The sequence below is a fragment of the Cupressus sempervirens genome, chromosome 5, assembly GCF_028749045.1.
Source record: "Cupressus sempervirens isolate cs-2001-9-10 chromosome 5, ASM2874904v1, whole genome shotgun sequence".
In the NCBI taxonomy this organism is placed as follows: Eukaryota; Viridiplantae; Streptophyta; class Pinopsida; order Cupressales; family Cupressaceae; genus Cupressus; species Cupressus sempervirens.
The window spans coordinates 339,690,402-339,834,580 of NC_143122.1; the positions used below are offsets into that span (position 1 = coordinate 339,690,402).

Genomic DNA, 144,179 nt, shown 5'->3' on the forward strand with positions numbered 1-144,179 from the left:
AAAAAGTTTTTCAAGATTCATATATTAAAGGTTTTTATAAACTTAGAGTCATCTACTAGTGTTACTGTCACACTGGACATAGACCATAAGCCTCCTTATCAGTGTGATATTTTTGTGTCATGGGTTCAGAATATTGTTTCTTTGATATCATTTTGTCTGGGATTGGACAATAACAAGGAAGTGGGGGCTAGTGTTCTTGAAATGATTTATAATATCCATTATCGAGTTCAGTAAGTTGAGAAGGTAGATGTAAGATATAATTTTGTTCAACACATTGTTGAATCTATGCAACAACAATTACTAATGATGAAATAAAGTACAACTACAGGAAATAAGAAGACATTTAGGTTCACAAGTTACTTGTGCTACCTTCTTTTAGCAAAGCATCACCCAATATTTGAGAAGAGAACAACAAGCTTGATATTGAGGTCTATAAGTTTGATGAGAAAACCCAAAAGAAATCATAGACTCCAAGTCTAGTATATGAGTGGACACATAAGATGAGGATGACTGCTAACAATAATAACTAAAGCCATTTTGTAGACTTCTTTTTGGCACCTATTTACCAAAAAATCATAGGCACTTCGATGTCTAGATTGCTCGTGTCTTGTAAAGATTGCATTCAACTAGGAAGTCAAGTTCAATTGGTTGACTGGTTCTTCATGAAAGAGTACACTATCTTAAGGTTTTACAATTCAGCAGTTGAACCATACAAACTTCCAATGCATGTTACAGAAAGAGTTTTTGCACTGGAATATATATAATGGATGGAGAGCACAGATGAACTTTTCATTGGACAACAAAAGAAAATGATATTTCTTTCATTGCCTTTCACAATTGGAGGCCTCACATTTGAGAGAAAGGCTTTCAAAGTGGCAAATGAATCAGTAACTTTTTTTGGCTTTAATTTTGTTAGTCATTGGAATTATGATCCATTGAGCATAATAAAAACAAGTCTTATTGCCAATGGAAACTTTGTAAGCAAATATCAACATCAAGAGATGTCATTGATATAAAAGTTAAAAAACAAGGATTCATGGGATGATGTTAAGAAAGAGATGGAGAAACATGCAACAAAGAATAATATTTCAATGCAAGAATTGTCATCCCAAATTACAACATTGCACATATTAGAGTCACACAAATCAAAGCCTCTGACATACTTAAATTTCTACAAGAAAGCATCTCAACCTTCTAAGAGGTCTATGCCGAAAGAAATTAAAGAGGCATGCGTATCTAAATTATGGTGTCAAACTAAGATGACTAAGTTTTGGAAAATGAGGTGAAATTTGGGTGAACCTATGACATCAGCAGGTTTTGAGGATATTGAGGAGGATGAATTTTTCAGCAATTATTGGAATAAAGAACATCTAATTGTACTATATGATTTTGGCAGTTGCGATGATAGTGATATTCAAAGACAAAATGGCCTCGAGTTTGATGGAGACATTCAAGGTATTCAAGATTTTGGGTCAACCAAGGTTAGACATATTGTTAATCTTCAAATGAGTGATTCTATTAAACAATCGTATACTAAAGGGGCAACTATGATACAAAAAATGGGTTATGTGAGTATAGGGCCCATTGGTGCAAGTGGTGAAGGGATTTGGAATCTAGTTCCACTACCAAACCCACCCAAAAGAGGAAGTAAACTAGTCATTGGACTCTCCGATGAGATTGAAGATGACTCATCTAGAAAGGGAAAAAAACATTATACTTCTACTTGTAAAGATCATCCCAACACATTATTTGTTAAATCTTCAAATCCAACTGTAGTTGATCCCACTGGCACTAGCATGGATGAACCTTATGCAAAATAACAAAATGTTATGACAATTACAATGCAAGAAATGTTAGCAATTACTTCACCAATGTATGCACCAGTAGCTTCTATACAAAACCCTACAAATAGTCATAAAATGCTAGGATTTGAAATGGGCCATATTCAGTATGTTGGCAATCCTTAAAATATAATTGCAGGTGGAGTAAGTTTAACTGAAGTTGGAGGAGCATACAATAATACAACTGATAATTCACCTTTCAAACAATCAAATATGTCAACAAACCCAAATTTTAGTTTGAAGGAGTTTGCATCAAAGTTTGATCGGACAAGCAAAAGAAATAGGCAAATTATGAAGACTTTGAAAAGTGATGCAGTTGCTGAATGTTAGGGATCTACTAATAGTATATTTCCAACATATGATCCAAACACCGAAAATATTAACTTCATGGCTTTTATGCCCCTAGATAGAGAAAATAATCCACCAGAAAACATAGTAAATCATAACGATGTACAAGTTACTAGTCTTCAAATGGATTTGTCAAAAGTGAAAAATACTGACAAAATCAATATATCAAAAGAGAGCAACAAAATGGTCTACCCTACACTTCTGAATGTAGAGAGGGAAAAAAAAGGCTTACAAAGAAAATAGAAAAGTGATAGACAGACCTTGATAATGTGAAGGCCAAGGAGAAGTAGCAGACAATAGGTTCAAAGAATTACAAAATAGGATAAAGAATTATTCTCCTATAGAGGTAATTGTCCTGCAAGAAAAGATGAATGAACAACTGAAAAAACTTGACTAAATAATTGGATGAGTGTAAAAAATAATTTAGCATGAAAAATCCTCTACTACATAGTTGTTCAAGTCTGTAGAGAGTAGTGCACAGGTCAACAATAATTTGAAAACTGACCTAGACTTTACTGTCAAGGAAAATAATAATTTGAAGATTGAATTGGAGAATAAAAAGAAAAAAGAGGAGTCTAAGGCAAGGATAATTGATAATTTGCGAAAGGAATTAGGGAACGAGAAGAAAAAAGAGGAGTCTAGTGCAAACACAATCCACAATTTGAAGAAGAAATTGGAGAATACAAAGAAAAAAGAGAAGTCAACTGCAAAAACAATCCTTGATTTGAAGAAGGAATTGGAGAATGTGAAGAAAATGGAGTCTAGTACTACTAAAAACAATAATACAATCCACCATGTGAAGAAGGAATTGGAGAATGCAAAGAAAAAAGAGGAGTCAACTGCAAAGAAAATCCTGGATTTGAAGAAGGAATTGGAGAATGCAAAGAAAGAGGAGTCTACTCAAACACTCAATGATTTGAAGACGAAATTGGACAATGTGAAGAAAAAGGAGGAGTCCACTGTGAAGACAATCCATGATTTGAAAAGGGAACTCGAGGATGAAAAGAAAAAAGAGGTAACTACTGCAAAGACAATCCAAGATTTGAAGAAGAAATTAGAGGATGAGAGGAAGAGAGCAACTAATTGGCAAGGGCAACTAGAGGAAATATAGAAAAGGAGTGAAATAGAGATGTCTAAAATGAAGAAAAATATGAAGAATGTAATTGCACAAAATATAATGACATCTTTTGAAGACCATCATGTCAAGGATACTATAACAAACATAGATAAGCTTATCAAACAAGAAAATTGGAACAAAATAATGAAGAACAATGATAGTTTGTTTGAATGGCTTGATTTAAATAGCAATCTCAGACTTGTCTTTGAAAAATTAAAAAAAGATGTTGAGGGTAAAAGAAGTATCTTCACCAATTCCTTAAAAAATCTTGCTAAACAAATTTTGAATAAAGTATAGAGATCCAGTGACAAGGATTTGGCAAACCAAGGAATAAACAACTGTTTGGATGCCTCTGTAATGACCTTTGTTATCTATTACAGTTGTGAACAAGTAATTGAGATAGATGAAGCTCTCAAATTTTCTTCTAGAGACTTGATGAAGATGAATCACAACATACTAAACTTGCTAAATGTTGGATTACCAAATCTAGCTTACTTAGATGGAAAATTCATTGGAAAAGAATATTACATGAAAAAGTTACAGAACACCATAAATTCTGATTTAGGCAACTTGCCTGAGGAAACCACTCCAAAAAGAATTGCAAGTTGCATCAAACCACTATCAACAATGAATGCAGTTATAGGCAAATTCCTTGATTCATGTAAAAATATCTCTTTGAAGTATTCATTGTTGATGAGGTTACAACTATTTAGCTACAACCTCAAAAAAATAGAACTTCCAAATGATGTAGAATGGAGTGCCCTAAATAACATCATTAGAGTTAGGTCATCTTCTCAAACTATTACTATTGCTGTCAGTGATAGTCATAGCTAATAGCACTAAGAAGTAACAACTTAGTAAGTGATACTACTATAATCATTTTGTTACTTGTTGCTCTCTAATTTCAAATTTTGGATTTAATTTCAACTTTGTTTAATGATAATTGTTACAGGAATCAAGAGCCAGTATATCAAGATAGTTGGACAGCTAGGCACTAGCATACTATTACTACACAAAGCAGATGGAAAAACATTTCCCTGCTCCTACTTGAAAAAAATGTACAATTGGTAATGTGGCATATTGGCAATGTGATTGTACACACATAATGTATTATGTACTAATAATTTGATTATATATACAATTACAAACCAACCTACAACTATTGTTGCTCCCTTGTATCTATAAAAGGGAATTCAGGGTCATTTGATATTAAGTCATTTGCAAAGGGTTATAATTGTTTGTAATTGTTAAATGTATTATGTTATAGGCTGATTTATAATTATAAATTATAATACTTTTTTTAAAAAATAAAGTTTATTCTGTTAAATACATTATGTTACAATTTCTTAAAGAAACTAGAATGAATGAAAATCTAAAAGTAAAAATGTCTAAAAACTAGAATGAATGAAAATCTCAAGTTCAACATGTACTATTGTATTAAAACTAGAATCAATGAAAATCTCAACATGTTTAAAAAATACAATCAATGAAAATCGCAACATGTGTAGACTCTATAAGTAAAAACTAGTTTTAATGAAAATCTCACCATGTAAGTTGGTAACATCAACATGTTTTAAAAAAAATTTAAGCATCTATAAAAGGACAGTGAAAGAAGGCTATAAATTAACTTCTACAAACATAATTAATTAGTAGGTAGAGTCTTAGATTAGAGCTACTAGCCTACTACTTCACTCACACAGAAGTTAGAACTTGAAGTTGAGAAGTTGCTATAGTTGCCACTCTACCTGGACTGGCTTAGTGTCACTATCATTAGAATCCTCCTCATTTATTGCATATAACATTTTATTGTTCATTGTGTTTTGTTCAGATTCATTGTCGGTGTCAGTATGCATGCCAAAGTCAATATCATCTTCATTGCTTCCAATATTAGGACATGAACCACTGCCACTACCATCGCCACCACCACTGCCACTGCCCCTACCACTTGGGTTTGAAATTTTGGTCATCCCTCTTCTTTGATATCTATTTCTCCAAATGTTGAGAGCTCTATCATAAGGGAAACTATCTACCTCATACCTAAAATTATAGAGCCTCAAACAATTATCCAAAATTTTGTCTAATTTGTTTCTAATGTTTGACTCCATGAAGCCCAAAGTACTAAAAACTCTCTCATCCCCCACTAAACCCAATATCATTATCAAACATAAATTAGTAAGCTTGAAATATTCTAGTATTGACTCTCTCAACTGATTGCTCTCACCAAGGTTTTTCCAAAGCTTTGTTACCGCTCCCTCTTCATTTGGATTCTCCATAAGATCATATTGTTCCCTCATTATGTTTGCAAAAGAATATGATTGATCTATCAATCGAGATTCATCTAAAATTCCATTTATAGTTACTTCATTGATTAATTTAGGTTTGCAAGAATGTTAAATGAAAGTCATCATCCTTCTTTGAAAATTAGTCGAATAGTTTAGAGACCAATATTGAGGAAAAACAATAGACATTGCTTTGAGCAGTTCCTCTGGAGGGAATTTGAATCTAATTTCTGATGAAAGATTGTAGCAAACTTTCTTGACAGGGTCAAGCACAAAGTCTTTGATCTTCTTAAAGTCTTCACTTGTAACACATGAAAGTACCTTCTCTGGTTTTGATTCTACTTTGCTTCTTGCTTCATTTGGGTTGGAGTTAGGGTTGACACGATCATAGTACTGCATTGGTATGTCAACTCCACCGTACCCTAGCACACACCCCATCATTTGCACCAATATGTAAAAAGTTCCCAGGATTGTTCAAGTCTATGATTTCTATCCACTTTGCAAACTTTGATCCATCTAATGGTAGTAATCTATATAGAGTATCCAGGCTATTACATGTCATTTTATACAGCTTATTATATTCTGCAATGTAGATAGCTCTTTGTTGAACCTTTTTTTATAATATTTCTCATGTCCTGTAGCATGGGGAGAATAGCTGCTAAAGTTAAGAGTATCTTAACATTAGTTAGACTTGAATATAACCGAGGGAATCTTTCTTACACAAAGTGGATTAGTCCAAGCAATGATGGATGTTCAGAGAATACTCGATGCACTGGTCCATCCAAAGAGATCCATCTAGTATCATTGTCTTTAAGAAGCTTCCTCCCATCAGTAAGTCCTTGAGGAAAGTGTTGAAATTCCCAGACTTGTTTTGGACTTCAACAAAAGTATTGGTAAATCTCTTTGATAAGAGATTCCACTTTAATTACACAATCAAAATTGCTAACAATTCCAAAAGCTAGATTCATTCAATGGGCCATGCAATGAATGGGAATAGCATAGGGTGCCAAATCATTCTTGATCTTTTTGCAAAGACCACCTTTATGACCTTGCATAATCGAAGCTCCATCTGCTCCAACACACACCAACTTTTTGGTAATCTCCATGTTATCCAAACCTCCACATTCAATTACAATACTCTTTAATAAATCATATAAATTTTTAGTTGTTGCACTACAATTCAATTTAGCAACAAATAGTAGAAAGGGTTGACGACAAGGATCGTTTAAAGTATAAATATGCATGAGCACCTAGGAAGTATTATCAATTGTTGTAACTTCATCTAGAGACAATGCAATAAAATTTGAGTGTTTTATTTTTTTCTTATCTTCTTTTTCAACCTTCAAAGACATCTAGCCCATTCCCAGTCGCTATTTACTGACTAGTGACCATTCATATAGTTTCAAACTTTAAAAAAGTGCAATAAGGTGGTAATTGAAGGGTAGTCTATCATAGGACATCCTCTACTTAAAATATAAAAGACCACACTTAATTGAACTAATTTTCCCATATTTTTCACTTACATTGCTTTTCCAATGAAATCTTCAATGGAACCTTTTACTGCAGAACACTTCTCCCATAATTGCTTGTGTAACCTGAATATATTTTGACATTCCTGATATGCAGACAATTGTCCTTTGTTTTTCAAATTAGCATGGATTTTTCAACTCCATCTATAATTTCCTTTTTGTAAACTTTACCGACATACTTTTCTATGGTATCAAGTTTAAGTTGCAACCTCTTCTCCTTCTTTGTTATCTCTATGAAAATCTTACATCTGCATTCTACAGGAGGCTCACCATCAATTGGATTGGGCAGTGGTTCAATGAACCAATACTTTTCCACTCATTCTAATTGAAAAATCCTTTTGGATGGATCCCAATAGGATCAATCTTTTTTTTATTCCAATTTTCTTTTCCCCTTTTGTGCATGAATATGATTTATGGAATCACTTTTGGTTTTCTCACCCGGTTGGTCATTAACTGACTCCAACTCTATAATATCAATTTGTGACTCCATACTCAGTGGAAGTGCCTACAAATCATGTTCAAGTTTGTCCTTGATTGAGATATCAAGTTCACCAACTTGAACTTCTTCACTATGGTCTCCAACTTGTGATGAATCTCCTTTTTCAATAAGCATTGGAGATCTAACTTGTGAATCTTGTAGGTTGCCAACATTTCCACCACCAAAATATGTGGATATGGTTCTACATTTTGGTAATGGTGGCCTCTCTTGGCTTTCAAGGATCCTATTGGAACCCCTATTATCCCTCTTGTTTGACATTGCAAACCAATAAAGGATGCAAAAAATAAATCAACTTAGTTGTTGAACAAAAAACTCAAATAAATCAACTTAGTTGTTGAACAAAAGACTCAAATAGTGATGAGTCAAAGACTAGTTAGACTACATATAATAATAATAATATGATTCATTCTCATAAAAAGGGTACTACTACTATGGTACTATAGTCTACGATACTACCCAATAAAATTCGCAAACCTATAGGCTATCTTAGCACATGAGATGTCCAGTCACCAATGGACATTGGACAATAAAACTAAAAAAAACTAGTACTAGTACCATTGTCCACATAAAAAATAAATTAAAAATCACTTGCCTTTTACGAAAATCACAACCCACGAGTCAATGGGCAATGCACTTAGCACTCTAAAACTTGGGTAGCAATAAGAAATGCCAGTCTCCAGACCAAAAAGAGCGAATTGTGTAGAATAATAATATCTTATAGTCCAATCCAGGTTGGCAAATTATGTGGGATTAATAAGCAGGAATTTGAAATGTAGGCAAAATGTACCTTCCTATGGAAGCCCACAATAGGAAATAGTTGGCTAAATAGGGCTAGTGGTCGACACACGTCAGGAAAATGGTAGGCGATGCCCAACCCAAGGGAAAATTATTTGGTTGTAGTAATGGCGAAAGAATGTTGGCCAATAAGAAACAACATGCAAAGGATGTTGAACTATTTAAAATAAATGTAACCAAAACATATATTACATTGGCGATTGGATAGATATTTTTGACCAATCATGTGATAACTAATGGGCAACTACCACGGGCATTGGACCCAAATTTGATAAATACCCAGTGACGTTGTTGACCTACATTACATGTGCTATTTGCCAAATGACAATCAACCCATGAGATAGGATTGCCAAATGGCAAAGATTTGCCACTAAAGTAATCTCTGGACTACAGGGGAAAACCCTAGTACTATTGTACTAGTCTTTGTAGAAAGCACAAGACCTAACTAAGGTTGTGAATTCTTGAAGCCATGAGTTTTTTTAAACCACTTCATCTAGATTATACCATTTTTAGAGAAAATCCAAGCCAATTTGTGCTCATTTCTTATGCTACTTCAACTGCCCTATAGTTAGGCCCAACAAAAATGGGTGCAAAGCCACATTTTGGCCAGGTTCCAAAAGCTTGTGGATTTTAGCCACCCAAGGGATCCCCAACCCTAATTTTGCATGATCAATAATGTCAATGTCATCACCCATAAATTCTTCTTTAAAATTCCTTCTTAGGAGCAACAAAATGTCGACCCTTTCTTCTCTAAGGTCAACTAGAGACACTAGAAAATGAGACATTATGTCTGTGTTGACACAGTACCTATTCTCATTCTCCAAAAACTCATGCCCCAAAACTATTTTCACAACATTCATAGTGAAATGAAAAATGAAAACAACCTCATTACAAATTGACAAGAGGTTTTCATCAGACATGTCACTTAAAAAAGCCTTATGTTCCTCTTCCAATTTGCATGTCAGGTGAATTGGAGTGTCCATCTTGATTCACAATTTATGAAATAATTAACTATAGAATAATGACTACATACTAGTGACTATAGAGAAATGACTACCTATCTACCACACCAAGTAAACTAGACCATAATTTAATGAGCACTACTAGTATACCAGACTATTGACTACCAAAAATGAGATGAGCAATGACGAAAGAAGAACCTCAATTTCCTATAAATAAGATAAGTGGCTGAGTGATAGTCCCTGCACATTTGCCCGTCCAACTTCCAGTTCAATTTTCTTAAATGATTAAATCTTTGCAAATCTTCAACATAAATGCAAGTTTGTGCCGAAAAAGATGTAATGTGTGTGGAGCCAATGGAAGAGGGAATGTCCACTACGAGTGGTACATGGTGGAAGGAAACATGTCACCATTCTGGAGGCTTAAACAAGGTCGAGGCTTCGCTAAAGAAGTTTGGCCTGAAATAAACCTTCAACCATTGATATATTATCATCAGACAATAGTATGTATATGGATAATATCAACTACGCATGTATGTTGGAGATATGACATGTTATTTGAAACATTTCCCAAAATTCTATCATTTCAGATATCAATTTCAATTCACATGTGACATGTGTACTATGTACTACTAGTAACTAGTAAGTACTTACTAGAAAATGAAATTACGATTCACAAAAAATTGGAAAGTAATAATTAAATACATCATATCTACAAAAATGGGTTTACTTTGTATTTTCTTTACATTTGATCTTCATATATATATATATATATATATATATATATATATATATATATAGACACACACACACACACACACACACACACACACACACACACACACAACCAAAAATTCAAAAATGGTTGTGGTTTTCCACAAAAAGGGAAGCAATAAGCTTCAAATAGTTATATTTCAAATTCATACGCTTTTTGATAATATGTTTTACAAAATAAACCATAACTAAACTGATGATTCTTCATGTAACGCTTCTTTTATCCTTCAAAATATCCCAAAAGCGTTGAAGTTCCAATTTTTTTGTTCCACCGCATTTGTAATTTGTTCTTCAAAATTAGTAGGGTCGAGACACATTTCAACGAACATTTCTTGAAGGTCTGTCATTTCCTGCTCCTTTTTGAGCTCTTTGATGGTGTCCTTAAGATTAGTAGAGAGACTTGTGAAGCTGCAACAATACTAGTAGTAAGATCACTTTGTTCCTCATCCTCCTCCATAGTCAAATCTGGGTTGACAATAGGGCTTGGATTTTCATTTGACGATCCCTCTTCCATAGGGAGTCTTTTTTTAGAATTCAACTACGTTTCTGACAATGGAAACCATTGACTAGGATGTCTACAATTTAAAGAATGTTTTTTCCACCAGATTTCACTCTACCATAAATGCAATAGGACATTCCACATATGTGTCATCCTATAGAAACCTCACTTTCTTATCACTCTTTGATTTAATACTGAGCATAACCTTTTGATAATATGATAACTAATTTGAAAAACATATGATTAATTTCTAGTCATTGATTCATTGAGTGATCACGTCATTTTCTATCACATTCAACAACACATCATATATGTTTTTTCGCTTGATAGGAAAATTTGCCTGATCAAATATATATTTTTTCCAACAAATAGGAAAAATCACCTAATACAATATTTATTTTTTCTATCAAAAGGGACAAAATTGCCTCAATTTTATGAAATTTTGTAAGGGTCAGAGAAAAATCGTATCTAAAATTAAACTTTTCCTGACATCAAAAAAAATTACCAATAGAAATTAAATTCCCCCTAAAACTAATGTTTGATTCACCATGATTTTATATATTTTTCGGGGAGGGGTTTCTTAAAGTTATCCTTGATGGTCAACTCCAGGGGCCTAGAGAAAATCACACGACAACTTTTCTAGCTTCACATATGAGGCTTTTGAAGGTGCCCAACAAAAGGAATAATACACATGGGTGGATACTTAGAGTTTAGACCAAATCTAGAGTTTATCAACCAAAGAGAGAGGCTTGATAATCCAACAAGCCAACTTCTTCTCCATATGAGAAAGAATCTTATTACATAAGCACACTAGCAAAGATTGGAAGGTGAAAGGGATGCCCAAGAATAAAAACCTACCCTTGTTGAATCTATTTCTAGCCATAATCAAGAATCTAGGGTGGCTCTAGAAGAAAGGGTTATCTATAACATTACATTTTATGCCACTAAATGACTAGCTCAGAAGCCAAACAAAAGGTATACATGCATTAAAGAATTTCTTAAACATTATCTATATCCATGATCAGAGTGAGGAAATAATCATATGCATGAAGCATGAAGGGAAATTCCTTTGACATGACCAATGAGAAATACAAATGCAAGAAATTACCTAAAGCCTTCAACAACTAGCACATAAAGGGAATATGTTAGAGGACAACCTTGGTGAATAGACACAAAGAGCTCAAAAGCAGAGGATTGACAACCATTAATGGTGATGCAAGAAGATGCATCTCCAAAAAGAATTTGCATGAAGTCAATAAAATGAGGCCCAAATCCAAGGGTTTTGAGCATCACAATGATGAAGGACCATTCATTGTGATCTTGGGATCTAGAAAAAACTATTTTTAGAAAAATAACACTCTTCTTGGAGATTCTTTTCCATTCCATGTCTTCCCAGAAAAAAATAATGTTGTCAAAGATGTAGCATGGTTTGATGAAGTTGTTTTTCTTAGGTCAAGTAGTAAGAGGCAAAATATGACTAATCTTGAGAGCCAAAGTTTTGGAAATGGTCTTGTAAGATACATTGAGCAAAGTAATATGTCTCCAACTGAAAATATCCTTTGGGTCCCTGAATTCAAGTATGAATTTAATATTACCTTGACTAATGATTGGTCTAAGCAACTAAGGGTGAAAATATTCCAAGTAGACCTTATGTAGATCAAGACCAATATAGGACCAGAAGGCTTTATAAAAATCATAAGTGAGCCCATCACAACTATGGGCCTTGTCATCCACCATGGAAAATACACCTTCATTATCCTCAAGAGTAAGCATTTGGTCATAGAAAGTACATTGGGCACCTAAAATATTGGTAGGCACAACCATAGTACAATCTTGCAAAGGTTGGTCCTCAACAAGAGAAATTTCCTACACTATAAAACACCTTCTCATAATGTCAAACAAAATCTTGGAGAATGTTAAGAAGCTTAGCGAGGATGAATTATATTTCCTTACCTGAGGAAGTATGAAAAGCTCTAAGGGCCATGAAAAACTCCTTTAAATCTCTATTGTCCACCTTAAACTAATGAAATGTTGATCTAATTTGAATTCCTTTGGCAAAATGTTCATCAACAATATGCTTTTGGTGTTTGAGTTGAGCTATCCTAATTTGTAAGTCTGCATGAAAAGTATTTGAAACCAAAGTTGTAGTGATTGCATGAAGATCCTTGGTGTTGGAATCATAGAACCACCATCAATACATAGCAAGTTTTCAACCATAAATGTAGAGAAATGTCATAGTGAAAGTGATGACATCATTCCACCAAGAAATCCACCCAATTGGTATATGTGTCATGGGCTCTAGGTTCCAAATATTTTTACTTGGTGGCTTGAAGATGAAGCAAATATGTGTTTAGATAAAATTACATCTCGGACGGATACATCCTAGTTATTTGTCATTCAATAAATTTTTTTATGGTACGGTGGTTTGATTAGGTTACATTAATAACTAATGAGATAGGTAAATCTTGGTTTTTGGAGAATGAAAAAAAGGTTGAGCTATGATCATGGCACAATCAAGACTTTGAAAAATTCTATAAAATTACACCAAGTGTGTCAAGGCCCATTAAGATGACAATGATTGATTGGAATAAAAAAGGCCTAATTTATTAAGCATGCAAAGCCATCCCTCTTTCTCTAACTATCCATAGAAAAGGAAAAACCCCATCTTATCCTGACGTCACCTCAACCATATTAAAATCTCCACACATGACCCATTTTACAAGTGGAAAATAGTCAACAGCCCAATGTTACAAATGTGATATTTCAACAAAATCACTGGGAGAATAAACATTAATGATCCCAAAGGAATGATTGTTGATTGACAACAAAACTCATACAACTCTTGGCATAGGGTGAGAACCATGAGAAATAAGTGAATAATTCCAACAAGGGGAAATGAGATGGGAAGGAAAAAAAAGGCTATCCAACCAAATAACATGACATGCATCAACAAATATGAAACCATCAATCTTCACTTCTTGGAGGGAGAAAAACATCCAAGCTAGAAACATGGTGACAAACATCTCTAACAAACTATGTTTTGTAAAAGGTTTGTAAGACCTCTTACATTCCATGAGATGCAATTCATTAATCAAATAATTTCATTTCTTCCTCATCCCTAAGAGAGAAGAAGCTATTATACAAAAAATATGAACTAGGTTTGAAACTAGTGAAGGAGTCACCACACGGAGTGGCCCTTTTCTTTTCTGAGCCCTCATCATTGTTCTCAACATGCCCATAAGGGCTACTAGAATGTCAAGATGTTGATTGTGTTGTAGTAACTCATGCAACCTAAGGAGTGAAAATCTATGGACGACGAGGAGCACCCCTTGTTGCAATAGTCTCCTATTGGTAAGGTTTGAAATATAAGATATAAGAATTTCCTCTTGAACAAGTGGACTCTAGGAAGAAAACCCTATTGGTGGTTGAGAAGCCAAACAAACAAATGATTTTTGAACAAAAGCCAAAGCATTCTATCCTTTGTGGACCATTGTAGTCCTCCCTTTCTCTTTTTTTGGCAGTCTCTACAAGATGTGAAGTTGACTCCTTAGGAGGTGATTGCATCCTTGGCACTACTAGAGGACACTCCTTAATCTTATGCTCAGTTAACTAGCACTGAGAGCAAGTATTTGGAAAATTTAGATAGAGCACTTTCTAGATAAAATCGGTACTACCTAGTTGAATGTCAATAGTTTCCTTGAGGTTGTGAGCCAAGTTGGCCTTAACATAGACTCATCATTGAGGATGGACATTGAAAAAGTAGTCTGGTTTAATATAAATCACCTTGCCAACAACTTGGGAAATATTTTTGACAAATGGCCAATAAGACAAAGGAAGACTAGAGAATTCAATCAAGAGTAGAACCCTAAGTTTTTCTTTGTTTTAGACAGTGAAGTCTTGATACCAAAGCTAAACCAAAAGGGAAGATTGAATAGTTCAAGGCCCATGCGAGAAAATAGCCTCAACATGGGTGGGACTAGAAAATTAGGACAAAAAAATCCCTTAGTAAGCCTTTGAACACCATCAAGGTGGATCCCATGGGGAGTCCAAGCCTTGCAAACCCATCCTTACAACATGCTTTTAGGAGAAACCTTGCCCACAAAATAGCCTATCAAAGTCTTTTTTTTCCCAAACCATTCATGGGCTTCATCAAAATCTTTAATCATAAGCACAACATCAAGGGGAGACAAACCTTGCGAATAACCTTCAACACAAATTTGCAAGGGCATTTTTTAGGGGGCACCATGATCATCCCTCCCTAAAGCTTCAATAACAACAAAAAATATTGAGCTAAAGCTTGTTGAAACTATTATAACACAGGTACACAAGATTTAGAAAAGAAGATTGAAACCAAAAACCCTAGTAAAACTCAAAGCATGCATTCTCAATTATCCACCAACATTACTGCTATTTTATTTTCAACAACCAATTCTTATTGTGATATTGCTATCAAGATTTAACTGTGTGATTTTTGTGTCAATCTCATTGACCCATGTTTCATGAGTAGTGATTCAACATGAATCCATCTCTCATGAGAATAAATGGAACACTTAGCACTCATTGGATCTAGGTGATGCTTATAGGGGTGAAGCATCGGGACTTCCCAGGAGGTCACCCATCCTAGTACTACTCCAGCCTAAGTGCACTTAACTACAGAGTTTCCTCTGTGGTTAAACCCAAAGCTTGCAACACCATTTGCAAAACCTTCACCAAGTGTTGTGCCTTATGAACCATTCATTATAAAGCCCCTTAAGCTCATCAATTGATAAGTAGGAGATAATTTCCACAACAAGTTAAAATTTGACTTGTGGAAATTATCTCCTACTTATCAACCAATTCTTAGTTTACTTTTATGAAAAAATAAATTATTTTTTATATATAAAATACAAAAAATAAAAGAAATGTTAAGAGAGTTAAATAATATGTTTCTCAACAAGGGACACAATGCATCGAAGTTCCTATCAATAGTTAGAGAGTAGAGAAGTAGAGATATGCATATGAAAATAGAAATAAAGAAGGAGATGACAAGAAGGGTAGAAAGAAATATAAATATAAAGATAACAAGTGTTATAGCAACACGTAAAGATATAATGATAGAGCTAGTTGGAAGAGAATATTTTAAAAAAAAATTATTTAAAAAGTATTAATATTTATAAAGTATTACTAATTAAAAATTTATTTGTATAAGAAATACAAGGGAAAATGGCAAGAAAAGTAGAGAAAGTGAAAAAGTAATCTATAGCGAAAATATATTTTACGCATATCAAAAACTCCCCCACGACAGAGGCAAAGAAGTAAAACAAAGCTGCCCTAACAATGCAATAACACTAGCACAAGATTCTTCAAGTTTGATAACAAGAAAATTGAGTGGAAGGCAAGTGCACCCTAGCATTCCAATCAGTAACAAATTCCAAGCACTCACAAATGGTGATCAAAAGATTAATTCATTCTGAGACATGATTAAAATGCATGAAGGAAGGAATGAGGAAATTAAAGCTATACATCAAATCAAAATCTCAAACCCTAAAGACAAAGATGGATGACAACTAGTAACCTCGAGCAGAAATAGGCAAAGGCAAGCAGCCTAGATAAACACAAACAACAAAATGGAGAAAATAAAAATTTTGAATACACAAATATTCCTCTAGGAAAAAGAGAGAAATATATAGGTACAAGTGAAACAACCACTGCCCTATACAGACACAAAGGGAAGAGATATAAATCATCAGATACTCAAACCCTCCAATATCTTAGAGGCTAACAACATCCCGCTAGGTCAAATCCAACAGTGAGCGACAAAAGAAAAAGAAGTTAGGGCACCCACACAAAATTGAAAGATTTACATCCCATCACACAAAAGAACAAATGAAAAGACATACGCCTTGGAAAAAACAATCTCCAATAACAAGGTAATTACATCTGATAAAGATTTATTTTCTAACATATTAATCATAAATGACAGACAAATAGAAGAAAAGTGGGAGGAGTGCGCAGAGTTGGGCATCTATGTATACTGGAGCATACCTATAAAGTTTATACCCAACTTATCAAGTAAACTAACAAAGGTTGGGAGCCATTAGGTAAGTATCAACAACTACTCAAAATCATCCCTTTTTATTCAATGCAAAAATAAGGCAATTAGGAATAGATTACTTGAAATCTCAAATTGTCTATATAGAGGATTTATAGTTAAATTTTTAGCTTGGGAACCTAACTGGAATGAAGAAAATATTAAGAAATTGCCCATCTGGATAGAAGGGGAAAATTTCCCACCTAAAATCAAACACCTTCAAACATTAATTAAAATTGGTAATTCATTAGGGAATTTTCTAGGAATAGAAGTTAGATATAACCAAACCAACAATATTAAATTTTTAATAGAAAAAAAGGAAGAGAAGAAGTATGTAATAAAAAGAAATTGATAGCAAATAGATCTATTTATAATCTCGAATTCAAAAAATATGAAGGAAGATAGCAGGAATCATTAAAACCAATCTCTATATCGATTACAAAATGTCAAATATAAAAGAAGTAATCAATAGCATAAAGCCACACAAAAAGAATAAAGAAACCAACGAATCGTATGGAAGAGAATGAAGGAAACAACACAGGTAAGCAGGAAAGCCAAAAAGCAGAAAAGGAAAAAACTAATCAACAGAAACTATCAATAGAAATAGATAAACAGAACACAGACTACGGATCCAAGGGGGAAAATGAGGTAAAAGAAAAACATGAGGAAGAACTTAAAAAAACATATATAAGAAAATTAAGGCTAAAAGAATGCAAGTTTTTCCAAGAAAAGAATAGAGGGCTGGAGGAAACTATAGACAGTATATAGGAACTAAAAAGAATGAATCATGATTTGCTACTTCTTCATAATGATATCAAGGATCAAGTTGAGATCATTGAGCAATACCATATTGAGCATGGGGATGGAACAACAATAGTAGAGCAAGAAAAAATAGAAGAAGAAGTATTAGATGTATACAAACCATCAAGGGAGTGTACAGAAGAAATGGTAGGGGAAATCAGTATCTACCAACAATAGGAAAAGTGTAATCAAAACAATACAAAAAAAGAAATAGAAAATTTAGTCAATCAAGGAAACAATCAAGAACATGATGAATTAGGTTGCCAAAGTTCAAAGATTCAAAAGGTTGAAAGTATAATACCACTAGTAGATTCAACTTAATGGAATAATATTACAATTAATAAGAAATCAAAGAAAAAGAGCTACAAATTTTGGCAAACACCTACAGATGGGAAAGACATATTTGGAGAAGAAATAGATCTAGAACACAGTGGAGCAGACCAAAATTTGATTCCCCTGGAAGTAGCAGCTATTATAATCCAAGGGATAATGAACTATCCCCTACATCCAGAAGATAAATCAGTAACATAGTAGAATCTTGGGAATTGTCAGAATTCGGAAGAGTTTGGAATAATGGATAATTTAGACAACAATCAGGAAAAAGAAAAGAGTGACAAAGTATTAGAGCACGAGATTAATGAAGAGGATAATACATTAGTTGAGAAAATAATTGAAGAACTGATAGATGAGGATGAAGATCAAGAAGAAGGTGTGGTTCTTATTGATAGGAAAAATAACACGGTAAACTTGGGACTATTAATAAACTAGGAAGGATTCAACACCCCAAAATGTGGCAAACAAAAAAATAAAAGAGGAAGGAAATTACTTAAGGAATTAAGAGAAATAGATGGACAAGTAAAGGAGCTGAAAAGTATATTTGAAGTCCTAAATACAAGGAAGCGAACAATGAGGATGATAACATGGAATGCTAGGAGCCTAAATGCCCTTATCAAGCAAAGATTGCTAAAACACAATCTTAACCTTTTTGAATCAGACATCATTTTGCTACAAGAAACTAAGTTAAATAAAGAATGAGACAAGTTAAAAAAAATATTAGGTAAATGGAAAGCAGAAATAACTATATCAAATGGTGCCTCAAGAGGAATGGAAATCTTATGGAATTCTAAAACAATAGGTATCAATACTATTGTATCCAATAGTAATTGGATGAGAAGCAAGGAAAGAAACAACATACACTGTATGCATTTTTATTATAATAAATGTCTATGGACCAACCCAAACAACTGATAAGAAAAAATTATGGGAAGAAATCAACAGTTTTATTAGAATGTACCATAATGATAACATGGTAATTGGTGGAGACTTTAATGCTATCTTGGACATTAAAGAGAAATTTCGAGGTTCTCAACTAATAAGCAAAGCAATGTTAGATTTTAAGGAATGGTTCAAGGAAAACAAGCTGATAAAGATAACAAATAACAATAGAATCTACACTTGGAATAACAAAAGAAAAGATTTCAACTATATAGCAAAAAAACTTGATAGGTTTTTCTTGAAAGGGGAACTAGCAGATCTAGATTTAAATGTTACAACAAATATTCAACCTATAGTAGGCTCTGATCACTATCATGTTAAAATAGAATTCAAAGAACCTAATAAACCTAATAGGAACCCATTTAAATGTGAGAAAATGTGGTTTCTAGACAACAAATTTATGAAAAATATAAAAAAATGGTGGTCAGAAGGAAAGTTCATAGGATCTAAAATGTATTGATTTATATCAAAATTAAAACGCCTTAAAGAAAAAATATTGAAATGGAATAAAACACACTTCAATAACATCTTTAAAGAAAAATTAGACAACAAAAAAAAGCTTAAGAATCTAAATAATGAAGTAATAAAAAATGGAATGGATAATGAGAAATTCAACATAGAAAAAGAATTATTAGCTAAATAAGAAGAACTTTTAGCAAAAGAAGAAATTTTTTGGAGACAAAAATATAGGGAAAAATGGCTTGAAGAAGGTGATAGGAATACAAAATTCTTCCATAATAGTACTATTCTCAATAGATCTATCAATACTATCAAACAAATCAAAGATTCAACAAGTAATGCAATAGAAGACCCAAACAAAATAACAGAAACCTTTGTTAGATATTATGAAAATTTTCTAAATAATTTTGATTACTCATATCATGAAAAGTAGAAAAAAGTTCTAGTAAACATCCCTAAAGTGATAACTGATGATGATAACTTAGCTTTGAATAAACCTTTCACGATAGAAGAGATTAAATCAACCCTTTTTAATCTTAGCCCAGATAAATCTCTAGGGCTAGATGGTTTTGAGGCATTTTTCTTTAAAAAATGTTGGGACATCCTAGGAGAAGGATTATGGATAGCAATAGAAGCAACGAGAAATGGAAGTTTCATTCTAGCTAAAATTAATCACAAATTTTAGCTTTAATACCCAAAAAGACTATAGTAAAATTACCCTAAGATTTTAGGCCAATAGCACTCTACAATACTATTTATAAAATTTACTCCAAAGCTTTAGCAAGTAGAACTAAAAACTTATTGCCTAAAATTATCTCAGAAGAACAAACTGGATTTGTCCCAGGTAGATCTATTTTGGATGGAATTTCTATAATTCAGGAAACTATACATTCTGCAATAAAAAACAAAGAAGCATGTATGTTTATGAAACTAGATATTCAAAAAGCTTATGATGTAGTTGATTGGAGATTCCTCTATAAATGCTTAGAAGCTTTTGGTTTCTCTTGAAGATGGATAAATCGTATCTTCATCTGCATCTCCACACCTAAGATATCATTGTTAATTAATGGAACTCCTGAAGGTTTTTTTAACATATCTACAGGAATTCGGCAAGGAGACCCCTTGTCACCCTTTCTATTTATCATAATGGTTGAAGCCTTTGGAAGGTCAATCCAAAAGGCTCAAGCATATGGAAAAATCAAAGGGGTTATGTTGACAGAAAACATCCCTAATATTACACATCAATAATTCGTTGATGATACCATTCTTACCGGTGTCAGCACCAAGGAAGAAACTATAGCCTTTAAAAAATTGATTCAAGACTATTTTGCAGCATCAGACCCAAAAGTAAATGTGAAAAAGATAGAAATTTTTTTTTTTTAAACACAACAAATGAGATGACAGACTATATATGCAATCAAATGGGTTATAAGAAAGGAGTCTTCCCATGTAAATATCTAGGGATTCATTTATACAAAGGAGTAAGAAATAAAAAAGGATGGGATAACATAATAAATTGGATAAAAAAATGGAATCATGGAAAGGTAAGTGGTTAACCAAGGCAGGAAGAGAAACTAAAATTAGATCTATTCTTTGTGCAATACCAACCTATCAACTCTCTTGTCTACCTTTACCCAGGAATATCAACAAAAAATTGGAAGGGAAACTCATACATTTTTTTTGGAGTGGTACAGAAGACAAGAAGAAAAAGGCACTTATAAAATGAGATAATATCTATTGCCCAAAAGAACAAGGAGCACTGTGAATTAAGAATTTAAGTTGGAAAAATAAAGCATTGGGTGCAAAACTTGTATGGAGAGTTTACCAAGAAAGGGAACATAAATGGACAAAGATTATTTATAACAAATATATGAATCCTGATGACCCAAATTCAATATTCAAAATTAGGAATCCATCTGCAGGATCTGAAACTTGGAATTTCATGATTAAATGCACGCCCTTAATTAGTAATCATTTAACCTGGGACCTAGGAAGAGAGGAAGAAACACTCCTCTGGGAAGATTCTTGGAATGGGCATCCACCTCTTCTCCTTTCAAACTTTCCCCATACTGCCATAGATAAGCTGACAAGCATTTGGGGATCGAAGATATATGATTATAAAACTCATAGTAAGATTGAAGGGGATGAGATATGGGAATGGAAAAGTTTGGAGACTATAGACATCTCTCCTGTAGAAAAAGTAAACCTAGCAACTATTCTCAAGGAACGAATAATCAACCATAAAGATATAACAGATAAAATTATTTGGGGAGCATCCAAAGATGGAAAATATAAAGTAAAACTAGGATATAATATCATAATCAATTCAAATAGTTGGGACAATCTTAAAATTCCTCTAGATCTATGCCGGGATGTTGCTTGCCTACCAAAGGTTGGCATCTTCTTATGGGAAGCCTCCCAAAATCAGATATTAACTACATATCATTTTACAAAAATGGGTTTCGAAGGTCCTTCCAGATGTTGTTTATGTAAAGAAAACTATGAAAAATCTAAACATCTTCTTTTTTAATGTTCCTCTTCTCAAAAAGGCTAGTATTGGCTTAAACATAAACTCGAGTGGACCTCACCTCTATCTAGTGATCTCACCAATCAACTCAATGATTGGCCTACCAAACACAAAAACTGTATCTATGATAAATTGTGGAATTTTGCTCTAGCCATCTTGGTATGGGAAATGTGGAAAGAAAGAATAGATGTATATTTAATAACTCTGAATTAAGTTTAACATCCCTCTTTAATAAAGTTGAGGCATCTATAATAGAAGTAATGAATAATTATCTTTAAAAATGAGTAAATTAGAAGGATCCTTCTCTAAATGGGATGGAGCCATAAAAAAGAAATGGGAACACCTTATCAACCCACCATTAATTTATGAGAAAAAAGGACCTTAAAGCTAGGAAAGAATCTATATCAAAAGCCCTCCCTAAGGGATGGGAAAAGTTAAATTTTGTCAGAGCATCCTAAGGGAACCGAAGGAAGGCTGGAATTGGATGTATAATTATGTCAGATTTTGGCCAATGGCTTATCAAACGAGCTAAACCCTTGGGTACTGTTTCAAATAATATAGAAAAATCAGAAGCTTATTAAGAAGGTCTTCAACTAAGTTTAAATTACAAATTCACAAGATTAATTATTGAAGGAGATTCTCAAATTGTCATCAATGTCATTAGAAAATGCTAGACGCCAAATTGGGTTTTGAACTCCAAGATTGAAAATGTATTAAGTCTAATAGATCAGCTTTAAGAAACAAGGTTTCAACATATTTATCATGAAGGAAATACAAAGGTTGTGAATTAGCCAATAAAGGAGTAGAGGGTGAAGACTTCACCTTTCTTTCATCTATACTGATCTAATTTTTATAGGCTACACTATTATATATAATTCAAAAAATACATATTATAATGCTATAATAGTTTGGCACTCACTAGATTGCTTCATAAAAGATTAGGCACATTACCTCTTACACTAATCAATATTTCAAGATTTTAGAAAAAAAACATCTATTACAAATCCATCTATATGACTAGTTGGAAACTTAAAACCAAAACACTAAATTCTATAAAGTATAACTATAAACTACAACGAAACTTTAAGAAGATTAATATATCATGATTAATAGTATCATTAAATGGTGCTTTCTAAAGGGAAATTGAAATCAAACAATTAATATTGACTTGTCATGATTTTTTCCTTCTAGAGGTTTCGACTCTATTCCTTATATTTCTGGGGTCACTTTCTATGTTTGCTTTATATTGGTGTCATCCCTAAGGTTAGCTCAGTTCTTTCTTAAATGGAGTTTTTAGTGGTTGGCTTTCATGCTTTAGAGATTAGGACTATGGCGTTTAGGGGTAACGTCAAACCTGAGAAGTGGAATAGGCTTCTAAATAATGTAGATGATTTGTCTAGGGTTGTAGTGAGTAGGATTTTAGACGAGCATGTTTTTAACTATGACTTCACATGGTGAATGAATAACTCCATTGTTGTGGCATTTATCACTTGCCTAGCTAGGGCCAATATAGGGAAAACACAAATTATCAGCCTCTGTCATAATATTTTCAACCCTACTTGGCTAATGGGGCTAGAGGAAGTGATACTGAGTATAAATCAAGCATAGAGGATACCTCTACCTGAGGTCTATATGCATCATCCTCCAAGGAGTTTGGCCTTAGCCAAGGTGTTCTTGCGTCCTATTCTGACTATCAGAGACACCGTCCTTTTCTTCCAAGCCTGGTCGAAGATGGAAGCCAACATCCAATTTCTATTGCGATGGTGAGGCATTATGGAGGAAGAAAATGTGGATTGGCTTCAGAGCCATTTAAATCTTTATTCGACTTACATTGACCTAGAGGTAGATTTGAACAATTTAGAGAATGTGAAATTCATCCTCCCCAACCTATTTAAATCAAGCAAAGAACATACTTCCTTCATTTTTCCTCCTCGATGACTGGTGACAAATGACAAGGAAGCCCTGGAGATTATCATGGTTTGTATTAAGAAGGATGAGGTCTAGGTATGGGGGTTTGGCTAGTTTTTTTGGTCTGGTTTGGGTTTTCGCCTCTTGTCTATATCGATGCTACCTGTAAAGTAATGTTTTAGTTTCTTCCTTTTTATATCTTGGGTGTCTAGGTTTCGGTCTTTGCTATCTCCCTACTTTATGTTCTTGGTCTACTGTCGACCCCTTCTTCTGGGTCCTTTTGTATGATCTTACACGTTTTGTTGGGACCCCTTTCCCTTTGGTGTAGATGTTTGTAGACTGCGTTGTTGGGATCATTTTGTAAATACTTATATCATCAATATAATCATAAGTTTTATATATATTCTAATAATTTGGTGAAGATGTTTAGTGCTCAAATTTACAATTTATAAACACATTCAGAGATATGGAGTGGTTTACATTTCCTTCTTCTTTGTCTGCAGCCAGATAGTAGATGTAATATTAGTATTATATGCAAGATCGATTAGGGTCTGGATCCTATTATCAGATGGGGTAGAAAATTAAGGCATAAATCAAGGTCAGTAATTAGCAGTAGAGTATAGCAAACTATAAAATAATAGAAATTAAATTAATGAAGAGATTGTATAGGTACAATAATTAAAGTCTACAAGAAAGTATATACATTAATTCTGCAAACTGGATCAAAAAACATAATATTAGAAGCAATCAATAGGAAGATAGCACAGAACTAGCACTATTAGAACTCTTTGATAAACCTTTGATGTTAATTTCATCTCAAAAAAGGTAGGAAAACAAAAGGTATAAAGAATCAACATATTATATTAATGTTAAAAACATCTAGAAAGTCTCATCAGTTTAGATTAGATCAAGTACTACTCGATACTTAGGCCTAATAATAAATAGTGTCAATTTATGAATTCAAATAACAATAAAAACATGGAGATTTGTAATTAGGATAATTTAGAATAGGAAGGAAACATAATAATTATTAAAGGGCTTAATGTGTAGATCTTATAAATCTATAATTATTAAAGGGCTTAATGTGTAGATCTTATAAATCTATTATCAAACGGGGGTAGCAAATTAAGGCATAAATCAAGGTCAGTAATTAGTAGTAGAGTATAACAAACTATAAAATAATAGAAATTAAATTAATGAAGAGATTGTATAGGTACAATAATTAAAGCCTCCAAGAAAGTATATACATTAATTCTGCAAATTGGATCAAAAAACATAAGATTAGAAGGAATCAATAAGAAGATAGCACAAAACTAGCACTATTAGAACTCTTTGATAAACCTTTGATGTTAATTTCATCTCAAAAAAGGTAGGAAAACAAAGGTATAAAGAATCAACATATTAGATTAATGTTAAAAACATCTAGAAAGTCTCATTAGTTTAGATTAGATCAAGTACTACTCGATACTTAGGCCTAATAATAAATAGTGTCAATTTATGAATTCAAATAACAATAGAAACATGGAGATTTGTAATTAGGATAATTTAGAATAGGAAGGAAACAGAATAATCATTAAAGGGCTTAATGTGTAGATCTTATAAATCTATTATTTGGTTTTTTTTCCTCACATATGATTGTTTTCCCTCATATTTTATTATTTTTCAGGTTACTTATCCCCTATCGAAAGTTTAGCTGTGTGCTTTTTGCAGATGTTGATATGATCTCTACACTCAGGATGGTCTTCCATTCCTTTGAACATGCTTTCTTACCTCAAGTATTATTTTCCCCATGCAGTGAATGTATTTATTATGTATCATTACTCATCAACAATTTTATAAATTCATTAGAAAGAATTATATTTATACTAGGGTATGCCCTTTTAAAAATGTACTATATAGGACTTTAGTCTTGGGCAAGACTGGAGGTTTTCTTACCCTGTTCTTTCCCACCAATGCTTGTTTTAACAGAGATTTATGTAACAATTCCTTTTTATTATTTAATATAATACAAGGCTTCGGTCGCTTACCGATTTAAAAAAAAAAAGTATTAGTATTTATATAATTAATAAATAAAAAAATTAATAGTAGAATGTTTGAATAAATCTAGCAATTACACCTTGTTGTGTAATGGGTATGACTAAGACTTATAGAGGGGAGATAAGTGGTGAGAGGAGAATTAAGGAGATACAAAAATGGGGAGAAATGCGAAGAGAGAGATTGAAGGGTAAGGAGATGGAATGAGAGTGCAAATGAAGAGGACATGGAGAGGAGGATAAGTAAAGAGATAAATATATAGAGAAGGAAAGGGCGAGAAAATGAAAGAGGGGATGATTGAAAGATAGAGATATAAAATGATCTATAAAGATAGGCAGAGAGAAGGAGAGATATAAGAACACAACGATATGGAAAGATCAAGATAGAGAAATATGCCAAGCAATATAGATTGAAAAAAAGAGGAGAAAAAATTAAATTTTATTATTTTAAATTTGCGTTATTTTAAAATTTTATAATTCTTCAATTTTGTTTAGTTACTAAAGTAAACTAATTTAATATTTTATTTTTCTCAAATAAACTTGTTAATTTATCTTATATTAATTTAAAAAATAATATAACGAGTTGACATCATAATTATAATTTAAAATTATATAATAATTAAATTTTTTAGTAATAAATATATAAATATTAGATCAAATTAACAATATTTAATATTTATGTTATATAACAGAGTTATTATACTAAATGTTACTATATTAAATGAATATACAATTTCTAATTAAAATTTATAACTTATATTTAACATTATTAAATATTTAAAATATATAACACCAAAATGGCATATAAGTTACGACTTTATACTTAAATATTCAAACTTTGAGTAATTTTTAGAAAAGTCTGTGATAAATATTTTTTTTTTTTTGGAAAGTGTGAATTGAATGAAAATAATTACAAACTATCCTTAATAATGTATGTTTACTATATTTTCATGTTCTAATTTTTTTTGAATTTTTCATAGCAAAAAATTATTATTTTTTATTTAAAAATTTAATATGATCCAATAGAATCAATGGAAAATAAAATTTGTTAAATCATATAGAATGAGGGGAAAAAAATTCAACATATTTTCTTAAATGTTGTGATATGATTGATTAATTTAGTTAAAAAATTAAATTGCATCGATACAATAATGTCCTGCAGTAACTTATAACATATTGTGAAAGAAAAGTAAAAGAAGATATAGTATTGTTGTAAGAAACAAGGAATGCGTGGAAAGGGGGTTAAAGGCCAATGTCTATGTCGACATCAAAACAATAATTTAGTGTTTTAAATAATTAAATTAAAAATCATTTTAAAGTTGTATCTTAATTTTAAATTGAATTAGAAATTGTCGTTTTGATGTCGACATAGACATCGTTGGGTTAAAGAGTTTACTCACTTCCTTTCATAAAGAGAATGCCATCATTAGGGTGCTTTTCACATGATTCATAAATAGAGTTTAAAAAATTACCACATTTTCCACGTGACCCTTAAAATAACAATAATAATTACAATGCACATGACCGATCAAAGAGAGTGTGTGAGAGATAAGTAAGGGCCCATTTGGTTGCAGGCATAGGAATGGGGAATTAGAAGAGAAAATTTGAATGGGAATGGAAATGGGGAATGAGAATAGGAAATTACAATCCAATTTCATTTATCTCTAGTTTGATTGCACAAACTTGAATTGAAAATTCAATAAGAAATTATTTTTTAGATGAAATGGATGTTGTGGCTTCAGTTCATTGGAAAAACTTGTACACATTGAAGTCCAAAAAATCATCGAATTCTAAATTTTCACGTCATTGATATTCATACTTGAAAGCCGTTGTATTTAATGAGCTATTTCACTCTGTTGATGATGAAAATTTCTTCATCATCATCAATGTAGCCAACATCACATGTGTGCAACCACCCTGCTTTGTCGATTGTCAGGGCCATGGCCTCCGAATTGTTTAGATACCTTGAATCAGATTAAAAAAAACTAAATCATTGGATTGAAAAATGAAATCGTGCCGACAATTTATCAAAAAACTCAAAAAAAAATTGTGAACAGGCCCAATGGTTTATCGGAAAGATCAAAAGAAAAAACGAAAAAGATATTGGTTGATTGATCGACACCTACCAAATAAGAAAAAATAAAAATGGGAATGGGAATAGCAATTCCAATTACAAGTATTTTGGAGAATGGACAAATGCTCATTTTGGGGCAAAATGAGAATATGCATTCCAATTCCCAATTTCGATTTGGCATACCAAACAAAGAATTAATAATGAATTCTAATTTTCTATTCCTATTCTAATTGTATTCTAGCAACCAAACGAGCCCTAAGGTATCCATTTGAGTCTCAATTAGTGGACACCTAAAACCAACTCTTAATTTATTAGTTCCGCTTATTTATAGGTGGAGACTATAACTTTCAATCAACTATTTTGTAGTAATGTCTATTTTGAATTTTATTTTATGTTATTCTATTGGTTGTGTCCATTTTTGTCATCACTCTTTTCATTTTCTCTCAAGCAAATTTAAATAAAAAGAAAGTTGTGACATTTGGCAAAGGCTATGTTGAATCTTCATTTTTTTCCCATTAAATGTTATGCTTGAAGGTGCCATAATCTAATAGGTTCAATTAATTAGTATTTCACTAGTAAATATCTAATTTTTTACCTTTTTTTAATAATAATTAGTAGTATTTATAATCATGGTATCTTCTACTACACTTTGTTCTTAGATAAATAAGGTAAATTTTGAATTGCCAACTAAATATAAAATATTTGCTATTAGTTTTTTAGGTTTTTATTTAGATATCAATTTTCTTTTCTTTTCCTAAAATTTGATTATAAATTAATTGAAGATTCACTAAATTTCTATTTTTTTTAAAGTTTACATTTCAAACTATAAATAGTAACTATTAAATTCAATTCTCAATTTAAATATATTTACATAAATATATATACACTTTTAAAAAATATTATAATCCATATTTTTTAAATTGTCTCTATATGTTTAATTCTTTTCACTTAAATTTATTTTTTATTTTCTTCATCCATTTTCATCTATATATTGCATGAGGCAGGACTATAGCTTCCAAAGCTCTTGTTTTATGAGTTTTTTGGTTGGCTTTTATCTAATTTGGATAAAGTCACGTTAACATCGTGTATATTATTTTTAGTAAATTTATTTTAACTTGATGTGTGTGTGTGTGTGTGTGTGTGAGAGAGAGAGAGAGAGAGAGAGAGAGAGAGAGAGAGAGAGAGAGAGAGAGAGAGAGAGGGATGGATTTCAAGTTTTACTTCCACATTTTTAGATTGATCTTTGTTTTTTGTCTTTAGTACAACTAATAGTTGTAAAAATGATCTCTCAATTTTTAAAATTTGATTTCAAATTTGTGATATACTTTACGTCTCATTATGATTATTGTGTCCTAACTTAAGGAAAGGGAAGAAAATATTCCATTTAATGTTCGATATCATATTTAAAAGGCAACTCTAGTTCATTTAAGATCATTTCAATATAATAACCTAGATAAATCTTTTAATGCTAGATCAACCTTTCATTGGGCTTTTACTGGGTCAATCAAGTTGATAAGGAAAGTATAGAGTAGAATGATTTTTTTTGGAGGAAAGGTGAATTAAATTGAGCTTTAACAAAGCGTTGACAGACAATCCAAGTCCATTGGGTGTTAGCTTTGTGGTTAGGGATTGGAATGATAACATGTTGGTTTTTGGAGAGAAGAAACAAAAAAAAGGAACTAATAACAATGTAGAAGCCCAAACTGATGCGTACACCATCTAGTTGGCTAAAAGACTCTCTGTCCAAAATTAATTTGGAGGGTGACTCATTGATAATCAATGTGGTAATTAAAGGTGAAACTCTTGAATATTCATTAAAGTCATTAAAAATATTTTAACCTCATTTGATAACTTCTAGATGACTCATAGTACTAGATGAGGTGACAATACAATGTTAGACACCCTCTCACTATTCTCCATATCATTAATGACCATCCATGCAATGAGATGGTAGACAATTTTTGAGATCTTATGCTTAATCTTAAAAATAGTCCACATGCCATCCAAGAGAACACTTCATATTGAGATGAAAGGGAAGTGTATAAGTCAAAAGTTAGAGTAGGGGATTCACATCACCATTAGAAATAGTTTGAAACCATTCAATTTTTATTTGAACAACACAACATCAAGAAAAGGTAGGGTGGTGGTGATGAATAGAGTGGAATGGAAGTGAACTTTACCCTCATCACCCAAAAGAACTTAGAACTTTCTTTTCTGAATTGAATCTCTAAGAAAATATTGAAGGGGGATTTTAAGTTGATGAGCCAATTATTTTTGAATAGAATGTGGATATTTTATTGGGAGAAAAATTCATGAGTTTGAAGCATCCATTCAATCACCTACCAATATCACCACCAGTTTTATGGCATTGGTATTGGAGTATGGCAAAAAAGAGGAGATTTTATGGGTGATATGGGAATATTTCCAAGAGGAATGGTATTTTTTTATGAAGCCATCGTTGTCCATGGTGAAATCTAGTGTATGCTTTCAAGCTTGCTATGGTGAAAGGATAAAGGTGAAAGATAAAGAACCACCATTACATTATTTTATTGTTTGGGGTGAATTAAGCAACAGGGAGGAGTTTAAGGAAAAAGTCCACTTGGGGCGATGAACATTGCAAGATTTCATGCAAACACCATAATTGGGTTGAGCAAATGTTGGTGTAGACACAAAGAAGAAGGGAGGGAAGCATTCTAAAATTTGAACAAAAAAGTTATTGGTTCTACAAACCAATGGTAAAAATAAGAGAGAATTGAAGCTCCTAGAATGTATGATGCTTTTAAAAATTTTGTAATATGGTGTCATAGTAAATATGCATTTTTTGGTATATTTGGACCATAAATATTGATGTTCATGGATGTGTATCAATTTATGTAAATTTTTTTTTTAAAACTAAAAGAGGGGTAAAAAAATTATTGAATACCAAAGAGAACAGAACAACAAAGGAAACAAAGAGCATTAAAGAGTTTTATCTTGGTCAACAAGTTGAGCCAGCTTATGAGATAAATTAGGGGGAAGCATCCAATGATCAACAATGTTCCAATCCAACACATGCTCGAAGGCCCATTTAGCCAAGCAATCAGCCACACTATTCCACTCTAGAGGGATATGCATAAAAGACACAAAATATAGAGAATTGCATAACTAAGTAATATGTTGAATAACTAGAGCCAAATGCCAGTCCACATCCACAAGGTTTCATCTATTCAATAAATTCACAACCACCTATGAGTCAGTCTCATAGGTAATTCTTCTCCAGCCATGTTGATAGCATTGTTCCACTGCAACCAAGATAACAAGGGCTTCCATGAGGTTATTTGTATGGTAACCCTTGTAGATAGAAAACATAAATTGAACATCACTAGAGCTATCTCGCCCAACTCCCCCAATGCCAGTCGGTCTAGGATTTCCCCGAGAAGAGCCATCAGTGTTGATTTTAAGAACTCTAGCTTAGGAAGAAGTCCAATGCCCCTCATGATTAACATGTTGAGAGCGCTACCTAGCCCTATTCCCAAAGCATCTATGGGGGAGAGAGGGAGTGTCGTTGTGAAGAGGAAAGGAAATGCGTGAATAAATATCAACATCTCCAAGGTCCAAAGCTCCACCAAAGTCACATTTAGTCAAGAGTGATTCATGAAGAGAATGAGTAATTTTCTCCCACAGGTGCCTGATCCCCAGTTGCACATCATGAAAGATCCTCATATTTCTCTCAAGCCAAACATGCCATAAAATAAGGGAAGGGCCAATAGTCCAAGAAACTTAAAGAAAAGAGGTATTGGAAGGGGGATGGCCCAGATAGTCCCAAAAATTAGACAAGGAAGAAAAATGCCAGCACGTGCATCCCCACACACTCCACCAGAAGTGCCAAATCTGCTTGACAAAGGGGAACTAGAAAAAAAAGGTGGGAAACTGTCTCTTCAAAATGTGGCATAAGAAACAGATGGAGAGCCCCTAGAAGTCTCTCTTGCAAAGATTCTCCCAAGCAAAATAGTGATTGTAAACAAGAAGCCAGAGGAAAAAGTTACACTTAGGCCAAGAAAAGCAATTCCAAGCTTTCTTCCACCAAGAGACCTCCACCTCACTGAACGATTTCTTAGTCAGCACAAGGTACCCTAAAGAAATAGAATACTTGCCAGAAGAAGCACCTCCCCATGCCAAAATATTAGGTTCCTAAAGAAAGCTACAATGCCTAGACGCCAAGATCTGAGAAAGCTCCAACTGATCCCCCAGAGAGCCACCTAACGGCTAATCAGAAGAATTCTTCCATCTGTAACCAACAACAAGGCCTAGGTTATGAGCCTCCTTATAATGAGCCACCTTATTTCATCCATCCAAAAGGAAAAAATCACAAAGAGGCTGTAAGTGTGGATGAGAGGACAAGAGAGGAGGATGCCCATTCTAGGAGTCACTCCAAAACAAAGCCTCTATGCCTCTGTTACAGATCCAAAATAGACTTCTCTTCACCAGGTGAGCACCAATCTTGAGGGTGTTCCACACCATAGAGCCTCTTCCCTCAAGAGGAAACCTGGAAACATCTAAAGGTTCAATGCCAGGTAAATACTTGTGTGACTGGATACGGGCCCAAAGTTGAGACTGATAGGAACACCAACGCCAATAGAGCTTGGCAGCAAGAGCTTGACTACACAAGGTAGAAGAACAAAGGTCAAGGCCTCCTTCTTTTTTGGCTTACAGACATTATCCCAATCAATGAGGCTCCATTTAGTATTTTGCAAATTTTTTCTCCAAAGAAATTGGTGAGAAAGAGCATCAAATTCCTTGAGAAATATGCCAGGGTAGCCTGAACCATGCTTCTATATACGGGAAGGGCCTAAATCACAAATTGCAAGAGAGTCACCCTGCTAGCAATAGAAAGCCACATATGAGTCCAATGATTGACTTTTTGTCGAAGCTTGTTGAGCAAGCTTTGCCAAAAAATCCTGGGCTATCTTGCCACCACAATAGGGACCCCTAAGTAAGTTATAGGGAGAGACTCAATCTAAAATCTTAGGATATTAGCAATCGTCCACTAAATAGGATCAGGAGTGTTGAAGAAAAAAAAAATAGAGGACTCGTGGTCATTGATTTTCTAACCAGAGGCAACCAAATAAGTATCCAAGGTGAGCCAAAAGGCTTTAGCTTCTCATTCTGAGCTCTCCCAAAAAGGGTCGTATCATCAACAAACTAGAGGTGGGAAAGAGTGGGCAGACCATTTCCCAATTGCCAACCCTTAATCAGATTTTGGGAAACATGAGACTTGATAAGTCTACCAAGTCCCTTAGCCATTATGATAAACAAATAAGGAGAAAGGGAATCTCCCTAGCGAAGACACCTAGAGGCTCAAAAAGCTTTGACAATTCACCATTAAGAAGGATCGAGAAGGAAGGAGTAGGAACACAACTCAAAACCCAACTAATCCATTCCTGATTGAAGCCAATAGCTAGAAGAACTTTTTGCAAGAAACCCCAATTGACGTTGTCATAAGCCTTATCCATATCAAGCTTGATGAACATGACATGTTCTCTAGAAGTACACATATAGTGAATGACTTCAGAAGTAATAACCACCCTACCCAAAATTTGTTTTCCAGCCACAAAATCCCCTTGTCCCTTAGAGATAACCATGGGAAGTCAAAGTTTAAAAATTTTCGCTAGGAGCTTAGTAATGATTTTATAGACCACATTACAAAGAGAAATGAGCCTAAAGAAGCCTAGCTGATCAACCTCTTCCTTCTTCAGAATAAGGACTAGGAAAGTAACATTCAAAGCCCAGAGCATATCTTTGTTAGAATAGGACTCCTGAACCACATCCAAAAGGTCATGATTGATAATATTACCAAAATTCCTAGAAGAATTCAATAGGGAAGCCATCAGGACCCAGAGCTTTGCCCTTATGTAAGCTGAAGACCACCTCCTCCAAGTTAGACATACAAATCGACTGCATAAGATAGTTATTCATCTATCTAGTCACAACAGAGGGAATACAGGACAAGATCGTATTCTCCTCAATCTCCACTGCAGGCAAGTCATCTGAAAAGAGAGCAGAGTAAAACTGAATAGCTTCCCTAGACACAACTTGAGAGGAGGTTAGATGTGTCCCATCAAAAGCAAAAAGAGAAGAAATGTAACTCTATTACATCGAGCCTGCATAGATTTATGAAAAAATGCAGTGTTCTTGTCCCCTTCTTGAAGCCAATCAACTCGAGCCTTCTATTTCCAATAAATTTCTTCTCTAAGATCCCACTCTACTAAATCACTAGAAGCTTGGGATTCCACTATGCCAAGAGCTTCAGAAAAACCCAAATCTTGAATCTACCTAGTAATAACATTAAGATGATCTTGAGCCCTCTTCTTCATAATGTGGAGATTACCAAAACAATTCATGTTCCAATTCTTCAACTTCCTTTTGACATACTATAATTTTTTAGAGAAGGAGAACATAGTAGTGCCATAGGCAGGGCCCCCTTGTTGCCACCAATGAGCCATTAAATCATAGAGAGAAGAGTCTTGAAGCCACATCAACTGGAACTTAAAGGGAGGCTTCTTGGGGATAACAACATAACTAGCCATGAGTTAGATAGGCTAGTGATCAGAGCCTCTCTAATCAATAATTTCAGAAGAGAGAGAAAGAGAGCCACAATTCCAAAAGTAAGAAACCAGGAACCTATCCAAGTGTTCTGAGATGACATCATCTCCAACCCTTCTATTGTTCCAAATAAAAGAGCCCATTGAGAGGTTTGACATCAGAGAGATGTAAAAGATCTATATTTTCCTAAAGAAGCTCAAAAGAAGGACCCAAGTGAGCTAGCCCACCCCGCTTCTCCTCTAAACTGATGACAGAGTTGAAATCCCCGGCCACAATCCAAGGCAATAATGGGTGACAACTTCTGACATGCCTAATATGTGCCTAGAGCTTAATCTTGCCAGGGAGATCAATAGGGACATACACATTAGTAACAAGAATCAACTCTCCAATTTCCAGAGAAGAGGCCACCATTGAGAGAACTGAGTGACAAGAGATCCAATAGAGAGGCATAACTTTCCTAGGATCCCAACAAATGGCAAGACTACCAAAGCTCCCCAAAGCACCAATACATTGACATTTCCCCATAAACCAAATTTTAGGAGCACATCTAAACATGGAATCCTCTGAAAGTTTGGTCTCCTCGATACAAATGATATATGGAGAATGATCATCCACCAACTCATGAGTAGCTTTTTTTCTAGGGATGCTATTCAACCCCCTCACATTCCATGAGAGAACAATTTATTACACACTAGATCTCATACTTAGACTATCAATTATTAAATCAAGCATTTTCAAGTAGGGTTTCTCTAAAAATCTAAATTATCCAAAAAAAATTGAGGAAATCTTGTATGTTTGACATTGATATCCTCTTATACACCATTTAAATTGACATGTTTATATTGTTTGACACAAGGAAAACAATTACCCTCCAAGTGCAAACTAACACAACCAAAAGAATAGTTTTCTCCAAAAGGCTTGAAATAAAGACATCAAAAAGGGATGAATTGAAATTTCAAAAGTTCACAAAAGTTAGGTGAAGTTCTAGATCAATTTTATGAGGTAAAGGTTAGTAGTGGTCTCAAAGGATCAATTTTGAAGGTGATAATCAAAATATTTATTGTTTTGGAGCATTTATTTTGTTACCATTAATACTGACCTTAAACAATGATCAATCTATTATATCACTTGTCATAATATTTTTGAGTAAGCACCATTGCTTTATTATTTAAAATATTTCATTTGATGCATTTATTACATCCCCAACTCTTTTGATCTATGACAGATTCTAAATGCTTATGTTATTTATTTATTATTCTTGATTTATGTAAATTGGCTTTGACATTTTGAAAAAAAATTGATCTAAAATAGTTGATTACTCTAGTAGAACTTGTCATAATATTTTTGAGTAAGCACCATTGCTTTATTATTTAAAATATTTCATTTGATGCATTTATTACATCCCCAACTCTTTTGATCTATGACAGATTCTAAATGCTTATGTTATTTATTTATTATTCTTGATTTATGTAAATTGGCTTTGACATTTTGAAAAAAAATTGATCTAAAATAGTTGATTACTCTAGTAGAAAGAGCCCCAAAAATATCAATACATTTGAAAAGATATATTATTAATCATAAATTTAGAGAAGGAAAACCCACTACAGACAAATTGGCTGACAAAGGAGTCTATGAGAAATGGTTATAAATTATTGGATAAACAAATAGAGTACCAAAATAACATTTAAAACAAAAACAACGAAACAATGTTATAGTGAAGTTAAGCTAGTCATGAATAAGACTTAGAAAGGAAGTGACTTAATAGATATAGTCAACATTTAATCATATGAATGCAAAGGTCTCATTTGCATTTGTATTAAAATGATATACACTAGCACTTGCACCCGAAGTAGGTGCAAGGGGTACGCTGATAGGGAAAAAAGTGTAAGTTTGCATAAGATGTCCTCAGACATTTTTTATTGTATGTTTAAAGTTGCATGCCTAACATTCCAAGATATTGGAAGGATTAAAATCATGTAGGCTATAATTTATCTTGCTCATAAACCATGCCATAAATGGATACAAAGGAAGGATGATAGTTGATTAAGTAAATCATTCAAATAAAAGTGGGAAAAGATAGTCATTTTGATTTCATGTTATCATTAGTTTCCTTCTTCTAGGTTTCAAATAATTTGGTGTTTTTATCCTCAAGCACCTTCAACTTGTGCAAGACAAAAGTCATCCATTTGAGGTAAGATTCATTTTCTAGCTATAGAATCAAAAGGAGTTCAAGAATATTAAATGAAAGATGTATCCTAGGAGTATTCATTCAACATTCTACACATAAAACCCTATTTTGAAAACTTGTGGATGAAAGCCAAAATACAACATAATTCAAAACTATAAGAAATAACATTTGATTTACTATTGTTTGCCATGGTTTCTTTAGTCAAGACAAGTTATATTTAATATGTTATTAAAGCTACAAATATGGTAAGGTTTGTGTTATGCACTATTGCCTACTCAAATAATAAACATAGGTATCATGTGTTATTTAAAGTATATTCTATTATAACTTGTTTCCATTATTAGATATATGCAATGTAAACCAAGTAAATTCACTCTGAATCAATATAGTTTCAACATATAAACCCCCACAAGAAAGAAAACAATCTATTATTTCTTTTCTTATTAATTAATTTTTATTTAAATAAAGTGAATATTTCTTATAAAATTTAAAAATCAAAGAATTTATAAAATTGTTTTAAAATTAAATAGCAGAATAAAAATGAGGTTTTTACAAAGATATAGTAGAATAAAAATAAAATACTCTTAATGAACTACTTGTTTCATTTTCCTTACACTATTGCTTTAGTGATATGGAAGCTTATGTTGAGTCAATTACCAGATAGTTTGGTTTGAAGGATTAAGAATTTTAGAATTTGATCCTTATTTTTCTCTTATTTATTTTACTTTGTCATTAATATTAAATAAAAAATTCATACAAATGATAATATGATTAGAACATTAAATTTCTTCTCCAAATAAAAGAAGTCCTCCAAAATAAATGAATCCAAAAGAAAAGAAAAGAAAAACTACATTAACCCTTATTTCATCTAAATTACCTTGTATTACATGATGGAAATCTAATTTCTAATCTTACTAAAAAGAAAATAGATTTAAAAGTTAAACTACTATTTAATGTTTTATCAAAAATTATAAAATAAAAAGTTTAAGTCATCAACATAAAAAGATTATGCATTCCTTGTTGTTTGCAATTTTGATGAAGTAACATACTCTTGAAACTGTGTGGTCTTTGTAAATTTTTATACTAGATGTAAAAAGATGAACTTTTCATTGATTGTAAGGAACATATGTAAATTTATTTATTTCTTTAAGATATGTGAGGAAGCCACAAGAGGAGCTTCGTGAAATCTTCTACAGAAATGCTTGTCATTATCAAGACCAACACAACTACACTTAGAATGATATCTTGACTTTTATCGATGAGGTGTATGATAAGCTAGCACTTGGGATAGACAATATTTTCATAATAGGAGATATTTTCCACATCAAGCCAAATTGTGATATTGCCATCATGATTTAACTACCTAGTTTTTGAGTTAAACTTATTGACCCATTTTTCATGAGTATCGGTTCACATGAACCCATCTCTCATGAAAATGAATGGAACACTTAGCACTCATTGGATCTAGGTGATGCTCACATAGGTGAAGCACTAGGACTTCCTAAGAGGTCACTCATTCTAGATCTACCCCAGCTCAAGCACACTTAACTATGGAGTTCCCTCCATGGTTAAACCCACTCTACTTGCAACCCCATTTTCAAAACCTTCACCAAGTGGTGTTCCTTGTGAACCATTGTTTATAAAGAGCTTAAGCTCATCAATTGATATGTAGGAGATATTTTCCACATGTCAAACTTTGATATTGCTATCATTGTTCATTTTTGTAGTCTTTTAGTCAAACTCATTGACCTATGTTCCATGGGTACTTGTTAAGACAAACCCATCTCCGATGAAAATGAATGGAACACTTAGCACTCATTGGATCTAGGTAATAAGGAAGGCTTCCCTATTGCCCCTTCTTTTTTTCCCCAGTTGTAGATGATTACAAAAAAAAAAAAAAAATTTGAATATTGAAATTGGTGCATGATTTTATGACTTAATTCTCCAAACTTGGCTTGCAAATTTTTGTGTCTAGGTGATTGAACTATTTAAAAGAATGCCTTTTCAATATCTTCAATTCATTTTTTTTGTTCTAATATGACAAGAAACTTGAATCCAAAAACACCCCATTGAGCTTCCCCATTTTTTTCACTTATCATCATTTAGAGATAATGTAACTATATTCCCCATTTTGCACTAAAGTTTTACAAATTGAGCTATCAAGATTTAAAATCATGTTGAACTATGGGTCTCAAAGCAAGTTGCTACAGTAAAATGGAAGGCTCTTAAATTTAGTACTTGTAAGTTTGGTTGGGTGTGTTATATGAAATGGTGTTAGTTTATTCATGGGAAGGATCATGGATCTCACTCCCACAATGGTTTCACATGCTCGTTTCTATTTTTTCAAATTCATAAAGAGGCAAGGATGGCTTTGTTGTCTGAGAATGAAAATTTGTTATTGTCTTTGACTATATCACTTTAACATCTTTCATCTTAGATCTTTTGAACATTCAAGGACTAGTTATTAAAGTAATTTGATTTGGTCTACAAAAATAAATTAAAATCTACATAATCATCATCTAAGACATTTACAAAGTTGCTTGATTATTTAATGACCCTTTACATGACAAATAAGCTAATATTTTTGAGAGGTTGACCTAGAGATGACATCTACCTCAACATTAACAACTCTTTATGTATATTCTTAAATGGTGAAAGTCTTAAGGGTATAAAAGATATTATTGAATTTGAAAAACAAAAAAGCAATGTGCATAAGTAATATAATCAAATATATGCAATAAGTGATAAATTCATAGAAATCAATAGGTAAGAAGAAACTTGACCTAAAACACACTAAAAAAAATACCATATCCAAAACATCATGCACTAACTACATGCAAACCATGGATAATGCAAATTAACAATGGTAGTTATGCCAAATGGTTACAAATGAATATTACATTATCATCATTCAATCAAAACTCTCCAATAGCTCAAATCTTTAGTATAATACTCCATTATGGAAAAGAAAACTCAAGTGCATCCAGTCCATTATCACAAGTCTCCAATCCTCAAACATAGCAACTAAAATTGGGAATTTACATTAATGGGCTCAAAATTCAAATATAACTATCTCTATTGTGCTTAATGTCCCTTGATTGTATATAAACATTATTAAATAGATTATTAAATATAATTAATCTCTCTAATTACATCTTTGGCATCCATTTACACCTTTAAGAGCTTGTTGAATACACAAAAACACACATAAAATTTTCGAGACTAATGAAATACTTATTCTAATATCCTTCTTCCTAATATTTTACATCATAAATACATCTAGGAATCATAAATCATAATGCACCACAATACCAACTCTATTCTTATTGGTTTCATCCAAAATTTTGAGTGTCAAGCTTTGATAAAAATACCTTACCATTTTCTACCATATCATACATAGCTTACTACTACACATCAATATGACCATTTATTCATTTCACAAGGATTTGCTCTTGTACTATTGGGTTGCACTTTTTGGTCATCTTTGACATTGAAATCAACATCTATAATAGATCTTCACATTTAATATTCATAGTAACAAAATGATTAAGAATTTGAAGATAAAATATATTAATCATTTTTGAGATTTTTTCTATAGATTGTTTATTTTGTATGATTTTCAATTTTAATATTAGATAAGTTTGTTCTATCATTTTTTTCTAGAATTTTGGATTGGGATCTAATTTTTATATCATATTTTTTACTTTAAACATTATCATTAATTTAGGATAAAAGTGTTAAATAGTTAAAGTTACTTTTTGCAGACATAATTTTTCCTTTTGCGCCTGATGTTTAAATTGTACCATTTAAACTATTTAAATATATTGATTGCTTTCATTCTTTAGACAATAATGTTAGATTTGTCTATCAGATTTGGTGTCCCATTTTTTAATGATGGACTATTGAGCCATCCTTAAACATCACAAACTAAGAAATAAATTAAACTTGAAAAATTATGTCAATTTTGATTATTTAACACTTTTACTATAATATATGATGTCTAAGCTTGATGAAATTATCGCTATAGAGAGAGTCTATCTAAAAATGTACATGACTATTCCAAAAATTGAAGAACACATCCCATTTTTAATATAATTAATTGTGTGTTCTAAACCAATTTGATTTATTTGTATGATTATTTTTCTTTCTTGAATTTTAGAGACAAGTCAATTTAAAAAAATCAAAATCATTTAATTGGTACGATTTTGATATAGGTTGAAATTAAGAGAACTTCACATCAACATAATGCAATTTTCTTAGGGTAAGAGTGTGTCAATACTTCCCGACAGACCTAGAAAATGTCCCTAATATCACTTGGCCATCATCCTATCGATTTCCTCATAAGATATCTTACCTTGAGAATCAACCATAATCTCCCGTATCCATTCATAACTCAGACGAGCTTCTCTCCAACGCTGGTGAGGATATGACGGAGCCCGGTGACGGAAAGCATCTCATGTGTGCCCTCTTTGTCAAGCACCTTAAAAGCATCTGTGAGCTGCCTGTGAAAAGTTATCCCCTTTCATGTTGTGTTGCATCACATCTACAAAACGAGGGAAATCGATGGTGCTCCCAATCTGTTTGCGCATAATCCGCCTGTGTTGGATTTTTTCCAAGGGAGCGCATCATGGTGCTCAACTTGGCTACAATGATGCAGCCGTCTTGATTGGCGTCAAACAGATTGAAGCTGTCTGCTCATCGTTCAGATCCTTCCCCATTTTTCAGAGATCCTGCAACAAACGACTTTACTTTGCTTATTGATCTAACAATAAATTTTATTTGGCAAATAATTATAATTTTATCGTCACAAATCTGCACTTCAACGTTGAGTTCACAGATTACAAATGTGACACGAACAAAAAACTCATAACCAGTTCTGATACCACTGCAATCGTTTTCACCATCTTTGTAAACACGTTCATGTCTATTAATTTCTGAGATACGATAAAAGATCTCTTGCCTTGCCTTTATTGTAAAAGATTGCAAGCGGATCAAACTTTCAACTTTTCTCGATAATGCATTTACTCAATACTGCGAATCACCTCAAAAACCATTAGATGTTTTAAGAGACGGACAGGTTTTGATGAAATGTCCACCTATAATAGCCTATCGGCTAATTCAGTCTAACCAATGATGATGCAATGAAACAATTAATCGATCAAATGATGGTGAGGAGCTCATCATTAAAGTGCCAATAGAAATCATTAAAAGTTTACACGAGCTTGAAGGAGTAATCGAGGAATCTGACTCTGGTAGAAACCCTCTAAAATGAGTTGAAGAATTTTCTTTAAAAATGTAGAAGTTAGCGACCATGACACCAAGAATTTTAGCCTCTCAATTCACAAAACTCTACAAATAGTTTTAGTGATGGAGGCGGCCATTAGAATAAGAGGCATAAAGTGGAAAGTGCATTTCATGGAGAGAAGTTAAAATAGAGAGGCTTAATAAGATTTTGTTCTCAACGCATGGCCTAGTGATTAGTACAAATTACCATTTTTTAGGGGATGAATTTGTATTCAATGATGACAAACACATAGTTAACATTGATATTCCTTCTATGCTAATCACCTCTTCCATGCATGTGACAAGAATAAAGAACCTATTTATGGTTAACTTACTATCTCCAAGCCTAGACATTATGTTTAATTTATTATCAAAGGGAAATTAATTCCTGAGTATCTAATTTTAGTCACAGATGATATGTAGTCATTCATGGAAAGGAAGATAATAATTAAAAGGAATTTAGACTTCCTCACGTTTCTTATGCATGTCAAGAAAATTAGAGAACAATAACTAGTTCAAAGATTATATGCTTGAGGGTAGGATACAGACTACAATTGAAGATGGAGATGGAGAGGAGAATATAGAGGATGGAAGTTCATATGATAATTTCAAGGATGAACCATGATCCTTTTCCACGGTGGAGATAAATGAAGAAAGTACAACTACCCTAAAGTAGAAGGGAAAAAGTATTTGAACATGAAGGAAAAAGACAACAATTTTGATATTTTAGAAAATTATCTAAAATAGTTGATTACATCTATCAACATTTCCTCTATCAACAAGTTTCTTTTTAAAAGTAATAAGATAGAAACCATGTTAGAATATTAGGGTTTAGAGAAAAACCTATGTTAATGCTTCTCTATGATCCCCATTTTGACCACTTGCATTTCTCATTAGACAGACAAACAAAATACAGAGAACAAAAGAATATTTGCAATATGTAGCTTACACAGTAAATTGAGTTTATAACTTACATGCTTATGTGCTTTTGGTCCATCAGGATTTTATGCCTATAACATAAGTATTGGTGTTTTCTAGCTTTTCTTGATCTTCCATTCATTGTTATCACAATTCTTCCCCTTAATTGAACTACTCTCTAATGATGATACACATATGTCCATTTATAACCAACTCTTCCATTACAATCTTAATTTATCAATCAACTATCTATTATGAGAGAGGAAATTACTTTAAGAAAAAAATAGAGATGAGAAGATGTTCTTACATTAAGAACTCTTAGAATAAAAATATCAAATACCATTCGATCTCACAAGAAAGACAAGGACATATTATTAATCCTTATTTTCCAAACCACAGTTCTATTTACCATTTGGAAAATTAACATTTTCCATAAGAGCTATATGTAAACAATCGTAGGTGCTTGGAGAAAGACTTACAACTAAAAAAATAGATATTTCATTCAAGCCTTGGATTAATCACCCACTTACCACCCCAGACTATTTTGGACTCAAAAAAATTACTTATCCATCGGATTTACACTATGTATACTATCTACAAATTTAGGTCTTCAAATAGCATAAAAAATTGGCCTATGCAAGCCCTGATCTATTGTGACTTCTAGACATTCTATTGGAAAATTTCTTACATATTATTCAAAATACAAAAATATCAAAATTGTTGTCTTTTTCCTTCATGTTTAAATTCCTTTTCCCTTTTTCATTAGAATACTTGCACTTTCTTTCTTTATCTCCATCTTGGACGAGGATCTTTGTCCGTTCTTGAATTCCTCAAATGCACCATCATCCTCTATATTATCCACTTATCTTCATCTTCTTATGTGGTCTCCACCCCATCCTCAACATATAATTACATGACCGGTTTTTGTTCTCCGATTTCTTGACATGCATAAGAAATGTGGGGAAGTCCACATTCCTTTTAATTATCAATTTCCTTTCTATGAATGACTTTGTATCTTTCTTGACCAGAATTGGATACTTAGGAATTGATTTCCTTTTGATAATGCATTTATCATGTTGCCTCGGATTTGGGATAGTATGATCATCATATATATTTATGATAATCTGTGTAGGTCAAGGAGAATTTCTTTGAAAAAAAGGTAAACATAACTTCTCTACGACTTCTTAATCCTTGTCTACATGCATGAAAAAGGTGATTAGCATAGTAGGAATATCAAGGTTAACTCTATATTTTTCATTATTAATGAAAAATCATCCCCCTAAAATGTGATAAATTGCCCTAATCACTAGGCCATGCATTAACGACAAAACCTTCTTACGACTTTCTATTTTAACTTCTCCATCAAATGTCATTTGCCACTTTTTTCCTCTTAGTCTAATGAGTGTCTCCATCACTAGATTTATTTGTAGAGTTCTATGAACTAAAGGCTACAATTTATGATATCATGCCCACTTTCTTCTTCATTTTTATAGACAATTCTTAACCCATTCTAGACAACTATTCTTTCCATCGACATGTTAATGATGAGCTCCTCACTATTATTTGATCTAGGTCCACTTGGTGTTGGCTTTGTGGTTAGGGATTGAAATGACAACATGTTGGCTTTTGGAGCAAAGAAACAAAAAATGAAACTAATAATGAAGTAGAAGCCCAAACTGATGTGTATTCCATCTAATTGGCTAAAAGACTCTTTTTTCAAAATTCATTTGGAGGGTGACTCGTTATTAATAATCAATGCAATTATTAAAGGTGAAACTATTGCATATTCATTAAAGTCATTAAAAATATTTTAACCACATTTGACGACTTCAAGGTGAATTAGAGTAGATGAGGTGAAAATACAATGGTAGACACCACCTCAAAGTTTTCCATATCATTAAATGACCATTGATCTAATGAGTTGACATACAAATTTTAAGATCTCAAGCTCAATCTTATAGACACCCAACATGCCACCAAAGGGAACACTTCATAATGAGGTGAAAGGGAGGCATAAATGTAGGGAGTTGGAGTAGGGGCTTTAAATCACCATCAAAAGTAGTTTGAAACCATTCAATTTTCATTTGAACAACACAACACAACATCAAGAAAAGGTAGGGTGGCGGTGAGGATAGTGGAATGGAAGTGTACTTTACCCTCATCACCTAAAAGAAACAACTTTCTTTTCTTGGTTGAATCTCTAAGAAAATATTAAATGGGGTTTTTAAGTTGATGAACCAATTTTTTTATAGAATGTGGACATTTTATTCTGAGAAGAATTCATGAGTTTGGATCATCTGTATCAATCATTTACCAATATCACCATAGTTTTTATGGCATGGTTATTGGAGTAGGGAAAGGAAGAGGAGGTTTTAAGGGTGATATGAGAATGTTTCCAAGAGGAATGGTGTTTTTCTATGAAGCCATTATTGTCCATGGTGAAATCTAGTTTCGGCTTTCAAGCCTAGTATGGTGATTGGATAAATGTGAAAATAAAGAACCTATTGGAAGGTTGGTGCCTTTGTTCCCTCTGGGTGAAGGTATTGTTCAACATAGATTGATGGATTTATGATACGTGCTTAACCTCCCCCCATGGATCCTTGTCTCTGGTTGTTGTGACATTCATTGATAGCTTGAGATTTTGGTGTAACGAAAACGATGATTCCAACAAGTGGTATTAGAGCACTGGGTTACAAGTTCAAATCTATCGGGCCATGCTAAGGGGGGATCATTGGGAGTTTGGTGACTCCACCTCATCTAGGTGAATGTATCATTCAACATAGATTGATGGATTTGTGACATGTGCTTAACTGCCTCCCTATGGATCCTTGTCTCTAGTTATTGTGAAATTCATTAATAGCTCGAGATTTTGGTGTAACAAAAATAATGATTCCAACAAAACCACCATTACATCCTTTTATTGTTTGGAGTGAATTACTAAGCGATAGGAAGGAGTATAAGGCATAATAGTGCTACCAACATTGCAAAATTTTTCATGAACACTAGAATTGGATTGAATAAATGTTGGTGTAGACACAAAGAAGAAGGGAGGAAAGTGTGTTAAATTTGAACCAAAGAATTATTGGTTCAAAAAACCACTAAGAAAAATAAAAGAAGAATTGAAGCTCCCATAACGTATGATGGCTTTTTGAATTTTGCAAGATCATGTCATAATAAATATGCAATTTTTTGGTAAATATTGATGTTCATGGGTGTATAGGGGTGGTGTAATGTGTCGTATCAATTATTGTAAATGTTGTATAAGCATTATAGAGACAAAAAATGCAAGGAGAATGTCAAGGTCTAGTTGTAATGTCACAAGGTCTCCCCAAATATATTGTGAAGATGTAATGTTTTATCTTCTAGATATTAATAAAAATATATAAACTATTTTTCTAATAAAATAATTCATTACATACTAGAGCTCATATTATGACTATCAATTATTAAATTAAGCATTGTGAAGGAGGGCTTCTCCAAAAATCTACATTGTTCATAAAAATCTAGGAAATCTTATATGTTCTTGTTATCCTCCTATGTGCCATTTAAATTGACATATTTATATTGTTCGACACAAGGAAATCAATTACCCTCCAAGTGTAAACAAAAAAAAACAAAAGAATCATTTTCTCCAAAAGGCATGAAATAAGGACATCAATAAGGGATGCATTGACATTTCAAAAGTTCATGGAAGTTAGATGAAGTTCTTGATCAATTGTGTAAGGTAAAGATTAGGAGTGCTCTTTAAGGATCATTCTCAAGGTGAAGGTCAAAATATTTATTGATCTTGAAGCATTTGTTTGGTTACCGTTGACATCCCTAATAGTGATCAATCTATTCCATCACTTGTCATAATATTTCAATTAAGCAATATTATTTTATTATTTGAAACATCTCATTTAATGCATTTATAACATCCTTAATTCTTTTGATCTATGGTAGATTCTAAAAGCTTATGTTATTTATTTATTATTCTTGATTTATGTAAAATAATTTTGATATTTTGAAAATTTGTCTAAAATAGTTGATTACTTTGGTAGCAACAGCCTTCGAGAAATTAAAACTCCTTAAAAAATACATTAATAATCATATATTTACAGAATGAAAATCCACTACTAACAAATTAGGGAACGGTTAGAATGTATTAATAACCCAATAAAGTAACATGGAGAGGCGATACAAGAAAAAACTAGCTAGAAAATAGGGTTTTTAGCATGGAATTCCACGCCAATTATTTATGGGAAGCAAAGATTTCCTAGAAGAACATATACAATCCCCCAACAAAACTCCCCTCCACTGTAGAAGAGGATCCCGTCTTAATAGGAGATTTTGAAAAAAGAGTTATCCTCCTTAAAAAACACTCCTAAAACCACCCCTCATCCCCATAACCAACTCTAAGACAAAACCACTATGTGCCACAGTTAAATAACCATATGAAAAATCCATCTCAATAGAAAACGAGAATAAAAAGAGCCCAACCCACTAGTGGATTAGAAAAAGGAGCCTCATAAAAACAAGGGGAGGCTTCACCTACACAAAAGTTGTTGAAAGAGGAAGTAGAAGAGTTCCTATAAGATTCCATCAAAATAATGGCAAAGAGAAGCACTAGACTCCATCTAGGGATTGAGAAGCCCAAAACCTGAAAGCCTCCTTAATCGAAAATGCCTAGAGGCCAAAGTAGGCATTGAATTTTTTAGCATCCAACCGACTGCAACCAAATAAGGGGAATTTTTTCCTTCTACCGTAAGACTTGAGATAATCTCACAATCAACAAAGAAATAAAGGTTTTTGTAGAAGAGAAAGTGAGCATGGAAGTTCCATAACTAAACAAAGAAGGATGAAAGCCACTAGAGGAATTGGATCCACACCAAATATGAAAACTACCCATGTGCATGAAAGATTCACAACCTTAAGAGATAAACCTCACAAAGGGGAGTGCAGTAAAGCATGTTTTAACAATAGCTAGCCTCACAACTTCAATCGCTGATAATGGATCATAAGAACATCGTGGCTCATCAAAAGAAACTAGTTCCTTGCCCCACTCACTCACAAAAGAGTCCCATAAAAAAGAATCTAGAACCTTGCATCATTCGTCCACGAGAAAACCCTCCTCTAGAAATGTCCAAGATCTTCTTAACCAAGCCTCCAACCCAACTAGACCCAACAAAAAATGTTCAAGATCTTCTCAACCAAGCCTCCAACCCAAAGATCTCCATGGGATGAAAAGGCTAAGTAATGATGGAGCACCACATACATCCAACTAGCCACATGTATTGGTTACAAAACTCATGACCTAGTTCTCCAATTTCTAGAAAGGCATCCCACCCTTGGTCCATATAGGTCATAAACACCATTGCATGATCTTTTTCATCTCTTCCATCTCACCTAACTCAAAAGAACAAGCATAGAACATGACAACAACATCTAAATTGGTGTAATACTCATACTTTGCCAACATTGAATCATCCCCCAACCAAAAAAATGAACCGCTGGAGAAAAGAATGAATTATCTATCATTTTCATGAGCTTTAGTCTATCCTCTGCCTCTCTCCCCAAAAAAAACATATGTTCTTTGGTAGCAAAGAGACTAAAATTTACTTCTAAATCATCTCTACTCTTTACCTTAGATCCATCGAATGAAAATATTTTTATCAAAATCCTTGGTTCTATATATCAATGTGTATCCAGATGACTTGAACATCACACACAACTTGATTCTTACATTAAAAGTGTTAAATAATCAAAATTGGCTTACTTTTTCCAAGCTTAATTTTTTCCATGTCGTGTGATATTTAAGGAAGGCCATGCCTACCACCCTTACAAAGTGCGACATAAATTTATTATCATTCAATGAGCACCAACTCCCCCTTTCTATGATTACTAAGCCACATCTAATCTCCACAAGTCAGTGCCAAAATTGACATTAAAAGACATTGCTAATTTGAAGGTGTTAGCGATTTTATTGCCCCCCTAAAGAGTATAAGAAAATTTGAATGTTTCTAAAATCATTTGACTTTTATTTTTTTGAATAATGTTGACAACCTTGTCAATCTTTAATGTATGTGTTTTCCTGTTCGTTATAACATTGATGACAACCTAATTCATTTTCAAGATGTAGTTGGTCAACATCTATTTTTTTAGCCTAATTTATTGCAAGTAAGGTCGCCTTCACTTCCAGATGATTTTGGGCACCATCTTCTATTTTTTTGAGCTTCTAATGCCAAAATATTGCCATATGCATCATGTGCTATGCACCTTGCACACGAAGGTCTAACATTTCCTTTCGATTATTTTTTGAAATTAATCTTGACCCATCATTTCCTTTGATTTTCCCTTTTCAGATTTGTCCTACCATTGGACCATAAAGAAATAGGTAATAAATTTTTTATTGTTAACTTATTTTTGAAGATAACCATATTTACCTATAAAATCACAATAATTTATAATTTACTTAAACTTTTAATTAGATTCAAGATTAATCAAAATTAATATCATCTCTTATATATTAATTATGACTTTTAAATATATATTTCTACTAATATTTTATTTTTAATAAATAAAAATATAGTTTTATATTTAACTTAATTATTTAGTAGCTTCATAAATTTACTATTAATATTAATTTGTAAATTTTTCTTTACTCAAATTTTTATGTATTTTGACTTTACATTTGGTTTTTGTTTATTTTAAAATTTAAATTTAATAGAATCAATTTCATGTATAAATACACATCTTAAAAAATTCTACTAAAACATATAATATGAATTAATTTATGTTATTTATTAAAAAATATTTTTGTTTAATGAGGAATGATTGTGTTTATAAATATATTGGGTATGTTTTGTCCAATCTAAATGTAGTTATTTAATTAATAAATATTTAAATTTAAATATTGGGGTGATATATGTATTATTTGATTATAATATATAAATAGTTAATTATATATTTAGAGACATTAAATTTTATTTAGATATTTTAGATTTTAATAACAATATTTTTTTGTCAATATTATTAGTATAATAATAATAAGGTCCGAGATAAAAAAGATAAGAGTTTGTGATCTAGAAATCCTTGTCATGATACAAAATAATGCATCTCAACACCTAGATTATACCAAACCATTAATGCAAGTACAAAGTTTAAAACTAAAAGCTACACCCTTTTCTAACAAAAATAGAAATGCCTACTATATTGTCCCCTTATAAATACTCTCAACTTGAAATAAAAAAGGATTTACTATTTGAGGCACCTAGATCTTACTATTGTTGAGGTGTGCCCATTGTTGGCTTGTTATACCAATAGTCTTGATGATCAAATACCATTGTCTTGGATTTTCTTTTTGTCCATGTACTCCTCTCTGACTTCTTGTTCCTCTGTTCTCTTCTCCATCTCTAATGTTTGAGGTGACCTTTTAGAAGTTCCCACCCATCTTTGGCCTTGTCAAACCTCTCCACCACACTAGTTGTCCCATAGACCTGTGTTGTGGTCTCTTATTGGACATTAATATTATCTTATCTTATCTTATCTTCATCCACTTGCCAAGTCTCATATGTAATTTTGAAATCTCTACTTAGCTTGACAATTACTATGATTGGCATAAGATTAGTCATTCTCTCTTCACACAAGCTCTCATCACCCATACAGTTTCTTCTTTGGAGCCAAGCTCCAAAACCCACACAAGCACCATTGAAGTGATGTTAATGCTAGACCTATATCTTAGGTTTGTGTTCAAATTTTCTTCCCCAAGTAAAAAATTAACAATTTTCCATAATTGGGGGTTGTCAATGAAGAAGACAATTTTCATTATTTTCTTCATAACCTCCCCTAGGAAGCATTATTGTTGCCTTCTTGTGCACAATGTAAATTTCACTTCCATGTCTACATTGTGAGCTTTGTTATCTCTCTCCTACCAGGAAACCAAAAATCAATATTGCCCCCCAAAAAGAACTCTGTGCAAATATGCATACACTCGCCACCTTCTCACGTGTTATGCCAAGCTTCATCTAGACGCTTTGATTGCTTGAGTACCAAAGGACTCCAAATGGTGAACACATCTACTCTGTGTGAGAAAACAATCAAATCATTCAATACAATCGCAATTAAGGCCTCCATGAATGTTTGTTGCCTCTTTATTGTTGCCGCTCGCAATTCCTTCATGGTACTTCACATCTACCAAACACATATTTGATTACACAATTATTAATTTATACCCCTACATTTTAAATTCAAAATCTATTTGAAATAAAAGAGATCCAATCCCCAGTTAGATTACAACTCCCTAGATAAGACCAACCTCCTCATTTAGTAGAATAATATTTTACCACCATGGGATCTAAATCCAACTCTAGTTAATATCTTAAAAGTCCTCTATGAGCTCATGAGTCAACAAGTCCTTCAAGGTTATACCAATTATAAACAAGGAATTTGATGTTTTATTTCCTTAACATTTCACATGGGATATTTTGAATTTTGCAAAGGCTCCTCTTAGTGAATTGATCTTCTTGATATACACATTGAAATACCAAACCCTAGTTTCCCCTTTAATAATTGAATTCACGATAATCACTTAATCCCCTTCCAAGTGCAATCTTCCCGCATTGATCCTTCCAAAAACCTATACTACACTACGAGCCTTCTATGCTTCTGGTTCATTGTTCATCCCCTTGCTAAGACATTTAGGTCCAACCAACAAAATATCCCTTCACAATCTCTAGCAACAAACCCAACCCCTAATGGACCTGAATAACCCTTTGATGCACCATCAAAGTCCATTTTAATCAATTCCTAATTCAGGGGCTCCCACTCCTTCAAGACCCCAAGAGTGCATGGATTTGCCCAACTTTGCCCATTATTGAGCCAAGAGTTTAATATATAATATCAATTTAATTTAGTTATGAAAGAATTGAATTTAATACACATTATTCAAAAAAATTAATAATATTATCATATATCTTTTTAATATCTTTCACTCTCGATCCCTCTTTCCATCTATCTCTCATTTGTATCCCTATCTCTTCCTCTTTTTATCCCTATTTCTCTCTATGTCTCTTCCTATCACTCACTTTTATCTCTCTACTCTCTCCATTTCTCTTCCTCTCCCTCTCCCTCTCCCTCTCCCTCTTCATCTCCCCCTTCTCTATCTATTTTATATATCTATATCCATCTCCATTGATCTCCCCATATTACTCTCTTAGTCATAGACACACATATAGACTCTATGGCATAGACACACATACAAACTCTATGCTGCCCCCCCGCCACCCCCCCCCCCCCACCCCCTATGTATATTTGCATCCCTCTTATCATTTTTCTTTCTATTTCTTTCCCTCTATACTCTCTTTGTTTCCCATCTATCATTGTTTTATCTCTTGCCTCCTCTCTCTATCTCTCTCTCCCTCTCCCCCCCTCTCCTTATTGATGTCTTCATTATCTCTACATCTCTCTTATTTGCTCCATCTCTCCTACTCTATTTTTTTTCCCCCATATTTCTCTATATTACCCACCCACTCTTCAATTTCTTTCTTTCTATCTCTATCTCTTTTCCTCAATCTCGCAATCCCTTTGTAATCGTTGTCCATCTATATATCCCTATATCAATATCACTCCTCTTCCTGTTTGCCCCCTCTTATTCACTACATGTCTCCATTTCTCACTATCCCTATCTTTGTATATCTCTCTTTATCCCTCTTCCAACTCTATCTTTTTCTATCCCTCTCTACCTTTCTATATCACACTTTATTCATATCTCTTCTTTCCCCTCCCCGTCTCTATATATTGAGATATCCCCTACCTTCATCCCTCTATCTTCCACCTCTTTTTTTGGTCTCTCTTATTTTTACTTGTATCTCTCCTTTTCTCTTCGTCCCACCCTCCCTCTACTCTTTCTCTACCCTCATGTATCTCCCTATCACTGGCACCCTGTTCATTTATCTCCCTTTTCCTCTCATTTTATCTTCATCTCTAACTCTATATTCTTCTTTCCCCTTCTTTCTAAACACATCTTCCCCCACAACCCACCCCCTCACCCCCAACCATATTCTTCTTTCCCCCTTTTTTCTAAACAGATCTCCACCGCCTCCACTCCCACTCCCACTCCCGCCTCCTCTCCCCATCCCTATCTTCATCACCATGTATCGATCTTTAATGAAATTGGGCAAATACAATGTATTATTTTGACTCCATATACCCTAGGCTAAATTGATTCTAACAATCTAAGATTATCCCTTTGACAAGATTAAAGATTATCTTGAACACAAACGCCTTACAAAATTATCATGTTTCTGGATGAACTAATATTAATGTATTCCCCAATAATTTCCCTTAACTATTTAAGATTATTTCATCCTAGAGCCCCAAGAGGAGTTTGTAAAGGTGAATTTAAAGTGCCATTTTAGATATTAGCTTTCATTGTGTTAAGAAGTGGCATCCACATCACCACATAACCTACAATTCCCAGAAAACTATAGTCTACCATGAAAGATATGAAATCTATCTTTTATCAATCAATTATATCAAATTGTAAATGGTTGATAACGAAATCAAAACATTATTAATAGAATAGCCCTTAAGCAAAATTACCTTGAACACATATTGTGGCCTATGAAGATGCCATGTTTGTGGATGAACTAGAACTAATGTATTCCTTCATAATTTCCATAATTTCTTTAAAATTATTTCATCCTAGAGCCCTACAAGGAGTTTGTAAAGATGAATTTAAAGTAGCATTTTGGATAATAGCTTTCTTTGTGTTAACAAGTGGCACCTATAGTCATATATACTAGTTAACATCTTAAATAAATCTAAAGAAATGCTGAGAGATATCCATTATTAAATAATTAAAATGTAATTTTACTACACTAAGAAATATTTATATTTCCTTATATCTCCATTTAGTTTTTTTTGCACTAACTTTAGTTGTTTATTTTAATTTCTTAAAAAATTGATTATTTATAGATCTCCAAAGCTAATTATTTTAACAAGTATTTTATCTAATGTTTATTATGTTATTTTTTCAAGTATATTTTGTTTATAATTAATATTAAAATTTTGACATGTAGATAGTTGTCAAATTTAAGCTAAGAAATGTTAATATTAACACACTCAAACCATCCCTCCACCCTTTGTGCCATTATAGAATGCCCCGGCATTAATAATACAAGAGTTCCAAAGCAGTGGTCTACTATGAAAGATATGGTATCTGTCTTCTGTCAATCAATTGTATCAAATTGTAAATGGTTGTTAAAAAATCAAAACGTTATGAACAGATGAATACTGGAAAATAATTTCAATAAAGAGAGCACTTAAAAGAGTATTGGAAGTTTTCTCTTCGCATTTTTTGATCGATGTAATTTGTACAAGTGTATCCAAAAGTCTGCAATATGTACAAGGTCAAAATTCTCACACAAATTTGACAAGAACATCTTTAAGCCGTGGATGGACTTCCATACATGATGCATAATGATTACGTACAACATCTTCTCAAACAATTTTTAATTGATGAAGAAATCACATAGTAACCGTCAGCAACGGAGAGATCTTCCGTGGAAATTTAGCAACAAGTCTACGAGATTAAGAAAATGATAATGGGATGGTAAGTGCCCATACTAACCACTCAAACTACTGTAAACTTCATGAAGCAACCAGTTTTTCCATTATCATTGGCATGCCAAAACTTGGACGTAGTGTCAAACTTATGATATCTGGGCAATGCCTATAATGGGGACTTACCTTCCAAGAAAAACTACACAGCATCATTGCCATAACAAGTCTTGCCTCCGCAAAGGCAAAGGATTGGCCGATACATGTTCTTGGACCCGTGCCAAAGGGTAAGAAAGCAAATGGATTCTTACAAGCACGACCCAATCCATTGGCGAATCTTTCAGGCCTGAATTCCTCAGAATCATCCCCCCAAAATTCTTTGGAATAATGGAGGGCAGGGATAGGCACGACAACCTCAAGTTTCTCTGGAATCAGAAACTCACCTACAGAATTTTCTTTGATGCAAGCTCTACCAATCAAAGGTTGTGGTGGATACATGCGAAGTGACTCAAATAATATCATATTCAGGGTCTTCAAACGTCCTAAATCTGGCAAGGTCAATGGATCATCCTTTTTCAAGAATTCTGCGGCTTCAATCCGGGCTTTTTCTTGCCAATTTGGATGAACAGATAAGAGGTATGAGGTCCATGTAAGAAGGATGGCAGTAGTTTCATGCCCAACAAGTAAAAAAGTTATACAATTGTCAACAACCTGCTTCTCAGTCAGATTTTCTTCCTTGAGCAACTGAAGCATTGATGTAAGCAAGCTCTCATTTCCACCTGGTTCAAAATGTTGATTTGCCAGTTCATTTTCCAAAAGGTCCATCGCAATCCTTCGGAGTTGGCCTTCATCTTCCACAATCTCCTGAGCAGCAACTTTTGATCTGCTCACAGTCTCAAGCAATAATGAGCTTGTCAGTTTTTTATCCTCTGGGCACAACAGGCGGTACTCCACAACTTTATACTCTAGAACTGCAAAACTTTACGAATGTAAGTTTGATCAAGTACATTAAAAAAGCGGCCATTCCTTCTAGTTCACAAGGTAAGAAATATAATAATTTTTTGCTGAAAAAACTTCTGATAACAAAAGTAAAGATTGCATAATAGATCTTGTAAGTACACAACCACCACAGTTGATAACTTAATATTCTATACTGGACCTGGTTCTCATTAGTAAGTGCTCCCTCCTTTTAACTCAACCAATCAGGTAGGCCCATGGACAACAAATATGAATATTTAATTTTTTAATATTTGATACATCATAAAACTATTGGATGTCCATTTATTTCAATTATTAATTAGAAGCTTCTAAAATTAATAATTAATTCTAAATATATAAACTCTATGCGAGCTTTCAGGACTAGACATAAACCAAATATATATACTGATTGCCTTCACCTTTTGCAGAAAAATTCGAATTTCATACATGCAAGAATACTAATAGTGGTCCTTGTCCATGAATGAATAGCATGGTTGCTGCTGCGCTTCCTCAGTACTCTATTCCAAAATGAATTGCATTACCTCTTTGCTATTAAAACTTCCTCTTCCTTGCAATTAGAGTTATTGATAATAATTGGGCAAAGATAGAAATTAATTTTTTGCTACAAATCTTTCTTCCTCTTCCTCACCATTGGAAGTTACTGTAATTAATTAAACAGAGATTTTCTGGCATTATATTGCATGTTTAGGTCCCAGATGACATTTGTTATAGAAAACCTTGTAGATGTCCACCAGGGGATTTTAACCCATTAAATGGGCCTTGGCAATTTACCCAACCTAGCATAAAGGTTGATGCATAGCAAAAAGAGAAGACAGATTAAATAGAAGCCGATGGCAGTTGGTAAATAAGACCGCCGCCTGTAGAATTGTACGAGGGGGTTTTGTTCCATTAAATGTCTTGGAAATCCACGTAAACCTAGCAGATAGAAAAAGAAAAAAAAGAAAAAAAAAGAGTCTGACTGATGCCTAGGCAAAAGAAATATCGATTAGGAATTTCCATATAAGAGAAATTTCCCAACAAGTATACAGTGAAAAGAAGGCCTAAAACTTTCGGAATTGACTATACTGGCAGGTCTCTACAGACTTGCACAAAATGTGAGCGCAAAATTGAACTGGATATGCTAGAACCTTGAAAAATTCTATAGCTTTCTGTTTGGTGTAAAGATGCACCAGGATGATGTGTTCCTAAATTTCTTTGTTGATAAAAAACAGTACTTAAAGTTTCCACAGGCTGATGCATATTCACATGCAATTATGTGGTAGCAAGTTTAAGTGGACTTGATCTTAGGAATTTTATGTTTAAGACCATTTGAGTTGTTGCACTGGCAAATAACCTTTTAGAAAGTTCTGGTGCTGCATCAAAGTATCTCCTAGATGCAGTAAGTGTTAACTACTGAGTGAAACATTCGTATTTTTGAGAAATAAGTTCTTATAAACCACTACTCTCAAGAACAATTGTCAATGAAATTGACTTAAAAACTACAAAACTTCATCTTAATAAAACATTATAACTTCCCACTACATCATAAGCTTATTTGACATGTGCTTTTGAACAGCTATGCAAAAGGGAATTAAAAATCATAGGCAGTCCATTGAAAAATTAACTTTTCTGTTTTACTTTGATCAGATTTTGTTATTCTTCATCCACTTCCCATCAAGTTTCCATCAGGTTCCATCTTGTTTTCATTGAATGTATCAACATTACACTTATTTAGCTAACATTTATGGATGGTTTCAGCATCTATACACTACATATACACTAAATCATTTCTTGCACGTTGTATACCTATTATTCTCCCACATACTGTTCAATAAACACCTTAACAGGAAACCGTACAATGGTAAGAACTGTCACTGGCAGGTTGCAAGATAAGGGTTTGACTCCCACCCACTTGAAGGATGTGACAGGTCGGTGATGCAGTTGGAAGAGATTTATAGATGGGTTTTTTATCAAATAACCCGATACCACATTGCAAGCACAGCCTATTGACTGGGCTGACCAGCAGAATGTATGTACTATTTGCAACCAGTCTTAAACCACATTGTTTAGCAGAAAATATCAAAGGCTGTCCTGATGATCTTTTATATATGCATCTCTTCCTGTTATTACCCAAACTCTGATGTTCTGATTTTAATATAATAATACTTCATATATTTGGTGCTTGACCTTGTACATTGAGGCAGTACCCTTTACTACCTTTTTTGAAAAATAAATTTTGTATTTTAAATATTTAGAAAAAATTAAAGAACCCTTGCTAAGTAAAAATGGGTTGCATATCACAAATGATAAGATTTTATACAATTAAGCAAAACACTTTTAACACGTTTAGCTATAAACTATAGCATTGTATGGGTTCAATCAGAAATTAGTAATTACCTAAAGGAAGGCAATGGAGATGCGAGTCCAAATATACCATGTCTCCTGTTATAAAGGTACCGACCAAAGCTAAGAAAAATCTCATCCTTAGAGCTTCTTAAATCACTACCAAAAGCAAACTTTCCAAAGATGCTTAATGTCAACTCAAGAAATCTTTGATAAATATCTATTTCTTGGTCATGAAGCTGTAAATTGTGCTCCCAGCCATGCATGGCCTCGACCGTGACTTCCTTTAGGAGTTCCAGCTTCATCTGATGGAAGAAAACTCAAGTTAATGTATTCCTCTTCAAAACTAGGTTCACATATAGAAATAAATGGAATTTTGCTATAACCTAATCTCTGATTTCTTGAAGCATTGGGTCTATAGTATTATAGTTCTTGCCAAATTGCAATTGATTAATCAGCATATCTCTGAGCCCAAAGCCATCATGAAGAAATTTTATACAAAAGTTTAAACATCAAGCGTCAATTCCAATCTGGTCGAGAAAGCTTGTTCTTGATTTAACTTTCATGGCTCGAGGTGCACACTGCCCTTGTTTATTTAGAATCATTCAAAAGAGATATAATGCTGTTCCACTGATATTGCAATTTAGAGAATATCATACTATTATGGGAGGTTCATCACAGTGTGATGGTTAAGCGGTTGCATTGTTATGGTGCAACCAAGAGAAAATAAAATATATATCTATATTTGCAGATCTCTGAAGTTCATAATTGTAATGCAATTTTCATTTCTCTTTCCTAGTTTAAAATCTGTCTATTGTTTTGTAAACTAGAGGTTGTCTGATTAATGACTTTTTGGCATGTTACAACTAACTTAAGCATGTGAAAAGGACCCACTTTAAAATCTGTCTATTGATTTGTAAACTAGAGGTTGTCTGATTAAGGACTTTTTGGCATGTTACAACTAACTTAAGCAAAAAAAGAACCCACTGGGTGAAGTAGCTAGGTACAACACCTTTTCACACAAAAAAAAATAGTTTCAAAATGGGCACGGGGGAACCAAAAACCCTCCCATCCCCTTATTCTGCCTCAATGACAAAAATGCACCTCTTCCACAGTCATTTTCATTTCAGCTTACAAGTTTTCTTATACATTGTTGCTACTAGAGGATACCCGCAGCAATTTACCCACTGGGTGAAGTAGCTAGGTACAACACCTTTTCACACAAAAAAAAATAGTTTCAAAATGGGCACGGGGAACCCAAAAACCCTCCCATCCCCTTATTCTGCCTCAATGACAAAAATGCACCTCTTCCGCAGTCATTTTCATTTCAGCTTACAAGTTTTCTTATACATTGTTGCTACTAGAGGATACCCGCAGCAATTTAAAACCTTGCCACCAGTTTCGAACACAAAAGGTGCTATCATCTAGTCATTTATCTGGAATTATTGGGACTTCTGTTATTGAGACTTAACAATTCAACCACTTTAGTATTTGACCTTTTTGTATAAATAACAGTTAGCCTGAGTCCATTCACAATTTTTTATTTTAAAATTTCAATTTGCTCTCACACAAGAACTTCAAAACCACAATTCGATTACACTACAAACTTCTGAAACATCTTAGACATAAAATGAATACTAATGACACTAAGATGGGTAGGTAAGAAGTAAACATGATGAAAGTTAAATAAGGTGTTGGAGGTTCCCTTTCTTTTGAAAATCCAAAGATAAGTTCTATTGAAACACCGCAAGGCATTTTGCATGCCTTTCATCCTCTATTCAAAGACTTTTAAAAAGCCCTTTCAAGCCCAAAAATACTTTTGTTCCGATTTAATACCTGTTGTGAGGTTTTCACACCATCACCCCATTGCAGATGGGGAACCCCTCTTTTTGCCTTTGCCCTTGTTGCTCTGCATTTTGAGAGCAAGTTTGGTGTAGTCTATTGACTAAGTTAGAGATAGTTTTGAGGTCGAGGAGTCTAGAGGGAAAGCAAAAATCAAAGCATGAAATCCAAATAGAGGAGTCAAGTTGGGCTGATAATCTTTAGGAGCGACTTGGAGAGACCAAGTTTTCATTCGGGAGGCTTGAGTTGCCTTCAATGCTAATGATGGGATTGAGCTTCGAGATGATGACAAAATCCTCAGGCAGGGGTGGAATAAATCCCCTGCCTAGGTTTTTATCCTCTAGGCATCATGAATTCCACCCCTAAACATGAAGAGAATTCTCAGAGGGGAGGCAACACTTCAAATTGTGGAGACAAACAATTCTGATTCCCCTCCAATTTAGCATGAAGGGAGTAAGTTTGAGGCCCAAGATAGGCATGGTTGGATCAGACTAGTGTCATTAAAAGAAAAATCTTCATGATGGTCTAATTGTCACCCTATTGGAGAAGAATTCCTCGAGTGTGGGATTTCTGCCTTGTTGTGATAGCAATGAAAAATTCTCAAGGGGCTCCAATTTCAACCTTGGGAGGATGAAAATTACACATTATGAAGATTAAAAGGTGATGAGACTAGGTTTAAGGGGAAACGAAAGAATGGATCAAGAAAACTAGGATCTAGTTGGGAATGAATGTGAAATTTTTTTAAGGGCCATGAATACCACCCTAGACAAAATCTTCCTCTAGCTAGGATTTCTGGCCCCAAGCAATTTAGCCAATTAAGTTTTGGATGACATGGTACAACTGCAGTAGTTGAAGGACCAGATCTTGATGTTTCATGATCAACTTGTTACTTGATAATGAAGTTAGTGAAATTTGATAAAGTAAAAATGATTGAATCCTCAGGTAGAGGGGGAAACTGCACCCTACCTAGGGTTTTTGTCCTCCTAGCACCTTGGTTTCTGACAAAATAAATTTAAGTGACTCAACATTTCCTTAGGAGGCCGAGGTAATTAGAAGATAAGGGGGGTCAAGTCTGGAGGTTGGGAGGTAAGTTGAGGAGAAATGAAATTTAAAATTGCTAAGATGGAAAATGATAAAATCCTCTCCAAGGTGATGTTTCCTCCCAACAATGAGAATTTTCAAGAGGATAAAATCCTCAAGGATCCCAAAATTACTCCTTGAAAGATGAAGAGACTAGATGATGTCATAAAGATTGAGTTTGGAGTTTCAAAAAGTATAAGGAAAATTCCTGTAGGGATGGCAGATCCTGCCATCCCCCAAGGATCATTATTCCTCTATAACCCTTAATTTCTGCCCCGCTCTTAGAAAAATCTTCATACATGGTGAGCTCCCGCCTTGATGAACTTGGAGTTCGTGAGGGTGATGGATGTCTAAGTATGAAGGAATGAAAGGGGGTTTTAAGCAAGAATCAATCTAAGGATGAAGAAGTATGAATACAAGGAAGAGGCTAAAAGAGAGTCTAAGCAAATAGATCCTCATCCATCCTTAGATTCCACCCACCTTATACACAAAACCCTCATGCTCCACCGATTTCCACCATGGCTATAATCATGTTGAAAGTTTGTCTTGGAAGTCTAAATAAGAGGGGAAGTTGGTGAAAGACAATTGAATGAAAGTATGGCAAAAGACAATGGATGATGAGTATTTGTGAACAACAAAAGAAGATTCCTCAAGGGAGGGTGGATTCCACCCTCCCAAAGGATTTTATCCTCTCAAATGATAAAATTTTGCCTCCCCTAAAGAGCTTGGCCTAAGTCTATGTTCGCAGCGAATTTGAAGGGAAAGTTCAGGTTTTGAAATAATTTCCAAAACCTCAAACAGGCCAGCCTATATGGTTTAAAAAACAATTAAATAAATGAGCTTTATTAGCCAAGAAGTGCAAGGTCGGCCTCCTCAGGGATCATGCCCTTTCATCTTTAAACCTCTATAAAAGGGAGGTCATTTCAAACCATTTTTTCACCAAATCAAAACAAATATCTCTGCAATAAGCAGCGAATTACATGTTTATAAGCAGCAGATCTGTTTGAAATAAGCAGCAATCTCAGACAGGGAATAGAGTGGGAGCAATTTTTCTCCTCAGTTGGACAGCGATTTGTTTCCAAGAGTGCTGGGTTGATACAAGTTTGGCATATCAACTTTGGAAGTGAGATAAAACATTCCTTGAGTTTCTAATTCAGATTAGAGGAAGGTAAGCTATTGAAATCTGCAGGTGTCACAAAGCAAACTCATTGGTTTCAGATTTGAGTTTTTTACGAATTCATCATACTGGTCTCATTTCCTTCCTTTTAGGCTAGAATGGTTGATGTTATATGAGAAGGAAAATCCGATTTTAATATACTTTGAGCAACAAGGATGAATTGAAATTCATTAAAATTAAGATAAAATCTAATTTGAAATCTCATCTGAATCTAATAATTCCAAAATTAATAAAGGGAGGTCAATTGATCGATTTAATTTCGCTTCAACGTAGATGACTCATTTCAAGATTTAAGTTCTCTTTAGAAGTAACTAGGTCATCATAAAAGGAAAACTAAAAGCTCAATTAATGAGGATCTTTATTAGAATATTCAAGGGGAAGCATTTCAAAATTCTGATAACTCTAGCTTGCTAATTTAATTTCAAGTCTAATCCTTAGCACGCTAATCAAAATTTTAAGTACAAAATCTAATTGAAGATTCTTATGGCAGGCAGGAGTATGTCAGAAGCTAAGGCTGGGAGCTCGAAAGAGGATAGACAAGCTCAAGTGAGGAAGGACACCAAAGACATGGCAACAAACTCTACTTCCACTACAAACAACAAGAAGATTGGAGATGCTAGCCTTGGGTCCTATTGGTTCCCAAAACTACAGATTGGAAATCCAAGAGCTTGCTAATCCTCCAACAAGATTCCACAATCAGTTCTGGTCAACGAACGAGAATCACCTTAATTTCCCTGCACTTTAGGCTTTGTTACACCTAGGTGGGTAAACTTTCACCTCAAATGCTGACTGCTTGGTTCAAGGCTTTTCTATAGCAAATTTAAGCTTGGTGAGTTCTCCAGTTGGTAAAATCCTCCAACTCGATCAAAGAAAAGTTGAATGCTGAATGTTTGAATTGAATGAATGTTTTGTATAATATTTGTCAATAATGGATTTGATGCTTGTATGAAGGAAGATATAGATTTTCTACTTCAAATATAAATCCAATAATACTTCAATGATTCAAAATAACAGGGCCTTTGCTTATTCAGGCAACAGAGTCAACTACAATAAGGATTATTACATACAACTTTATAAAGTTTTATGCACTTATACTGTCAACAATTTAATAATCAAGATGCGATAGATCAAATATATATGCAATCTTAAATTAGTCCAAATTGAACTTTAACTCATGGTAGGGAGACAAATTGGATGCATATACGGAAACAATTTGATATTTCACCATATCCATGATGATCACATTTAAGATGCTAAATGACCATGTCCACTTATCTGACATATAAATTGTTTCCGGAATTTTTAAATGATTATAAAGGACGAATCCAAATGCAATTCGATTCTCTATGCCTTAAATATAAACAAAATGCTTTTTATCATGGTTACGGGGAGACCCGTATCCCCCCTAAAAGTTGCGTCTCGGAGACTGAGATGCGTCTAGGAGACTTTTCGCGTCTTTGGAGACTTCATGACAAAGTCTCCCAGTCTCCTAATCCAAAAAGTGACGTCTCCCCGAAGTCTCCTAATAAAATATAAATGTAAAATATAATGCAAAAATTAAGACCAATGAGATACAATGTAGTAACCATGTGAGTTTTGAAATATTTGGCTCTATATTAATGTGACATTACTATTATTATTTACTTTACTCTTTTAGTTTTACAGTATTACTATTTTCAAATTTTGTATTTAGTATTAGACTCTTTAAAATATTAAAAAAAAAATGCTGTCTCCGAATACCCACGTCCCCTATTTTTGAAAAATTGTTATACCGGTACCAGTACCAGAACCGGAAACCTCTAAGTCTCCCCGTCTCCCAGTGACCTTGCTTTTTATATATCACTAAAATATTATATTTGAATTTTATATTACCAAGCCATTTTTTTGCTCCTTATTCCTCCTTACAAGTGGATGTAAAGAACTTTTTCTTGTCGAATGTCTGTTGTTATTCAAAAAAGAATTGTGTATACATACATACATACATATATATATATTCTATCCTTTACAACATGTCTTTTAAAATGAAACAACATGTCTCCTTTTAAGAAATATCATATAATTTATTATTTTCATTTTAATAAACTTTTCTTGGTCATAATAGCTTCTTATTAATTCTCATATTATTTTTGTTTGACTGCAGACCTTCCTTTTTATTCACAGCATTTATTTGCGCAGCATTTCAAATTTGATTCCGCAATTCATATGTGCACTTCCTAATGTACTCTACCTGTTTTTAATCATATTTTCCTGAAGACTTTGTTTATATTTGAGGATGATAGTCATGTTTCATATCACTGCCATAACCACAAAGAGTTTAGGAATATTTGGACCCATGACACTTTATTTGCTCAATAATCTTTGACTGCACATGGCCTTCGCACTATTGTTGATGTATAACCCTACGCTGCTTCTTATATTCACTGCTTTGGAAGGAACTATCTACAGTCAACAATGCTTCCATATGAAACTGTGTGCCATTCTCAAATTCAACATTGTATTGACGCGCTTCCTCCCTTTGGCTTCTGCTATGTCACTAACCTTCTAATACTTCATTGAGCACGAGTTAATTTTGCTTCAGTCTTTGGCATTGGGAATTTATATTTCTTTGATGCGTTGATATTCTCATTTTGTCTTCAAAACCAGACACCATGACATCAAACCCAGTAGACATGAACATCTTGCCGTATGGATCATCAATTGAGAGAATCTCGCTAATACCGGACTGAAGATATCATCCAACTTGATGAGAAGACGATGCCACCAGACTTTCAAACAAGTATCCAGGTTGCCACAATCATATTATCTTGGAGACAGTATCGTAGCTACAATTTACATGTTCAATTACCTCCAACATTCAGAGTGTTCCCTGCTCTTAAAAGGTCTCCACAACTTGCAAATAAGTCATCTGAACTTCCCAACTGCTAGGATAAGTTCTTAGCACTGAAACTTTCATTGATATCAATAGTTTCTATGTCATCTCCTGCTATCTAATACAAATCCCAGCAGGATTCCATAAACATAATTGAAGATATATACTGCCTGTTCAATGGGGACACATAATCCAAATTCAGCAGAATCCTCAGACCAAAATTCACTAGATCATGGATATCTACTTTGGGCAATCCACAGGCAATGTCTAACAAAATATTCAACAAATTCTCCCCAGATACTAATGGTACTAAAACTTTTCATGCAAGAATACAAACTCTTAGATTGCGCAGAGTTGCACATCTTCTGATATAAAGTATGAAGACAGAAGGATTTAACCAATATTCAGTTCCACTACTGATTATGGAAGGCTTCAGTCAAGATAGAATGATTTGGACAGGAACTAAATTTGGATGCAAGCTTTTTCCCAGCTTATTGTATCTCCCAAACTCAACTCTATCGAGGTAGAGTAATGTTCCCAATATTGCATTGCTAAAATCATCATCTGTAAATTCAAATAGGCAAATAGTGCATCCTCTGAAAAGTGCATCGGTAAAATCGGTCCACTCATAATTTGTTTCTAAATGGAGGCCCTAATTCTGGCAAAAGATTAAGGCTCCATGAGTGGCTCTTGTTGCGGACATGTGTTCCTTGTGGACATAATGAGTATCCCTGCTATCTCTGGGGGAGCAGACTGAGCATCCATGCTTAACATAATGCACAGTGAAATTGGGTGGCCCCAGGCCCCCCAATAAATGAACATTGATTCTTTCCTCTATTGAACACCCAGTTCTGATCAAGCAATAACTTCTTACTCTTTTTTATTATGGTACCATATTGTTCTTTAGTAAAATCTGATCCATTAGCAAGTCTCAGAAAATGATCATTACATGGCATGTGCCTTTCCTTTACCTCCTCAGTCTGCTGCCCATATTTTGAACTAGTAGTAGATGCACCATTCTTATGGATAGTACACATTGGATCCACTTCATTAATACATTGTTTGGTATCTGACTTATGTTTTACTTTTGAGAAATCATCAAGCGTATTGTGATTTTTGCTAAATGGAAGATCTTGACGGTCATGCATGTGATTAATCACAGAAGCACTAGAACAAGTCTTTTTTGTTTGATTGTCCCTCTATACACCATTTGCTTCATCTACATATTCCGGGTGTTGTTTCTCCTGCCAAAAATATTTTGAAGATAGCTCATGTTTAGGAAATTTTTCTTCCTCTTTATCAAGAATCTGATCGGTCAAAACAATTGGGAGATTTTCAGAACTCATCTTCAACATATTCTCATCACCATCCCTGGCTGATTCCATCTCATCTTCCATGTTTTATGTATTTCTTGCTCATAGGATAAACTCAAAAATGTCTCACCTTCTGAATGCATACCATGAATTTCATCAACTTTAGAATTAGGACTGCTATCTTCATCATGATGCTAATGAATTTGATTGTGTGAACAATCCTCTTCAAACAATGGATTCAAGAACACGGAGAACTCAGACATATCTTTATCTGCTTCCTCTTCAAACAATGGATTTAGGATCATAGAGAATTCAGGCATACCTTCATAAGAGCTTTCATCTGGATCATCACTACATATAATATCATCAAATAGTGTACTAAATTCATCCTTGAGAGAATCATCATCTGCTTGACCAGCAAGACAGATATCTTTATCAGCAATATATCCTAAAACTTCCTCTTGTTCATATGCTGTATGCAGTTTTGTTTCATCTTCACTATTTGATTCCTGGGAATCATCATCTCCTTCATATATCCCCTAAATATGTGCTGATCCATCGACTTTTCTCCACATGTTTCTGATATTCCATGTCCAACAAGTCTGTAATTTCTTCCATGCTGAGACAAGCCTCTTCCTCATTTTGACATTCACTAGTACTTGTCATGCAAGACTCTCCATGGATGGGTTCTTCTTCAGCTTGCTACAAAATTACTTCTATATTTGAATCTGAAACATCGCGTTACTCATATGCATCTTCAGTCTTACATTTGCTCTCTTCTGCAGTCAGTTCATCATCCATACGTTTGAGAAAGATAAGAAACTGATGATCATGTAAGAGACCTAGTTCTTGCATTCTGTTGAAAAGATCAGAGGATGGAGGTCTGCATTCTAAAGGTATTTCTTAATAGGCAATAAACATCCTCATGAAGAATTGTACCGCCGATTCACCTTCGTATCTTCCCAAGTTGAAAAATGCATGAAAGGGGTATGTGTGCTTCCTCCATGGGGTAACACAAATCCTCTTCCTGATCATAATACATATTTTCCATGGTAGACGATTTCTTCTTTATCAAATCATTTTCTTTCGAGTCTCCTCACTTAGTAGAGCTACCAACTAAAATCTCTATTGAATAAAGTCACCACCTCTTTTGACGAATGTATTGATATTGTTATTCTTTTGGGTTCTCGCTTCCTGTAGAGTATGCTTCCAATCAAATTAATATAACTTCTTTCTGACTCTGATCTACGAAATCTGAAATTCTAGGTAGCTTCACAATGTATATTGTGAGAAATTCTCACTAGCAGAGTCGCCAATATGTTGGTTCCCAAAACCACAGATTGGAAATCCAAGAGCTTGCTAATTCTCCAACAGGATTCCCTAATCAATTATGGCCAATGAATGAGAATCACCTTGATTCCCCTATACTTTAGGCTTTGCTACGCCTAGGCGAGTAAACCTTCACCTCAAATGTTGACTTCTTGGTTCGAGACTTTTCTATAGCAAATTTAAGCTTGGTGAGTTCTTTGGTTGGCTAAATCCTCAAACTCGATCAGAATAGAGTTGAATGTTGAATGTTTGGATTGAATGAATGTTTTATATAATATTTGTCAATAATGGATTCGATGCTTGTAAGAAGGAAGATATAGATTTTCTAACTTCAAATATAAATCCAATATTACTTCAATGATTCAAAGGATCAGTGCCATTGCTTATTTAGGCAAGAATCTCAACTACAACAAGGATTATTACATACAACTTTATAAAGTTCTATGCATTTATACTAACAATAATTTAATGATCAAGATGCGATAGATCAAAAATATATATGCAATCTTAAATTAGTCTAGATTGAACTTTAACTCCTATGGTAGGGAGACAAACTGGACACAAATACAAAAACAATTTGATATTTCACTATATCTATGATGATCACATTTATGATGCTAAATGACCATGTCCACTTATCTAACATTTAAATTGTTTACAGAATTTTAAAATGATTATAAAGGACAAATCCAAATGCAATTTGATTCTCTGTGCCTTAAATATAAACAAAAGGCTTTTTATTTATCATTAAAATATTATATTTGAATTTTATATTACAAAGCCATATTTTCGCTCCTTATTCCTCCTTACAAGTGGATGTAAAATACTTTTTTCTTGTCGAATGTCTCTTGTTATTCAAAAATGTATATATATATATATATATATATATATTCTATCCCTTACAACATGTCTTTTGAAATGAAACGACATGTCTCCTTTTAAGATATAATTTATTATTTTTATTTTAATAAACTTTTCTTGGTCATAGTTGCTTCTTATTATTAATTCTCATATTATTTTTGTTTGACTGCAGACCTTCCTTTTTATTCACCGCATTTGTTTGCATAGCATTTCAAATTTGATTCTGCAGTTCATATGCGCACTTCCTAATGTACTCTACCTGTTTATAATTGTATTTTGCTGAAGACTTTGTTTATATTTGAGGAGGATAGTTACGTTTCACATCACTTCCATAATCACAAAGAGTTTAGGAATATTGGGACCCACAACACTGTATTTGCTCAATAATCTATGACGGCACATGGTCTTCGTACTATTGTTGACGTATAACCTTATGCTGCTGCTTCTATTCACTTCTTTGAAAGGAACTATCTGCAGTCCACAATGCTTCCATATGAAGCCATGTGCCATTCTCATATTCAGCATTGTATTCACACACTTACTCCCTTTGTCTTCTGTTATGTCACTAACCTTCTGATACTTCATCGAGCACGAGTTAATTTTGCTTCCGTCTTTGGCATCGGGAATGTATATTTCTTTGATGCATTGATATTCTCATTTTGTCTTCAAAACCAGACATCACAACATCAAACCCAGTAGATATAAACATCTTGCCATACGGAGCATCAGTTGAGAGATTCTCGCTAATACAGGACTGAAGATATCATCCAACTTGATGAGAAGATGACGCCACCAGACTTCCGAATGAGTATCTAGGTTTCCACAATCGTATTATCTTGGAGACAGTATCTCAGATACAATTTACATGTTCAATTACCTCCAACATTCAGAGTGTTCCTTGCTCTTAAAAGGTCTCCACAATTTGCAAAGAAGTCATCTGAACTTCCCAACTGCTATGATAGGTTCTTAGCACCGAAACTTTCATCGATATCAATAGTTTCTATATCATGTCCTGCTATTTGATACAAATCCCAGCAGGATTCCATAAACAGAATTGAAGAAATAACCTGCTTTATCAATGGGGGCACGTTATCCAAATTCAGCGGAATCCTCAGACCAGAATTCACTAGATTATGGATATCTACTTTGGGCAATCCATTGGCAATGTCTAACAAGATATTCAACAAATTCTCCCCAGATACTAATGGTACTAAAAATTTTGATCCGAGGATACAAACTCTTAGGTTGCACAGAGTAGCACATCTTCTGATACAAAGTATGAAGACAGAAGGATTTAACCAATCTTCAGTTCCACTGCTGATAACGGAAGGCTTCAGTCGAGAGAGAATGATTTGGACATGAACTAAATTTAGATATAATCTTTTTCCTAGCTTATTGTATCTCCCAAACTCAACTCTATCGAGATAGGGTAATGTTCCCAATATTGCATTGCTAAAATCAACATCTGTAAATGTGGATAGACAAATAGAGCATCCTTTGAAAAGTGTATTGGTAAAATTGGTCCACTCAACTTGTTTTCTAAATGGAGGCCCTAATTCTTGCAAAAGATTAGGGCTCCATCAGGTCCATCAACATGTTTCAAATGATCCAAAGGATGTCTAGAGATCTAACTTCTAGGATGGCCAAGATGATGATGAAGAATAGGATAGTTCAAAACTGCCTTCCCTTCTACCATGCAGTGCATCAAATTGGTTTGTGAATGTGCAAAGAATTACAACCCTCAAATGAAAGCAATGGAGTATGGGAAAGAGGTGAAGAAGATTGCAACTTTTCTATTAGAGAAGGCTGTCGCCATGGCTTTCAACATTCCATCTAACAAGGAAGGAACCTACATCACCAAAGAGAAAGCCTTAACACAAATGAAGATCAAGTGGATGCATGTGCGGAGAGAATGAATGATGAGTGGATGGTTGAGTCATAGAGTCATTACTCCAAAATCTTTCAGTTAACCAAGCTGACTATATTGAACTTCAAACCAGAAATTGGTGATCTTATTGTGATGCTCAATCAAGTGATGGGAGAACCACAAGCAGGCACTTTCAAAACTTAGATGTACTACTTCATAGACAAGATCTCTTCAAAAGAGGTGTTGTTTGCATGGGCAAAGATTATTAGTGACAATATTAATCACTAACTAAAGATGATGAAGAACACAAATGCATCCTACATGACATCTCATCTTGTCTATATGCTGGCTAGAGTATTCAAATTTCAAGGATTGGCAAGTTTGGGAAGGTGTGGTACATCTAAAGAAGAGTATTTAGTGCACAAATGCTACCCACATCTGCACCTTCAAAATCACAAGAACTTCAAAATATTCAATGATGTATTTTCCATGAAGATTGTGAGACAATTGCAAGGGGCTCCATATGTGAGGCTTTCCAATGGGGCTGAGAAATCAATTGAAGAATATGAATCATGGCACATCCAGTATTCAAAGTTCAGCTAAATTCAAATACTTGGAAGTACAATTTGTCCAAGGAAACTTCCAAGGTATCCTACAAACAAGATGGTCATTGTGGAGGTAGTGAGGCAACTACTTGCCTATGACAAAATTCAAAAGAACAAGTACAACCCAGGGATTAAATTCAACTTCAATTTAGAGAGCAGAACTTATCCATCATAGGCAGGGGATGGGAAATTTGTGTACAATGGGATAGGACTCTAACAGTCAAGAGAAAGCTTTGATCCTAAGAGGAAGATCAAGAAAGCATATGGGGAGATCTACATTCACATTCCACACATAGAAGACTATAAGGATAATGCAAAGGATGATTTGGAGACCCAAAAGAGGTCATTCTCAAGTATGACAGTGGATATGTTCAAAAAGTACAAATGGAGAGAAATTCAATTCTTGATCAGTTAGAGAAGGATGATAACATTATTAACAAAGACTTTGACACCACTATAAATCATGAGTTGGAGCTAATTGATTGGAGTGATGGCAAGGATGTCAACCTTGAGGCTTTGGTGATTCCAGTTTCCCACTTCAGTCGATAATGATTGGATGAAAAGGTGACTGATTTAGTGAGAAAAAGAATACCCTTGACATTTGATAAGATGAAGGCTGAAAAGATCAAAGAAGAAGAAGAAGAAGAATCTAATCAGCCTCCAGCATTAAGTGGGCAACAGGATGAAGCTAGTAAGAAAAGGAAGAATAGTACAAAGGCTCCACCTAGCAGGAATGCAAAAGAGAAAGGAATCAAGGTTGAGGAGCTACAATCAAAGAGATAGAATCAGACTGCTCCTCCATCCAAAGGAATTGCAACATCAAAGCAAGGAAGGACTATGCCATCTAAGGGAAAGTAAGTACATCAAGCAATTTCTTCTGAGTCGAAAGACAACACCAACCAGAGTTTCTTCAGGGTATTCTCCATTAAGTGCTTTTGAGGTAGAAGGAATGCTTCCCCGACAAAATAAAAATGATGATGAGATGGTTGTTATTGAGGATTCTCAACAAAAGAAGAAAACATCTAGAAATGTTCCCTCTTCTCCGAGTCACACTCCCAGTGTTCAAGAGACAGAAACATTTGAAAGGTAGGAAATAGAGACACACATAAGGAGATTTGACAAAGAAGATAATTTGGCCAGGCTAATACATGATAGACTTAGTATAAATGCCTATGAAAAGTTGTGCAAGGAAAAGGAAGAGATCAAGATGGAGCTACAGAGGAAAGTCTCATTGCAATCTTAGAGCGAGAAATAACGGAGGCCGACGCTAGTCCAGAAGAGGAAGAAGCTCTTGCAACAATGATACAAATTCCAACTATTGAAGTTGTAGCTTCTAAAGTGACAGTGGATAGTCCAGGTGGTGAAGAGGAGACCAACATTCAAGCGATCCAAAGGAAAGAACAATTGGAGATCTCGGAAGACCAGAGTATACCCATTCTAGAATGGTTAAAGCAACGTATTCAGAAGAGTCAACAAAAGGAGGTTGATCCAGTAGTTGAATTGCAATTTTTTTTTGGATTGAGCAAACCAATCCGAATAACAAGGGAAAGCAAAAAGATTCACTAAGGTTATCAAAGGAGAATTGGGGTCCAGGATTTTGCAAATTGCAAATCCTATAGTTGACAAGGGTAAGGATCAGATCGCTCTAGATGAGTACCATGTCATGGAAATCAATCTTGGTCGTGCCTCCTGCAATCAAATCATAGAATAATTTGATGACTCTACTCAGGCTTTGAAAGAGGGGATTAAGAAGCTGGAAGAAGGATACCAGAAACAAAAAAGAGATATCAAAGCCTTCTATCAATACATTAACAACTTGTCTCATCTAGTAAGCGAGGAAGGTCCATCATTTGTCCCTCTGACAAGTGTATCAGCTGAAACAGTAGATTGCAAATCCTATAGTTGACAAGGGTAAGGATCAGATCGCTCTAGATGAGTACCATGTCATGGAAATCAATCTTGGTCGTGCCTCCTGCAATCAAATCATAGAATAATTTGATGACTCTACTCAGGCTTTGAAAGAGGGGATTAAGAAGCTGGAAGAAGGATACCAGAAACTAAAAAGTGAAATCAAAGCCTTCTATCAATACATTAACAACTTGTCTCATCTAGTAAGCGAGGAAGGTCCATCATTTGTCCCTCTGACAAGTGTATCAGCTGAAACAGTAGATGATATTGATAGGATCAAGAAAAGTGCTTAAGGTGTGAATGTTTGGTTTGAAAGAATTCAGGAAGAAGCCTTCAAACATGCAAAAGAATCGGTTCAAGTAGATAGTAGGGCATTAGTGTACTCTCCAAGATCCAGTGCATGGAGGAATCGTAGGAAAATGAGCATATTTACCAAGATGAAATGATTTCAAATATTCAAAATTTGATGGAGACCCCAAAGTAGGCATTGATCAATGGTGGAGTTATCAACGAAGGTGATGTCTATGATTTCCTTCAATGGTACAATGGAGTGATCATAGCTAAAGAAATGTTTGAGAGCTCCACCAAAGAATCCACTTGATGGAAGAAGGTTGTTGACAACATCAAGCAAGGGGTGTCCAATACAGTCACGTCCTTGTTGTCACAGAGATTGGTAGAAGATGAAATGATAATAGATAATTTGGAAGTCAAGTTGGAGGAGTTCTTTCAGCTAAATGTTTTCAAAAGAGATGATTTTGAGAACTTCTCTATGTTCTCGAATACCATGCCACCACTCAGGACTTGCTACCAAATTGGGAGGAAAGTTTAGAAAAGGCAGAAAGAGCAGTTGCAGTTCTGGAATTCAAGCAGGAATCGAGACCAAGCATTAGCATAGAAGAATTGGAGACAATGCTGGATCGATTTCATGCCTTCAGGAAAGGAAATCAAGGATAGATGAATTTAATGCATAGTGGATGTTCTTAGTGGTCATTTATTGCACCCCACTCCCTTCTCGAAGGAGCATGTATAGTGGGCATTTATTTCCCACTATAGTAGTGGATCCTTATTACATTAATGTAGAATCTTTTTCTTGGCCCTAACCCTAATTAGGGATGATGTGGCACAATTTGGGCCATTGGTTATTGTCATCATCCAGGCCATCTGTTGTAATCGAGGACCTATATAAAGGCCTCACTTGTCATTTGTAAGGGAGGATTTTTTGAGATTTTTGCTATGAGCTACTAAGATAAAAAAGTTTCATTTAAGCTTGGTGCTTGCTTGTTCTCTCAAATTCCCTCATTTAGATTAAGTTTAGTTTAGTTTAAGTGTTGTGATTGCAATGGACAAGATGGCAATGTATTGATTAATTCCTTTGATTCATACTTTTGACCTTTTAGTGATTTTAAATCGTTTTGCAAAGTTAGTCTGAACCCCTTTCATGAATATGTTTTAACTTCTATCATTCGTATACATGTTCTTTATGATGGTGTATGTGGTGGTATGAAAATCTTTCACATAACCCTTGAAGGCTGCACTAGTTCACGTGTAGTTGTAGTATAACTTGGTGAAGCGGACTTGGTAAATTGAGGAATTTGTCCACTGAAATACCATTTGTTGTCATCACCACCCTTAGGATTAAAATAGAATTCCTAAACCCTATCCAATTTCATTTCTGCATATTTTGTGAAAACCCAAAAGGTACTCAATTGCAAAACCTTTAGATAGCTCCCACATCTAGTATGGCTTGAAATGAATCTAGGCGAATACACGTAAGGCCCCTTGTGATCATCAACGAGTCACATCAACCACCAAGCTTATCCACAATCAAGGCCTAATGTCGAAGGAGCCTTGAAGTCATCATATGATCTTCTAACCATCTTAGCATACACGAGACTTTATTCAAGAGAGGATAAGATATTTCAATATTTTGTCGTACAGTTTGGTGGGTCATAAAACATGCATCAACATAACATTCACCTCTTAAGACTCTCATGACATCAATCACAGTTAATGCAGCTAAGCGGGAGATAACAATTACTACAGCTCAAACTGAAATGAACTTGGCAAATTGGAGAATTTGAAACATACCCATGCCTCCAATGAATGCACTCAATGATATGGTGTTCAGGTTCATCAAATTGGAAAAGAAAGAGGAAGGCAAAGGAAATATTATTTTAGATGATAATTTGATGTAAGCCTAAGTGGCAAGCTATTTTCTCATTGGTTGTTTAGATTCTTAAATCTGATTGACCTACATTTTGGTGCCCATTTGGTTGTCACTTTTATGAAATTTTGCTATTTGCACATTTTGGGATGCTTGAATCTCATTGGCCAATGGGGTGGAAACCCTAATTAGAGTTTGTAGGATTCAATTTGGGCCATTGATTCTAATCAAATCTTGGCTGTTCATTGTGCTTGAGCTCCCTATATAAGGTCCGCTCCTCTCATTTCTAAAGGGAGATGTTGGAGAATTGCTAAGATAATGCTAAATTTGCTTTTCTTATCATTGATGTGTCTTGCATGGGATTTGTAGCGATCAAGTTTGAACTATTCCATTTGAAGTTGTTAAGGCAGAATAGAATATGCTTCAAATAGATTAGTTGAATGGAAGAAATTGTAGATGTTTACTTGCTTGAATTGGTTTAAACTAGTCCATTAGCCTCTTGTTGGTTGTAGGGAGTGCCTTGTGCGGTGAGCTAGTCATATCAAAGTACTCTAACTTCAATTGATATCTAATTTTCAATTTGCATATATTTGATGGGATTGATGGGGAAGAACTAGTTTGAAAATTAAATTAAGCATACCATAGAAGCTTGCAATAGGTGGGTGGAGCCGTTGGTGAGATTGCATTTAGTAGAGTCCAAGTCATCCATTATTGCTTACATTCATAGTTAGAAGTAGAAGTAGAAGCTAAGTTTAGTTCAAGATAAGTTCAAGAGTTGAAAACCAGAAAATATGTTTTCATTGCACATTGTCAAGCCAAATCTTCATAAGCAAATTGGTAAGTCTTGAGAAACAGCGTAAGTCCCCTATGTGATTACCAGCAAATCGCATCATTTCATTGAGCGACTATCCATGATGGAATGACCTCAAAATCATTTATGATCTTGCTTTGCAAGCTTTGCATTAGAAGTGACCTTATTGAGAGTTGAAATTTTGGTATTTCATCTTGGAATATTAAGTCTTTGATTTTGTATGTTGTAGTGGAACATAACTCACATCAACACTACTATCTTAAACAATAAAAGGGTTTAAATTTTGGAGGGCAACAAGAATTATTTATGTTTGCAAAAAGATTATCAAAAAAGCTATGGTAGATTTGTACACCATTTATTAGGTGAAAGTAGACATTTTAAATAGCTCTGGAGAGATTAATGAAACTTTCAAGATTGTGTACTTAATCAAATGAGGTAAGCAATTTGTAAAGGATCTTGGAATACAATTCTATGAGGAGCCGATGGCCTATTGTCACAAAGAGTTGGAACAAAATAAACACCCCTCTTCATATGGTTGCCTATGCTCTTGATCCCAAGTTGTATGGACCAAGATTTGACTAAATTCTTCCTTCAAAAGGCAGTGAGGTAATGGAGGGGTTTATGAAGGCCCTTTGTCAGATTTATAGCATTGAGGAGGAAACCATACTCCGGCAGTAATAGCTCTAGTTTTCTAGTCCTTGAGGTCCTCCATTCAACATATAGAGGGTAGAACTAATAGAACCATTGTTGCACGAAAAAAACCATTGAATAGTGGAAATTTTATGGGAAGGGCACAACAGAGTTGAAGCAACTTGCCATTTGTCTACTCTCACAAATTTGTTAGTTCATCTACTACAGAGAGGAATTGGTCCACCTATGACTTCATCCACTAGATCAAAGGAACAAGCTAACCTCTAATTGGGAAAATATACTATTTGTAATTCATAGTGCCTAGAGACTTTGGGATTAGTAGACTACCAAGAATTGAAAAACTTCAAGCACATGTTGAGATGTTAATCTTAAAGATGTTATGTAGGTTGACAAGGAGGAGGTGCAACCAAGATTGGTCAAGATTCCATTGGATGAACCACAACTTTAGCTAGAGTGGCACAAACAGCTCTTTTGATATTGATACACCAAACAAGACATAGTTATATTTAGATGCTTAAGCCTGAGTTTAAAGTCTGAACAATGAAATCAAGGATTTATTGCTATTAGTGTTATTTATTGCTGTCATACTTCTGCTAACAGCTATTCTCTTACAGCTCATGATATATTTGAATTTGAATTTGTTGCTACTGTTATAATGCTGTCATATCATACTGCTACTGTTATACATCTCTCTCTCTCTCTCTCTCTCTCTCTCTCTCTCTCTCTCTCTCTATTATCGAAACCCATCCCTTGATATCTACCATCCCCATCCTGAAACACCATGGAATACAAAGCACTTGCAATTTCAAAAGGAAGTCATCAAAACATTGCACAATGGTGAAAAAATAAGAGGCACCAAGAATAGGAAGCACACCTTAATTTTCTTGGATGAGAAATGAGGTTCAAATATTTTACGTTGGTGATACCAATCTTTTCCAGATGATGAAAATATTCCATCCCCTAGAATAGATAATGAACGAATGAATGACGGCTTTTCATAACAATCTGCATTACCAGTGAGAACTTGTCGACCAAGAACGGGATCTACAATAAATAGCCTGACAAACTTTCCAAGCCTAATGTAGAAAATGTTGTTGTGGTTTCCAAGACTTGTCCAGATATTGTTATGATTTCCAAGACTCTTCCAGACATCCCAACTGTGTCCAGCATCCATGTTGTTTAATTGTACTACCTACAAATAACACAAAAAATAATTTTTATAATCACTTAGTAAAAAGTTTTTCATCTAAAAATTCAAAGAAAAATACTACATCCTTTGATGCTCCTTAAAATGTGACAGTTTAAAAATAGTGAAACCAGACAATCTTTTTCTTCAAATACCAAAAAATTAAAAATAAATTTCAGGCCATAAAAAAAGTACAATTTCCCAGAAATGGGTCAGGTAGCTCATCCCAAAATGTTGATACCTTTTTAATGCAGTCATAACCAGGAACCATCTACTCTTAATATTAATGATTATGGATATTTGAAATCTCTAGAAAAGAATTCATTTCTACTGCAAAGGCAACAAATTAAAATACATTGCAAAATAAATGAAAAATAACAGTTGCAATTTGAGAAAGCTTTTGCTGAGTGAGAAAAGAAATTAGCCATTTTTTTCATTTTTTATTTTAAAATTGGAGATAAGCTTTTATATAAACCCTTAAAAATATCAACCATGTAAAAAGAATATTAAAAATAATCCTAGTTAATACTGTCAAGAGCTAATGGTTTCTCAGCTTATTGCAATTCATAGTAAATGTCAACAGGGTAGCGTTTTCATCCAAATGTCCTCAACCAATCATAAGAAGTTAATGGGTCTATAATACACATTAATCATTACTACAAGCTGAATAAACTCAAAGGAGAGTAACAAAAATAAGCTGAAGTACACCAATGTGATAGATTAGTTGCGTGTTTCTACAATAGTCCCAAGATGGCCGAACTATATGTATGTACAAGGTGTGTTCTTCCCTTAGAGTTTTAAAGACAACCTATTTTCAGCTACCATTAAGCATAGATTGACAACTTCTGTTGAAATTAATTTTTCTTAGTTTCTATTAAGGTTATTTTCTACCTTGGAAAAAAGTAAGCTATACTTTATTAGAGTTGTACCTTGGTTTTGTGTTTAGATAGAATATCAATTTCATTCTAATTTAGATAGAATATCAATTTCACTCTAATTAGAACCTACAGTGCACCTGCATCACTCAATTCATTGTTTGTGCAAACAAAAAATTATTTCTCCATTCTTAAGAGATAGCCATTATTCAATTAGAAGAGAATTTAAGCATCACTACAACATCTTATGACAACTCATTGATTGGTCTTGCAAGTTACTAGAATTAGTCAGTATATTTCTGGCCTGCAGCTTTCATCATGTACTACAACATTTAGTAAGACAACCTTCTTGCAGTAAAAGTTAGTTTTGAAGTTGCATTAAGTCTTGAGGAGAAGCTGAAAAAGTTGCAATCCAAGGGCTGGGGAAAGCTAAAAAATTGGCAGGGAGTTGAGGATATCTCAACAGTCTCCTTCAAAATATAGTGTCAAAGAATATATTCATGTTAAAACTTTGAAATAAGTCCACTTCCAGCCATGTAACACATGTTAAGACCTTCAATGGCAAGGGAAAATACACTAAAATCCTATTCAGTGTGATCTCCACTGTAAGAATGTTAAAGAATGGCTGCCCAATTGATATATGCTGCATGAGTATTCGGCATCCTTTTCCTATTCATTTGGTTTCTGGATGGACATCCTATTTTTTGAGGACTGCATATGTATTATTTGCATGCTGGTTACAATATCTACAAGAAATACCAAGCTTTCTCCTGGGCCATGAGCTAACAAATTACAGTTCTCTATCTTGAAACCGAAAATGCCTACTTAGATGACCCCAAAATTACACTTGAGACAAATAAAGAATTCTGTTCTTTTGATAGTAGGTGTTTTCATAGGTAGATATCAGTTGGATAATGTGAGAGAGAGACTCGAAGAGTGAAGTAGAACTCCTTGGATGAATCAATAGTTTCATTTGCCTATTGTAGAAAGAACAGAGGAACAAATAAGTAATCAATCTGTTATTCCCACAGTGTTGACAAGAGGTAGGCTATATAGTAAGTATTTGCACCTTATACAATGCCGTGTAATTTTGTAATAAGTTTTGTATCGACCTGCATGAAATTAATAAAATTACTGTCGAAATATCACACAGTTAAAATCTTGATAGCAATGTCACAATTTGACTTGCTGTGGAAATTGTCTCCTACTTATCAAAATTACTGTGTTGGACAGAGTTGCTTCCATATTGTGTGTGTTGTGATTTGTGGGCTTCTTGATTGAGTTGTTTTTCATTGAATTCCCTAATCTGGTTGCTATAAAAGCATGTGGTTTGATACTTAAAAGCTATGTTCCCCGGGGATGCGTACCTGGCCTAAAACTAAGAGTTTCGGAAACAGGGACGTCCCAGGGACGGGTATGGGACGTCCCCCAGCCATCCCCAAAAAGGGAAAATTACCAGGGGACGACCCCGAAACTTGGGGATGGCTGAGGAAAAAAAGGGGGACGGCTGGCCATCCCCAGTACGGAAAGGGGACGCCTAGACATCCCCCAACCGTACCGGGTACAGCCAGCCGTCCTCAATTTTAAAAAAAAAAAAATTTAATGCAAAAAAATAAAAAAATGAATATTAAAAAATAATTTGAAGGTTCCTTACTAGGTAGCCGAGGTGGGCCCCACCCCTCCAAATCCGGTAGAGGCAAAATATGAGCAGCAGTCTGCTTCATTTTACTATGTTATGTTTTTTATGTTGAACGTCAACATGCTTATGATACATTGATACTTATTACTTTATGGCAGCCCTCTAGCCTTTGGGCGTATAGCTTTAGGTATATTTAGCTTTAGATTTTCAGATTTATCATGTTTATCATTATGATATTGTTCACTGATATTGATATGCATTTTGACAATTGAGTACTGAAATCGGATATTATTTCCTAAATGGCATTCAAATGTTGTATGTTATGGTTCTATAGTGTTTAAATGACATGCTTTGTGCTTAGTTTCATTTGAATGACATGTATATTTGCGAATTTTAATGTATATTTTAAAACTTCCCTATATATATAGCCATCCCCCCCCCCCCCCCCCGGTCCCGAAAATGGCCAAAAAAATTTGCCGTCCCTAAAACCTGTCCCGCCGTCCCCGTACTAGAAACTTGGGGGAACATAGCTTAAAAGGGCTAATACAATTTGGTCTAAGATATGCAGGGGATGGTGAGATGATGCTACATGGATTCGTGGATTATGGCTGAGCAGGAGATGCAAGAGACAAGAAGAGTACATAAAGATGTTGCTTCAGTTTGTGTGAGGAATAATATCCTGGTTCAGCAAGAAACAACCTTCACTGCCATCAGTCTAACAAAGCCGGGGTAAATGGCAGCCAGAAGTTGACAGTAGAATTGGAAAGTGAGACAGTGGAGTCCACTATCATTTACTCTGACAATCACTCTCTGAGAATCCAGTGTTTCAAAACCACAATAGGTGCATTGACATCAAACATCACTTTCTCAAAGACAGTTCAAAAGGGAGTAGTTACTCTAAAATATGTTCAAACAAATGAAAAGGTTGCACAAACTCTCATAAAGCCTCCAGCTAAAGAGAAGTTTGAGATGTTTATGAAGAGACTCGGGTTGGCAAGCAAATTTCTCAGTAAGAAGTGTTATACTATGATACTTCAAAAAGGATTCTCTAGCATGGTACACGTGGATCCTAGGCACATTTCAGCAACACATACAGTCTCACAGGAACAGAAGCTCCATTCTTGGTAGTTCTATTCATGGCTATCCAGATTTAGCAAACTGCTTTTCTGTAGTTTGTTTTTCAATTTTAGAATAACAGTTCTCTATTTAGCAGTTTAATTTTTCTCACGTTTAACTTTGTCTATTAAAAGGCGCAGATTCCTAGAATAAAATTAGAAACAAATGTCTATGGAATCATTTTTAGATCAATACAATTTTTGGGTCCCTTTTGCAGCGATAAAAGAAGGCCTAGAGTAGGTTTTTCTTTTTTAATTAAAAAAAGTGTGCTGCAATGCACTATAAGTTATGATCTTAGTAACCAATTTGGCATATGATCCAATTCGGGCACGTGAATCGAATCTGTGGATTTGCGATTTATTTTTTCCCAATTAGAATTCATGAATATATACCATGGTTACCGGGAGACCCGTCTCCCCCCTAAAGGTCACGTCTCGGAGACCTTTCGCGTCTCGGAGACTTTTTGCGTCTCCGGAGACCTCAAAAAAGGTTGGAGACTTCATGACGAAGTTTTCTGAAGTCTCCCCGTCTCCTAATCCAAAAAGTGAAGTCTCCCCGAAGTCTCCTGGTAAAATATAAATGTAAAATATAATATTAAATAATTTTATATATTTTAGCCCTCATTTTAATGTTTTTAATACAAAAATTAAGACCACTGACAATTTAAATGATTAAATCATTTAAAATATTTTATTTAATAAATTAATAACTTTAAAAACATTAGAAACACTTTTAAAAAATTATTTTTATTCAACAATTTAAACGATTAAATCATTTAAAATATTTTTGGAGAGTATGATAGCTGAAGACCTTGAGATGGATGATCACAACCTTGTGGAGTAGATGATAGTACCATCAACACACTAATACTAGATATATTTCTGTTTTTTGTTTATTGTACAAAGTGTTCATTTTTGTTTGCATATCAGCAATTCAGCATCAAACTATACTTTTTTGAATTTAAAATTTGAATATGTAATGATAATCTCAGCAATTATCAATCTGATATGATGGTGATCATATGCAATATTCGAAAAACAAATATGTCTATGAGATACAATATTGTGATCATGTGAGTTTTGAAATCTTTGACTCTATGAGTCTATTTTAATTTTCAATGTGACATTACTATTATTATTTACTTTAGTCTTACAGTATTACTATTTTCAAATTTTTTATTTACTTTTAGTATTAGACTCTTTAAACTATTAAAAAAAAAAATTTTAAAAAAAATTTGCCGTCTCCAAGTACCCCCGTCTCCTATTTGAAAAATTGTCGTACCGGTACCAGTACCAGTACCGGAGACCTCAAAGTCTCCCCGTCTCCCGGTGACCTTGATATATACATATATACACACACAATGAAAGAGTGAAATAGAGAACAAATTTGAGGTGTACTGTATTTGGATGTGAAATAAAAGGTCATTGTAGGGTTAGAAAGCAAAAAAAGTATTTAAAAAGTTCTATTAAATATGTACTTACTTAAAACCTTGGCGTGCCTGTTGATCCTTGAGGTTTTGTGCCAAATTCATGCTGATCCAGGCAGGACCCTTGTTTTACACAGGATTCACAGGCCGCGAATCTGGATGAATCCAATGTGTAAAACAAGGATCCTGTGTAAAACAAGGATCCTGCCCAGATTAGCACGAATCCAATAACTAAGGTTATGTTTCCTAGTTAATAAAAGAAAATTTTAATTTAAAGCAGATTTGAGTACTTATCAATTAGTGTTTCTCTACTATGTTCGTATATTCTAGAATTTAAAAGTTCAACAGCTCTAACTGGCTTTTATTTTTAACCTATCTAATTTTGAATTTTTATGATCAGAGCTTGCTTACCATGCTATAGAAGGTTTTCTAGAAAAGAGCACCTACACAAAATCACCCTTTAATGCCTTAGGTTTCCACACCAGTTTCTGGAAGAGATTGAAGTTGAACTAAGCTCTTGGATAGCAAAATTATTGGGCATGTATTTCAATATTGTGTGATATTCTTTTTTTATAGGTAATGGGCCGAAGCTTAGATTAATTATTATTATTTGTTATAATTAATTAATATTATGTATTAAGATCCAATAGACTCAAACCCAAGACCTCCCACATGAAAGGCTCACAAGTTACCATAGTGTTATAGGCCCTTTCCCATAGTTACACCGGCCTTGGGGACACAAGGACGAGGGGACAAAGGGGCCTCAATTTGGGGATGGCAGGGGGACGGCAAGGGTGAGGGGATTGTATATGCTATATAGTATATACTATACATGTAGTACTTGAAATGATAGTAATGAAAATATATATAACAATCTATGAGATTAAGATGTAAAAATAGTAAATACTAATTCACTAAAATTTGAATACTTGAGTCTTGAACATTGAACATGAAAGTGGAACATTGAGCATTGAACAATAAACATTAAAATTTTATATACTTGAAAGAGCAAATGAAAGAGTTTTAACTTCTATTATATAAATATTAACTAATAATAGTCATAGATATCAAAAGTATGAGTATCTCATCATAGAGATGATTACATTGAGCAACATGATATGATATTCAATAGGCCCAACAGAATATTAAAACATGTTTAAATTTTTTAAACAAACTTCAATTTTGTTTGGTTGGACAGGGCACACCAAGCTGTCCCTTGGAGGGGTCAAGGGACTTGTTCTTGTCCCCTGTCCCCAAAGTGGATGTGGGGATGTCCCCCCATCTCCGGCGAGATGACAACCCAATGGTGGCGCCACTGGGGACACATGAACGTTGTCCTTGTCCCAGGTGCGTCAATGAAAAAGGGCGGGTCCCCTGTCCCAGGTACGTCAATGAAAAGGGCAGGACACATCCCCGTGTTACAATGCTCTTGCCTTATTTCGAATGAAATTCTTATACATTTTATTATGACTATTTTTTCAAGTACTATATTATATTTGCACCATTGTTCCCCCATTGCCCCCAAATTTTGATCCATAATAACCCCAACCCTAAACCCTACCTTGAATCTCCCCGTTCTTAAACTCTATGGAACATAGCTTTCAACCTTTAAGAAAGTTGGCTTATACCCTAAACCAACATTCATAACTAATAAAAACACAATTAACAACATACTTTCAGCTCTTCACAATTTTCCTATGTTCCCCGGGGACGCGTACCCGGCTTAAAACCCCCCGTTTCGGGGACGAGGACGTCCCGGGGACAGGGGGACGGGTATGGGACATCCCCCAGCCGTCCCCAAATTCCCTTTTTTTGCAGGGGACGTCTAGCCGTCCCCCGACCGTACCGAGTACAACCGGCCGTCCCCCTTTTTTGCAAGCTCAAATCATTAAAAAAAAAACATCTGTTGTGTCTTTTTTGGTCGGCTAGTGGGCCCCACTCCAAAAACCCTAAAATGCATATAACTCAACACATTTAAATTGTTTTAACCATTCTTTGGTTTTCATTTTATGTTGCAGTCGGCTGAAGTTTTCATTTTGCAAGTAGAGGAGGTAATAGTTTTGCTTCCAAGAGCTTGACCAAGGGTTTGATCTTCTATTTTGTCCACCAAGTAAGTATAAAACTCTTTGTGCTTTTATCTATCATTTTTTTAATAAATTTGTAGCTTGCAAAGTCTGATTTTTTTTTTTTCATTGTTTCAGCTCATATATCTATTCAATTGCATATTTAAACACAATGAGCAGCAGTGGGAGTACAAGTAGTAGTAGTGAAGAAGAAAATGTAGAGGTTGATGTTGTTAGTAGTGACACTAGGCAAAAACCCAATCCTAAAGCTGATTTGTTTAAATGCCTTTCCGACATTATGAAGAATTTTGCGAAGGGTCCTTTCAATAGGAAAAAACCTCTTCTCCAATATGTCACACTTAGGCCAAAAGATAAAAAGAATTCGGGAGGGACTAGGGTGTGGGATTGTCATGTTTGTCTTGATGATTTTAGGGGCAGCTATACAAGAGTGAAGTCACATTTTTTAGGTGTTACATGCCAAGGAGTCAAAGCTTGTCCTAACCTAACCGATGAACAAAAATTAGAATGTCAAAGATTGCACTTAGAGGCTGAAATGGAGGGGCAAAATTTGACAGTGACATCACCATCCATTCCCTCACAATCATCTAGGCATATTTCATCTGCCATTGGTACTAGTGGCAGCCCTAGTGGGTCTAGAGGGAAGAGAAAGATAAGTATTAGTGAGAAGGGCTCGGTGCAAAGTATGTTTAATGCACAAGCAAAGGAGAAGTGTGAGGCATCCATTGGTAGATTCTTTGTTGCTAATGGTATCCCATATAATGCAGCCCGTTCCACTTATTATAAACAAACGGTGAAAGATATTATGAGCATGAATTCCTCATTTGTGCCCCCCGGTGAGTATAAGCTATGAACCACTATCCTAGATGAAGAGTACTCAAAGGTTGCTTTATTATTTGAGGATATGAGACGCACTTGGGTTAGGACAGGCTGCTCTATTGTGATGGATGGGTGGACACAGGCTACTTTATTGTGATGGATGGGTAGACCGATGTTAGACATCGGCCACTCATCAATATCATTGTCACATCCCCTGCTGACTCTTATTTTTTGAGAGCCATAGGTTGCTCAGAAAAGAAGAAGGATGCAGATTTTCAGTTCACCATTTTGCGAGATGCCATAGAGGAGATTGGGCCCTCTAATGTTGTACAGGTTATCACAGATTCTGCACCTGTGTGCAAATCAGCAGGTTTGATGATAGAGGGTGCTTATAGGCACATATTTTGGACCCCCTGTTGTGTTCATTCCTTGAACAATGCATTGAAGGACATAGGGAAGATTGAATGGGTGAAGCAAGCGGTGCTAGAAGCTAGAGAAGTGCAAATGTTTATTTGCAACCACCACACTTCACTTGCTCTATTCAGGTCCTTCTCTAAGAAGGAGTTCCTCAAACCAGCCGAAACAAGGTATGTCAATTATAATTATAGTTTACTTTTAGTTTGTTTTAACTTTAAGTTATTTAAAAAAATTATTTATAAGTTTACTTACATGTGATGCTTTTTGTTTTAAATTTTAATCATTAATGTTTAAGTTTAAATTTTAAATTTTTAATTGTTGCTATAGGTATTGCACATATTTCATCTTGATGGAGAGGATGATTGAAGTGTATGAGGCCCTTCAATTGATGGTGGTGAATCCAGAGTGGGGACGATGGTCTCATTCTAAGTCTACTGAAGGAAAAGCGGTGAGGCAAAGGATCCTTGATGAGAGTTGGTGGTCCACAATGAAGTAAGTTGTTGGTTTTTAAATTTACTATTAGTCTTTTGCTTGCTGATTTTCCTACTAATAATCTTAAAATTCTTAAAATTCTAATTCTGATTTTTTTTTTTTGGCATTTTGATCTTGCAGATACATTTGCTCTGTCATAGCACCCATTGTTGATGTCATTAGATATGCTGATACTGATGCTCCTAGTTTAGGAGAGATCTATGAGACTATTGACAACATGTTGGGTAAGATGAAGAGAATTGTTGTGGCAAAGGATCCTACATTGTGCTTTTATGAGGAGCATATTAGGCCTATTGTGACGCGGAGGTGGAACATAATGAATACCCCGCTTCATATGGCAGCATTTGCTCTAAATCCCAAATGGTATGCACAATTGGGTGGAAGGGGCCTCCCATGTGATGATCCTGAGGTTTTGGATGGCTTCACAAAAGTAATTGATAAGATGTATTCAGCTCAAGATGCCTCTACTCTTCGTGCACAATTCCTTGACTTCACCAACCTTTGTGGCCCAAACTTGGGTAAGCCACAAGCAAGGTTGGATAGAGTTGTTTTCACACAGAGGGATCCTATTGGATGGTGGACTTGGCATGGGAGAGATACACCTGAGTTAAAGATACTTGCCAGTCGCCTCCTTTCACAGGTTGCTAGTTCTTCAGTTGCAGAGAGGAACTGGTCCACATATACATATATCCACTCTATCAAGAGGAATAGACTTACCTCTAAAAGAGCGGAGAAGCTAGTGACAGTGCATCATGCTCTTCGACTTGCCGATCGCCAAACTCCAGAGTATAGGCAGACACCAGCTTTGCGATGGGATGTTGAGCCTGAGGATGTGGCCCAGATAGATGAGGATGACATAGCACTAGGACTGGTTGGGGTTCCATTAGATGAGACTACGCTTCTTGTGGAGGATGACAGTGAGGAGGATTTTGATTTTGATGCCATGGATTAGTAGAGGCAAAATAGGAGCAGCAATCTGCTTCATTTTCTATGTTTTTCTTTTTATGTTGAACATGAACATGATTATGATACATTGATTATATGATACTTATTACTTTATGGCAGCCTATAGCTTTGGGCATATTTTGATTTTGATTTTCAGATTTATGATTTATCATGCTTATCATTATGAGTCTTATGATATTGACAATGGTTAATAACTTAATGTTCATTGTTCAGTGTTCTCTGATATTTTATTGATATGCATTTTGAGAATTGGATACTAAAATACTAAATAGTAAAATACTAAAATCGGATATTATTCATAGATGGCATTCAAATGTTGTATGTTATGGTTCTATACATGCTTTGTGCTTAGTTTCATATGAATGACATGTATATTTACAAATTTCAATGTATATACTATATTTTAAAATTTTTCTATATATATAGCCGTCCCCGTCCCCAAAATTGCTAAAAAAATTTGCCGTCCCGGAAACCCATCCCGCCGTCCCCCGCCGTCCCCGTACCGGAAACTTGGAGGAACATAGCAATTTTCTATTTGTTCTCAAATTCTAGCTTCTTGTTTCCATGTATAGTAATGTCCCCATTTCCAGCCCGAGTTTTCAAAGAACAAATAATGTAAATAATCTATAATTATATTGAAATGAAATGTTATACCTCAATGAATTAAAAAGAAGAGAAATGGTTGCAGAAAAGAAACGAACAAGTAGGAATATGCAAATCTAAATTTGCAAAAAAAAAAGCATTAGTCAAAGCTACATCCATAAGACTAAGTACTTCAAAGGATGGGCATTCTACTTGGAATTGTCTAATTATTTTGATGCCTTAGCTAGGGCTCCACCTAAAAATAATCTAGTGCCTCATCAAAAGATCATTCTGAACCCTAACCCATGTAACATACAAGGAAGCAAGGAAGGTGGTTGGACATTGGTCTGCAATAGCCAAAATAGAGTCCACATCCCCAAGCCATGGATAGGGCCTACCTCCAAGAGAAGCCAAACGTGGCCACAAGAGCAAACGCAACCCCTCTAGGCAAACATCATCCATCGTAGTCAAATGAGCTGGCAAAGGTCAAAGTTCATATCCTCCCTTCTAATGTGCAAAGCAATTTTGATTTCCTTATCATCAACAATGCTAGTTTTAATTACCTCTGGGAAAGCTGTAGAAAATCTAGGTCGGTTGCATTCTAGGTTAGCAATTAAGTATCAAACTACGAGATCTCCAACTGGTTCTCTAAGAAAATTAAAGGTGACATACATACCACTAACCTTCAGAACAACTTTACTTTTGTCGAATGCTTAGATCATAGTCTAAAGGATAAATTTCTCAATGGCCCCTCTCTATTTGTTAAAGGTTTTGTAATCTATTTCTTTTCTTGGAAAACTGATTTTAATTTTTTGCAAGCATGTCCTCTATTTGCATATCGATGGATTGAATTTCCTGACTTCTTGGTCAAACTTATGAACAGCGACATTCTAGGCCAAATTGGATATTTTCTTGGGGGCTTTACAGGATTACCAAAAAAATTTCTAACATCCAACTCTATTAAAATTATGGTCGATTACCCTGCAAGTAGGGTCCTTAAAATGCTAAAAATAAAATCAAGCAACTCAATCTATGAATTATACTCCTCATTTTTCAAAGGCGATATTCAAGCCAAGATCCTTTTCACAGACCCTAAGATCGCAGAAGAATTCTACAAAGATTCTAATGTCGCCAGGGTTTCTGCCAATCAAGATTTTCATATCAAATTTCTCAGCAATGCGGGTTATTGGCTTTTTAAATCAAGCTTCTGTTAGAAAGTAAAGTTCACCAAGATAATTCGAAGGGGGGGAGTGAATCAATTATCATATCAATATTAAACCTTAAACATGTGAACAATATAATCTGCAACCATAAGAAGCTACTCATACACAATAACACCATATATGTTAACTAGGGAAACCCTTGATTAGAGGGAAAACCCTAGTGGGGATGGTACCCACAAAATGATGTACTAATATAAAAGTTCTTTATAAGAGGATGGACTCTGTTACGAGCCAATAAATTACATTTAGTACATATCAATCCCTGTGAGGAGTTTCCAACCCTATTAGGAGTTGCAGAAGGAAGATGGACGCACTATCCAAACAATTTCAGGGGCAAGACCACCAAACTCACTGTCGAACTAGCCTTTGTATTATTCCTTTCAGAATAATAGAAATGAAACTAAACTCTGCAACTCGAACTCTTTCTCTGTCCTCTTACTATGCCAATACTGCACCAAATACTTCTCAGATCTCAATACCAAATCTTCAAATTCGCTTCACACTGATCCCTTTGATTGCTTACTCACATTTACCAACTTTGAATATTACTTTCACAATTCGTACTTACATACATTGCACACTTCATCACAAGGAAAATAACCTTCCTTTATACCATGTCCTCAAAATTATTTACTGAGTCGGCCTTGAGGCTTTTCCAAATTAATTATAATAGGACCTCATTAAGATATTACAATTCATTACATCTTCTAACAATTACAAAACACTGTTGGCTCACAATAATTACAACTTTTCACACATGTGATCTCTAACCTTGCGCACTCGTTGACGTCATCATCAGGCTATCTACTATCACTCTCTAACTTTGCTCATCATGATTCTATCCTTATTAAGAGATACAATCCAAACACCAAAAATTGCTTCTCAAGTACTTTGTCTCCACATTGTCTTCTGTAAATTACAAATAACTTTCACATGTCTTCGACTTTCTGCACGTGCACTTGTCTACATCATTAGGGCATACTGTAGAACATATCCTCAATTGCGCTTGACCTCATCATCAATACTCAATTTGTACGACCTCGTTCTCTATCTACTACTTTGTCAGACTCTACAGAAACAATACTATGTTGACATCAATGACAAACATAGTCATTAATGCAACATGTTAATCATGCTAACAATCTCTCTAACTGTTCTAGCAATGCTTTGGATACTCCCCCAAAGGAACACCATCAACATTCATGCTAACAATCTCCCCCTTTGGCATTAATGACAACATAGATAAAAAAAATCTAAGCTCCAAAAATACCAAATCCATCTCTGCTGCTGCCACTGCTCATCTTTTCAAATTCTCTTCATCAATCAAATCTGAAACTCACAGGAACAACTCTTCATCTGTGCTTCCTCATGCTTACATGGATGTCATTGTTTGTTCACACTTCTCCCCCATTGATATAACTCGATGTGATCATCTTCCTTCGGTACATCACTCCCCATCACATACTCTCCCCCATTCATAGGAGATGTTTTTCATGCATTCTCTCCCACATTGGCATTAATGACAAAGGCATAATTATGTCAATCAATTGCTCAAAGTCTTCAACCAGCTCAAGTGTCCAAAGACACTGTTTCATATCAGCTACCAAGAGTCCTTGATGACTCTGCTTAACCACAAATACTCCCCATACAGGAAGCATCAATATTCAGTCCAAATAAAAAATAGTGCTTTGTACCACTGGAATGATGCACTCTTTGCATCATTTACTCTAAAGTAGGCAGGGGCATAACCCCATGCATACCTTGTAAATACTCAAATGTATCCTTAGGCAAAGGCTTCGTAAAAGTTTCTGCAATCTGCTCCTTTGTATTAACATCTCTAATCTAATTTCCTTTACAATTTTCTCTCTTAGAACATGATACTTAATCGATATATGCTTAGTCTTAGAATGTAACACAGGATTCTTAGACATACTTATTGTACTTGTGTTATCACAATGTATGATAATAGGTTAAGAAAGCTCTATCCCAATATCCTTCAACATTTGTTTCATCCACATGATTTGATTGCAATTGTTTGCTACTGCCACATACTCTGCTTCTGTTGTACTCTGTGAAATACAATCTTGTTTCTTGCTGAGCTAAGAAACCAATCTTCCTCCAAGGAAAAATGCTCCACCACTTGTACTCTTTATGTCATCCATACTCCTTGCCCAATCCGCATAAGTATATGCAAACAGAGTAAAGTTGTTTGATCTGTCATACCATAATCCAAAATCAAGTGTACCCTTCAAATATCTAAATATTCTTTTTACTGTTGCAGTGTGATTCCTTAGGGTCTTCTTGAAATCTTGCTACTATACCAACTGCATTTTCTATATCTGATCTTGTGTGAGTTAGATATTGCAAACCTCCAATCATGGATTTGTACTTCTTCTGCTCAACTGTAGGTGTCTCATCTTTGCTAGATAACTTGTGACCAGCTATCATAGGTGTACCAATAGGCTTACAACTTTCCAAGCCAAATCTCTTCAACAAATCTTTCAAATACTTAGTCTGTGATAAGAAAATCCCATCATTGTTCTGCACACTCTGTAAACCTAAAAAATATTTCATCTCACCAATCATGCTCATCTCAAATCATTCTTCATTTTATCAACAAACTTGTCACTTGCTTCATCATTACCTCCAAAGATCATGTCATCCACAAATATCACAATAATCAACAAGTCGTTCTCAATTTCTTTCAAATATAAGTTACTATCTGCAGTACCTTTCACAAATCCTAACTTTGCCAAATACTTGTCTAACCTTGCATATTGGTTTCTAGGTGCTTGCTTTACTCTATATAATGCTTTCTTCAACTTGCATACCATGTCTCCTACTGTTTTCAAGGGGAATCCTTCAACTCCTCAATGTAGACTTCTTCAAGTTCTCCATTCAGTAATGCTGACTTCACATCCATCTAATACACTTTGAATTTCTTACTAGCTACATAAGCCAAGAACATCCTTACTGCTTCAATTCTGACAACAGGTGCAAATGCCTCTTCATAGTCTAGACCTTCTTGTTGTGAATATCCTTTACATACCAATCTTGCTTTGTTTCTCACAGCCTCACCTTGTTCATTCATCTTGTTTCTGAAAATCTATTTAGTTCCTATAACATTCTTATCTTTTGGTCTAGGGACCAATTCCCATGTCTCTTTCTTCACAATATGATCTAGTTTTTCCTTCATTGCTTGAATCCAAATATGATCCTTGCATGCTTCATCTACACTCTTTGGTTCAACTTGAGAAATCCAACATAATTCTTCATGTACTATGTATCTTGTCATAACTCCTTTTTCTTTGCTTCCAATAATCTGATTAGCTAGGTGATTCTTTGTCAAATTCTTGTTTGGTCTAGCTGTCAATGACTCAATTCATACTTCTCTAGGTTCAAACCTTGGTTCTTCCCTCTGTTCTACAACTTGAATATCATCCTACAAATCATTGTTAGCCTCAAAGAAAGTTTCAATATTTTTTGGGATAGGCTAAGGATTAACTTCTTCATCATCAGAATTATAATCAAGCATTCTCTCTTTAACTCCAAACTTCTCATCCACTTTCACATTTGCACTCTCAACAATAGTTTTAGTTCTTTGATTAAAACATCTATAAGCTTTGTTTTTCAACGAATAACCAAGGAACATACCTTCATCACTTCTTGCATCAAACTTACCAATCTCATCATCTCTCTTGACATAACATTTACTTCCAAAAATTCTAAAATATTTTACTGATGGTGCATATCCAAATCATAGTTCATAAGGTGTCTTGTTCGTACCTTTTTTGATTTGTTCTTTGTTCATTGTATACATTGTTGTATTGATTGTTTCTCTCCAAAATGTCTTTGATACATCATTTTCAAACATCATAGCTCTAGTTGATTCTATCACAAGTCTATTTCTTCTCTCAACAATTCCATTCTGCTCAGAGTCTTTGGAGCTAATAGTTACCTCTTAATGCCATTCACTTCACAAAAAGTGTTAAAACTCATTCGAGGTAAATCCTCCACCTCTATCAGGTCTTAAACATTTAATCTTCAATCCAGACTCATTCTCAACTCTATTCTTAAACAAATTAAACTTCCCAAATGCTTCAGACTTTTATTTAAGGAACGCTACCAACACCATCCTAGTAAAGTCATCAACAATAATCATGAAGTACCTTTCACTATAGAATCCTTTTGTCTTAGTAGGACCAATCAAATCTGTATGAACAATCTCTAATTTTGCTATTGTGGTAAACTCTTGCTAGGAAAGGAGCTCTTCTTCTACTTAGCTATCACACAAAATTAGTAGGCTTCACAATGTTTGGTAAATCTCTAACAACAAATGTACTACTTGCCTTCGCAATATTATCAAAATTTATATGACGAAACCTTCTATTTCATAACCAACTGTTATCAACTTTTGCAACCAAACATGTCATCTTTGTAAGGTTTAGCTGAAAAACATTACCTCTGGATCTTGTATCAGTGCCAATCAACTTACCATCTTTGTCCTTAATAATGCATGTCTTTTTTGTGAATTGTAACTCATATCCCTTATCAACTATCCATCCAAAACTCAATAGGTTATGGTTCAATCCATCAACAAAGTAAACATCATCTATGTTAGTTTTTCCATCAAGAGTAATAGATCCTATTCCCTTGATATGACAAGCCACATTGTTACCAACCTTGCCAATTCCTCCATATGACTATTAAACTTAACAAATTTATTCATGTCACCAATCATTTGACGTGAACAACCACTGTCTATGATCCAATCAGCTTTCTTCTCAACCTATGACACTAGGGCTTTCTCTTCTCTGACTTCTATTTCAGGAATTTCTTCTTCTATGGCTACAAATCCTAACTCATCATCTTCATTTGCATACAAACAATCTCTAGGCCTTCTAGATTTAAAAATTCTTTTTGTAATTTTTCACTCTTTTAGGACACTTAGAAGCATAATGACCAAACTCATCACAAGTCCAACATTTAAAGATTTTCTTACTGTCTAGTTCTCTCCTCACAATGAATGAATGTGATTTTAATGACATCCACAAGACCACAACAGTCTATGGGAACAGCAGAACGTGCTAAATAGATTTCATATTTCTTTCCATTACGCAAGGCAATTCCTTCTTCAGTCCTTCTGTCTTCCTTAGATTTGGATTTGCTACTACTAGCATAATCTCCACTAGTGCTTGCACTTCTTGAGAAGGAAAGACAGACACTTAATGCACTAAAAACAGTTTCCACTAGGCAAATCTCCAACTTGTTTCAAGTTTACTTATGTTGCTTCCAATCTTCCAAGAAGAGTCTGGTAAATTTCTCAATACAAGGTATTACTTGTTCAATCATTTGCGTTGTCTGCTTGAATGGTGGTGTCAAGGTTTTCAAGATCTTCTATATGATCTCATCTTCATCTTTAGATCCATTACAAGACTTAATTTCTGCAACAATTTCTAATATTTTGCCAATATAACTTCTTAGAAATTCATCTTCCATTATTTTAGCCTCTTGAAACAAACATATCCAATTTTGTACTTTGATTATTTTAGCATGCTTATCACCTTCAAAAGTAGATTCTAAAGCTTTCCAAATTTCATGAGATAAATCTAAGGATTTTACTTGACTGTATTCATTTTTAGAAGGAGCTAACAAAAGTGCTTCTTTGGCAAGCATATTACACATAAATAGATCTCTTTCAAATTCGCTGCATTCTTCAAGTTTGCTTTCTTCCACAATCTTCTTTCCATTTTTTGTCATCAGCCAATATCCTAGACCCATGCATAACAGATGTGTCTTTATCTTCTCTTTCCAGCTGCCATAGTTAACTTCATCTAACTTAGGACTTTCTTTTCTAAAATGACCCGCCATTGATCTCCTTCAATTGTTAAGCTTTTCTTTCAAGGACCTAAAGCTTTGATACCAATTGTTAGAAAGTAAAGTCCACCAAAATAATTGTAGGCTGAATCAGTAATCAGATCAATATAACTTTTATCAACAGGTATTAAACCTTAATCAGCAACCATAAGAAGATACTCATATAAAAGTTCCTTGTAAGAAGATGGACTTTGTTAGGAGCCAATGAATTACATTCAATACATATCAGTCTCTAGTAGGAGACTTTGAATCCTTGTTAGGAGATTCCAACCCCGTTAGAATTTGTAGAAGGCAGATGGACCCACTGTCCAAACAGCTTCAAGGGCAAGACCACCGAACTCACTGTCCAACTGGCCTCTGTATTATTCCTTTTAGAATAATAGAAATGAAACTAAACTCCGCAACTCAAACTCTTTCTCTGTCCTCTTACTATGCCAATACCACACCAAATACTTCTCAAATCTCAATACCAAATCTTCAAATTCACTTCACACTGATCCCTTTGATCGCTTACTTGCATTTGCCAACTTCACATATTACTTTCACAATTCGTTCTTACACACATTGCACACTTCATCACAAAGAAAAAAACCTTCCTTTATACCATGTCCTCAAAATAATTTACTGAGTCGGCCTTGAGGCTTTTCCCAATTAATTATAATAGGACCTCATTAAGATATTATAATTCATTACATCATTTCACAATTACAAGTCGGCTCACAATAATTACAACTTTTCACATGTGCAACCGCTGACCTCGCGCACTTTCTGACGTCATCATCAGGTTGTCTACTATTGTCTAACTTCGCTCATCACAATTCTATCCTTCTTAAGAGACACAATCCAAACACCAATAACCACTTCTCAGGTACTCTGTCTCCACACTGTCTTCTTTAAATTACAAATAACTTTCACGTCTTCAACTTTCTGCACACGCACTTGTCCACATCATCAGTACATATTGTAGAACAAATCATATCCTTAACTGTGCTTGACCTCATCATCAATACTCAGTCCGTACGACCTCATTCTCTATCTGTTACTCTGCTAGTCTCTATAGAAACAATACTATGTTGCACTTTAATGTTTTAACTTTAATCACTTAAGTAAAAATCTCACTTTTCAACCCATTTACACATGACATGTAAAATGTTAAGTGTAAATATGTAATGGACCCCAAAAAGTGAGATTCACTTAAGTGAATCAATTAAACGTGTGCCAAATATAAACTTTAAGTTGTACAAGTCTCTCACACATGTAATTGCACCCAAGAAGTGCAATGTTGCTTGTATTTGCACCCAACAAGGCATTATACAAGAAAAATGTAAATGCCCAGGAAAAGTGCAACCAACTCTAGACTTGGACTTTCATGGAACGAGAAATATGAGAATGCCTTGGAAAAGTGCAATTTGCATATAAAGGTAAATATGTGAAGTGTAAATGGTTTCATAAACCGCAATCTACACATTGCCTTTGTTTTTTAAACATGTAAAGCACCATGAAAAACACAATTTGCATGGGAAGCCAAATCTGCAACATGCAATATGTTTTCTAAAGCCCGATTTGCATTGAAGAAGTCATTTTAAATATGTAAATGCTCTGGTAAAGCCCAATTTTCACCAAAAGCTTTCTTTTAAACATGTTTTCCTCCTTCCTTTCAGGCATTTGAGTTACATATGCTTTCTCATTGCATATGCATCATATTTTAAACATGCACTGGCCCATGCAAATCCCGATTTTGCTTGGACTGTGAGTTTAATACTCTTTCCTTGCATTTTGAATATGCATTTGCTCACAAGAACCCTGATTTTGGGTGTTGGCAAAAACATCATATGTCTAAAGGCTGGAAAAGCCCGATCCACGCAAATACTCCATTTTTACACAAGATTGCATTTCTCTTGGGCATGTTGCATTTGCTGCACTTTCAAACACATACATTTGCCTCTCAAAATGCGATTTGCATTTGAGGAGACATTTTCAAACGTGTAAAGCACTTAGAGAAGTGCAATCTGCATTGTGAAGGCATTTGCAATCACATTTGCATCATTTAACACATGCATTTGCACATGGAAAACCCAATTTAGGGTTGGATTTTGAATTTTTCAAAGGCATTTGATCTACACATGCAAACACACTTCTAAAACCCAATTTTGGAGGGGAAAGTTTCATTCCAACTTCTTCTTGCTCCAAGTTTCGCTCCTTGCAAGTAAGTGTAAGATTTGGGTTTTGCTTGCATTTCTTGATCATTTTGCTTATTTGTTGCATTCTTTTGCTTTGTCTTCCATTTATTTAAATGCAGCCCTAGATTTTTGTTCCAAGTTATTAAATAAGTTAAAAACTCTCATTCTCTGTAAATGCAAAGGTTCTTCATTCCAAAAACAAATTTGCATACAAGGGTGAAGTGTTGAAACTTATCAATGTTGAGTCAAAGCAAGAGGTATTTTCTTCATTTTCGTTTTTCATTTTTGTATATGCTTTGGTTGCTTGTCGTTGTTTGTTTTTAGTTTGTTTGAAAAGAAAAGTTGGAATTTTCCCCCAAAGAATGCAAGTACCTTTCATGTTTCCATCTTCCATATCCAATCCATCTCCAAAATTCATCCAAACTCCACATTTCCCAAATATGCAATCAGACTCCTAAAACCTGATTAGATATTTACACGAGGTAAAAATGATGAGTTTTCACCACATGTAATTGCATCTCAAAAACCCGATTTTGGGGAAAATGTTGATGTTTTTTACACAAAACTCTCATCCATACTCTTCCAACTTGCATTCTTAGCCATTCAAAACAAAATCTCTATTTTTCCTACATCAACCCACCTTGTAAAACCCGATTTTGGCCATTTTGCCCAAATTACAAGCTGCTCCAACCATTTACAGCCTTCTAAAGTGTTCAATAAATATCTAAATCATACTTTGAACACTTATCCTTCATAGATCCGTCTTTGTAACTCAAATCCCAATGCTTTCATGGATCCAATCCCATTAGATGGCGTTTTCACCCTTTGGAACTTTTATGTTGCAGCTCAAGATATGTCCGAAGAATTCACACCTTCAAAAGGAAAAGGCAAAATGAAGTATCAATACGACAAGGAACTAGCACATAGTGCTCCATCTCAAGTTTCGTCCTCCTTGGATGAGATCACGAACATGGAGATTGGTCATGTTGACATGGCGAATTTCTTATAGAGGATTGAGATGTCTTCTAATCAAGACATGTTGCAGATCAAGTGAAGTAATATTCACTTAGTCTCTACCTTTCCCATGGAAGTCCTTGAGCCTGAGTTCATATGGGAATGTGCAAACCATTTTGGTGCCAAATCTAGAATGGTCAAAGATGCAGATGGAAAAGTTGATTTCAGCCTACATCTAGATGTAATAGAAAAGATTTTCACGGTTCGTAAAAGTCTAAAGTGTGTAGATCTAACAAAAGAAAAATCCTTTCAGTTGTGGAATGAGAAAAAGAATGATTACCTCAGGCAATAAGTGGTTGATCAACAAGAGAGAAAATTCCTCTAAATGGCCTAAAGAAATACAGAAGTCTGATTTCTCCCAAGAAGTCAATGACTTGATCACTCTTTTGAGCAAAGTTTGTGATCAAAGTTTGTGGCCTCAAAAAATCCAATCACTTTGAGCCATGGATGTATAAGTTCATCTACCACATTCTTGAAAGGAGAGAACACATCCGCTGGGGAGACATCATAAGTACAACAGTATGTGAACAATTGGTTCATGTGAAGAGCTCTCTCTCATTCCACATGAATTTTTATCTAGTTTACATTGCTACAAATAGGTGGACATTCTCAAGACTCTCTACCAAGGGAGAGAGGGCCCTAGTTCCTATCTAGAGCTATTAGGAGCAGCTTACTCTTACACAGAGTAAGTACCATTATAGAAGGGTACAAGATGCCTTCTATGGGCATTTCAAGTGTCGCTTTGACAAATAGTTGACAACAAAGAGGGTGTCATAGGAAGCATAGCAAAAGGTGAGTCAATATAAATGTTTGTTCCTACAGTTTCTAACTTTCACCTACATGAGAGTTGGCTGCTTCGAAGGAGAACTGTACACTTTACCAAGATATCCTACTGACAGAATATTCCTCGTGGAATTAGCAAGATGGCTCATGGTGGTGCAGGCATATCAAACCAGTCAACACAAGCCAGGATTTGGGATCTCATCCACAAATCCTCTTTAGATAGGTAAGTATCCATTAACCATAGTGTACAAAGTCAAGGCTATGGAATCTAAACTTCAACTAATCACATTGAAGAAGTTCAAGTCCACGACAGATTTTGACTATAGGGGCATGAACTCCAAAATGAAGAGGGCATTCACCCATGTTCACCATGTTAATGTTTGGTAGCCTCAGTTAGATAAACTTTGAGATTAAAACTCAAGTTTTATATATATACATATATATATGTTTGTAGTTTAATTAATTTGCTGTTACCATTTTAATGTATGGACATGTCCCATGAAGAGTCATGTCTCCTCTTGATTTATTATCAATATAAATAAGAGATTGTTGCAAAGTGGAAAACACATACCAAGAAAAATGGCAGTGCTAATACATTTGCAGCAGATCCTCTATGAAAAACTAACATGCTATCAGAGCAGGACTGCAAATGAAATAAAATCTACAAGAGAACACAACACTAGTTTGGAAGATAAATAATTGTGCATTATCATTAAAGCTTGGATAATATGGAGAGGCCGAAGCCCTTGCTAGTCACCGAAATGATTCTGCCATAATCTAAATCAATGCACTGTACTCATCAACAATTCAGAACTATGCAGACAATGGCCATATAATCTTATATATTCACATTGTCGTATTAACATATATTGAGTGCAACATACTTGTGGATGACCCTTCTCTCTGGAATGGGAAAGCTAATCTAAAGATATTTGAAATAGAGATTTTGCAGTGCTGTTGTGAAGGTTGACAACTAGGGTTTATGCTCATTGTCCAATCTGTTAAATTGGCATAGTCTCTGTTTTTGGCATACACTCTGCTTTCCAAATCAGATGAGTTTCCCAAGTAAATAGTTATTTTAATTAACAACCACTACCATCGGTACTAATAAATCTCTACAACTAATGCCATATTCCTGCTTTGAATAATTATCTAAAGACATTAAAAAAAAATTAGATAAGATTCCTCAACCAGCTATTAAGGACATTGGGCATCCAGTCACCACTATTTGTAGATAGCCAACGGCTCCCATCCATTAGGTAGAAGTAGTATATGAACATTAACATACACAAAATGAAGAATTCTCAGATAGAAGACAAGTTCTCATTAAGCGTCGAATGAGGAGACAGACACTAGCGACAGAGCCAACGTGCATACTGGGATCAGTTATTACAATTGCAATAGCACTATCACTGTTGTATTATAACTTGGTCAAATAATACAAGCGTGATACTAAGGATAGACTGAGGAAGCTTCACTAATATTGTGATAAGCCATCAAATATTGTGATCATCCAAAGATATTGTTGAAGATTCCCAAAGACCACGGTTTGTGAAATATATGATTGATTAAGGCAAGATTTCATGTACCATATACAAATTGAAGCACGTTACATAGCCACACATTGTGAAGAGAGAGAATATTGACTACCAATAATGCACATGTTCAAGGGATCAATGCTAGTATGTTATACAAGTTGACAGGCCAGCAATTACTGTCTTATATTAGAAGTGACAAAAATATAGATGTCAATGGGAGGAGCTCAAGGAGATGCAACCCCTATCTGTATAGTTTAGTGTAACAGAATACTAAGATAGTGAACCTCGCAAACAGAGGATAACTAGAAGAATAGTGTGACTTGCTATGAGAATCAGTATTTGTGGTCTCCCACAAGAATTCAGACATTGTTGTGGCCATCTTGCTAGAAGTTTGTATAAAGGACAAAGAGCGAGATGGAGATTTAGAGGGAGCTTGACATTTCATTAGAGGCAACCTTGAATAAGAGGGAGCAAATAGAGGATATAACTCAATCAACCTTTGGTGATCTCAATCATATCGATTCAGAGGGAGAAAACTATGTCAAAATGGATTATCCAATGATCAATAAATTGTTGTAGTCAAGAGGACAATGATTCATGACTATGTCTCATGACTATGTGATTTTAATGGGCTTACCCCTGTGTACATCATGAGGAAGTGACGACTTCCAAATGATCATCACTTGTGTTTGGAGAAGTTATTGTAAGGTGACGATCTTACAATAACTTGTATTATGAGATCTAATAGATTGAGTAAATGGTGAATATCTTGCATCTCAACATTCTAGGAGACCATTACTCTGAGTATTTGTTGAATATCATTGATATTCTGGGAGGCCAATACTCATGATATCATATGTGATATCAAACCTTATTTTGAGTAATTGGTGAATATCATATGATATTCTGGGAGACCAATACTCATGATGTCAAATGTGATATCACACCTTATTTTTGAGTACTTGGTGAATATCGGATGTCGATACTCTAGGAGGCCAATACTCTTGATATCAAATGTGATATCAAAACCTTTCGAGTACTTGGTGAATATCGTTAATATTCTGGGAGGACAATACTTGTGATATCAAATGTGATATCTAAATGTTAGATATTTTTTGATCAAAGATATTCTTAATATATGTCTTGTGTTCATCCTCCCTAGCAAAGAGGGAGTGTTAACATTTGGTAGCTTCAGTTGGATAAACTTTGAGATTAAAACTCAAGTTATATGTGTGTGTGTGTCCGTGTTTGTAGTTTAATTAATTATGTTGTTACCATTTTAATGCATGGACATGTCCCATGAAGAGTCATGACTCCTCTTGATTTATTATCAATATAAATAAGAGATTGTTGCAAAGTGGAAAACACGTACCAAGAAAAATGGCAGTGCTAATACATTTGCAGCATATCCTCTATGAAAAACTAACACACCACATGGAGGATGTTTGGATAAATCTTCAAAGTGAGATAGATGTGACTAGAATGGAATATTGTTGACTCACATTACAACAAATTGTCGATCTCAACTTAGTCCCTATTCCTAAAAGGGTTGAGGATGACAACATGATCTTAGACAAAGAATATCGTAGCAGTCAAATTGAGAAGCTTCTTCCTCCCCCCATACTATGGTAGTAGAAGGAATCAACTTCAATATTTGACTGATTTCAATCCATCTTGATGAACACCAATTCATGGTTGAAAAGTAAGGGTCTCAAGAGAATCAAGCTAAAAACAAGTGTGGATTGCAACCTTTTTGGTCCTATGGGCAGGAAATCTCAGGTTGAGGATAAGATAAAGACGTTCCATCGACTTGAGAGCCAAAAAAGGGTTTCAAACTAAAACTCGAGGGAGGAAAACCGTCATTCCAACATCAAATTTTTCTCCAGCTCCTCTAAGTGCAACAATCAGATGAGGAAGAAGTAGTGATCCTTTCTCCCCCACAATAACCAAGCAATCAAGAACCATCCATACCAGGTGAACCATTCTTGGTTGCAATAGATAAGGATGTGGATTCTCTCTACAGTGTTTGCACCTACCATTCCTATTTTCAAAGTGAACACTTGCATTGCCTATCTCTTTTGTTGCTCCTCCTGTTCTCATAGCCGAACAATGCAAAAGTTTGGACAATGTGTTTTTAAAGCTTTCTCTACTTTTCCAGCTATAATAGAGGGACAAGTTTCCCAACTTGATACCTCAGTTGCAGGGTTCAAAATGTTTATGTCAGAATCATCACAATGAATACCAGTGGTTCCAGCCATGCAAACAGAGGCATGCACTATGACAACAAAGATACAATTAGGATCAGTGTGTACCATATCCACCATCCCAATCTCAACTGGAAGATTTCAGTTTGCCAGCATGATTAGGCAATATTACTATAAATAGAAAGAAAATTGAGTTACCACCGAATGATCTTTTTCCAAAGAAGAACAAATCCAAACTTTCAGTACGTAAGACAAAGGTTGTCTCATGAATCCTAGTTGATTCAAAGAAAACCAAGTATGCTGAAATTGCATAACCTTTAGTAGACAAGCCACCCGAAGAGCTTCATTGCTCAGATTACAAGTTCACAAAAGTTAAATTGGAAGACAGTCCTTGGTGGGATGCCACCAAGATGCAGTTTCTACCTTGTCCAAAAGAAATGATGAACTCTGAGAGAACAAGAACCAACTGAAGTTGGAGAATACTCCACTTTGTCAAATCATTTGCCAACAATCTTCACACTCCGTTATCACCACATCTAATTCAAAACAGGTGAATCGTTGAGTTGAAGCAACAAAGGCTTGGTTTGAACAAATAATCACAGAGAGAGTTCAGTCTATAAAAGACGCGCTCAAAGTTATTGAATGTCCTAAAGAAAGGCTCAATGATATGCTTTCTTCCTTCAATCGAGAAAAAAACCTTCGACAAAAATCTGAGCATACGGGATAAAATGCCAAAAACTAGCCTGGATGTCTTGGTCACATTAATGTAATCCCATCCACAGAAATGTTCTATGAATACCAAGGGCTCATGGGTCATAAGGGGAGAATAATTGAAACACCGGTAAGAGAGGTACAAGAAGCCCTTAGCAGATGCAATACTCTGAAAACTAACATAATGAATGATCTAAAGAAAAAGGGGTGCAAGGTGTTCATTGAGGACAATAATTTGGTGATAGAGGAAGACATGACTTTAGAATTCACCGATAGGGTCAATGCTGAATTTGAATGAGATTATTTCGGAGTATAAGTGATGAACAAGTTCTCAACCTACAAGTTTTCAATTAAACAACTATGGGAGTTTATTGCGGAGAATTACCAAATCATCAAGAAGTGTCACACCACTACAATCAAGATGAATGTAATTGCACCAAAGATGGGAATTCCAAATGCTCAATGCTCCGTGATTGCATTACAAAATACAAGGCTTTTGTTGACAATCTTTAAAGATTGATTCAACATTTTTCAGCTTTTTCTTCAAGTTCGTCTAAGTATTTTGAGCTTTGTAGTTTTAGAAAATAGGTTGCTTGTAATCCATGTGCATGTAACCCAATTACACGTACCTTCGGTCATATAATCCAATAAACCTTCTTGCTTAGTTTGACTTAGTCAAGGTAGTTGAGTTCCTCCCATCATCTTTTTAATATGCAAGAGAGCTCTGCCATTTTTGTTGAAACATAGCTGTGATTTGTTGTACAATTCAAAAGAAAAGAGAATATAAAAAAGCAATTTGTTCAAAGTTGTGTTTGTAAGCAATTGTAGTAGATCAAATTGGAAGTTGTGACTGCAATTTGTGTTTGCTATCTTTAATTCATGTTAATCTTGTATGTATTTGGAGCAAAGTGAGTAAGAAAAGTGATTTGTTTCGAAGTTGTAACTGGAAGCAATTGTTGTGATACAAATAAGAAGCTATGACTATAACTTGTATTGTTGTCTCATATTCATGCAATTTATTAAAATTAAGTTACTTTAATGTCTGTGAACTAAAATAGCTTATAGAATTAGAGTTTAGAAATCATCTACTTGAGGAAGTCTATGTGCCCCAATAGTAGCGATTTGTATTTGGAGAATTGCATAGGAAACCGTGAGCTTCATAGTTGTTCTTATAGCATAGAAAAATAGACACAGATCTAAGCCAGTACGCTTTGATCAGCATGTGAGTTGGTGTGGGTTTATCAGTATCATTGTTTACAATTTTAAGATAGAAGTGTAGTTAAGAGGTCCATCTTGCCCATTACCCGCTCCATGAGTGTGAATTATTTCCTAAAACAAGAGAAAAGAATATTAGTAACACCCTTTAAAAGTACATGTAGACTTCTTCATTACCTTCAATTGATCTAAGGAATAGTGAGAAGGGGGAACCTTCCTTTAAGGTAGGAGAGACTTTGATTCTATTTTGCAAGAGAGTTTGTACAATTGCCATTTACAAAAAATCCACCGAACAATTTCGATGTCCAATTGTTAAGTGGAGCATGGTATTGTTATAAATATTGAGTTATGATGGTTTGTGAGAGGTGACAATTGGAATTATGCCTTGGAAGTTAGAAAAGTTCCTATGTGGTTCTTTCTTTATGCATATATGGTGATGTTCTAGATTCTGTTGATGTCTATATAGAGGTTGGACAACATAGATCTTAATGTTGATTTTGCTGGATTCTTTTCTTTACGCTCCAAAGGTTTCTTTTATGGTTTCCTTGTTTGATGAATCTTTGAGGTTTCTTTGGTGATTATGGATTGGTTAAGCTATTTGTTTTTAGTTTGGAGCATAGGGGAGGGTTTACTAGGAGCATCGCTAGGAGAGTGACTTGTAATGGGGGTTGGAGCCCTAAGTGGCTACCAAATCAACTCATTGTGGAGTTGTAATAAAGAGATAACATAATAAAATGGGTCGTGTTGGGATTACACATTAATCAAGATAATTAATTAATTTTTTTCTCATAACAATAAGAAAACCTGTGTGGATCATGGATGGGATGAATAAGACCAAGCTGCTTGTGTGGCATTAAGCTAACAAATTGACTTCCTTGTCCTCGTGAAAGGTTGTCAGTTACACATGAGTTCCCACGTAGGGGTTAGGGTCTAGTGAGAGACTACCAAAGTAACTCATGATAGTTAGGAGCTATGTGATGACACTGTCCTATATGAATTCAATTGTTAAGTGGATCCACAATATTGTTATAAATATGGAATTATGATGTGAGAGACAGTAATTAGAATTGTGCATTGGATTTTAAAAGAGTTCCTATGTGGTTCTTTATCGATGCATATATGACAATGTTCAAGATTTTGTTGATGTCTATATAGAAGTCGGACAACATAGATCTTGATCTTGATTTTAAGTTTCTTTTATTTACACTCCAAACTTTGCTTGTATGGTTTTCTTGGATTTGATGAATCTTTGAGGTTTCTTTGGTGATTATTGATTGAGTAAGCCCTTTGTTTTTAGTTTGGAGCATAGGAGAGGATTTATTACGATCATTGCCAGGAGAGTGGCTCACAATGGGGATTGGGGCCCTACGTGACTACTAGAGTAACCCATTATGGAGTTGTAATCAAGTAATAACATAATAAAATGAATTGAGTTCAGATTACACATTTAACAAGATTATTATGTTTCCTTGTCCACGGCCATGAGAGTTCAGTGTGAACCATGGATATGTTGGAGAAGACCAAGTAAGTTGCATGTATGGTGTTAAGCTAGCAAAATTGGCTTCTTTGTCATGATGAAAGATTGTTGGTTCCACATGAGTTCTCATTTGGGGATTAGGGTCTAGCAAGAGACTGACAAGGTAACTCAGGATAGTCGAGAGCTATGTAATGGCATTCTCCCACATGTGTTCAATTATTGTGGATCCAAGGTATCGTTATAGATGTTGATGGTTTGTGAGAATTGGCAACTAGAATTATGCCTTGGAACTTTAAAAGAGTTCCTATATGGTTCTTTCTTGATGCATATATGATGATACTTTAGATTTTGATCTCTATATAGAGGTTGGACAACATGGATCTTAGTGTTGATTTTAGGATTCTTTACTTTACACTCCAAACTTTTCTTTTGTGGTTTCCTTGGATTTGATGAATCTTTGAGGTTTCTTTGGTGATTATTGCTTGATTAAGCCCTTTGTCTTTAGTTTGGAGCATAGGGGAGGGTTTACTAGGAACATTGCTAGGAGATTAGCTTGTAATAGGGATTGGGGCCCTAAGTGGTTGCCAAGGTAACCCATTGCGGAGTTGTAATCAAATGATAACATAATAAAATGAATCGGGTTGGGATTACACATTAATCAAGATAATTGTGTTTCTTTGCCTGTGACCATAAGAAATCTTGTATGGATCATGGATGGGTTGGAGAAGGCCAAGTTGTCTGTGTCGTTGAGAGGATAAATCGGCTTCCTTGTCCTCATGAAAGGTTGTTGGTTCCACATGAGTTCTCACCTAGAGACCAAGGTCTAGCGAGAGATTGCTAGGGTAACCTAGGATAGTCAAGAGTATGTGATGACACTCTCCTACATGTGTCTTAAGATTCCCTCCAATTAGCCTTGTTGTTTGCCTCTGGTATTTCTTCTAGTATCTTGTATGTATCCCTTATGTTATTTTGGATGGTATCCCATGTATCTCGTGAAAATTTTGTGTTATGTTTGATTTCTTATTGTACCCTTCTCTTGTGTTTGCTTGTGTGGGGTGGGCCTCAGGATTCCATGTAGTTGGTGGTAAATGTTTTAATCCATCAAGATTCAGTGGTTGGTTTGTGAGATTTTGGATGGACTGCATCTTTAGGGTACCCTTAATGCAACTTCATGCTTCATTTGGTCAATTGACTTTTATTATATATTTGTTAATGTTATGTATTATTGATCGTTGACATTGTAAATGTATACTTCTAGAGAAGATGGATGCAAATGTAACAATGAACATGTAACCATGATTTATTGATATGCAATGTTTTGAGTTAGATAGATCGATGTGCAAATCAACTATTAGTATGTACTTATTGTATCATAAAATTACTAATAGTTGTATTCAAGGCTTAAAATGAATATAGTTTAATGATGTTAACATGTGCATTATTTTTAGCTTTGTGTCCCCCCAGAGAGGTTGTTGTGGAAAACCCCCGCCATAGTAGGATTTCCCCCCCGAGCTCTAATACGGGGACAAAAATCCATACTCCTAGGCCATCTCCTAGTAAGGATACTAAGAAAAAGAAAAAACTTGACATAGCCCTAGAACAAAAGGGAAACAAGAAATTTAAAGTTGATAAGGTGGTTGAGGTTGTTGGAGAGGATTCTGGTGAAGATATTGGGGGAAAAGCAAGAAAAAGGTCTGGTAGGTTAGCTCAGTCTCAGGCCAGGGGTAAGCAGAAGTCAATCAGATACCCTGTTGAGGAAGTTGAAGAAGATAGCTCAGACAATAACAGTGACAGAAGGGAGGAGGAAAGTATTTCCAACTCTAAAAAGGATGATGGTAATGAGGAGGGGGAAAAAAGTTTCAATTCTGGGAACATTTTGATGGATGACACTCAAACTCAAGTGTCGGACAGCAAAGAAAGGAATACTGAGACAACCCATGTCTCAGCTAGCTTCTCACTTAAACCCTTTACTTTTTGTTATGAGATGAGCAAAAAGGATAATTCCCCAATTACCATTTCTTCCCCTGTTAAGGAAAATTTGAAGATTTCTTCTAACCCATGGATGCTGCAAGATAAACCACAGGGATAGAAAATGAAGGAGGTTGCTGCTAAGAAGGTTGAGGAGCATAAAGAGGAGACTGTGACGGTGGAGGAGCATTACATGAACTTGAAGGAAAGAGTCAAAGCTTTGGAGGAGGGGTTTTTCACCTTCTCCAAGTTTGGACTTAAAGTTACTCATGCTGCTGCAACTACCCTCCAATTGCTGGCACAGGAGAAGGAGGAAGCTGGCTTGGACATGGAGGACAACAAATTACTCTTTAAGTTCCTTGCCGACGACTGGGCCCAGATTCTTCTTCATGCAAGAGGAAAAGGGAAAAAAGAAATCTAAGTCTTTTTTTAATTCTGTTCAGTTATGGGATCCAAGGATCCAAAGACTTTATATACTGTTATGGCAGTTATGGTTTTGCTGGTTATCAGCTGTATTTAAGTTTTTATAAGGCCTAGGTGCCTTGGTGGACTTTGGTTAGTTGCTAGGGTTCCTTTCTGGTTCTAGCTCTCTGGTTTTTGGTTTTTGTCTCTGATTGCTGGTACTCCTGTTCTTTTTGTCTGTTTTTGTTACTGGTTGGTAATGTGCTGGTTACCAGCCTTTTGACTGTTAAGGGCCGACCACCTTGTTTTTGGTCGCTTTTAATTTCAAAAACATGTGCATTATTTCATTGTGATTTAGTTTTGTGATCACGTGTTGTTTAATAGTGACTTTCACAAAACTTAAAAAGACATGGTGTAATGTTTAGTATCTTTGCATATTATTGATATATTGCTAAGTTACCAATTCGGATGCAGATTCAGAAGTGGATGCGGGAAGAGTGCTTTTTTTAGAGAGGGATGCAAATGCGTATGGATGCATCTATATATATATAATTGTCTATCTGTTGGGAGTTTATTGAGTGCTAACTTCTGTTACAAATTGTCTATCAGCTGACCATACCAATATGGGCAATGTTGGGAGTTTTGTGAGAGCCATCCAAGGTTGGAGTAGGACTTAACACATTCAAAGGCTTTCTTTGCTATATACATACCTGTTGGAGGGTTGTACTACCACAAAAGGAGTTGTCTATGTTAGGGACTGCTACATCAGTTCCATATAAGTCTGACATACTCTATTAAGGGTGTCGTACAAGCTTATTGAGGCCCATACCAGGCCTGTAGCTAAGTTCTGGCAGCATTTGAGTCTGTCACGGAGATTTGGGTAGTAATTTGGTTTGGACAGCAATAATTGTTTATATATATATATAACAGAAGTTAGCACTCAATAAACACATCCTGCCAGCATCCATAGAGCTTCCAAATGCATTTTGCATCTGTCTGCATCTGCCTCCGCCTCCAGGCTCCAAGAGGCTACATCAATAACTAAGATATATTGCAATCAGTTACTTGGTGTCATTGTGTAACAGTGTGTTAAATTAAAATTATTACTGTTAGAATTTATCTTTTTGGTCATGTTCTTTAGCACTTATAAGTTGTTCTCTCAGGTTACCTGGCAGGGCATTACAATTTGGCCATTTGTGCGAGGGTGGTAACTAGTGCTTGGGTGAGCTCGGTGCCACTGAGGTTAAACAAATCCAACCCAAAATAACTCATGAAACCTATTGTCCCTACCACTGACTGTGCTCTTCAACAACCCATGAAGTTTAAATACCTCCCGAAAGAACAAATTTGCCACCTGTACTGCCATATATGTAGCAGGGATTGGAATAAAATGTGCAAATTCAATCAGTCAGTCCACCACAACGTATTTACAATTTTTTCCTTTGGCTTTGGGCAAGCAAGTCCATCAAGATACATTCCCACTTCATACTCAGAATGGGTAGGGGCTGCAATAAACCTGCAGGGAAAGTGTGTTATTCTACAGATAAGTAGGACACTAATGTACACATCTAAGGACTTCTGACTTAAGCAACTTCCAAGTGAATCTCTCTCATATATGTTAGCATGTCTTAAAGTATCCTGAATTCAATCATAGGTACATCATGAAAAACACAATATATTTTTCTCTTCATCTTTGATCGCAGTACTAAAAAGATCCGCCCCTTGCAATTAATGAGATCATTTAAAACTGTGTATCTATAATATTGCATTGTCCCATCAATAATACTAGTAGCCCATGTGTTCTTAGCAAGCTTACCAATCATCTACAATCTCTCCAGTAGAACATAAGTGAGGTATCCTCGATAAGGTATCAACAACAATATTATTCCCCTTCATATAAGCAATATCAAAATAGTAAGCCTGGAGCTTACTGACCCATTTTTTGCTAATGATTATTGAGATCTGACTGAGTGAGGAAATGTTTCAGGCTGCTACGATTTGTTTTTACTGCAAATTTGCTACCCACAAGGTACCGACCGAACTTAGCCAAAGCATGCATGATGGCTAACATTCCCTTATCATAAATGTTGTAGCTATGTTGTAGTCCTCTCAATTGCGGACTCTCAAATGTTATGGGGTGCCTGCCCTATGTCAACATTAGACCAAGTCCCTCTCCTAAGGCATCAAATCTTTGGTTCAAATGAAAGTCTCGTTCTCTGTCAAATGTGTGAGAGGTGCTTCTTGCTATGAAAACCCCTTTACAAAGCATCTATAGAAAGCACACAACCTAATAAAACCCTTAAGTTGGGTGAGAGTCTTGGGTGGGGGCCAGTCAATAATAGCACAAATTTTCTTCAGATTAACTTTGACTCCCTCTACATTGATAATATGCCCTAGGTAGAGTAACTTTGTCATCCCGAGCTCACACTTGGACTCTTAGCGGACAAGAACTCCCTCTCCAAAATGTCTAGCACCTCCTCTTGGTGTCTCAAGTGCTCCCCCTCAAGTCCGAATAAATACTAAAATGCCATCAAAGATCAAAACAAATGTCTGCAACTAATGTTGAAACACCCTGTTCATACAAAACTAGAATGTGGTTGGGACATTGGTTAGGTTGAATGGCATAACCAGGAACTTGAAATGCCCACAATGACATTTGAAAGTTGTCTTCTCCACCTCCTCCCTCATTAGAATCTGATGGTAACCAGATCTAAAGTTGATCTTGGAGAAATAACAAGCCATGTGTAACTATCTATGTGGGGTATGATATACCTGTTCTTAATTCTCTTCTTATTTAGAGCTTAATGCACATGCAAAGAGTCCTATCCTTCTTCTTAACCAAGACAACTACAGATGCAAATGGGCTCTCACGAGGCCAAATATGCCCCATATCAAGCAACTTCTTAATTGTCTTCTTTACCTCGTCCTTGAGTTGCTCGGGGTGTCTGTATGGAGTAATGATGATGGGCTTTGGGCCCTCCTCTAACTCAATGATGTGTTGAATGCCCCTCTCCAGCGGCCTACCTTGTGGCATGTCACTTAACACCTTATTGTGTTCAGTTAAGATTTCATAGATCTATGGACAGTAGTCACGCTTTTGCTACTCTACTGCGGTAGATAGCAAAACACATTTTGTTGCTCACTTTACTGGCTCATGTCTAATCAAACTCTCAATCCTCCTCAAGGACACTATACAAATGCTCCCATACTAATGTGTGGGTGGGTCAAATTCTCTGATCCAACTGGGCAAAGGATCTGCAAGCCCCTCTACAAAAATAAATTGTTAATCTCTCTGAGATATCTGTCACCATCACAAGCAACCCTCTGAAACTCTAAAATGTAAGCGTCCGAAAATCCAAATTACTTGAGTTGTGCCAACTCCCTTAAATACATCACTTGTTCCTTCTTGAAGTGCTTGATGAATCTATTAGTGAACCCATCATAGGAAGTAATATAGCGGTGCCCCAGAGTGGTCAACTTGTGGTACCACCACTCATGCTATGCCATCTAGATGTGTAAAGAACCCAAATTGGCTCAGGCTGAATATATACACATTTCTTGTGAATATTGACTTCACAGTTTAGTTCTGGAAATGTGTGCTTAGCTTTTCCCCAAATCAACCATAAAGAGTCCCACTTATACAGCTATAATCAGACTAATAACAAACAAATCATATGAATTTATTTCATTTAAAATCCTTTCTTTCCATAGAATCCCTTCATACAATAGAATATATCTCCAATAATATCACATATGACCTCTCAAATGGATCTATGCTTAATAAACACACTGGAGATGAAAGACTGAATATATCAAATTAACCAGTTGTAGCTAACACTGGTAATGCTTATACAAACAAACTATAGAAGTGATAGATTTTAAAATCACAATTTAAATTTAATGGAACCTGTAATCTGCCCAGCGCCAGCCAGTATAGCAAATGAAACACAATGAAGATGCCGTCACAGTCAAGTGGCTGCTTCAGATTGTATGGACGCCAATGTGCAGGGTATTTATGTCCCAATTTGCAGCAGGAAGATGCCTAATGTGGTCTGGTGATTGCAGCATTCAACAAATGGACATTTGCAGTCAACATGACCCTTACACATGAAATGCAGCTCCTCAATTTCTCCACACAGCCTCTCCAAACTCAAACACAGGCCCTCAAACTATATTGCAGGCCTATAACCTCAATCGCATGCCCTAATTTCAAGATCGCAGACATTCCAGAATGGACGCAGGCCTACCTGTTATCACTGCAACCCTCAAAAACGCCCAAATGTAGTCTGACTAAATGCAGTTCAATTCTCCCAATCTGAAGGCTAGTTGTGCAAACAAACCGTTCCAATAATTCTCAGCTGTATAGACGTCTAAATAGGAATAACATCCCTCCAATTTACAAATGTCAAGTCACAACACTGTTCACCATTCACAATTCTCTACCCATGCAAATCGAACTCCTCTTTGCACAGATAACAATGCAATTCAAACTTCAACTCCCAGTAACAGATAATGACAGAAGGAAGACTCCAATAATATCAAAATAAAAGGTAAAGTGATATATCTTATTCCTCAGAAAATAATGTTCCCTCAGCAATGACAACAACTCCCAGCCACAGACAATAACAAAAAGGGAGATTCAACAAATAACGGAATCACTTTACCACAGTGGTGATTCAGAAACACTTCACAACTTTAAAATCCTTATACTTCAACAAGGGCACAAAAATTGATAACCTCAGATAATCTCAACAAATCAACACAAGAAAATGATAATTGGAAGATTTTCTCATCAAATGGGCTCATATTTATAATCCTTCAATGGCAAAAGTTTCTTAAATGCGAGTCCACTTAAGAGGCTTCCTCAACAAAACATCATTTTGTAACATTAAATATAATAAAGTGCCATATAATAACGTTAACTTCAATAATTAATTAATAAATAGGAGATCATGCAATTAATAGCCCAATCCACTGCAAGCGATGACCAACTGTGAGCGTCACCATCTGCAGCGCCAAATATGACAACCGCCCGAATTAGACTTGGTCAAAATAGTAAGTCCACAACTGAGACCCCCAAATCACCTTGTCAGCTCAAGAGGGTTGCTACAATGAACTGAGTAAATCATCTGCAGAAGCTTGCCAAAAATGGGGACATTACACAACCTGTTTGAGTAAGCAAACACCATTTACATCTAGTATTTGATTTCAATATGATTTAATCATTGATTAAATGAAAATTCATAATTGAAGAACAATTTTTTATAATTGAGAGAGAAATTTAATTGCAAGAGGCTGCAAGAAAATGAAGCGTTAACCATATGCATACCACCAATCATCAGCAGCTATCCTATATTGAGCATGAAAAGCATCTATGTCATGATATTTGGTAGATGCAAATTGGGTAAACTTGGTGAGGACAATGTTTTGAGTTTCATCATCATCATGATACATCTTTGAAAATGGAGGGTCATAACGAGCAGCAACCTCGGCATCTTTGTTTGGTGCCACCCAGTTTGGTTGTGAAACCATCTCTTGGCTATAAAACCTTGGCGACAAAGCATACGCCAAGAGATGTAAGGGGGTGCTCATCTTGTTCCAATGGTCAAAATAGTTTTTTCCACTTCTTTGAAACAAGTATTGTTATGTTCCTTGCCCACTGTTATTGTTTTTTATGTAATCCACCACGATGTCCATGCCATCATAAATTCCACCCAACCATGGGTGATTAGTATTAGCAAATCTCATCATGCTTATGATGAGCTTAGTACACTTCAAAACATATTCCGCATGTTCCCACCAATCATCATCAAGGATCAATATTTTTACTCTTTGGGCTTTTTTTGTGTTTGATTGCCTCCATACACTCCACAAAGTGTTGATAAACATAGCACTCAAGGCCTCTGGCACCTTTAAAAGTTGTCTAAAGATGACTGTGTGTGATGCAAATTGTGTTTCAGCAACCTATGATAGCATAAAAGTTAATACATACAAGTCATATTGAGTTCATCCATAAAATTTAGAATTAAAAAATTAGATATAAACAAAAAATTAAATTACCTTCAAAAACTACTATAAAGAGAAGGTCCTAAATATCGCTTGTGCCATGAGATAATTAGTCACAAACATTTGTATCTCCTCAACCTCCATGTAAATTTTATTAACACATTCAATTTGAGTACCAATCTTTAGCATGATTAAATTGAGTGAATGGATTGTACATGGTGTCCACAGATTGCAATTATTTGTGGTCTCTAGTATAGCCACAGCTGCCCTACAATTTTTAGCATTGTCCGTAATGACTTGGACAACATTTGCAGCCCCAACCATCTCAATTTATTCCATGAGGATAATGGCAATGAAACTTGCATCTTTCACTTACCCCTCACAAGTCACTGCCTTCATGAACATCACCCCGATAGGTGACACTATTACAACATTGATCAAAAGCATATTCTTGCAATCTTTATCCATCAGAAATGATGGACATACCTATTTCCACCCATGTATCCTTGCTTGTTTTCAATTGTGTCTCTATCGAGGCTTTTCCCCTTGGCAAAAAGGTTGCTTGCACCTTTTCATACCCAGCACAAGCATAATCAGTAAGTCCATTGCCGAGGGTATTCACCGTATACCCACCAATAGGGTGATCTAACAAGGTTGAATGGAAGCCCATTCACATTTTAACAATGACCAATACTTTCATCACACAAATCTCTCAATAAATTTTTTTAACGCCACATCCAATGGGCCTCTTTTCCGTGAAACATTATCTAGTTCAGAAGGTGGTGGCATTGGCAAGAAAGGATGTGGACCAGCAGATTTTACCAAGCCACCAAGATGTTTCCGCAATCCTGTTTAACCATGGGATGGAGTCGTCATTGTCTTTCCTCTATTGGTTCTCCTATCAGCTTCTTCTTGTTCTCTAGCATATTGCAAGATTGAATGAGTTAGCAGCCCATTCCCATCTGCCCCTTACAAGGTTTTAATCACTTTCCAAGGGTAGAAATGAAGTGAGTTTCACTCGAGAGTATGAGCTTGAATACTCTATGTTGCAATAGTAATTTATTTTTTATATTTTAAGTAGTTTTCTTCTTTGTTTTTCTTTTCTTTTTTAAATTTCAGTACGTTACTAAGATCCAATTTGCCTTCAACACAATCTTCACGAGACACCTTTTGAAAATACGAGAAGTGCTTTTTCTAGCATGGTTATTAACCAACTTTTGTCAATATGTAAGCAAACTAATAGTCAAAGAGAAATAAGTGTAAACCAAATGATCCTAGAGAACACTTGATGAGATCTAATCAAATATCTTCCTAGATTCACCAAGCACATCCACATCATGAGTATGATCCACCTTCTTGACATGAACAAACCATTCGGGAAAGATTAATAATGTCATCAACTCAATTATTGAGAAGACAAACTCCATCATAAACCCTCAAAAAACTTTCTTCAAAGAAGAGAAAACAACCTGTTTTGAGCAATGGAACAAAATGAACACCCCACTGCATCTTCTTCCCTTTGGATGACTCCCATATTACAATGATGAGATCCTTTCTTTGCTAACAAAGACACCACCATGCAAATATGTTGAAGTTGATGATTGGTATAAGCATCATTTGCCGAACTCTTCCCCAAACCTAACATGGACGATCTAGTTGTAGTTGAGTTTGTTGATTTTTGTACCCTACAATGGTTAAAGTATTTCCTTTCTTTGTAACAAGTATAGAAAGGATGCTAGCCTCTGTTGATACCTCAATGGCAACCAAATTTAGTTGGCATATGTTGTTCAATGTTTGTTTTTCAAAGTTATTGCCCTACATATCATAATGATAACCAATTTCAGCTTCATGGTCCAACCCACTTCAAAATCAACTCAATTTCATTATAATGGAGACATGTAAAATCAAAAAGCAAATTTCAGGTGGTGGGACATATGGTTGAAAATGTATTAGGTGGTCAGAAATACACAAGTTCATACTGTCCGGAAAAAACCAATTTGTGTGGCATACTTGGCATAGAAATCAAATCTATGTAGTGTATGTAGGATAACAATACCAAATCTAACTCGCCCTAAGTAGATTATCGTGATGAATCAGGCTGGATATAAGTCCCAGTTGAATTTGAGGGAGGAGATTTCCTGTGGTAGCTAAGCTTGAGCTTATCTTAAAAATGAGAAGATACCATGTAAAAAGTACATTTATACATCAAGCCAGGTACCCCTTCAAAATATTGCATTCATAGCCCAAGGTTGCGGCAGCTAACTTAAGGCTTCCTGAAACAAAAGAGTAACTTAAAAGATTAAAACATATTTTTTGAAATTGGCAAAATTAAATGTTATGATCATTGAGACTTGGCATAGCAACCAAAGCATTAGGATTAGGGGGAGAATTTATCAATACATATATTTTTAAATCGTATTAACAGAGTTTAGTTATGAAGCCATTAGGAATCTTCTCTTGCTATGAACAAAAGGTCGTAAAAGACAATCTTAAAAAATCTTTGAAATTTTGAGCAACCAAATGCTCAATTTCAAAAATTTGAACTGACAATAACTTACCTGGCCAATTCGATGGCGAGAAATAGCAGAGATCCCTTGTCTCTCGCAGCATTTTACAAGATAATTTGGAATCCAAATCCATTCAATCCACAATTGTTTGGCTTTGGGAAAAATGACACATCCCCCTCCTAGCAGTGAAACCATTAATCCCACCCACATAATCATCTTTATCGCCAACGGCGAACAGAGTCTTTCAACACTCGTCAGTTTCTTCGTATAACCTTGCCGTTTTGAGCATTTATACATTTCGTATTTTGAAGTCGGTAGCATTGAAATGAAATAAAAGATTTTAATAATGTCTTGGAGGCTTTAGTAGCCTATGTACTCCTTAAAATATCACACTCTAGGTGCCAAGAGTGGTAAGCAATTTGTAACTGCTTTAAATCTCTTTCCAAACATGAATTTTGATCATTAGGTTGTTTTATGTAAGTATGTTTTATTGATGCAATACTTAATATATGTGCATAAATATTCTTGGAAAAGAGAGAAAATTTCAATTGTTTTCTCTTATTTTGATTATTGTTGATTATATATGAATTGCATCACGAAGTTATGTGTAATGTCATTATAATACATGTTGCTTATACTTAGGGTCTGTTTGGTTGGTGGAAGATGATGGGAGTTGGCTTTTCATAATTCAGATTTGAATTTTTTTTTATTTGTTTCAAAATTGGTAAAATGGAATTAGAATATCAGACTTCTAATTTTGTCTCAAAATCAGATTAACAGACTTCCCACTAGCAACTAGGAATTGAAAATCAAATCCTAGTTATGCTTTTTGAGGAGTGTAAAAAAAAAAGATTGGACTATCTTTTGGAGTATGTCGTCATCTCCAAGCTTACGCATAAAAATGTATCTTTCTACTCATCTTCTGACTCAATCAAACGATACAAGCAAAATTCCAAAAATAGGAATGAAGATTTGTAAAACCTTGATTTGGCTAAATCAAGATCTGTAGAAAACTCGATTTCTACAATTCTACAAACCAAGTGAACCCTTATTGTATGTGTCATAGGCAAATACTATTACATTCACTTCTACGAAATCAGAATTGGTAATGAATTCTATATCAATCAACCAATAATAAGTAATAATATTTCTATTCAACAAATACTTCTAAATTTTGGCATGTTAATGGGCTTGCAAGGGTTGATCCTAACCAATGAAGAGAACAATGTTGTTGGCAAACACCAGAGGAGGGATGGATCAAAAAATATTTCGATGGGGCTACTCGGGGAAACCTACGAAAATCAGGATGTGGATGTATAACAAGAGACCATAAGGAAAAGTCCTTAGCATTTGTTGCAAAACATCTAAGGGATGGCACAAATAATGTGGCATAATGGGAAGCAGCCAAGGAGGCTTTAGTTTTAGGAGTTAATCTTGGTATACATAGACTGCTTCTAGAAGGAGACTCGGAGATTATTATAAATGGAATCAAGAAAGGGAAAATAGAGTCATGGCACCTTGATAAACACATTTTTCGAATTAAGTGTCTATTGACAGAATTTGAAGATTTAAGGATAACCCATGTCTATCGGAAGGCAAATAAGGTGGCAGATAATTTAGCCAACTTGGAAGTGGATGGTTTCTTGGGAAACTGAGATGATATTTTTGAAGACCTTAGGCTTCTCAATTTGGATCAAGGGTTATGGGTGATGGAGTGGTTTTTGTGTGTTTATATTATTGTGTGTACCTTTCTCAATTATGAGATTGAGCTCTTGGAATGAGCAGCACTCATGAAGGATTAATCCCTTGCACATGATAGAGGATATGTAATTATAAAGAAGCACCTCTTAAATTTTGGGCTTCCAAATCTTTTGAGGGTGAGATTAAAGACGGGCAGGGATTGTTTTCAGTAGGAAACTTGGCCTGGAAACCTAAGATGGAGGCCAATTTCGTGTTGGAATCAAACCTAGTTGTATGAAGGGATGATTGCAACAAGGATACTAAAGAATATTTTCTTGTTTGATGAAAAGGAATTTATGAGTGGCGTCCATGAGATTTTTGGGCTAGAATACTTGGACACTTATTGGAGGCGAAGGTCCAATCTAGACATTGTGTCTCTCTTCGTGGCTCTGGCTCTATTAGTTGGTGAATCAAAGGAGGAAGTTTGTTGGGTTGTGGCACCTTGTATGGACCTACATGGCAGTTTGTATGGACCTACAATGGCTACTGGTGATTGATGATGTAATTGACAAAGCAGTGTTGGGTGTTGGCTTGGAAATGGAGCAGGAATTGTGGAGGATGATTGGGGGGGAACTCTCAAGTTCAACCTCTAGTCTTTTGGTCTTTTGCATCTCCATAAGGAATTCATTTGTCAAAAGTTATGGAAAGATGGAGGAAGGTGGTAACTTTCTTGGAGGAAATGGTCTAGTTTAAGGACAAGTTGAGGAGGGGTTTCATGAAGTTGACTCCACAAACTTGAGCGTGAGGATACCAGGGGACTTGTTGAGATATCAGATGGAAAGGGACGAACAGGGAGCCTCAAGGGAGACTACAGTGGCTAGAGCATGGATGGATGTGTCGCTGGAAACAGAGGCGAGCACGACTTCAACTAGTTGGAAGCACCCTCAAGGACTAGATCACAGGGGCATGTTGTGGGCAACAAAATGGTTCAAGTGATTGAATCCAGAGCTTTTGGCTGCTATTTTGGGGTCATGTTTTGTTTTTTATTAATGTCTTCCATGAAAAATGAAAACTACTATGTAAGGGTTTGACTTTTTTTATGGGTGTTTATGCCCTTTTTTGTAAATATTGACTATCTAATGTCAATGGGGAAAGGGAGGTTAGGCGGGTGTGTGTGTTTATGGCCACTTAGTACTATGGCATATATCTTTGTAAGCTCTATCTTTACTTTATAAAATAAACTTGTTACTTATCAATAAATAAATAATCTATTTATTTATAATTAAATATATTATTAAAAATTATCTCAATTATGATAAGTTAATTTGATTTGGTGTTATAAGAAGCTTTTGATAGAGGATATTGCTTTTTTTTCAACAAAATATTAGGTCCACAATTTATTAAATTGCCTTTGAAACTTGAAAATTAAAAAATATTAACTTTTAATTTGATTTGTTACATACTTCTTTTATTTCTTTTATTTGTGCATGCATTTCATTAATAATAATAATAATATAAAGATTTTTTTTATGATATATAAAAAGACATATTAGAAAATATAACTTTATATATATATATATATATATATGATGTTAATGTTTGATATATGTTTATGCTTATTTATAATTTTTAATAAATTTATTTGTAAATTATTTTATAATGATGAATATTATAATTTCAATGAATACTAATTTTAAATTTGATTTCAATTAAATTATCAAATCAATCCGAATCAAAATATTTAAGTAGTACCTTAGATATATTTTAAAACTATATTTAACAAGGGGTGCAGGCACCAAAGTTCCTGCCTTTGGGGTGTTTCGAAAAAATCATTAAATATTTGTTACAGTAGAAAATGCTAAGCTATTTTCAGAAAGACCGTTGAGAAGATATAAAGCCAAATAATGTCATTGTCTGCATTTCAAAGGTTTTTTTTTTTTTGGTTTGTCATTCTATTATAAGCATCTCTATTTCCTTTTATATTAGGTGGGTTATCTAATTTTATTTTTTAAAGTATAAATATTTATTTGAAGCAGTGATTGTGAGTCATACAAAGTAGTAAACCAACAATACATAGAAAATTGTCTTATGAAGAAGACATCCTGAATCTGTGTGCAAAATCTTTATGAATTGTTAATTATGCTAAAATGAGCAATATGATGAAACATAATATTTTAGCTTGAATAATTTATAAAGAACAAAGAGACATGATACTTGTGAATATGTTAGCATTCAAAAATCATTGACGCAACATACATGTTTTGGAAATTCAAGAAAATATTTGACAATCCATAAATATTAAGATTTGAAATGGATGTCACTTTTACACTTTTATTAATCATATTTGTAATAGGTGAACAATAAATATATGCACAACATTTTGTTGTTGTTGTTGTCAAGGAATATGCATATAGAAGCATTGAAACATGGATGACATGGGTGGAGTGATAAAAATGCCAACTTTTTGAGCATATAACATGTAGATAAAATTGACTATGTTGCAATTAGGATGAGTGTGTTCAATCTACCAAAATAATTATGGAATACTTTCTTATTTATAAATTTTATGTAAAATATAAATTTTAAATGATTAAAAAAATTGATTAATTTGATAATTATTTAGAATTATTTTATTTTATTTTGTGTATCTATAATTGCACTATAATTGTTCCCCATAGATTTGTTGGCATTATTCTTGTGGGCATTATTCCTATTAGAGCAATACATGTGAACCATGTTTGCACTATGTAGTAAAGAATACATCTTAGTGTTTGGAGCCTCACTTTAGTGTCAAAATATATCATTTCAAAATTTTATATTATGAATATATTGAGTTCTATATCTTGTATCTTAAAAAAACACATTCTTAACTTGTGTTTATCACATTAATTAAATTTTTATTTTTATTTAAGAATAGATAACAATTTAAATTACATAGGCAAGAACCTACAACACAATGGTAACTTGTGAACCTCTCGTGTGGGAGGTCTTGGGTTTGAATTTGCTTAACACATATAAATAATTAATTACAATAAATAATAATAATTGATCTAGGATTTGAGCATTTACCAATTAAAAAATAATAATTTAAACGACAAACTATCATTTTATACTTAACTAATTTTATATGAAATTTTTAAATAACTCTATTACAAATCTTTTATTTGTATATATTTTTATACATTTAACATTTATCTTAAATTTTACATTGAATATTCTAAATTAAATTTTATATTTGATATTAAATAATATAACTAAAATTGAAAATTATAATTAATTTTTTATCTTTCATCTATCTAATTTGTACATACCTAAACAATATTTAATTTTTCTTTAAAATTTGAAGATCTATGGAAAAAGTCATAACAGAAAACATCTTCAATCTACTAATTAAAACTATGAAACATAGCAATAATTAAACTACTCAAAAAAATGAAAATAAACAATTATAAAGTATTGTCTTTCCAATGCTATTTTCCAACTCATATTGATGGCATAGGATGGGCGAGTTATCACTGGAGAGAAGTAAAATAGATCTGACATTAATCAATGCAAAAGCATATGCATTAATATTCTTCCACTACATGTCACACCGTATTAAAAGCATCTTAATTTCATAATGATTTAAATTATATTTAATCTAATAATAGACTTATTGTATGACATAAAACACTTGTAATTTTTCTTTTTTTTTCAACAATATTTATTTTTGCCTATTGTTTTTTTTCCTTTTGACTAATAGAACTCTTAATAAATAGTATCATTTAAATTTTAAAAATGTGTTTATAGTAACAGACATAAAGAAAAATAAGGTAACTCTAAAGTTTTAGAAACTTCATTGACATTGTTAAAAAAATGTGGCACTTAATGGATCTATTAGTTTCCTGCCATCAACAAGAACTAAAAATGTTGAATAAAAATATTTCTTCTAATTGTACTCATTCAATCTGTTAATTACATGGGAATCAATAACCGATTTACAATGAATAAAAAATGGCCCTCTCTACTTTATCAATGAAAACAACAAACATAACAGGTCGTACTCATGCTTCAGCAATTCCTACCTTGAAATCCCTTTCAAATAGTCGTAAGTCGATCAACCATTAATTACTAGGAATAGATATAGATTACTATAGCAATAAAGATATTAAATTATTAATTAAATTGTATACAAGAATCAAAATAGAAGACATAATTAAAATCATCACAAATAGATAGATCTTTCTACAATCTACAATATTTAAAATTTGAAGGACATATAAAATATTTCTCGGTATTAAAAAATGAACATAGTAAGGGTGTCTTCAAAACGAATTGCATTCCAACACATAGATAATCAAAAATTATTAAAATACTTTCAAATATGATTGAAACATGTAAAGACAAACCCTTAAATCCAATTCAGAACTTCAAAATAGCAAAAGGTATCCCTAAAGACTCAAACTACCAAATGTGTAGCATCATCTATAGAGCAGAGGAAGTCAGAGAGGAAGGAGTAATTATGGATGAAAAGGACAACTCATAATTAGTAGAGAAATTAAACCCTTTAGAATATGCAAAAAAACGTAGAGAAGATGAAGATGTTGAGGAACATATATAGAAAGAAGCATTGAAGCAAAAGATGGAAGAAGGTTTGAGACTGCTAAGCAACAAACATGAGGAAGAAATAAGAAGACTGTAGCAATTCGAAAAGTGTGTCAAACAAAATCTCTTTACTGAAGATATAAAAGAAAATCTAAGGAAATATAATCAACTTATCAATGAATTCCTTCTGATTCATAATGGCATAGGAGATCAACTCATTCTTTGGGAGGAAGCTCATAAGGAACATCTAGAAACTATACTCAAAAAAATAAGGGTAAAGAAAGCTTCTGAGAGCTTATCAAACTCCAAGAAATATATAGAGGAGATGCATATGGAAAATGGTGTAGCTCAAGAAAATTAGTGCACAGGAGAAATTAAAAGGTTAGAAAGATAGGTTAGCAAATCATCAAAAGGATTAGAACATGGATAAAAGTTTAGACTTAATAAAATAATTGAGCCCAATGCAAGATCAAAGTTGCCCTCTAGATTTAGATCTAGTGGAAAAGATACCTATCAAGGACATTAATTATAGAGAAGAAAGGGATAGTTGTTGGTTGATGCAGGAGCATCTTGGATTTACTTGGTGACTACTTTGGAGTTCATGGGAGGAGGCTCAGTAGTTGCTTTGGAGGGTGTTTGGACTGGTACTCGATCAAAGAAGGATTGGAGCTCGGCATGGTCTAGGGAGCTCGGCATGGTCTATATAGCTCGGCATGGTCTTGGGAGCTCGGCATGGTCTAGGGAGCTCAGCATGGTCTATGGAGCTCGGCATGGTCTTTGGTTGCTCGGCATGGTTTGAGAATTTGGTGTCTATTTTAGGCTGTATAACTAATTTTCCACAATGATTTAAAGGATGAAACTTTTAGAGATTGAAGAGGGCCTAGACTTCTACCTATGGTTCGAAGCTTGAGTTCTAATTCATTTAGAGCTAGGAGATATCAAAATTTTACCAAGACATCAATTTTGGGAATTTAATTGTTGTAGGAGGCCAACTTTGGCATTTAATTTATGTATTTGCATTTAATTTGTATTTTGGGCCAACTTGTGGCTTAGATTGGTATAATTAGGGGTTGTGGGGTAGTCTTTAGTCATGATGATTCATTCACTCAGAAGAGGAGTGGGTGTGGGAAGTAGTTGAAGAGCGAGTTTTCCTGAGTTTGTGAACAGAGCGTCAAATGTGAGGCAGTTTACAACAGGATTGTGATGAGGTTGTGAATGTGTAGACAGAGTGTCGAATGTGAGGTAGTCTATACTTGGATCATTCATCCATCGTGGAGAAGTAGAGGAGCTTGGAAGAGCAAATTTGGAGAAGAGCTAGTAGTTGCGGCTTGGAAAACAAGGAAATTTCTTGGTGGGCTTGCGAGCACAAGTTGAGATCTTCCTTGGATGTTTCTACCAGAGTGTGGTTCTAGACTAGCTAGGGTTTGGGTTTAGATCTTGAGGGATCTTGCAAAACTGTTTACTTGCTTTGCATCTGGCCGTAACCAAGAAGACCTTATAGCTTGGCACATTGTTGTAATCAATTGTATTTTATGAATATATTATTGTGATTTGGTATCATATCTTGTGTCATTGCTTCCTGTTATTGTGTTTTCGCTGCGTTATTTTATAGTAGGGGGCTAGGACATCTCCTTTGGGGATTCTCTTACCTTGCACTACATCAGGTGGTATCAGAGAGAAGGTTGTTCCTGAGTGTGTAAATAGATCGCTGAAGCTGAGGTAGTTTACACCAGGACCTTGGGAGGACATGCAAATTGATCAATGGATGCGAAGATGGAAGTTTGATCTTGTTGAGGCATGATCATAGAGAGTTTGTGGATTATAGGATCCGTGGTCCTAGACTTGTGATGTGGTTCCTGATTGTTCATGCAAGGTGGCAGGTTGCGATTTGACTTGCAAACAATTCAAGGTTGTCACAAGGAGCGTGGGAAGGATTTATTGCAAAGGGTTTTCGAAGATCTTGAGAGATGGCTCTTAGAGGATTGGACCCTGAGATGCTTGCAAATCTCCATGATGTGGTGGAGAGGAGGTTTGATGTGGTGGAGAGGAGGTTTTCTAAGATAACTGCTCGATTTGAAGCTAGCTTGGCTGATCGTGTTAAGGATGGGGTAAGGAAAGAATTTTGTAGCTATTTGTGGAGTTGGAGTCTACCGATCCGGAAGAGAGTCATTTGGCTAGTTAAGAGACTTGTTTGTGAGAGAAGATGGCATAACAAGGTCAAGGTGGAAGAGTTTGGTTTTGTTGATCAGTTTGTGGAATCTGATACAGAACCTACATAGCAGCTGGAAGTTGTTGCTGAAGATATTCCTAACCTTGTTGATGCTAGGATAGAGGTTGGTTTTCATGATCAGTTGGTTGAGTCTGACATGGAAATTGCAGAGTGCTTAGTCATGAATGATTTGGTTGTTGCTGGTGGTGAGTTGTGTGTTGTAGAGCATCTTGTTGTGAGCAATGAGTTGGTTGGTGTTGAGAGTTTGGCATGTGTTGATGGAGATCTTCATATTGTCACTGATGTGGAGTTGGTTGCTGCTAGTATGGATTCACTAGTTGTTGATATGGATGGGGGTTTTTTGATGAAACATTATGTTAATTTTGTTCCTAGGAGTGAGCATGATGATTGGTTGGATGAGATTCTGGTGTTTGATAGAATGATGTGGATGTGGATGATGTGCATATTGGTTTTCTTATCCCTGTTGGAGTGGAAGCCTTTGGTGAAGATGAAATTGGTTGTTGATCTTTCTTTGGGCATCAAAGTGTGGGACACACTTTTCTATTTACTTAGGGAGTCTGATGCAGGAGCATCTTGGATTTACTTGGTGACTATTTTGGAGTTCATGGGAGGAGGCTCAGTAGTTGCTTTGGATGGTGTTTGGACTGGTACTCGGTCAAAGAAGGATTGGAGCTTGACATGGTCTAGGGAGCTCGACATGATCTATGGAGCTCGACATGGTCTAGGGATCTCGGCATGGTCTATACAGCTCAGCATGGTCTTGGGAGCTTGGCATGGTCTATGGAGCTCAGCATGGTCTAGGGAGCTTAGCATGGTCTATGGAGCTTGGCATGGTCTTTGGTTGCTCGGCATGGTCTGAGAATTTGGTGTCTATTTCAGGCTATATAACTAATTTTCCATAATGAGTTAAAGGATGAAACATTCAAAGATTGAAGAGGGCCTAGACTTCCACCTACGGTTCAAAGCTTGAGTTCTAATTCATTTGGAGCTAGGAGATATCACAATTTTACTAAGACATCAATTTTGGGAATTTAATTGTTGTAGGAGGCCGACTTTGGCATTTAATTTATGTATTTGCATTTAATTTGTGTTTTGGACTGACTTGTGGCTTAGATTGGTATAAGTAGCAGTTGTGGGGAAGTCTTTAGTCATGATGATTCATTCACTCAAAAGAGGAGTGGGTGTGGGAAGTAGCTGAAGAACGAGTTTTCCTGAGTCTGTGAACAGAGTGCCGAATGTGAGGCAGTTTACAATAGGATTGTGATGAGGTTGTGAATGTGTGGATAGAACGCCAAATTTAGGTAGTCTATACTTGGATCATTCGTCCATCATGGAGAAGTAGAGGAGCTTGGAAGAGTGAATTTGGAGAAGAGCTAGTAGCTGCAGCTTGGAAAATAAGGAGATTGCTTGGTGGGCTTGCGAGCACAAGTTGAGATCTTCCTTGGACGTTTCTACTAGAGTGTGGTTTTAGACTAGCTAGGGTTTGGGTTTGGATCTTGAGGGATCTTGCAGAACTATTTACTTGCTTTGTATATGGCCATAACCAGGAAGAACTTACAGCCTGGCACATTGTTGTAATCAGTTGTATTTTATGAATATATTATTGTGATTTGGTATCAAAACTTGTGTCAGTGCTTCCTTTTATTCTGTTTCCACTGTGTGGTTTTATAGTAGGGAGCTAGGACATCTCCTTTGGGGATTCTCCTGCCTTGCACTGCATCATTGGTTTTCTACTAATCAAATTAGGTCCTAATCCCTGAAGCAAGGAGAACTACATAGAGACTTAGAGAGATCTTAGGGTAATATAAACTTAAGTAGAAACTCAAACCCACTAATGAAGGTGACTAATGATAGAATATTAAAGGAAGGTTTAGGAAATGAGGAGAAAAATGTCATGGAAGAGTGTGAACATGAAGCAGAAGGTAACCTCCTTATAGAGAACAATATATTTCAAGAAGAGATATCTACAACAAATATTAACCAAAAGAGAAGCATAACCAAGATTACTAAACAAAAACATCTTAAATTTTAGCAAACCCTAGACCATGGTAAGAGTGATTTTTGATGACTTAGCAATAGAATCACCTACTTAGATTGATGGGAAACCAATGGGACAAGCATCTGTGAACATCCTGGTGGAAGTCGATACAATTATTAGCAAATATGGGCACCTAAATTTAGAAGAATTATATAAGAATCAGAATTGGGAGGAATTTGGGGTTTAATTATCAGCTTCATGGATTCCAAACCAAAATAGAATAGAAGACAAAAAGATACAAAACTTGAAAGTAGAATCAATACCCAAGGACGATATGAACTTTGAGCTTCGAATAAGTGAATTACTCATGCAAGAAATAAGAAATGAAGAAGAAAGCAATGAAGAGTCATCAATAGTAGAAAGTATTCTCAATGCCAATGAGAATTTGGAAAATTTAGGTTTAGCAACAAATATGGAAGGCACAAATAAACCAAACTGTGGCAATACTAATAAAAAGGGGAAGAAAGAGACTTATCGAATTAAGAATTGCTATAAGAATGGTTGAGAATCAAATAAGAAGTAAGGATATCTTAAAAGTTGGGAAGGGGAAGATCCTTCCTATGGGCCATGAAGCTCATCTCATAGAATGTTAGGGGTTAAAATGTCCCCAACAAGAAGCACTTTATGAAGTAGAACTTAACTTTATTTGAATTAGAAATCATAATGCTACAAGAAAAAAACTTAGTAAAGAGGAAGGTGAAAAACTTAGAAAGAGATTGGGTTACTGGAAAAGTGAATTAGTTGAAGTTGAGGGAGCATTTGGTGGACTCGGAATAATTTGGGATCCTAGAAAGGTGAACTTCAAACTCTTAACTATTAGCAACAATTGGATGAGTGGAAAAATTTTAGTATCATTAATGTGTATGGACTTATTCCTACAACTAACAAAAAATAAGTATGGCTGAAATAAACAACTTTTTTGGACTTAGACCCATCTTCAAGTTGTATTCTAGGAGGAGATTTTAATGCTATACGAGATCCAAGAGAAAAATATGGCAATATACAATCAAAATCCCAAGTAATGATTGACTTTAAAATTCATTTATGATAAATTCATTTATGGATATCCCAACATCAAATGATGTCTACACTTGGAATAGCAAAAGGAAGGGTTTATGTTACATTGCAGAAAGACTTGACAAATTTATCTTTAAAGGCAACCTCAGCTCAATTAATCTAACCATGAATGCATCTATCTTACCTCATATAGGTTCTAACCATTTCCCTATCGTATTAGAAATTCAAGAACAACACAAATCATTAACAAGCCCCTTTAAATGCAAGAAAATGTGGTGTTTGGATGCTAAGTTTTTGGATAGAAATAAGCAATGGTGGTTAGAAGAGACATATGAAGGTTCCAAATTGTTCTATTTTGTGGCCAAATTAAAATATCTTAAAGAAAAAACAATTAAATGGAATAACGACCATTTTAACAACATATTCAAAGAAAAATTGATAATGAAGAAGAAATTTAAAAACTAAATATGGAAGTTATAGAAAAAGGAATAGATGATGAAAAATTTATGAAAAAGAAAAAGAACTACTGCAAAAGCAAGAAACAATTTTGTCTAAAGAAGAAATATTTTTGGAAGCAAAAATCAAGAGAATCATGGTTAAATGAAGGAAATTGAAACAAAAAAAAAATCATGCAAGCATTGTAAATGGCATAATATAAATAGAATCACTAAAATCAAAGATATTTCAGGTATAGAGGTTGAAAACCCTAAGCAAATTGCTGAAAATTTTGTTAAATATTACTCAGATATTCTTAATAATTATGATTATTCAGACCTCAATGCTCAAAATAAAATGCTTAGATTAGTACCTAGAATATTAATGGATGAAGATAATAAACACCTTAATGATAAAATTACAATGGAAGAAATCAAGATAGCTCTATTCTCGCTCAACCCAGATAAATCACTAGGTCTAGATGGATTTCAGGCTTGTTTCTTTCAAAAATGTTGGGATATTCTAGGGAAAGAGCTATGAGAGGCTATAAAAGCAACTAGGAATGTAGGCTTCCTATTAGTTGAAATCAATGATACCTTCCTAGATTTTATTCCAAAAATATCAAATACAAAAACTCCAAGAGACTTTAGACCAATTGCATTATGTAACAAAATGTAAATAATACTTTCAAAAGCTTTGATACTCAAACTAAAAATAGTATTACATAAACTAATATCAGAAGAACAAATTGGTTTTGTCCCTAATAGATCCATTTGTGATGGTATTATTATTATCCAAGAATTAATACACTTAACTCAAGTAACCAAAGATCCTTGTATGCTAATGAAACTAGGTATTTGTAAAGCTTATGATAAGGTAGATTAAAGATTCCTCTACTAAACATTAAGAGCATTTGGCTTCTCACATTAATGGGCTAATTTAATGTTTAATTACATTTCTACTCCTAAAATTTCCTTGTCAATCAATGGTACTTAGGAAATTTTCTTTAATATATCAAGAGGCATAAGACAAGGGGACTTGATATCCCCTTTTCTCTTTATAATTATGGCTAAAGCATTTGATAGGGCCATAAAAATGGCCCAAGCCAAAGGAAAAATCAAAGGGGTAAAATTTATTGATGAAGTGGCTAATAGAACACATCAACAATTCGTTGATGACACAATCCTACTAGGAGAAAGCTCTAGGGAAGAAGCTCAACAATATAAGGAAATCATAAAAACTTATACGAAGGTGCTAGAACAAGAAGTTAACATAGATAAATAGGAATTTTCCCCCCTAAATATCCCCCAAAACCTTGAAAGAAACATTTGTAATATTATGGGGCATAAACAAGGAGAGTTCCCCTATAAATATCTTGGTAGGAAAATTGAAACAGGAGTAAGAGAGAGTAATATTTGGAAATAAAGTATAGATAAAATTGAGAAAAAATGGAAAGTTGGAAAGGGAAGTATCTTAATAAGGCAGGTAGAGCAACCGTGATTAAAGTAGGTCTAACTGCTACCCACATTCCAGATGTCATGCTTGTCTCTACCCAAAGGGATTAAAAAAATGTTTGACCAAAAACTAAGAAATTTCTTCTAGCAAGGATTAGATGAGAAGAAAAAATTGGCCATGATTAAATGAGATCAAATTGCAAACCTAAAGAGTTTGGAGGCTTAGGTATAAAAAATAAAGTTGGCAAAACGAAACTCTAGGAGCTAAAGTAGTGTGGACAATGTATCGAGAACACAATAGCAAATGGGCAAAAATATTATACCACAAATATCTAACGAATTCAGACCCTTTAACTATGTTTCATACTAAAAATGCTCCCAAAGGTTCTAAAGTATGGAATTTTCTGGTGTAAAACTGAGATATTATTCAAAGCAATCTAACCTGGGATATAAGAAATGGTCAAGAAGTACTTTTTTGGGAAGACTCATGGGATGCCCTCACTGATTCGGAGGATATTTTCACCAAAATTTGGAGCATCTCAAAAACTCCAAAAATTAGCACCATGTTAAAGTTCTCAAAATTCTAAATCCAACGCAACTCGAATGGACAAAAATGGAGTCCATATGCTCAAATTATGGCCAGTCAAATTTTGGTCAAACCCTAGTTCAGAGGGCATTAGAAAAGGTGAAAAATAAACATCTCAAAAGTGGTCAACAATGGATTTCAAATTGAAGATCTTGTCAAGAGCTTTCCAGTAGCATTTGCTTTGTCGAAAAAAGACTTTGGATGTAAAAGATATGACAGTTTGAAATTCAGGTAAAAATATATAAGTTGGATGATGTCAGCATGACATCATCATTTTGACAAGACAGCTTGGGTAGCAAGTGGAAAATTTTCCTAATGGGGGTCGAACCCCTAACCACTGACTCCCAAAATGAAGCTAGTGGCCATTACACTGCTAGTTGAACTTAAAAGTATTAGGCGCGAGTTTATATTTAACCATTATACTGCTAAAGCTTGGAAAAAGGAGGCCGCCGGCAGGGTTGGAACCCCTGACTGACTGACCTGACAAAATTGCTAGTGCTACTGCACTATTTATAACACTTTGTAAAATTAAGGGAGAGCTATTATTTAACTTTTAACCAAATCCTACCAACCTATAAATTAAGGTTATTTGCTAATTTTTAACCCAAAAAATAACATGAGCCAAATCTTTCAAAAATGGCTAAAGGGTTGATTCAAGAGGGGAATTAATTGGAGAGGTTATTTTTGTAAATTTTTGCTATAGCCTTATTTTGGCTAATTTTGTGTATAAAAAGGGGGGTTAGGAGGCTCTTATTATTCATTCTGAAATGGAGAGAATGTCCAAGTGCTGAGACGGAGAGAGAAATTATGAAGGTGTGAGCTGTCTTATACTTTGGAACAATGTGGTGCTGTTGTACTTGAAGGGAGTGATTTTTTAAACTCTTGTACCTAATTTTGGAGTTAATCAGATCGGTTCCCCTATTGGAGCAGGACTTAGAGATGTAGTCTATACAGACAAACTCTAAGATCAAATTGTTTTGTGTCTTCTATCTCTCAATTTCCCATCTATTAGTTTAATTTGTGTTGTTCCTTTATTTCAATTATACTAATTGCTTCATTTAAAGCTTTAAAATTTACTTTATGTAATTAGTTAGCATTCCTCTATAATAGTCCTAGATCCTAATCAGATCAAATTTGGTATTAGAGCTCTTGTGTGACTAGTATTGCATATTTGAATGCTAACAAGATCCAGGATTGAGAAAGGTGAAGGAAAGCTTGAGGAATACAATCCTAATATTGGAAAACAAAGGACTAAACCATCATCATAAATGACAGATGAAGGTGGTGGACAATTTTTCAAGATAAGAGTATCTAGAAGACTCTTCATAATTTGCAAACAATGGTAGAAGTTTTGGTATAGGAAAGAGAAGAAAAGATGTGAAGACATGTAGCTCAGAAGGGCAAAGGGAAAAAGAAAGGAGATGATCATGATCCTCCAAGCACAACTCCCTCTTCTCCCTCTTCTCCCTCTTCTCCTTCTTCCCCCTCCTCCTCCTTCTACCTATTCTGAGTCTTCTAACATTTTAAGGGTGGACATAAGCCTCAAATCAAGTTGGATGTAAAGTTTGACTTGCCAAAGTATTGTGGGGAGTTAAATGCTGAGAAACTAGATGAATGGATTCAGCAAGTAGAAGTCTACTATAGAGTTCAAAACATTGTAGATGATGTTGGTAGAATTCAATTAGCCACTCTTCAGTTAGGTGGCGTAGCTCTAACCTAGTGGAAGAGTAGGACTCGGGATGAAACTTCATAGCATGGTAAGTTAAAATTGTCTTGGTCAGAATTTGTTAGTGCTTTAAAGAAGCAATTCTACCCCCTAGGCCATATTCAATAGTTAATGATGAATTGGCAACATTTTAGCTAAGGGAAAGGTCAAACTATCTAGGAGTACACCCATGAATTTCATAAAAAGGCTATTTCATTAAATGTTCCATTGTACACCCAAGATACTTTACTCAAGTACATAGGTGGTCTTCATTCTTAACTTAGACATTCTATTTTAGTTTTGAATCTATGTAACTTGGATGAAGTAAGTGTACAAGCAACACACTTAAAGTTAAGGGGTAAGGGTACTTTCATTGATAGGGCTAAAAAGAAGCCATCCAAGTTTGAAGGTAAATCTAAAGACAAAGGGAAGGGGAAAAAGACAGCTACAATAAAGAAAGAGGGTGAAAAACCCACACTCTCACATTGCAAGAAAGAAGGGCATGATGATTCTAAGTGTTGGAAGCTGCACCAAGAAAAAAGGACAAAGAGATATGGTGGAAATAAAGGCAAACAAAAGACAACTATTGTAATTCAATAGGATCATAGATCTAACTCTGTAGATGAGACAAAGATAGTTGCTACCGGAATCCAAGATAAAGGAAAAGGTATATCTATTTCTCCAACTACGAGTTCTTCAAATATAAGTGTAAGTACAAGTAAAGAATCTTCTCCTAAGAATGATAAGAAAAGGAATGAATTATTTCACATTCGAGTTATTATCAAGCATACTAAGGTTTATACATTATTTGATACAGGTTCTCAAGTTAATTTGATATCTAAGGAAGTTGTTAAAAAGCTTAATTTGACTACAACACCTCATCCAAAACCATATCCTCTTGGATGGGTTTGCGATGATGCATAGTTACAGGTAACTAAGCAATGTAAGTTAAGATTTGCTATCACTGCAAACTTTGTAGATGAGGTAGAAGCTAATGTAGTCCCTTTAGATATTTGTGGTCTTGTAGTCCCTATATGTATGAATGGTAGGCTATCTTCTATGGGGGGGGGGGGGAAATAAGTATCATCTTTTTAAAGATAAGATTGAATACATTGTACGGGTAGATAAGATAAAGACTAATCTTGCATTGCTTAATGCTAGTCAAATGAAAAGTTTAGTCAAATCTAGTAAGAACTTTGTATTAATGCTTGTAAAATCCAAAGAAGATGAAACATCTGAGGCATTCAAGGGGTATGATCCTAATCATAAATTTCAAATGGTCAAGATTATTTCTGCTTATGATGATTTGTTTCAGGAACCGAAAGGGTTACCTCCTAAGAGAGAGATTCAACACAAAATTCAGTTACAACAAGATGCGCCACTTCCTAATATTGGTATGTACCATTTTTCAGTTCTACAAAATGAAGAAATCAAAAAGAAGTTTTAGGAGCTAGTTGAGAAAGGAGTTATTCATCGTATTACGTCTCCTTGTGGTTCTCCTATTGTGTTGGTTCCAAAGAAAGATGGGACTTGGATAATGTGCATCGACTATAGGGCTCTGAACAAGATAACAGTAAAGAATAGGTATCCTCTTCCTAGAATAGATGATTTACTTGATCAATTGAAACATGCAAATTATTTCACTAAGTTAGACTTGCATAGTGGATATCATCAAATTCAAAATGCAGAGAACGATATTTGGAAAACTGCTTTCAAGACAAAACAAGGACTATTTGAGGGGTTGGTCATGCCTTTTGGGCTTTTTAATGCACCAACTACGTTTGCCAAAGTCATGAACAATGTCTTTTGTCCCCTTATTGATGATTTTTTCATAGTCTATTTAGATGATATCCTTGTGTTTAGTAAGTCTTGGGATGATCATGTAACTCATGTAAAAAGAGTCTTGGATGTATCGAGAAAAGAAAAACTTTATGTAAAGATGTTTAAATGTGAATTTGCTAAGACATCCTTAGTGTACTTAGGTCAATTGAAAGTAGACCCTATGAAGGTTTTTTGTATTGTAAAATGGCCTAAGCCAAGTACAATTTAGAAGTCATGAGTTTTTTAGATGCAATTTAGTACTAGAGGAAGTTCATTGCAAACTTATCTTATATTGCATCGTTGTTGCATGCACTAATAGTACTAAGACAACTTTTTAGTGGGGAGGTCAACAACAGAAGGCTTTCAACACTTTGAAGGAAAAGTTGAGTACTCCACCAATTCTAGATCTACCTAATTTACATCAACCATTCAAAATTGAGATAGATGTGAGTGGGTTTTCCATGGGAGTTGTACTAATGCAAGGAGGTAAATTAGTCTGCTACCACTCTGAAACTTTTTCAGGAGCAATAAGTAACTATCCCACTTCTGATAAGGAACTTTATGCTTTAGTTCAAAGTGTTAAAAAATGGAAGCACTACTTAATGGGAAAGCAAACTGTAATCCACACTAATCACCATCCAGTGCAATATTTGCACTCACAATCTAAGTTGCAACAAAGTAGGAACTTTAGGTGGATGGGTTTTCTACAATAGTTTCATTTGGTAATTAAGTAGAAGAAAGGTATCCATAACAAAGTAGCATATATGCTCTCTAGGCCTCTAATTAAGAATGCTTTTATAATCCTTCAAAATAGTTCTATGGTTCATGAAAGTTTTCAGGAACAATATGCTAATGATGAGAACTTTAAGGATATCTATACAACTTTAATCCAGGGTAGACATATAGAAGAGAAAGATTACCATGTGTAGGATAATTTTTTGTACCATTTGGAAAAAGTATGCATTCCTAAAGATGAACAAGCACATGTAATCTGGGAAGTACATACCTCTTTGATTGCAGGACATTTTGGGGTAAGTAAAAGATTGGCTCAATTACAGAAGTATTGTAACTAGCCTCATATGCAAGAAATTGTCACTAAGTATATTAAAGGATGTGTAATGTGTGCAACTAGCAAACCAAGTAATAGGAAATTGGGTTTGCATACACCATTACCTGTACCATCCCGTCCATGGGAAAGTGTGTCTATGGACTTTGTGGGGGGTTTACCAATGTTTAGGAAGGGTCATGATTATTTGTATGTAGTAGTTGATCGGTTCAACAAAATGTGTATTTTAATGCCATGTAAAAAGCAAGTCACTATTGAACTGACAACTCATTTGTACTTTCAATTTGTATGGGTTCATTTTGGGTTACCCACTTCTATTGTATTAGATCGAGATTCTCAATTCTTAGGGGAATTTTGGTCAAAATTGTGGGGCCTCATGGACACCAAGCTAAAGAAAAGTACAACCTTCCATTTGTAGGCCGACAAGTACACAAAGGTAGTGAACATGACAGTTGTGCATCTGCTTAGAGTTTACTGCAACAAGCATCCTAAGTTGTGGGATGAAAGTATTCATTATGTGCAACATTCCTACAACCATGTGGCACACTCTTCTACAAAGAGATCTCCTTTTGAGACTTGCTTGGTTATTTGCCTAAGATACCAATGGATTTTTCTTTTGGGAAGGACAACATTATCGATGGACGCCATGATGTAGAAAGGGCTTTAAAGTTGATCCAAAAGGTCCAAGAAATCCATTAGCCAATAGAAGCACAGTTGGAGTAGAGCCAAGCAAAATACAAGGCTCGCCATGATAAGCATCACATCAATCACCATTTCCAAGTTGGTGATAGAGTTTGGTTACATATCAGCAAGGAAAGAATGTAAGGTGAAGAAAGGAATCTCAAGCCTATTAGGTATGGTCCTTTTGAGATCTTGGAAAAGATTGATACCAACACCTTCGGCTTTAATCTTCCTCCATACATGCAAATTTACTTAGTTTTCAATGTAGAGAATTCGAAATTGTATGAGCCTCCAATGATCTTGGACTAAGACACCGACATTTAGCTTCCATCTATTAATGATCTTTCACAAAAGTATATGTCGAAATTGTCATTAGATGTTATCCTAGATAGGAATGTCAGAACTTCATGAAGAGGACCAGTTGAATACCTCCAAGTGGGATTGGAGGGGATGCATCCAAGCAAGGCAAGATGGATGGGGATTGGTAAAGTGAGGGAATTATACCCTCACCTACTTTTCGAGTAATCCAAACTTTCGAAGGTCTGAAAGCTCTTTAGTAGGGAGGATTGATTTAGAGGATATTTTCACCAAAATTTGAAGTATCTCAAAAACTCCAAAAATTAGCACCATGTTAAAATTCTCAAAATTATGAATCAAATGCAACTCAAATGGACAAAAATGGAGTCTGTATGCTTGAATTATGGCCAACAAAGTTTGGTCAAACTCTAGTTCAAAGGGCATCAAAAAAGGTGAAAAATAAACATCTCAAAAGTGGTCAACAATGGATTTGAAATTGAAGATCTCGTCAAAAGCTTTCCAGTAGCATTTGCTTCGTAAAAAATAGACTCTGGATGTAAAAGATATGGCAGTTTGAAATTTAGGTAAAAATATAAAATTTGGATTATGTCAACATGACATCATCATTTTGGCAGTGAGTGGCAAAATTTCCTAATGGGGGTCAAACCCTTGACCACCAACTCCCAAAACAAAGCCAATGGCCATTGCACCACTGATTGAATTTAAAATTATTAGGCATGAGTTTATATTTAATCATTATACTACTGAAGCTTGGAAAAAGATGTTGTCGGTGGGGTTGGAACCCCCAACTAGCTAGCCCGACAAAATTGTTGGTGCCATTGCACTATTTATAACACTTTGTATATTTAAGGGAGAGTTGTTATTTAACTTTTAACTGAATCCCACCAACCTTATAAATTAAGGTTATTTGCTAATTTTTAACCCCAAAAATAATATGAGCCAAATCTTTTTTTAAATGGCTAAAGGGTTAATTCAAGAGGGGAATTAATTGGAGAGGTTATTTTTTTAAATTTTTGTTATAGCCTTATTTTGGCTAATTTAATGTACAAAAAAGGGGGGTTAGGAGGCTCTTATTATTCATTCTAAAATGGAGAGAATGTCCAAGTGTTGAGAAGGAGAGAGAAATTATGAAGGTGTGATTAGTCCTATACTTTGGAATAGCGTGATGTTTTTGTACTTGAAGGGAGTGATTTTGTAAACACTTGTACCTAATTTTGGAGTTAATTGGATCAGTCCCCCTATTGGAGCAGGACCTGGAGACATAGTCCATACAAACGAACTCTGAGATCAAATTGTTTTGTGTCTTCTCTCTCAATTTCCCTTCTATCAGTTTAATTTGTGTTGTTCCTTTATTTCAATTACGTTAATTGCTTCATTTAAAGATTTAAATTTTACTTTATGTAATTAGTTAGCATTCCTCTGTAATAGTCCTAGATCCTAATTAGATCACTCCCCTCCCCAGAAAAAGTAAACTTACCTATTATTATTAAGAATACTCTTAGGAGACTTTGGGGCCCTAAAGTGAAGGACTATATGGAAGCCACATCATAAGGTGGGCAATGGAAAAAAGCAACAGACCTAAATCTAACCCTTGAAAATCAAAGAATATTTGAGAACTTTTTGCACACTAGAATAGTAAACCACAAAGAAAGGAATGATAGATTAATTTGGGGAGCATCTAAAAATGGAAAGTGCAATGTTAAGAAAGTCTACGAGTTCATAATAAATTCCTAAGAGTGGGATGAAATAGAAACCCCTCTCAACCTATGTTAGGACCCAACTTGTCTTCCTAAGGAAAGACTATTCTTATGGGTAGCAATGCAAGTAGAATTTTGACTATGGAATTACTAAATTATATTTAAAAGGACCATCAAGATGCAGGTAATGTGAAAAGGGGTCTGAAACAACTAATCACCTTTTATATGATTGTCAGGTTTCTAGCCTATGTTGGAAATGGTTATGCAACAAACTCAACTAGAGTTCATCTTTTACATATAACCTCTAGAACTTCTTGAGGAGTTGGCCTCAAAATGATCGTCAAGTATATAGCAAAATTTGGTGAATAGCCCCATCCATCCTTTTATGGGAACTATGGAAAGAACATAATAGAAGAATCTTTAATAACACAAAAGTGGACTTAGATCCCTTCTTAAACAAAGTGGAAGCTGCATCCTAGAAGTCACTAATAATCATTTAAGGAATACTTACAAGGAAGAAGGCTCCTTTTCTGATGGGGATGTAGACATGAGGAGGAATTGGGATAATCTAATTATTCTATCGATGTTACATTCTAAAAACAACAAAACAACAAGATCATTATGTAAATGGAACCCCCCCCCCCCCCCCCACACACCCAAGGGGATGGTTTAAATTAAATTATGATGGAGCTTCAAGAGGAAAACCCTAGGATTGCAATACTAGGATGAATCATATGAAATGAAGCTAGAGACTGGCTGGCAAAAAGAGCCAAACCCCTTGGTTTAATCTCAAATAACTTAGTTGAACTTGAAGTGCTTAAAGAAGGCTTGAAACTCAATTTTAGGGCTAAGATTCAAAAGTTATACATTGAAGGTGACTCTCAAATTATCTTCAATCAATTCTAAATTGGAAGAAGTCATCAAGATCCTTGACAAATTCTAAGACTCTAGAATAGGGCATATTTATAGAGAAGGGAATAAAGAGGCAGGTACTCTGGCCAATAGAGGTGTAGAAGGAGAAGACTTTAATTTGGCCAACAATTACCTAAGCCCTAGGCTCGTGTAAAATAATTTTATAAATACATATAACTTGCAAATCTGACTCTATGATAACAATATTGTCTGTAGGAGACTTTTTAATAGCACTAAAAAACCCTAAGTATAGGTACTTCCCTTATCTACACTTGCACTAGTATGTTTGACTACTATTAGACTTCTAATTTATGTAACCTTTAGGAGTATAGAATGATAGCAATATTCCTGTAGTCTTTAGACTTTTTAGTTAAACAATTTTAAATAAAAAATCAATAAGATAAAATCAAAGGCAATCATTAGTATCTATTTCTTATGAATAGATTCCTCAAATTTGGAGTCTCTTTAAGAAACGTATGAGATTTCTTTTATCCCTCTATAGTAGCCAACTTATCCATTCTTTGGTTATCACTTCTTTAGTATAGCAATTTTTCTTGTCTCTCTTAGTGGTGGATGGGTTATTTTGGTTTGTTTTCACTAGCTTCTTATCCCTCCATCTTGTTCCTTGCCTCATGTTTTTGTTGGTAGCCCTTTCCTTTTTTCTTTAGCTTGTTTTATCTCCCTCTGTGTACTTTTTGTGGCTTTGCATTGTTGATCTATGATCTTCTCTCTTTTGTTTGACCTCTTTTTAGATTTAGGCCTTGGCTTTCTAGGCATTAGGGACTTTCAGTTTAGACTTTTATTCTTTTATGTTCTGCATTGGTATTTTCAAATTTTGAGCCACCATTTTAGCTTTCATGTGAGATAGCATGACTAACTCATCCTTTAATTATGTATTCATGGAGCATGTTTTCCTCGTATTCATTGGTGCCATGCTTCATTTTGTAACTTCTAGATCTCTCGAGGTTTTCTAGAAGCTTCGGTCATGGGAATCCAATAAGGTCTTATTTGGGCCTGACCTGCTGGAAATGGAAAATTTAGAATTTGAAGAGATACCTGACTTTAGTGAGTCTCAATTACCTTTTCTTATAACTAAAGATGAAGAGATCCCTTAAATCTTTTGATATTTCTTTTATTTATGAGTTATATTAGTTGGTCTAATTTTTTAGAATGGTTACTAGTTATTTTAAGATCAAATGATCAAGATTTGAATTTCCTATTTCTTAATAATATTGTGATAAAAATTCAGTTGTAATCTTGTCTTGTTACCTTGTCATCTATTAAGTTGGGGTGTCATCTTAAGTTGTCTCTTAAATATGTCCTCTTTGAATAATATATAAATAAAAAAGGAAATAAGTATTGAATCTATATTTAAATGAGGTAACTAGAGTTTTGGAAGGTGTCTTGTTATTATAATTTTCATAGTACTATTATTGGCTCTGTCATGTGGGCACTCTTAGGCCCTACTCATTGGGTTGTAAGATTATATTAATCCAACCATGCAGTGTACCAAGTTGGCAATCTTTCTCTAAGTTTGTTGATGCAACAAGCATTGTACTCTATCATTCAACATAGCATAGAGAATACAATGAACATGTATTTTAGTATAATCTAATCATGTGATGTACTATGATGATGTTAACAAAACTCTAAATTTATTAAGAGTTAAAAAAACTAATATTGGCCCCCAAATTTTCTCCAACTTTCCCAAAATTATGTCCAAGCCCACACAATAATTTGAAATGTCTACCAAAATTCCTTCTGATAGTGAATTTGAATAGTATTACTCAGACTTGCACCAATTTTGCAGCAAATGTCGCCTTCAAATTCCAAGCGAATTGAATTTTAAACTCAATGTCTGCTAAGTAAATATGGTTACATAAAAGGGAACAATTGTTACTAGGTAAAATGAAAATAATTACAGTTTTGGAGATTAGCAATCACAAAAAGTACTGGGGGAATAAAACATAATAGTAACTCTGGTATATTACCAAAATGAAAACAATAAACATGAACCGAGAGAAGGTGATGTACAATATATAAATAGGCCTTTAGAGAGTGACTGAACACATAATCTAAGTCATAATGTCTTTACAATATCAATTATTTATGCACTTATAGCATCTTCAACCATTTGCAAATTGAAATTTTAATGCTTACTATCAACAAAAAGAATAGACCTCAAATTTATCAAGTTTAACGTTCTCTTTCAAGCTCTAATATCACAAACCATAACATCAAAGCTAAGTATTTACATTACATTCCATAGTCTAGACTGGTATTATTCAAGGGTATTATTTACTTTAGTAATTCTAGGTTTGTCATAGTTTTTATGATTCAAATATCAAATCACACACTAACTAGAACTTTTTGGGCTACCCAAGGATAATGTACTTGAGCACAATTTATTGGTAACTACTTGATCTACCAATCTCAACTTTGTTAGCCTAAACCTTGGATCTTGCAAATCTCTTAGAACTTGTGTATTGGGAAAACTCTTGCAGTCATCCATCAATAGTTTACGCAAAATATAACAATCTAAAATACAATATAAGATGTCTCAAAAGGAAGGCACCCTTACACCTTTAAAAGCTATAAATCAAATCACACAAGGATTATAATTTAAATTTATCACTCGGATACTAGAATCTAAGTTAAACCAAAAGGCTCATAATTAAAACAATTAATATATAAAATTTCAGGCTAAAGCTCATTTTATTGTTTTTTTGAACTAACATAACATATGAGTTGGTAGCTTTTGTGAAATTAGAGAAGATCATGAAGATTATTAGAAGGACATGTTACAATCCAAATTTGTCTCGTCATAGAGAGAAGTCATGGAAAAGCTTTGACACAAATCAGGATAACCAATAGATCTTCAAGCAGGACTAAAAAAGGGATATCAAGATCATGTGAATTAAATACAAAGATAGTAATAACTTTCCACATGCCCAAAAAGAAAGGGGATCTGCAGAATTTCATTGCAATTTAAGATATTTGACACTAGTCATAAAAAGGGGAATGTCCCTGAATAGAAATTGTAAATTGGGGTATGCCCCTTTTAATTTTTGTAATAAAAAGGGACCTTTGTCCGGGCAAGATTGGATGTTTTCTTCTTTGTTCTTTCCTACCAATGCCTGTTTGAATGGAACCTCTTGTAATTTTTTATTTTTAATATAATCTATAGGGCTTCGACCTTTTACTAATAAAAAAAATTCTTCAAATAATGAAGTAAAATGTTGTAATAAAGCTAGTGTGGCAACTATCTTTCCTATGTGTATCTCATGATAATTAATATTTGAAAATTTATTACAATTCATAGATCTTTCATTCGCTTTATCAATTAATAATTATTATAATATTTAAGTTGTATAGTTATATTTGTTTTAGAAAATTCACTTCTACACAAGTAGTAATTAGTTTAAATATTTCCAATATTTAAAAATTTATCTATTGAGTAATTATACTACATAAATTACTTATTCTAATTATGATTGGTTCAATTACAATTTGTGTTATAAGATATGTCAAACAAAAATATTAAAAAAGAATTATTATTATTTTATAAGAAAAGGGATAATTGGATATACACTCAAATACATTATCTAAAATAAAATGTTAATAAAAACAATTTAATTAGCCATCTTAAGTATTACAAACTATTAAATCTAATTCCAATACAACCTCTTAATACTATATAATCAATTCCAACAAAATGACTTGATATTAAATTTAAGGAAAAAACATTTCAATTATAATATATAATTTAAAAATTATAATTATATAATATAAAGCAATATTTTAAATTATATTATAAGATATGTCAAACACAAATATTAAAAAAGAATTATTATTATTTTATAAGAAAAGGGATAATTGGATATAAACTGAAATACATTATCTAAAATAAAATGTTAATAACAACAACTTAATTAGCCATCTTAATTATTACAAACTATTAAATCTAATTCCAATACAACCTCTTAATACTATATAATCAATTCCAACACAATGATTTGATATTAAATTTAAGGAAAAAACATTTCAATTATAATATATAATTTAAAATTATAATTATATAATATAAAGTAATATTTTAAATTGTATTATAAGATATGTCAAACACAAATATTAAAAAAGAATTATTACTTTATAAGAAAAGGGATAATTGGATATACACTCAAATACATTATGTAAAATAAAATGTTAATAAAAACAATTTAATTAGCCATCTTAACTATTACAAACTATTAAATCTAATTCCAATACAACCTCTTAATATTATATAATCAATACCACCACAATGATTTGATATTAAATTTAAGAAGAAAAAAAAATCAATTATAATATATAATTTAAAATTTAAATTATATAAATTATAATTATATAATATAAAGTAATATTTTAAATTGTATTATCTTTTTCTAGAAATAATAAAGATGACAATTAATCATATTGTAAGAAATTTCAACTTTTATTACTAGTAAAACAAAATTCTAAATTTTAACAAATTAAAAATAGTAATTTCTCTCTATTTGTTTAACCCAAGCTTATAAAATCTAAAATTTAATTTTAAAAAACTAATACTTATAACTATCTTGAATTTAGCCTTATAATTAAATGATCTATAAAAGCTAAACAAAAATATGACTCATGATGCAAATGATTCCTATTATTTTCAAAACTTTATAAATTACTTAATTATAATTTTTTTGGTCAATAATTTAGCAATCTTATGATAAGATTAACTCTAATATAACATTGTGAGTTGTAGCTACAAGTACACAACTTTGTATTGTATGACACATCTTTAAATCTTATAACACAAGGGTAGACAAATTATGAGGCCATAAGATTAGTTGTAATTTTTTACAACATTTTTAAGCTGACTAGATTGTTTATCACAATTAACATGAATTTCCCGTCAATAAATATTTGAACTAATTTCTTTCGTAGTAGAGCAAATGTCCTCTTGTTTTCTTTACACATTTCCTCTCAAAGATTTCTTTTTGCTAACTTATACTCATCATCAAAACCAATAGTTTGTTGGGAAAGTACGTTTTTTTCTCTTTGTTTTATGTTTGGTCCTTTGACACTCCTCTAATGTCTTGTGAATTAGAGAAACTAGAGAATCTTTGTATACATGTTGTTGCTTCG

The 144,179-nt window shown here is 34.5% G+C and overlaps 3 protein-coding genes and 1 pseudogene across 5 annotated transcripts; 2 read left to right on the forward strand and 2 right to left on the reverse strand.

Annotated features, from left to right (window-relative positions):
- Positions 1-40,867: 40,867 nt before the first annotated feature.
- LOC149556075 (putative calcium-binding protein CML13 pseudogene) lies at positions 40,868-41,275 on the reverse strand (annotated as a pseudogene).
- A 12,789-nt stretch (positions 41,276-54,064) lies between these two features.
- Positions 54,065-117,098, reverse strand: LOC149556076 (cytochrome P450 714C3-like). 2 transcript variants are annotated; one of them, XM_089830215.1, is made up of 4 exons: positions 116,850-117,098; positions 76,969-77,286; positions 57,672-57,922; positions 54,065-55,179 (listed from the first exon to the last, which is right to left on the reverse strand). In XM_089830215.1, exons 1-4 carry the CDS (start codon positions 117,093-117,095, stop codon positions 54,387-54,389), a joined length of 1,608 nt encoding a protein of 535 aa, XP_089686341.1. In that variant the 5' UTR covers positions 117,096-117,098; the 3' UTR covers positions 54,065-54,386. The 2 variants fall into 2 exon arrangements, with proteins under 2 accessions (XP_089686341.1, XP_089686342.1); XM_089830216.1 differs by lacking the exon at positions 57,672-57,922 and having other exon boundaries at positions 54,065-55,190.
- Positions 55,175-80,929, forward strand: LOC149556077 (uncharacterized). Of its 2 annotated transcripts, XR_016364625.1 has the most exons (3): positions 55,175-55,337; positions 62,207-62,477; positions 80,363-80,929. XR_016364625.1 is itself a non-coding variant. In XM_089830217.1 (2 exons), the coding sequence occupies exons 1-2, from the start codon at positions 55,202-55,204 to the stop codon at positions 62,389-62,391; spliced, it is 321 nt and encodes a 106-aa protein (XP_089686343.1). In that variant the 5' UTR covers positions 55,175-55,201; the 3' UTR covers positions 62,392-62,727. The 2 variants fall into 2 exon arrangements, 1 of the variants encoding a protein (XP_089686343.1); XM_089830217.1 differs by lacking the exon at positions 80,363-80,929 and having other exon boundaries at positions 62,207-62,727.
- On the forward strand, positions 84,357-87,257 carry LOC149556078 (uncharacterized). The gene is made up of 4 exons (XM_089833730.1): positions 84,357-84,446; positions 84,538-85,823; positions 85,981-86,145; positions 86,266-87,257. The coding sequence occupies exons 2-4, from the start codon at positions 85,612-85,614 to the stop codon at positions 87,095-87,097; spliced, it is 1,209 nt and encodes a 402-aa protein (XP_089689856.1). The 5' UTR covers positions 84,357-84,446; positions 84,538-85,611; the 3' UTR covers positions 87,098-87,257.
- Positions 117,099-144,179: the final 27,081 nt, after the last annotated feature.

Excerpts from the sequence above, each read along its gene's own strand:
- LOC149556077 (XM_089830217.1), top strand. The coding sequence starts at position 55,202 with ATGAGCTTGTCAGTTTTTTATCCTCTGGGCACAACAGGCGGTACTCCA. Across the intron at positions 55,338-62,206 it reads CATTCCTTCTAGTTCACAAG|GCAGGAGTATGTCAGAAGCT; the intron begins GTAAGAAATATA and ends TTCTTATGGCAG.
- LOC149556078 (XM_089833730.1), top strand. The coding sequence starts at position 85,612 with ATGATAGAGGGTGCTTATAGGCACATATTTTGGACCCCCTGTTGTGTT. Across the intron at positions 85,824-85,980 it reads CTCAAACCAGCCGAAACAAG|GTATTGCACATATTTCATCT; the intron begins GTATGTCAATTA and ends TTGTTGCTATAG. Across the intron at positions 86,146-86,265 it reads AGTTGGTGGTCCACAATGAA|ATACATTTGCTCTGTCATAG; the intron begins GTAAGTTGTTGG and ends TTGATCTTGCAG.
- LOC149556076 (XM_089830215.1), bottom strand. The coding sequence starts at position 117,095 with ATGTATAAATGCTCAAAACGGCAAGGTTATACGAAGAAACTGACGAGT. Across the intron at positions 77,287-116,849 it reads CTCGCCATCGAATTGGCCAG|GTAGTACAATTAAACAACAT; the intron begins GTAAGTTATTGT and ends TGTTATTTGTAG. Across the intron at positions 55,180-57,671 it reads TCTCCATTGCCTTCCTTTAG|ATCAAAAGTTGCTGCTCAGG; the intron begins GTAATTACTAAT and ends GACTGTGAGCAG.